The sequence below is a fragment of the Falco rusticolus genome, chromosome 5 (assembly GCF_015220075.1).
Source record: "Falco rusticolus isolate bFalRus1 chromosome 5, bFalRus1.pri, whole genome shotgun sequence".
NCBI lineage: Eukaryota > Metazoa > Chordata > Aves > Falconiformes > Falconidae > Falco > Falco rusticolus.
In genome coordinates this window covers 72893983-73038161 of record NC_051191.1, presented here as the reverse complement: position 1 = coordinate 73038161, position 144179 = coordinate 72893983, and the positions used below count along the sequence as shown (strand labels likewise).

Sequence of the window (144179 nt, the reverse complement as noted above, 5' to 3'; positions counted from 1 at the left end):
TCAGACTGAAGTAGACTCCCATGAGTACTCTGCTAGCTCTTTTTGCAACCTCCAGTTTTGAGAGCTGTTGACAAACATTACGGACAATGTTCTGTCCTGCAATAATCCCATGAATTCCTGTTCTTCTGCTGAACATGCAGTGCTTTGAATAAAAGCAATTGCATCCTGGAGGACAGAACCACAGTTCTAGCACGCAACACTGACCTTCACATCATGTAGTACTTCCTGTGGCATTTGTATGTAATTCTTTTACATGTAGCTGTGGAAAATTGTTGCTGATAGTGTGTTTCATGTTATTTTTCCACTGACCATGCCTGTGGAGACTAAACATCATGCAACCTTTGTACCAAATCTTGGTATTTTAAAATAAGCATACCGGTAGTCCATAGACATGTATGTAAGTGGAGTTTCTTCATTTATTGTGTCTAAACGTGAGACATAGCAAGCTCTGGCAACAATTTAGCTGGCTGTTAGGCCCCCTTTAAACCTTTGTCACTTGAGGTTAACACATCCCTTGCAAACACAGTGAGGATCCCTACCTGGTGAAAACACTTACATGGTGTTTTCATATATCGTAGTGTAGTCTCTTTCACTCTATAGCCCATCAAAAGGCCTTTCCTGTAGCAGTCTCTTCAGAAATTATTTGCCAGCTATTTCATGCTGCATGCATGCATGCATGCATGCACACTCCTAAAACAGTCTCTTTTGTTTCGGCCTTTGTAAAACACAGCAAAGATTTATCTCCCCTTGCTGTTAGTGTCACAGAGAAAAAGGCCTACAGAGATATGTATGTATATACTGGAAGCAAAATCTCACCCATCAACTTACCTAAGAGAGGATCAGCTGTACCTAAAAGTTGAATAAGCTTGATTTTTCTAATACCTTCACTACACAGAAAAGTTGCATCTCTTTGGCTGCTCTAATATGGGAGCAGGAGCACATGTGCTGGCAGAAGCATATTTATAAGCTGTTAGTGTTGAGCTAGAGGAAAGTTAGGGAGTGCAACAGCCACTTTTTCATTTGGAAAAAGCATAAAAAGCAAATGAGACATGGAGCGAAGCAGCAGAAAGAATAGGGACCACCAACAACAACAACTCTTAGACACACAGAAATGCAGGAACAGCAAGTGAACCATACGGCTTCAAGGGTTTCCCTGAGGAGCAATAGAGCAAATGCTGGAACTGTGGCACTGATGGGTACCCCGAGGAGGTAAAGAATGCTAACAGTTTCCTCACAATACAAGTTGTGACAAAACAGAGAGAACTATCCTTCTGTCTTTTCCTGTCTTCCCCTGCTAATTCGGGCTGTTAATCTTAGATGCAAAAAGCGCATTTCACATACATTGATACTCCTGTTTTAAAAAGTTGCAAAAGGGATACAATCGTCATTTAAAACACACTGGGCACACCTGCACATGAGACCAGTGACTGTGGTACAGGGGTTCCCAGGTGGGGCGCACAGAACCAAGGAGAGAGGCTGGCATAATGCCATGCGGATGCTGCTGCACCAGGGTGCTGCATGGCACCAGCCTCACACGCCTTGCCATGGGTTATGGTCGAGCCCTTGCTCCTGTTGCACACCAGCAGTATTTACAACAACCTCCACTGTTTCAGAAGACAAACTTTCTTGTTTCATTCACCCAATTTCAAAGGCATAGCTAGGATCACTCACTTCTTATGTTCTAGTGTCAGATCTTGCAGATGTATCTGGGCACAACTGCTAATAAATTCAGATGTGGTGTGCTGGGAAGAGTGCTGTCTCCTAACTGCATTTGCATGGCACCTGGAGGAACAGGTCTTTGTCCCTGGCAAAAGCCCCAAGCAGCATCAGAGTAAGCTACTCCAGGAAGACTGTCTTTAAAAATAAATACATTGTGACTGCAATGCACTTGCACTTTCAATTTTTAAAAATTAACAAGTGTGACTAAAGGTTGCAAAATTTTCCCTGCTTGGTTCCTCACATTTAATTCAATGCTGCTATATATTCTCAACATGTTTATTCTCCATGCCAATACTTTCTTCCAAGGGACACAAACCTAAAAATATGAACACTTTCCTAACAAGCCCTACTGGTTTTTATACTCATAAACCGAAGCATGAAGTATGTCTACTAATATCTTACCTAATTATTTTACTTATGCCATTAATTCCATGACATAAATATTGCAAAATAGAGACAGACATTGCTAAAGAGGAAAAAATAAAAATAATACAGTGATATTCAAGTTTCATAGTATGATGTCACTGTGAATAAGCTTGCCTTTTCTGTATAACCTTTCTGTTTAACTCTACTTATGGCATCTTCTTGGAAAAATGAAAACTTTTTAAAGAAGGTAAACACCAGCATCTAAAAGCACATTTATATATGTTTTGGGGTGCTCTCTTAGCTGGAGGACTAGCTTTAAACTATCTTGCTAGTAAAAGCTGCAAACATGGTTCTCCTGATTTAAGGAGAAGGCTACAGTTTTGAGCAGTGATGTACCAGTTCTCTAGACACAGAACTGCTAGGATTGCTGGACAATTAGTTATCCTAGTGTGGCCAGTAGCCAAAGCATGACTGACCTACTCTACACTTGATGCATCGTTTGTGAAAATGAATTATTTGTACTCACCAATTAAGAATACAAGCCTGTCATTATGGACAAGTCATACAGGGGTTTGAGGCAGAAAATTTAAAAAAAAAAACCACCCCAAACAAAAAACCAACCCCCAAAACCCCCGAAACCAACCAGAATCCACAGGTATTTTTGCAAACCCACAATACACAGTTCTTAAACATCTCTAGAAACATTCAGATCCCTGTCTGAATATATTTGGGAACAAGAGGCTGTTGTCTGTAAGCCTTTTTGTGTGTTTGCCCTAAGACCTCTCTTTGGTCCTCACTCATTTTTTCTGTTTATATCACTCCCCTTTTCTTCCTTTTTTTTCCTCAAAGTCCTGCACAATGGTCAATTTGATGGAAGGGATATGCTGCTCTAAGGATATCTTGGCCATAAGAACAGTTAATTTTGCCTCTTTGCCTCCATAAACCTGGTATCTATCCACATTACCTTCACACCTCACAGCCCAGTGGGACGGCAAATGGAATCAATTGCCAACACAGGTTAACTGCGTCATGAGCTTCATTAGCAAGACTGCAGCCAGCAAGTCAAAGGAGTGGCTGTTGCCTTCTGCTTGGTATTTGTGAGACAGCTGAAGTGTAGTGCCTACTCTTTTTTTTTTGTTAGTTTATTTCATTTTATTTTGGGTTCCAACAAACTGGAGAGAATCAGTGGAGGGCCACCACGATGGCCAGGGGCTGGAGCACCTGCTTTATGATGAGAAGGTGAGAGACCTGGGCTGGTTCAGCCTAGGGAAGAGGTGGCTTTGGAGGTCCTAATAGCAGCCTGGCCAGTCCTAAAGAGAGGTTACAAAGAAGGCTGAGCCAGACTTGTCCCAGAGTTGCACACAAAAAGAACTAGAAACAATGGATAACAAGTTGCAGCAAAGGAAACTCTGGGTGGACTAAATGAAAAAGAAAACCTCCCTTCTGAAAGTGGTGCAGAACTGGAAAAAGTGCAGAGGAGCTGAAGGAGATCTATCCTTGGAGATTTTCAAAACTTAAATACAGCCCTGAAATTCTGATCAAGCTGGCCTTGCATTGAGCAGGAGGTTAGATTTAAAAGACCTCCAGAGGTCCTTATGACAGGAATTGTTCAGATTCTCGACTCTAATCTGCCCAAAGAAAATCTGTCCCACTTTCCACCCCAGCAGCATGCAACAGTCTCTACATCCCAGGCACTGCTTCTTTCTGTTTTGCTAGTACATGGCACATGAATGACATCAAATGAACTGTGACATCTCTAGAAATTACAAAGTACTTGTCACAGCATTATTAGTGCTATTTCAGAGCCACTGCACCTGTGTGCATTGAAACATAACTCCCATGTTCCTCTAAGTTGATTTTAATCTTCATTCAAAATCAAATTACCAGGTAAGATGGAAGACAGGAATAGGAGAGTGGAGATTCTCTTTCCAGATGGCTGCAGGTAAAGATGTCTCTGCTTTAAATAACTTTAGGATGGACAGTCAAAGTGTACATGTGCAAGGAGTAGTCAGAGGCAGATCTAGCGACCAGTTACTCTAGCTTGGATCAAACTAAAAGGGAGTCACAAATAGCCATTGGATTTCTAGAACTTGAGGAAATGTCCTTAATTTTCTCATGTAAGCTAAATTCCTTTATACACACAGAGGAAAAAGCCAGCCTTGATTAAGTCAAGTCGATTTTACTTTTACAAGTACAAAGAAAAGAGTCAGCTGAAGAGAAAGGATGACCTTTGTTTGGTGAAAAAAACTTCGATACCTGTTATTCACTAACAGCAGGTGTCTTGCTGCTAGCTTTTAAAACAGAAATCCTATTGTCATTTCCACTTGCTTTAACGATGACATTTTACTTCTAAGCTTCAGCATTTAGTTCTAGGCAACGAAAGTTCAGTACCTCTCCAGAATTTCATACTGTGCCTTTTCTTGTGGGCCCTAATGGTAAGAAGGCAATATTTTACTGCACACAGAGGAAAAAGCCAGAGGTCTTGTTTGCTAAATGCACAAATTAGAACAACTACAATATCCTTAAATGTAACAGCCTTGGTTTTGAGTTTGTGTGTAACTTTGATTCTGAGAGCCTGACTATAAATTACACCCATCCTTATTCAAATAAGTCCTCTTATTTTGCTGCTGTTTGGTACATACCATATCGAGCATAACAGAGCTTTTCACTCCAGGAAGACAATATTTGGTTTTGGTTTTACAGTCTTATTTTACAGATTAGACCACAGCAGATGAAGTGTTTTACTACCTTGACGGAGTCACAGCATTCATGCACCACACTATCCATGCGTGGTGTGGCACAGGATGATCCTGTAGGCCTGCTGATCACCAAATAACATAAAAATACTTCTGCATCTCTCTTACCCCGGTATGCTTGGCAACCCCGGCAGCTGCTTCTGCTTTGGCTGCAGTGTGGCAGGGATGTGACACACTCTGGTTCTGCTGGTACTACAAATAGCAGACTCCTGACAGGAAAATTGAGTTACATTATCTGTAATTACAGTCTCTGGAATTCCATGCCAGGCAAATCAGCTCTCAATGAGAGCGGCTGCTATTGCATGTGAGGGATCTGTTTCCCAGTCACCCAAACAGAAGTCAGACACTACACGGTTTCTTGTCAGTGCTCGTAAACAAGCAAATACCTAACTTGTCTCAAGAACAGCAAGGCAGTCTATGTATCATGGCTCTCCTTTGTTGCCTGGCTGGGAATTTATTGCAGAAATTTCCTAGGCTTGTGATTGTGAATCCCTGTACTACGTTGCTTCTGTATGCCTACGCAGAAAGCTTTGCACCAACATCCATCACCAGTATGGTTCCTGCATTTACTTTGAAATGCATCAGGCTTCATATCTTCAAGTATTTTGATGCTTCCTACAAAGTACCATTGTGCTATCCACTCTCCATTACCAAATTGTCATGCACATATTTTAACCTTTCATTCATTTGTAGAAACTCTATTTTACATGTTTGAAGTCCAGGGATTCCCCACACTGGTATAAATCTCCCACAAAGAAAACCTGATTTGTTAACCTACTAATCCTGGAAGAACACATCTCAACATATGCTGACAATTTCAAGCAAGGCATGGCAAGTCCCTGTCTTACACTCTGCAGGTACTATAAACAGTGACAACTTCTTACTTTCTGGTATTTCAGAAATTGCAACACAAAAATACTGACAAGACACAGAGTTTGAAATCTTGACAATCTGAATTTGGTAGCTTCCAAGAAGTCAAAATGCATGCCTGGAAAACTGTTATATAGGTTTTCTATTCCAGTACAATTTTAGTGTCTTGTAGAAAATATCACAAAATTAACTGCTCTAAGTGGATTGCTTTGTTATAATGCTACTGCTGTTAGCCTTGTAATAAAAGTTCACCACTCTTTTATTGATATTTCAAACTAGTTTGTTCCTTTGGGTTTCAGATACTAAATACCACCTAGATTTGTTGATCTGTGAAGGTGATTGGAGACTTTCAAGAAAGAAACTCGACTACAGCATTGAAGTCAAAGCCAAAACATACTGCAAAATGCAGGCCATGACAAAGGACAGAAAAAGTTTGTTAGTCCAAGATGGATGAACACTAAATACAGGTTTAAACCTAGCAAATCCATAATTGTTTGAACTTTCCCAGGATCTGGAAAATACATCTGTGAGTCATTTTAAGTATAAAAGTGCCAGAAAATAGAGGGGTGGAAGCTAAGGTTTGGGTTTGGACAGGCTGGACCGATGGATCAATGCCAATTGTATGAGGCTCAGCAAGGAGAAGTGCCGGGTCCTGCACTGGGGTCACAACAACCCCACACTGCTACAGGCTTGGGGAAGAGCAGCTGGAAAGCTGCCTGGCAGAACGGGACTAGGGGGTGCGGGATGACAACCAGCTGAGCATGAGCCAGCAGTGTGCCCAGGTGGCCAAGAAGGCCACCAGCATCCTGGCTTGTGTCTGAAACAGTGATCTGCAGTGGCCAGCAGGACAAGGGAAGTGCTTGTCCCCCTGTAATAGACACTGGTGGGGCCGCACCTCAAACACTGTGTCCTGTATTGGGCCCCTCACTACAGGAAAGACATTGAGGTGCTGGAGCGTGTCCAGAGAAGGGCAACAAAGCTGGTGAAGGGTCTGGAGCACAAGTCTGATGAGGAGCAGCTGAGAGAACTGAATTGTTTAGCCTGGAGAAAAGGAGGCTTGGGAGAGATTCTCTACAGCTACCTGAGGGGAGGCTGTAGGCAAGTGGCGGTAGGTCTCCTGTCCCAGATAACAAGTGATAGTACAAGAGGAAACGGCCTCAAGTTGTGCCAGGGGAGGTTTAGATTGGATATTAGGAAAAATTTCTGCACTGAAAGGGTGGTCAAGCATTGGAACAGGCTGCCCAGGGAGGTGGTGGAGTCACCATCCCTGGAAGTGTTTAAGTACTGCATCTATGCATTTCTTAGGGACATGGTTTAGTAATGGACTAGGCAGTCCCGGGTTAAGAGTTGGCCTTGATGATCTTAAAGGTCTTTTCCAACCTAAATGATTCTATAATTTGATTTGTTTTGGGATTTTTTTTAAAGCCAGTTAAGCAATTTCAAATCATTTCTATTGATTGCACTTATGGGACATCTCTCTTGCTGTCAGTTCCCCTCGCTTGCTTTATTTTTGGTATACTTATATTTAAGTATCTCAGACATAAAATATCTTTGGCACAGTCATCTTAGCTACCTTGAGCTTGACAGATCAGGGAACAAGATGAGGACCCTCTGAATTAAAACCAAGAGCTGTTACAACTGAAGAGAGCCCTGTCTCCTTAGCTAGGACTGCAACAACTTATTAGATCAGTACATATGGTACCCTGGGAGTTTGATTACATGAGGCTGTCATGGTGAACACCACTGTCATTTTCAAGAAATACTCTGTACATAGACATTTTTCAGCAACATTCATGCACAACTCCTTCAGCATTTCACATCAGAGAATTTTTGCTCCTGAAGAATGTAACAGTGTAAATACAGCTATCTAAGTACAGATGGGGATTTAGAAGATCATGAAAAAAAATATGTGTTTCCTTTAAACGAGTTTTACCTGCCAGGAATCTTTAGTGAATAAATTAAAAGAAGCCTTTATTCAGTAACTCCTGCTCCCACACACTCTGCCCTGCCTCATTTTAAAGGAACAGCTTTCCCCACCCCACCCCCCAAAAAAAGAAAAAACAGTTTGTAAAGCAAAGTACTAATAATTTAAAACTTTGAGGACCAAGGGATTGATAGGTACAGCTAGTTCATCTCACTTATTTAAACCACAGCCTATTGTTAATCTAGTCTATGGGGAAGGACTTTTTTTATAAACAACCTCTTTGTGTGTCCATTTTCCACCTCCCTTTTTAAAAGAAAATTTCATGTTATATGATGGTTGTATCAGTTTCACTTTCAGATTTGATTTCCAATTTGTGTTTTCTAGACAAATGCCCGAATGCTTTAAAAAACATCTATCACTATCTAGTTATTTGCTCCTTTCTTAAGGACAGTAGGTTGAAACTGGTACTGGCAGTGTGCATTACACTGCTCACCGCTTGCAGACATTTCAAGTCCTATTTTGATGAATGGGATCAATTTTACATTATCTTGTATGGTTTTATCAAACTAGAGATACAGTTATTTCCTGACTACAGAAAGCCTAAGTCAGGTTGCAGAATTAGTGAACATGAGTGCAGAAGAAACAGTTGTGACTGAAGCTTACTTTTTCATGTTCCTCCAGTCCATCATATTTGAGAATGGACATCTTTAGAGTTTTGAGGGGGTGTGGTTTGTTTATTTATTTATTCAACAGTATTCCCACACACACATTTAAGAACACACTATCCTAAATTATTTTGGAATGGTATTTCAGGAAATTTTCTCAATGTGACTGACTTTATTCTTCAATTATGAAGCACTAAAGTAATTACATATTAGCTTACCCATGGTCTAATACCTTACATATACCTGGTCTCTGGAATGTAGCCTGTATTTTCCATTGGAAGCAGACAGCTATTTTCTATGTGTATTTTTTTATAGAATAAAACAACAAAGCATGTCCTGACAACACAGTTTCTCCAGCTGCAATGGGGTCATGTCAAGAAGGGAAGAAGGTGGCCTAATGTGACCAGAGCTAAGCTGTGAGAGATTAAAAACTCTAACTCACTTCAGAGAGATGATCAGACACCCCTGAAGTAAAGAAAACCGTAACAGAACAATCAGACTTTGCAGCATGTGGGACAAGGTTAATAGCAAGGTTTAAAGAAGACCTAGCCACCATCAACATAGCCTCACAGACAACATTTATATGATGTATTCAGTAGACTTTATGGAAAATCAAAAGTACTGAAAGAAAAGAGACCTGGGTAGAAAGACATGCAAAATGCTTAGCTGGGATTTAAAAGAAGAAGGAAAGCAGGATGAGGAAGGGCAACACAACATACAGCTAAAAACTTCAGAGTTACCACCACAAGTCAAGACACTGTCCCATATTTGCAACTGCACTGAACTGTCTCTTTGCCAAAGCCAGCAGACTGTGCAGGACACAAAGTTGACAAACAGAGCCACTAGCTCTTATGAATTCTTTATATAAGCTAAGTTAAAACATCAACTTAGCCTTTTCTAACATTTCAACTTACAAGCAAACGGGATGCCTGGTAATTTCACACTGAATACAGGAACACAAGCCAATTGCACACCATGGTCTGGAAAAGCCAGCTGACAGAGAAGCAGGAAGTGGTAAACCTTGGTGCTTGCAGGTACAATCTTATCTTGATGAATTTTATGAGTGATTAGGCTGGAAGAGAAACAATTTGCAATACTGCTGGGGGAAGAGGTGTTAAAACCAAACACGTTAAGCATTCAACAAGGTACACTTGTTAGAGGAAGCTAAAACTAATAAATGGATGCTAGTCAGACTTCTAAGGTGACTTTTTGGAAGACAGAGTAAAAGCAATTAACTATCCTGCAGCTCAGGTTGCTGGGAAGGACAGAGACTAAAAGAAGAGTTGGATGTATTCGCTCTGAGGAATGATAGAGCAAATAGGAAGAAACGAGGAGGTAAATTCTCTGAAGATCACAGTGGTGAAAAAAAATGAAGCCTTTCACATACATATAGGCCCAAAAATAATTATATAAATATGTTTTAAAAAGGGAACATTTTCTACTACCTACAAGGGGAAAAGTTTCTGAACAGTTGTCCAGTACCAAATATTTTCCTATGCTGAAAATGTCAGCAAGGTTCTGGCAGGTGCCTTGGAAAAACAGAGCCCACTTTCATGCACACTCAGCATCCCCTTTGGGAGACTTGATTTCCGCAGGCTGCGCTGGGGTTGTGTTTGGCACCTGAGGTGTTTCACAGGAAACAACAAGTTTTTGATGGTATAGAGGGAACTATAGTCTAAATAAATGTTTTAATATGACGAGAGTAGGGGAGGGAGGAGTGGCTGTGGTAGAAGAGTCTCTACACAGGTTCAGAATTATTAGGATTAGACCTGCGGGTCTAACCCTAAAGAAAGAAAAAGAAATTCCATTTAAAGAATTGGCAGATGAGGGATAAAAATTGGAATACATACGATGCGCGGAAGTACCCAGCAAGTCTGAAGCCCTCATCAACATGCCTGGCCCAAAGTAAAGTACATGTATGTAAAAGTAAAGCAACGTCACATAATGGTGAGCCACCTCAGAAAATTTGTGCCTTCTGCAGTTTCACAAACACTTTAAAGATCCCAGCCCTTAGACTGTGCAACAATAAGTGCAAAAGAAAAGGGAGGGGAGATAGGCAACTGTTTAAGGTACCTTACTTACAGGTCAGGCATCCCAGAAAGAATGGAAAGAGAAGCCTTCATTTCTTATTGCTACCTAGACAGGAATTGCTCCATAATCAGTTATGACTCATTTACCTCATCCTAATGCTGAAATATTACCATAGCATGTATATGTAGCCTGTATAAAACTGTAAATTCTGCTGCTATCCACTCAATCAATTTATTCTTGGAGAAGAAATGGACTGGCAAATTACAACCTACCATACTGGCATTTCACAAATGAGCAAGTGTGCACAGGTGCTTTCTGGAACATTTCCAAAAACGGGAACGCTGCTACAATGCATAAAAAGTGGAGAAATTAGACATGTAAAGAGTACCCTGGTCATTGCCAAGTCTAGGAAAAAGTTTGCCCTTGTTAAAGCAAATATTTTATTTTAAGCATGAGATGGATGTTGAAATGGGGCAAATACACCTGGGCCCCTGAGAAAGCAGGACTGACTGTCTGCCTGAGGCAAGGAGAGGACAACCAGAGACTGAGGAAGGACAGGTGCCTAGCAGCTGGATAGCATCAAAAGTTTCATGATAGTTCTGGTCTTCAAAAAAGTTCTCTTGGGCGAGGGGTCCTCTGGAGTTTGCAGGACTACAAGAACATGTCCGAATATCTTGTCTCAAATATTTGTATCATGGGTTAGGAGTCTTGGGTTTAAAAGTTAGATTCACGATAAAACGTGGGCAACAGTACTTAATATACTCAAAGAAAAGAAGAGATTACATGTAGCAGTCTATGCAACAGTGCAAAAGCATGTGTGATTCAGCTTCTTGGTGCTTCCTGGTCAGACTAGTAAGTATTGGTTTTATACTATGTCTACATAGGAGGTATTGGATGCAGCCGGGAATATCAAACCCAGTTTACTATGGCTGCAGTTAGTCAAGGCAAATTTCTTCTATAGATGTTCAGCATCTTCCTGAGGCTGAGATATAACACCTTTCCTTCCCCCTCCTGTGGAGAAAACCCACCTGCACACGTACCTACCAATACTTTAATGTGTGCATCTGTGTGGATTCCCTTACAAATCACTCATTCTGTCAGAAGTATTTGAGATTACTTACTTGTGATATTGAAGATAAGGTTTCTGAAAGACCTTAATTTTTGTAGTTAGGTAACTTTGACCCTTTGCTATCTTTATTTTGAATTTTGTGTGTGAAATGGGTGGCTTTAAGTGATTTTTCCCTATAGCTAGCTCTCATTCTGTTCTATCAGAAGCTAGTAAGAGTGTTTTCTGTTAACATCAGTGGGTGCAGAATCAAATCCTTTCGCGTACCACTCAGGATAGCATCTGTTCAGCTTCTGCTCCCAAATTTATTTGGATCATGCTTTCTAACCATCAGTAAAGACTGATCCTTAATTGCACACAGCCACCAAACCCTAACATGACAACTCTTGACATTTGCATCTATGTAAGGTCAAACCTTGCACCTAGTCTTGTTTTTAAGTTTGTAATTTGTTATCATTACACTATAGGACTACTTGTGTGTTAAGAAGGCAAGTATGCACAGAAGTGTTTGGAGAAGCGATGAAACTTCCGGATGGGACAATGTTCTCTGGCTACATCTGTGTTAGCAAATTTAGCAGTGCCTGGGAACTTTCCCAAGCCCAGGAATGTGATCGTCTCTGTTATTAAACAAAAAAAACTAAGATTTGGCCCATGCCAGCTGGCACTCCCACAAGACAATTCCTGGCCATAGTCTGGGAGCTAGCATGGACTATGGACCATCCCCAATAGGCACGTTGCATAAAGACATCCTGGTTTTGGAAGCTAAGAGAAGCATAGACAGAGGCCATTATCTGCCAGGTGGTCTCAGCACCTAAATACTAGCAGACAAGTGCAACTTAAAATTAGAGACATAGGTTGTGTGTCCTTACAGACCACTTACTTTAACGTGAAGAGATAAATATAAATCTATAACACCGTTCTGAGTTCTAATGATCTAAAATGCATTTCCATACCAGTTTGTTGTAACTTGGAATCATTATAAGCTTATCATTCTACTTTATTCATTTGTTATTTTTAAAAAGGAACCCAAAACTAACCACATCATCTACTTTTATTGGCTTAAGTGAGTAATTTTTCAGCTTCGAGTTAAAATCAAGGGGAGAATCAATATGGGCATCGCTGTAATTGAAAACCAGTGGGTGATAATTCTGTACTGAAAACAAGATAATAAGAATAGAGATGAAACACTGGCAAGGGAAAAGAAGAAAAGATTAAAGATACAATCTCAATTAAATATCAACTATTATTAACATTATATTAAAAACTTCCCCGTGTTCTTTTCATATTCTGTATATTTTTTTCTTTTCCTCTAATGGATGTTAAAGGAAAGAATAAATGAAATTATGTGAAAATATTATAAAACAAATTCAGACAGAATCAATCAAGTGTGTCCTTAGCTGGTAATTTATTCCTAATATCATTGAATAGCCCCCAAAACATGAATATTTAAATCCAAATCTTCTTTCTTACTACTCTCTTTACAGAGCCTTCCCTTCTACCTCCAGCTAACAATTCTAGCAATAAGGAATTATCTTCCCATTGCTCACAATGAAAGAAAAAAAAGACAGGATTCAGCTTTACTCCTTATTTCTAATAGACCTGCTGGTTCCAGCTCTGGACTTTAATACTCAGGAGAAAGGAAGAATTCATTCTATAAATAAATGGTTAGCAGGCCAAAAAAACTATTTTGTCTCTAGTCTAATCTGTATTTCAAACAACCCAGAGATAACATCTTAAAAGAAAACCCATTTTGCTTTCAGACCTTTCATATTTAAAGCCATATTTAAGGGGGGTTTCTAAAAGCTCACTGAGAAAAGATGAGGATGAGGCCTGAAAATTAGCTTTATTCAAATAAAATAAAAAAATCAAAATCAAAAACCTGTTTCCACAATGAACACTATCATTCAACTTTTCAGAAGTTCCCAAGAAAGAGAAAGTCATATATTTCTCACTACTACTACTATGTGCAACAATGTAAAAGGAAGGCCAAGAAACTAATATTTCCATTAGTTAATGAGGGAGGACAACAAACAGTGGACAACGAAAGGCTGATGCATTCTCATGTCTTGCCTTGCTCCCATTTCACACAAAATGTTAGTTTTTACAAGATACTCCCACAAAATTAGCATTAGTGATAGAATAAGGCTAAAGAACTGACTAGGGAGGAAAAAGTTAAATATTTGGCAAGTTAGAGGTCTTTAAGCCATTTGACCAGGTAAAGTTTGCTGTGACACACCTAAGGATCTTACTACAACAGTGTCTACCTTAGAGAGCTTGCGGAGGATGGGAAGAAAGAAGGGGGGCCCAGATGGTTGAAAAAGGCCAGTCCCTTACCTCTCCCCATTTTCTAAATCTCAAAAGGTTTAAGGAGAGCTTAATCCTCAGTTCTTCTTATATAACTCACAGGGAAATCAACAGCTTATTAACAGCACTGTTAAATTTACACTGTTGTACAAACGGTCCATAAATCCTCCTGAAGGGCACAAATTTTGGTTATAAAGTGCCTTTCATCCACAGGCGGCTCCAGGTGTGACAGAGATAGTTCTGTATAATGATACCAGCAGACTCTGCTTCTGCAAGAACAGTTTGTCATTCAGTCCCAAGCAGGAGAACAATTCCCCAAATCCCTGTCTAGCCACACTGCCTACCCAGATATTGTACGGGTTACAGTGGAAAATGCAGATATTGTTCTCTCCTTTTGTGCCTTTGCACATGAATGGAGACTAAGAGGAATTTGCTCACACCATGCTTGCCAGGGGAACCATAGACAGGCAGGGGGAAGTAAACTGCACCTTTTTTATGTGTTCTCTGGATCGAAAGAGGAGAATGGGAGGGTATTGTGGCTGAGACACGTTTCTTTGTCAGCATGCCTCTTGGGACAGTACAATGGCATATCGTCCCACATGCAGGACTCAGCCTACAGATGCAGAGGCTAGTCTTCAGCAGGAATGGTCATTAAATAAGACAATAGTGGTATCAAAATATCTGAATATGTTCTTAGGTACTACATAAAAAAAATAATCTCTCAAATAGAGTTCGGGATTTTAAAACATACGGTACATATTACTGATTTTAATTATAGATTCTTTGAAGTCTCTTTCAGTCACTTAGGGTAATCTGTGCCTTTAGAATACTGGAGACTTATCACTTTGAATATTACTGACAAGTTTGCTATTAAAAGTGCAATCAGCTTTTTAATTTTTACAAGCTGTGTCAAAATGGTTTAAGAATATTTGAATTTATGAGAGTTACCTTTACTCTTCCTCTTATAACAATGACACAAAGCCAAGTGTCACAGTATTACCATGGGGGGAAAATGACTGAGCCAGCATGAAAAGAGCAATGAGCAGCTACACAAGACTCATGTTAAGGTTTGAGCATGCCCAGGGTAAACAAAATACCTGTAGTATTTTGTATTGATTGAGCACTACACTGAGCCTTTGTAGAATTGAAGTGTTTCCCCATCTCCCTCAACAAGCTGATGTCCAAGTATTAACTGTGGTGTAGTTGTAGCCATAATAGTCCAAGCACCCAAGCAGATGCAGTTTGCAGGCTGAGGTAATGTATCTTTTTAGATGAACTAATACCACTGTCAAGTCTACAAGCTTTTGTTCAGCTAAGTGTAGATCACAGTTCAGACTCATCACAAGAATCCTCCTTCGAATTTTTGCACAAAAAAAAGGGCCGCGCAGAGCTGAAAAGATGAATATCCCTTCCCATGCAAAGAATCATAGAATCAAGAACCCAAGCAAAGCTCAGAGATGCTACTTGACTTCCATCTCAGCTCTTTGCTACTGGCTAAGAGTACACAGCACTGCAAAGATTCCTGGTTTAGATTATCTCACCAGCAGCGAATAGTCTTTTCAAAAATTGCCACTGGAATTCATGCCACTACAGGGGCATCCTCGGTGCTTTTGTCCCCACAACACCCACTGAGGTGCAGAAGAATATTTCTTCTCTCAACAAGTGGGAAATGGAGGCCTGAAGCGACGTTCTGGTTTACACCCAACAACCACACCAGTTGCCTGTGGGACAGAATGTAGAGCAATTCATGATTTATCCCCTTTGGGGGAAAGGGCTACAATTTCAGGTGCTCTGCAGGAGTCCCTCAGACAAGACCTACTTGCACTTGGAGGATACAGCACTGTGCACAAGGTGCAGAGCTGGGTGGCCGCAGCCAGCTGGCACCTCCTCCGCCGCTGCCCTCTGCGACTACAGCCACAGAGCAGCAGGACACAAGAGATTCCATTAGATGAAACAGACTCACATTATTTTTCTTGTTACATAAGTGAACTACCTGAACACATTTCTACCATTAAAAGCAACACTTCAAGGCTTGGTGAAAGTTCTTTTTCAATAGTCTGCATTAAAATATTTATTTATCAATGTAAAGCTCTCCCCTGAACAACTTTTGGTGTAATTTACATGAAAATCATCTTTATAAATAATATAATAATATAACAAAATTGTTTTTATAACCCAATGCTAGATAATTACTGGTTCCAGCAGGACAATTGGTGTAAATCATGGGCAAAAGGAGCCAATCTTTAACACCTCGCAAGTAGTTTCTGGCAATACTAATGATGTCTGACTATATTAGCCCTTCTTAACCATTTATAAACATACATAAATATTACATTATAGAATATTTTTTTTTGCTGACAGAGTAGTGTTGAATTAAGGTGCAATGTTTTAGAGTTTTTTCTGGTAGAGAGGTCTCGTTAGCATGGATACAATTATATCTGTATAAAGGCACCTGTGTTGATACAGCTTTCTCCCTCATATTTTCTTTCTGAAAACTGGAGTAAGCAATCCAAGCAATGAGTTCTTTAGCTCATACAAGTTTTCCTCTATGCTACATGACAATCTAGGCACAGCAGCATCTTTTTGAGGTAAAACTAACCCTCATATATACCCACAAAGAGGTAAAGCATATCCACATCTGAAACATTACCCATGGCCCACAGAACTGTGGTGCATTGCAGCGTCCCCAGCAATTAATTTCACTGTGTACTCAGATGCTTTGGAGTCAGACAGATCATTATGGACACATACCCTCAGGAAAATCGAGGAAATGGAAACTTATTTTGATAATTTTACCTTGCACACGCACCTACCTCTCTCTTTTTTTTTTCAGTTTTAATTGGAAGGTTTTAAAGTGATATTGGTTGTTTTTAAATGCCTAATTATCTTCATATAAATGGAACAATATCATCCTTGAAGTGCTGTGCTTGGTGCCCTGTGCTGTTTATTATTTTGCATTATAATTATCTGCAAAGCATAGAAGGTGACTTTAAGCAGCTCATTTTAAGTGCTCTTTTCTTAAGCACAATATCTTTTTGAGGCTATTTACATAGATGTTTATCTCCTGGTTTTAAGAAAAATCAGCCCAATTATAACTACAGAAAAGTTTTTTATTATGGGTTTAATCCTGGAATGTAAATAGGCTACTGTAAAATCCATGCTGAAATTTTAATTTGTGTTTTTATTTGTGTCCGTGGATTAGCAAGCCATCCTGCACTGAAATTAATTGTACAGATACACAAAATATTTAGTGATAGCAAAGCATATGGGGCAAAATAGCCCAGAGGTTTGAAGAACTGAAAGTTCCTTTGACCTGTATATCATTGCTGCTGAAAAGAAATGCACGCCTACTGCCCAAACAAAAACAAAAACCCAAAACAATCTTTTGCAGCCGATACAAATTCTATTTAACGTTGCTTTTGGTTGCCATGGCTATGATAGCCTTAATATTGTAGGCTCACAGCAAGGTTGCAATTAGTATTTGGATTTAGAAGAGGGAAGATAATGATTTCATATCGAAACATCTTGCTTAATACTCTTATGGACATAAAACTGTTTGCGGGTTTCAAACCAGCTATTCCTACGCTAAGAAAACAAAATGAAAGAAAAGTCTGTATGATTTGGCTTTGAACCTGGCACTTCATGGAGTTATTTGGCCTGGTATCTTCAGAACTTATCTACAGTTCTGTTCACTTACACATACGTATACATGTATACACACATGATGAAAGTTCATTAGCCTTGCCATAGTTCTGACATGAAACACTTGACAGTCTGGGAAGTGTCTTTACCTGGCTCTTGCTAATGCCTCCTCTTTTAAGAGTAGTGCAACTCTCATTACTTTGAAGTATTCTGGGTCAAGATGCTAGAGTTTCAAAACTATTCCTCCAAACAAGGCTTCACCTCCCATGCCAAAGTGGATTCAGTTGACTCAGACCAACAAATTTAGTCATCTTGCTGGCAGACTGATGTACAATTGAGAATAAACTCTAATGGAGAAGAAAAGACCTAATCCTTGTAATGGAAGCCTTAACTAGACCCTTTGGATAAAACTGGTTTACTTTACTCTTTAAACATCTACCACTATCTACCCTTCATGGCTAGGAACGTTTGTTTTCTGATGCTTGCATTACAGGCTGCTATTTTCAAGCATTAAGCCATTCTGCTGGGGTTTTAGCTTCATAACAGAGCTTACAGCAGTACTTCTTGTGCTGTCTTTGACAGCAGTCATACTTTAAAGCTTCAGAGGAAAGGGCAAGGAAACCCTTGTGGACAATTACAGAAAGATTCACCCAAAAAAGAAACATCTGCCTGTTTCTGTCAGTTTGTGCTTAGATTTCATCTTTACAATGCCGAGTACAGCTCTCTGTGGTTCTGTTTTATATCTTTTAATCTTTCCATCCTTTTAAATATGCCCACTTTTCTTTTTCAAATCCATTAAAATTCAGGGCTCATAGTTATCCCACAGCAATGACTCCCATTAGTTGGCTACGTTACGTTAAACATAGCCTTCCCTCTTCCCCTTTCTAATATATTTAAAAAGATGTAGCAGATTTGCTCAGAATATTAGGGAGAAAAAGTCATCTGTTAATCTTCCTGTATCATTTTGAATCTTTGTCATCTTGCAGCTTGTTTATTGTCCTTCCAAACTGAACACTGAGGGAAAGGATTTGTGACCCTTGAGTTGGTCTGGCAACAGAGGTCTTACGCCTAAGCCATTACTGTAGGAGTCATGCTTGGCTGTGGTTGAGCTAGATTCACATCAAGCTCTCCAAAAGGGTTTACAATAAATGGCACTATGCCAAAAGTGAAATCCAACCATATACACTTCTGGGCAGATTAAAGCATAAAAAATATTTTTTTCAGGGGAAAAAAAAAAAAAGTCCCATTTATTTGAATTGTTTTACCAGTTCTCTCCTGGCATACATGGGCCTTAATTTTTTTCTTTGTTGCCTCTCCTTCCCGGGGGAAAAAAACCCAAACAAAATAAACCAAACAAAAAAAGACAGTACATATTTCCAGTGTGAAACAGCAACAATGAGAAGTTCAGATACTACTGCAGCCTCTCCAAAGCCAGGTAACCACAGTCTGCCACTGGTTTCTCTGGTGCTATGGCTGCGCCAGTCATGCATACATAGGCACCATTTGAAGTTGGGTCTAGACTAGTGGGAGGGTATTTGTGTGCTTTAGCACGGGTAAATTTGTGAAAGACTATCACGTCCTCAGACACATCAGCAATTCCTTCTCTACAGCTGAGCTCACACTACGAGCTGGAGGAGCTTGCTGAAGCTGTTCAATTCCTTGCGTGCACACATCTGGGATCCCTTCTCAGCTATTCCCAGTGTTTGCTCTCCTCACTTCTTGCAACACTGCAATGTGAGGACGTCTTGCTTTTAAGTGACTAGTTATGTTGCCCCACAAGAAAGGAACAAATACTCTTAATCTTTTTCTCCAGAACATTGCTATGCTTTCTCTTCTCCTTACATGACACTTCGTTCCCCATCTTTTCATGTCACCGTTTTTCCCTTACCCTTCTAAAAAAGATTCCTCAGGCCTCAGATCTAACACTTAGCTCCATCACATGTCTTTACAGCTGGCTGTAGGAGGCTCTTGCCGCTGCCCCTGCATGTGGCTGCAATGTGGAATTGACACTTCTCAGAAGTCATCTTGGAGGGAAAGTCGCAGGCAGGTGAATATCAATTTAAGCACGAGGGAGAGAGTGGGAGACAGGACAAATCTTGCTGGACTTTGGTAAATATGTTTTGTGGAGCACAGAAACACACTCAGACTTTCTCTGAACTGGCTAAACAGATGTCGCTGGCAGTATGGATGCAGAAGCATGGAGCACATCTGAGGTTGTAAGACCCACTTGAGAATCAGGGTAGACAAGTGGGCTCTCTCTGCTACCTGCCATTCTCGAGGAACAGGATATGAAAGCTGTCTGTCTGAGCACTCCATTATTTGAGCACAGTCTTACAAAGACCGTGTTCCAGGAAAAAAAAATGTAAGAGCAACTGCTTGTATATTTGTTAGCTGCCATCAGTAGAAGCTTCTGGCAAGTCCTGCAGAAAGCTGTTGATGTCTTCTTTCCCTTGCGAGAGGCTTTGAAACTCTTTCCTAGACATCTGATTTTTCCACTGACTGCACCTCACAGTAAGTGTTACCATTTGCGTTTACTTTTGCTTCCTCCAGCTTGAAACAGCATATAGCTATGCAGCAGCCTTGATCAGATAAACAGCTGGATTTCTCCTGCTGTATGCAGTAGCTGATGAGCAGTGGCCACCTATTTAACTCCTGCAGTCAAAAGTGTACTTGTCCTCCAGACTTGTCATTTTCCAGGGATCACCAAATTTGGATCCCTTTATCTGTTGATGGCTCCAGACACATAATAGCATTGGTTTAGGGATAACTGCCTACACTGGGGATACTAATTGTTGCTAATGGTGACCTTACTGCATTAGCAAATTTTAATTCCTCTTATGTGGCCTCCCCCTATTCAGACAATTCCATCTCTAATAGCCTTTGCCTCCACATTTTCTGCAAATGTCATCTGGCCTGTGATTCCTGGGAAACAGTCTCTCTCATCTGACCCATGGGACACCCATGCATAGTCAGAACTTGGGTTGCTTCCAATTTACATTTTTTCCCCCCTAATCCACATCATTAGCAATTGTTTTTTGAAATACTGCATCTGGTATAAAGGAGTCACCCAGGGGCTGGGAACGAACAGCTGATGCTTGTCAAAAAGATGCATAGTCTGATCCACAGGTTATCACTATCTTTGATTCAATCAGCTGTGCCTGTCTCCAAATACGATTCTTCCCATGGCTTGCGCTAGGCACAGGTCCTTATCTGCCTCTACCAGGGCCAAGTTTAGATTTGGCATAGCAGATTCTCCCTCACTTGAGCTATGTCCAAGGTACATGATGGAATGAAAGCCTTCATAAACAGTCTCCTCAAGGCTGTTCCTCCCCCCACTACCATATGATTTACTATCTTTGCCATTATTTTAAGAGGGCAAATCTTCCCTCTGACTCTTTAGAAACGGTTATAAAATGAAACAAAACATACACGTGTGTGTGTGCAACACAAAAAGGAATATTTTTTTTCTTTTTTTAAAAAAGAAGTACCTGTAAGACCCAAAATCTGCAGAGGGAAATTGCTGGTAAAAACACTTTGGTCTCCAACTAACAGGTACTGCCAGACACCAATACTTTCTTATCAGTTTAGCCATTTACAGAGAAAGAAGTGTTCAGAGTCCATCCACTGCCCCCAGATTCCAGGCCTTTCCTGCACAGCTAGTAAATCTTTCCTTCACCGAATAAGCTTCTGCCATTTTAAATCTACTTCTACCAGCTGAAGTACTTGTCTGTGGATTTCAAAGAGTGAACGAAACATTGCGAATAACAAATGCCATTTCCTTCTCTAACTTTGTTAGACAAAATGCAAGAGATCCATGACAGGACAAAACAGATAATGGGACTATCTCCTTGGGGAGAAGCTGTCTGCACTGCTCCGTACACATTATTAGATGCATGCCTAATAACCTCACACTCAGACAGATGAGCATCAGAATTTAGGGAGGTAAATATTGAAGATAATGTGTACAAATCTCATTTCTAGTCCTTTTCACTCTAAAGAAGAAATTGAAGTGTAATTAGTACAGGGTCATCTGCCTAAATCTTCAGACACAGTATTAGAGACAAAGCAACTTGGCTCCCTACGTACTTTGAAAGCAGACCTATCCTCTGGTTCTTCAAGTGAGGTGTGGGCAAAAATTATGGAGTGGAGGTCAAAAACCCCAACCAAACCAATCTATAACAACTTCCCCCTTCGTTGCTGCCGGCATTGTAATTGTATTAGATACCTATGTCAAACTTTTGCACAAACAATGCTTTACTTTCAGCACAAAGCAATATTTATTGCAATTACTTGGCAAAATAACTTCGCAAAAACAAATAGCTGGAAGAAAGCTTTGATATACTTGCAGACATTTTATGAAACAAAAGGAAACAAATTCTTCGGTTAAATCATACATAACGAATTATTCATCCAGCCCTCTTCTGCGTTAATTAGTTAACACAAGGTGATAACATGACTTTAGAAAAAATGAAAACAAAACCTATGGAACTGTACGGAAGTCAGCAGAACCTGAAAAGTGAGCCAGAACAGAGCATGCATAATGATATAATGAAGACTCCTTTTAAGACCAGGGTAAAGAGGCAAAGCCAGTACATCTTCTGAACAAAGTACAACAAATGCATCTTTCATGACCTTGATCATGTGGATTACAAATGAGAAGGCATTTGCTGAAGACATGCAAGAAACTTAAGCCATCTGAAGATGTCCTGAGAGTTATCTTACCTGCACTATGCTCACAGCCACTGCAGAAGAGCCTGTTTAGAGTCTGGAAAGCCCGGGCTCAACTCTTTGATCCTGCCCACTGGAAGAAGGATTCAGCCCTGGGAATGAAAATGGGAAAATAAACCACCAGTTTTGTGGTCTAACTAATGGACTCAGAACACAATGTTCTATCTGCTCTGCCTTACTGGAAGGCAGATTTGGACCGAAAAAGTAAGAATCATGCTTTGAGCTAATCATAATTTTTCAGGGCTGTGAACCAACACTACTGGGCCAGAGAAGGAGCAAGTCTTGCTTACTCATTGCGGGAGCAGAGCTGACCCAGACCAGAACAGCACTCCCCAGTGCACTAACACGCATGCAGAACTGCGATAAATGGGACTAGCCACTCTCAAAATCCGTTTCACAAATGTGGAAAAAAGCACAACTAACCACTATTTATCAGAAGTGTGGAACCTGGTAACATAAGAAAGAAGGAGCAAGAAAAGGAGGTGTAAATTTTTTACATATTGAACAGCTTGGCCCCAGAAGGTATAGAAGTTTTAAATCCGAGTTTTTGCCAAAGCAGGCATACATAGCCATACACACATACTGGTGGTGTGTGCTCATCACAGAGGTGCTGAGGCTCTAGCACCAGTCAGCGTGGCATAGTCACATGCAACATGGCAAAACCTGTGCACCATTTAGAACAAGGCTGCATGTGCTCCTAGCCAGGGCAAGAATTCATTCTCAGTACTCCGTGGGGTTCCCTTTTGAAAACTTGGAGCAGCGCAGCACAGTGGGAGCCCTCTCCACCACCCTCTGGCATGCTTTTGTGTGACAATCCTTGCTAGTGAGCAATGACTGCTCAGAGACACAACTCCCTACAAGGCTGATTTCACCATATGCAGTTTCCCCACCTCTCATCACATTAGCAATAAGACTCCATGTTAGTGTAATAGCCATCACATCAGCATATATCATTTCCTTCTCAGAAAAACCCATATTTATTAACATAGAAAAATAGTAATGGATATGTTTAATTGAAGTTTTATGTACTAAGAGTACAAAAAAAATCTTGAGGTAAATGTAAATTTTTCTCATTTTGTCATTGCACGGGGAGTTCTACATACGGATTTAGCATTTCATGTATTCATATTTCTTTAGAAAAAAAAACCCACCCATGCTTTCATGGAATTTACCATATTGGTGAATATTTATCAAGAATGTTTTGTGATTTTTCCAGACTTCTTTTCCCTTGACCCCTAAATGTCTCAGCTTGAACCTGCATGAGATATATGCATACAAAAATATGAAGAGACTCCAAAGACAGAAAGAGAAGTGGCATTTGGAATTCCAACCTGCTGAGAAATATTTACTTTTACTTCACTTGACTTAAAAGTAGCTGAAGGGAGTTACTCTGAACAGTAATTTTATGCCTTGTAAAAGCTATCAAAGTTGCACACAGATGCATTTTACACAGACTCAAAGGAATGCTCACACTTCTTGGCAGGTGAGTTAAGCCTGTGGCACTGTCTGGAGACAAGGTTGCAAGGGTGAGTCAAGCGGTCCTGAAGATCCAAATCATTACATGAATTTAAACATTTTCTCAGCGTCTGTATTCCTCAAGCCACAAGTGTGCTTTTGTTGGTTAAACCTTTCAAAATGCTAATGCTTTCCGAATGGCAACAACTCTAAATCCTGTGGTGCCCAAACGAGCTCAAACACAAGCTAGTCGGCATACCTAACTAGTCCTGTTTGTGGACTAAGCAAAGGCAGGTGATTCCTCTCAGTAAGGTATTAGCCTAAGACCTAGACTATTATTTCTGGACACTAGACAGGAAATATGCTAACAAACTGCACTTACTTCTTTAAAAAACAAACAAATAACAACAAAGCATACAGTCCTCTAAATAAGGTGGTAGCAGTTGCTAAGTTAAATTTCTACAAGCTGCAAATATAAATTGCTATATTGATGCAAACACAGTACATAGCGAGGAAGATGCAAGACTTGCAAAGAAGATCATAGGAGTCATGCTTTTTTTGTAAGTAGACAATTTTAATATGTTTTCACTTTAAAGTCCTAGCTCCTGTTACTGCTAATCCTCCCAATCCAAAAGAAGCAACTGTAAATTGCTAGAAATGAATTTGAATGCACTTACTGTGAGATGCCATGAATATCACCATCAGAAATTATGTACTGTGCCTCCTTTCCCGCCACCTTTGCCCTCAGTTTTGGCTTTTCACCTTAAGTTGCAATAGATTCTTTTATCTGATACAGCATTATTTTGTGCTTTATTTCTCTGCTGAGTTCCAAAGGTCAAAATTAACCCGTAGCAAGAGAAATAAAATAAATACAGGTCAATCTATTGATTGGATGACCTAGTAAGAACTTCACAATAAACTCTAAAGGCCAAGATTTTTCAAAAGCAGATGGAAATGAAATTTTTGCATGGATACTAGTTATTGTAAGGAATCACCACTTTAATGCCTACAGTCAGTTCTAACCTTGAGTTTACTTTATAAATAAATAGATAACAGTAAGCCCAACAATAAGACCTGGGTGAATGTCTTTGTTTAATATAAAATGGTCCGTTCTAAGAGGCAGGTGGACAGCGGCAAATTTTCAGGGAGAGAGAATGAAAAATAAAACCAGCTCTTGAAACTTGTGACTTTAACCATCATTGTGTTAAGAGAATGAAATGGGTCACTGAAGACCCTTCATAATTAGATGACTGACTCCCAGTAATATCCACAGGAATTCCAGGACCAACTGGCAGCATGAATTAATAGGAAATGCTTCTCCAAAATCCCCTTTTCATTTTCTAAGATGTCAGCCAGGCACTCCTATGCCCAGCTGTATTGCAGATGGTTTGGCTATTCTTTCCTAATTATCAATTAATCTGAAGGTTATACTTAGTTCTATAACGGCATTATATACAACAACATCATGTCAGATTCTTCAGGTTTGCAACAAGAACATTCCACCCACAAAAAAAACCCTAAACGAGCTGCAGACCTTACTGCAGGGGCCACTGTTTGTGCCCAGGGTAGGAAGAGGAGCGCAGCTTGGCTCAGGAGGCTTAGAGCTTCTGGCCTCCATCAACCCTTCCTTTCCTTTGTCTTAATTGGGGTAGGGAGCGGGTGGGACCATTGCCCAAACGTTAAGTGGCAGCAAGCTGCGCAGCTTGGGTTTTCCCTGCACGAGGCAGGGGAAGGTCTGATGGGATTCGTCATCAGTCAGGGCTTTGAACTCCATCTTCCCAGAGCTTTTCCTTATAGTGAACTCCCTAAAGATGACCAAACTACAAAAAAAAAAAAAAAAGCCAGATTTAATTAGATTACAAACTAATTAGCTGGTTTTAAATGGCGAAAACTCAAAAGAGGGTAGGTAAAGCAGAACAGAAATAGAAAAGGTTTATACCCAAGTCTTCCCCTGTTAGCTACATTTTTGCAAGTAGGTCATTGATTCCAAGCATGAGTTCAAACAAGTGAATGGCTCTGCTTTGCAACAAACTTCATAGGTACTACAGTCCCCTCTGGTGCCTGGGAACCACTCATTGCCATCACCAAAGTCATGGCTGTGGGTTTTACACCCTGCTCCCTACGGCAGCCTCTTTGCCTTGTGAGCATCAATCTCAAGCTCCTGCTCCTCACGCTAACCTTACTTCCACCTGATCACTGTGGACTGGAAACTTCCCCCCCACTCAGCTGTTCACCCTAAAAAGAGCAGCCCCATCTGAGCCACTTTCACCTTTAAGGATAAAAACACCCACTGCATGCAAAAAAAAAAAAAGCCAGCTAGTGCCCATTAAGTCTTTATTCTACACACTGTTTAAACATCTTTCTCCACCTGTAACAGCTGGTTTTGTCCCACACCCAACACACACAGCCACTCACATAGACACAAGTACTCACCAGACTTGAGACCATTGCTCTGACATGCTCCTAGTGCAAAGCACTGCAAAGGAATTCTTTTTTGAGTGTTTTTGAGTTAGTGCTTTATTTCTCTGCTGAATGTCTTTGCTTCTATTTGGGGAAGTTGCATTGAGAGAAGGGCCTTGACAAACACTAACGAAAAACAATTTGCCACAGCTTCCTCCTGGGTGCCTAAGAATACAGCTAAGCTATGACCCACAGTTATGAAGAGTAGTTTCCCTCTTTCATTTGGGCATGCCAGAAACTACCACCAAAAATCAGGGAGCTCCCTCTCACCTCACTGACACCGTATTGCTCATCCTGTTCTTGTCCAGTCCTTTGTTTGTAAGAGGTATCTACCATATAAAATGGAAATAAAGACTGGAGATTATCAGCTCACCAAGCACACTGAAGTAGATTCCTTACTAAATCTCACAGTAAAGACACAGACAATACAGAATCTACCTCTTTACCAAGACAAACTTGAAAGTTTTCAACTAATTCCAAATCTTGACTTCCTTCTGAAAACCAGAAATTAACTCAGCTGTACTGAACAGTCAGTAGCTTCTAAATTTGAGCGGTCAGCTGGGATTTAAAGAGTTCTGGATTTTTTCTCCTTCCTCTGTATGATTAAATCCAGGCTTTTTAATTTGGATCTCTCCCATTCCAGAGGGGTATTTTAAAAAGCTATCTCCTAATAGGCTGCGGTCATGTCTGTTGTGGCATATGGATGCAGAACTACAGATGGGAGCAAAACTGAGGAAAGGGATACTTGGTTTTCCTTTTGAAATTGTTGCAATTTTTCCCATAATTAAAAAGTCAATCAAAACACTGAAGACTTGGTCTTACATGTCCGAAGTACACCTAATTGCTGAAATGTAGTCAGTTACCCTCTGAGACAGGGGGTTATAATTTAATGGATTGAAATGCAGCAGCTCCAAATAGCAGCAGTAGAGAGGGATGCAGAGAGTCCAAACATTGGAAATACTGGAGAGCTTCCAAATGCTTGGCATTAACAAAAACAAAACAAAAAAGCCAAAAAACAAAAAAAAAAGCCACATGGCACAGCAATATAAAGCCTCCTCTCTATAAGTCAGAAATACATTTTTTTTCAAAGTTGCTGGCAACAATAAAGCTAAACCGAATAGGTCGGTCCTAGTAAGATCATGCCTTTTTTGTGGGATGGCTTTGAGAATGACAGCTGCCACAAAGATATCTGGTTTCAGTGCCCTCTAAGGAGCTCTGTGGATCCACCTCCCCTTGCTGGATTGTCTGCATCAGCTTTGTGGAGGAATTAAAATGCTATGCTGAAAACAAAGCCACTGAATTACTTTTGGTAATGACTCTGAATATTAGACACTAAAAAGAATCAGAACAAGCTGGAAGAGGCCTCTCTTCTAGTATCAGTTTTCCATTTCCTTATCTATATTGTCCATGACAAAGAAGTATTGGGTTATATGTTGTCTTACTATCTGCTACCCAAATAGTTTCCGAGATGTCCTGCAATTCCATGATGATTATGCTATTGTAATGGTGATGATCTTGTAAACCACATTAACAGAGATATCTTATGCTGATGCTTATCGTCTTACTATATGTTTTCTGTCTTTACATAGGCTGAAGCTCATAACCATAGCAACTGAATTATTCTGGAGTACATCAGGTTGAACAGAGGGATTCTTCCTGATCTGAACTATTGTATTTTTTGAAAAAGCAATGAAAGGTAAAACAAAACCTAGTCCGGATTCTGCAGTGTAGCACAGATAAATTTGCCTTCAGGTAGTCTGAAAAGCTGAATAATGCTTGCATAAAAAAATTGTTCATCCAAGTAGAGATCCAAGATCTATTAAAAGAATCTTGGTAGTCACGAGAATGAAGCCACCAGATAACTGAAAGGTACAGTGAATTAAAAAGGGTCTGTCTCGTTGTGGGTGGAGGAGGATGTTTTAACTACCCCGGGACACTTAAAACAATTTTCAAAATGACCACTGAAAAACCAAATATGTTTCTCTAACACAGATCCTAAGCACATAACTAAAAAGGCAGCTATTTTAACTAGAATCAGAGGGACTGGTTCTAGCCTCTTCACCTGACAGCTGTGGTATATGGCCCCTAATACAAGACAGACTAGAACAAACATAAAGGTCTCCACGTGGCTACTTTTCTGCAAGTACTAGTATAGATGGCATAGTGAAGGGAGACTGGGAATTCTGGACAACCTGTATGTGTGTTTTAATATCACAGTACCTTTCATGACTGCTTTTATTTCTTTTGAGAGAACTCCTGAAGCCCTGTCTTTGGACCACAAGCCGGAAGACAGAACATTACTTAGCTTCTTACATATTTCTTTCCTATCTTTCTTTTTCCTCTGAATATTACAAAACTGTACTAGAGGCTAGATTGCTGCTTCTATTACTGAATCAGTGTGAAACAATTTTCAACCTCCTCATTTGAACTTACAAAAATAGGTAAAGAGTGAGGGTAAAGGTAAAGAAAATATTTTTTTCCCTCTGGTGTGAGAGTTGCTAGATCATGAGGATAACAATTATTTTAAGACTTGCAAATGCAGAATGGGTAAGTACCATTTATTATTAGTGCTGTGCTTGTAACAAAAGTTACTGTGCACTTCACAGCACCTTCGTCCTAATACTGAAGAGCCTGAGTCACAGCCCCAGATTGTCAAGTGTCCCCTGCAGAGAAGTGTAGTGACTGGAGTCCTCTTTTAGTCCCAGTTACTGTGATACTATTTGTACTAACAGAAGTGCTTAATCTATTTGCAAAAAAAGAAAATGTATTCTGTACGCTATTTGTCTCATCCCACAACAGCTGGCTTTTGAGTACTTGAACAACTACAGTCCCTGTGCTTCTTTAATGGGAATCTAAGCAGGAGAGAGGGGAGAAAAAAGCGTCTATAAACATTGATACAGAACTGGCAACAGGATAAGGAGGGAAAAGCTAGCATTGGAGAATTAATTATTTTCTGTACTTTTGGTCAGCAACTTCTGTTGTAAAATAATCAGAGGAGATACAGACAAATCAGAAGGTATGAGAACAAGGTTTATCCCATTAGGAAGGAATGTTTTGTCATTCTAATTTGGCAAGATTGGACTTGGACATTTAAAAAGCAGCCTTTATAGCAGCTTTTGTCACTGGATTATACAGTGGAAAGTGTAGAGTATGTAACCTCCTAGTCAAAGCTGCAGCTTGCTAAATGAACATTCCTGTAGTTTTCCAAGGTAACAAAAACAGCGCTACAAAATTAGTTCTAATCCTGCTTCTCTCCTTGCTCAGAGTTATAATAACTGAGCTGTCCAGTTGGCTGCCCCTGGAATATGAACATTCAGAAAAGGGTTCTCAAATAAGAGCAAAGTCTCTGCATACTTAAAGATTATTTAATTTAATTCTATTTGTCAAGTGAGATGCCTTTTTTTTTCTCAAACTAGACAACATTTTTCACCATCATACATGAGTTACACACATTGGTTTAAAGAATCAGCATTAATGTTGAAGAATGTTAAAAGACTAGATACAAAGCCACCATCGTTTCAGCACAAAGTGGTGTGATTTTTAACCACTGAAAGACAAACTGGTTCTAATTTTCTAGGAGAAAATCCCATAGGGAATTGGCTACTGATTAGCCAATAGAAGAGACCTATTCTTATTCTTTACATATGGTAGTAATCACTTTAAACCCAAGATAATATAAAAGTGTTTGTCTTTCAGATATCAGAACATGGTCCCGTTTCTGATAGATCATGGACTTTACACACCTCTGCCAGCACGCTTGGGTGGGGTTGGAGGGGATGATGTTCCTCTGGTAAATGGTTTTAACGCTATGAGAGTTATTTTTACAGGGCTGGGGTTCGTTTCAGTGCGGTTTGTAACAGTGGGATTTGACCTTGCTGCTGGCTGCACGGGGGTAGGTCGCACTGTGTGTGCAGGGAGCTTTGAACTGGTACGGAGCATCTACCCAACGTCCCTGCAGGGTCACAGCCTTGGCACCTAAGAGCTATGGAGCAGCTTCACAACTTTACCCTGCAGGAATTTAGGTTTGCTTTTCAGTCTTTTCCTATGTGCACTTAAAACAAGAAAGTCTAAAAAACACAGAACAAGACTCATCCAAACTTCCTTGCTTTTCACCTGGAAAATGAAGAAATAGGCCCAAGTGTGTCAGCAGCTCCAGGCTGAGCAAACACTGGCCTGTTGTTAGAAACCAGCTTGAACTGGACCCTTTTTGCCTTGAAGCCACACACTGCACAGCTTTACCACTTCCTAGGCATGTTTCATAGTAAGTTATTTAAATTTCTCATTAAAATTTGGAGAAACAAAAGTAAATGTCAAAGTATGCATTTTATCTCATTTGCAATGTTGCACTGAGTTTATTTTTAAAGCTTTGCAACCAAGGAACCAAAAGAATGCCATGTTCTCTTCGAAGCACACGTAAAGTGCACATATTAAAAAAATATATTCTGAGTTGTCTCTAACCAAAAATTACTTACTAAAAAAGTTATCAAAAGACTTTGATATTCCAAGAATTGTTCAGTTTAGTAGGGGCAAGTGACTAAAAGAAATCAAGAAAAAATAACCCATCAAAGGTCACTCCCCATTTTTCACCTCTAGATTGGAGCCTGTAACACTGTATTTTTATTTCTGTGACACCTATATAGTGCAGTAGCCAATAATACATAATTCTACAGGAAACTGGTGCCTCAGAACATATATAGCATTAAAAAACCCCACTGCTGGACATCAGTGCTTAGAATTTATTGGTGTTTTAATACTGATTGAGCTTATCTTTGAAAAATTTACCATTTAATTTAAGGAGTGTCACTGCAAGGCTTAATACTTGCCCGCACAAGACACCTACCTGTATAGCAACATTAACACAGAGAACATTTGAGTAACTAAAAATTAAACCTCAGGACCGGAGACATTTCTTTAAAAACTTATAATAATTTTGAGTGTCCATTGCTTTTGTCTTAGGAACAAGGACAGATAATCCATTTTCCAGGGGGGTATACCTCACAGGCATTAGCTGTGTGCTTATGGCAAGACTGGATGTACAGAGGTATATGAGTGTCTGCTCGAAGTGACTGAGTAGGGAGTGAGGATTCGGCTTCAGTGTTACACAGTCCAGACCTCCAGCGAGCCAAGCAAGCACTCCCTTTGAACCCAAAAGCCATCTGAGCAAAGCTTTGCAGAGGCTAACATTTCAATCAAATGATGTATGTGACAAAGTTTTGCTTCACCAAAGTACTCCAGATGGCTCTCTTGGTAAGCATTAAAGGGATGAAAAGAGGTAACACTCCTAGGAGGTGGAGGATCCACAGGACAGAGAGGAGCCTTTTCCTTTTCCCTCTGCAAAGTGACGTGACTGGTGCCACAGTATCAGAAATGCTGCAGAGCCCCCTAACTCCCACTCCTGTGTTTTAACTGGTGCATACCATTTAAAGATTAGGCTCCCTTCAAGGCCTTCCCTTTTGTAGTGCACAGTTTAGTCATGAGTATCCACTAAATCTAGTGTAAGTGTCAGTTTGAGATAGAACAGCCAGGGTTCTGCACATTTCTTTTTCAAACAATTTAAGGCTGTGCTCCTAAAGGACTGGCAGACTGTAGCATTTAAAGAAGATGCTCTACCCTAATCAACTTTGTAAAAATCCAGAGAAACATATTCTTGTATAACTTTGACCAAGAGCTTTGAGCTCTGTGTGATGAATAGTTTCCCACCCCCACTGCAGATGTAGGCAAGAAAAAAACAGTTAGAAAGAATAGCTTTATAGACCTGTCATACTAATCTTATCGTTTCCATATAACACAGTCAAATTCAAAATAGATTTCAACACAGACTGTTGGGAACCCGACTATAAAACTTTTTTTTTCCACAAGAAATTCCTTAATTGAACTTTTAAGAAGGAGGGGGGGAATCAGGGCCTTTCTTCTGCCATGCAAACTCCCTCGTTTTAAAGCCCTATTTCTCCATCTCTTTTTGCAAAAACAATAAATACATTCTTTCACACCGGGAGTTAAGAAGCATATTATTTATTGTAGTCAGGAGTTCCTTTCTCGGTATCCTGGATATGAGCTCATGCCATATCAACAACCAACAATAGCTATTGTTCCTGGAATTTTAAGGAAGTTTCTGTACCCTGTTTCCTGAACACAGTATGTAAACTAATACATACAAAAAAGGTGTTTCATATTATTCCAGGTACATTAGGCACCCTCCACGTCAGCCTGCTAACAATCTTTTTCCCAGAGTCGGAAGAGTAAATGTACACTTGTGTTTATCCCTTTGTGTATGGAAACAGGTATTTCCATCACAAACTATATGGAAACAGAACCTAAAGAAACACCACAGTGCGTTAAATTTGGAAAGAGCGCTTTCTAGCTCTTGGCTATTAAAACTGACTGCCCTGATGGCTTAGCGCCTCATATAAATCATCACTTCTACGGTGTACTTGGTTAAGAAGGCTAAAAACCTCCAGCTTCTTACACATCAGGAAGGTTGATGCTTGTTATCACGTAACAGCAATATCTCCTGGCAAAGAAGTAGTTGATTAAACTGAGTGACAGAGCTGTGACCTGTTTCTACACCAGACCCTCAGGCCTAATATTCCTATACATGTAGATACACATGTAATACATGTATGCCTTGTTCTGCATAAAATTTACAGTTGTGCCAGAAAGGTGAGTGCAGAGAAAACACATGAACCTTCTCAGAATGCAAAACCAGAATATCTCAGCATGACCAAACAGGGAAGAACCTGTCTTGCAATTTTACATCTTGCAATACTACTGCCCTGCAATATTATATATTTCTGCTGGTGAAGGCAAAATCTGTTGGACTTTTCTTCACTGTCACACAGTCTTCATATTCTGGAGAAGGGACAAGGCATCCCACTTGCACCAGCGTATCTGCAGGTGGTAGAAGTTACTACCATTTACTTATCCTCCCAAAATGCTAGCCAGTCCTCAGGGTAAAAAAATTAGGGGTATTTCCATGGGTCACAGTGAATACTTGCAATCTCAAATCAGGTCTGGCAGACTTTACTACATGCAAAGCTATGCAAATTGCTCTGTGTAGCCCCCGCACAACTGTCCCTTCTAGGTAGTGTCTCAGCTGTACATTTAACAGTGAGCCATACCACAGTACCAGACTCACAGAAGGGCTGTGGTGGGAAGGCACCTCTGAAGATCATCTCACCCAACCCCCTTGCTCAAGTAGGGTCATCTACAGCACACTGCCCAGGACCATGTCTACCTGGGGTTTTGATATCTCCAGGGATGCAGACTTGACAGCCTCTCTGGGGCCCACCTTCCAGTGTTCATCACCCTCACAGTATGCTTAAGTGGAATTTTCTGTGTTGCATTTTGTGCCCAATGCCTGTTGTCCTGTCACTGGGCAGAGCTGGGACTCTCTAAGTTGGTGCAGTTAAGATGATGACTTACTGCTACAATTCTGCTACACACCCACGCATTTCCCCACTGCCTGCTGGAGCTCTGCCCCCTCGTGTGGGATGCCACACAGACATGCAGCAGAAAACACTTCACATCCCAAAGACTCCACCACATTGGTCATGGTTATGGTGCTCCTGGAGCACTGCAGTAAGCACAACTTGTGAGAAAGAGAGTAGAGGAATATTGCACAGTGTTAGGCTGAGCAGAATGCCATAGATGCAAGTCCCTCTTGGTGACACTCCTGTCTACTTCAGCGAACTTCATCCAGACCTCTCCTTCCAGGTACCGGTTATCAATCCCTACCTTCAGTCTTCCCAGTTTAATCACTGCTATGTTTACAATGCAATGCTCTAGGAAAGCAAACTGTTTTCTGGTGAGCATTGATGACCGTGATCTGAACCTTGAAATGGGACAAGAAATAAAGACATGATTAAGACATTAACAATGTGTGGTTTAATATATGAAGGCTGGGCAAGCCAACTAGGACTGAATAGAAAGTAAGCTAAATCTTTTCCCACAACTCTAATCCTTTCTGTAGGATTTGAAAGAGAATAAAAAGCTGCTACTGCTTTAAAAGTTACTTTCATGGTCATTTTTATGTTTTTATACTACTACTCATGCTCCTGCCAGGAGCACAAATGCAAGTGCTGAAATACCCCACAGCCTTTCCTTGAGATTTACAGACTAATTTTACAGATCTAACAAGTTTAAATTATTGAGATAGGATTCAAATAAGCTTCTAAATTTGGGAGTATCGCTCTGAATCCAATATGAGATCTTTACTATTTGAATTTCCCTAGCCCTATGGGAGCCACAGTATATTGTTGTGCTTTTACTGCATGTCCTGTTTAAGGGTTTAATGCTGGCTCTTAGATCTTTTTTTCCAGGCAATCTGTTCAATCGCTAACACTGTCCAGTTGACTCCTCTGACTGCTGCTATTCTCCAAGCATGAAACTGTAAGTGAACTTGGAAGAGCAGGGTGAGGACAGGCAGAGCTGTGTACAACCCAGTAAAGTCTGGGATGGTTTGTCAGTATTTCAGCTGCACTTCCATTTAAGATTTCAGAGAACTTTAATAACAGTCCACTGGTGAGGAAAAACGAGGAAGGGAAATGAACAAAGGGAGGATCAAACAGGAAAATGAGACCATGTCTCACCGCCAGCAGCCTCTTCAGTAACACAGGTTTCCCTCTCAAACACTTGCAGCAGAAAGCACTATGGACAGGACTGCAGTCCCTAGAACAATCCAGGAAATTCTTTTTAATGTAAAAATTACTCTCCCCTGTGTCTAAATTATGCCAAGGATCTCCCTATTTTTCCTATAAAATTGGAAGAACAAAAGGCAACTTTAAGTCCCCTCTACCCTTGAACTGAACTTCTTAGTTTTAGCTCATCGGGCTAGTGCTGAATCTTAAATGAAACATTTAATTGTCCATTTTCTCGTTCCACCCAAAAATGGAAGGAAAAAATCATCAGTATTAATAATCAAAACCTACATGAAGAGAAAGTTTAATACATATATATGAATTGTGCCCTTGTAGACAAGGTTGCTGCTATCAATTGCTCCCTGGCAATGAATAACGAATTAACCTTCTGATCATCATCAGCTATGATTTTACTCTGCGTATATCATGAATTCTGTTCCCAAAGTCAGTGGGAACCTGATCCTGCAAACATTTTGGAGCCCTTTAAGTTTTGACCCTAAATATATATTACTTAACCTCCATGATTCCATCTTATTTGAGAATAACTTTAATGAAATAGCTATAGAGTATCTGCAAATGTGGGTGTTTGTTGTATTAGTGTGTATGTTTCAAAAAAAATCTACGTTAATATAGGTATTTCTGAAGTATAAATGTTGAAGTTAGGGAAATATTTTTAAAAAATTCTTAGAAATGCAAAGAAAAAATATTAGTCCACATCTTTCTTAATGCATCCTTTTCACTGTAGCTTTTAAGTAACAAAACTCATAAACTTATTAACTTAAAATCATGTGTCTTTTTTGTCATTTAGCAAAAAAAAACCCCAAACCCAAAACAGAACAAACAAACAAAAAAAACAATCCAGAATGTCTTTTGGGGGCCTAAACCTAGAAACCGTATTTTTACATAGGCTTTGATAAGCAAAATCTAAAAGCATTCCAAAGGAAAAAGGTTAATGAATAAGTAACTTCTCCATTTTTGCTCTGCTTCTACAAACCTCACCGCCATGCATACACATGAACACACACACAAGTGTGTGCGCACACACACACAAACACACAGAGTTTAAGGACTGACTGGCAGCTGAAAGCAGCTATTCCATACAAGCAATATTACAATAAAACCTATAGAAAAGAAGACTGCAAGTGAACTAGAGCTTTGGGCTTAGAAAGGCATTTTAGAATATTTTCCATTCAGCTATTAATATTGTATTAAAAAAATAATAGTTTTAGCTCAAATTCCCATGTTTCAAAGCTCACACAGCTCTAACACTGAGGTTATCTTGTTTGGCATGAGAACAGCCCATGTCTACATTAAAGCTGGAAGCTTAGAAGTGACATAAACAGGCCTTTTTCTATAAAGATAAAAGGCTAAGCTTTAAAGTATTTTATATTTATAGATAAACGTTTCCATAGTAATCATTACAGTGAAACTTGCTGGTGTCAGCAATCCTTTGCATACAAAAATGGCTTATATTCAAATTAGCAGGAATCACAGAATCAGATCCCAGCTGCTACCTGAGAGAAGGGCTTACAGCAAAAGCGTGAATGGGGGTCTCTGGGGTGGGCAACTGCCCTTCTTTGCATCACCTCTCTGCTCCCGCCTGCCCTACATGCTGACACATAAAACAGGAGATGCATTGTAGGAGGCAACTTTGCAGTGCACAAAAACAGTTTAGGAAACCCGGGTATCCATTTCATTCTCATTTTTTTTTTCAAGTTTCAGGGGTATAAGTGCAGCCAAATTAAAAAGCGTATCACGGGCCACAAGCAGAAAGCTGGGTCAGGCAGCAGTGGTGTGGCTTTTCCTCCACCTGCTCCCTGCAACAGGAGAAGTTCAAACCCTGCTTTGGGAAGATGTCCATTTCTTGTTACATAGGGTGAAATCCCTTTCCCGTACTCATCAGTGAAGCCAGATTTCCCCACTCGTGCTCAGCAAAGGCCTATATAAGTATTGTCCCACTGATGAGGCTTGCTGGATCAGGACTGCTGCCTTATTACATCCCTTGCCACAGGCAGACCAGCATTTTAAGTGATGGAAGTTATTTAAAGCGACGAGGCTATAGTAATCATGTAAGATAAGACTCAAACTGCATGTTTCTGGAGGCTTCTACAATGCCCTGAAGTCAATTAGGTTTTAATTAAAAAAAAAAAAAAAGAAGTGACGTGAAGGCTTTCAGTCTATGTTTTTTTCAAGCACCGCTAGTTAATTAAACAAAGGAAGGAAATCACACTCTCTTTTTACAGGTGGCAAGATGAAGGAGAAGAGAGGTGAGGTGACTTACTCAGAGACAACGTGGTAAGTCAGTAGTGCCTGGCACAGAACCAAGCCTCCTCACTCTGAGATTACATCCTACTCACTCCTTGAAGTCCTGAAGAAGGGAAAAGAAAAATAGCTAAGAGAGCTGTTCAGCTTTGAAATGAGAACGCTCTGTGTGTGAGCCCACAGGCGTATGAACATATGCCATGAGAGAGATGCAAGTAATACTCCCTGATCAGCAATAATAAAAAAACTCCCTCCTCCACCTTTTCTCTTTGGGGGAGAGAAAAAAAAAAAAAAAAAAGCAAACCAGGGAAGGGGGTAAGTCTGATCGGTTTGCAATTAATATACAAATGTTTCCATTGTAATCAGTGCACTAATACCTGTCACTGTCAGCACCTCTTTCCAGAGAGGGCTTGCTCGCTGTTTCTTTTGGCACACGGTGCTCTGACAGTCACAAGAGATTACTTTCATAAGGTGCTCCATATGTACACTCAATAGCCATATTACCCCAGTTTTTATATCTTTGGAGACATATACCCAGTTGTTTGGCTCCTGGAAGGCTACTGAAGTCTGAGACTCAGAGCTGGCAGAAAAGTAGCCTCCATTAAATAATGAAACTCTTTTGGACAGGGAGTTGTTTGTGTTAACACCTAGCAGAAGGGAGGGAATGGGGCCGGGAAGAGTGGCCGTGCTTCAAAGAGGTTGCCCCTGGCAGGCGCGGGCGCCCCGCAGCCAGCCGGTGCTGCCGGTGCTTGGCAAGCTCCACCGGCACGGTGCTGCCTTGGCTGCCAACGGCTCCGAGGAGCTCAGCGGAACGGCTCATGGCTGGCCCGCGTTCCCAGGTGCTGTCACGGAGCATTAGAGCCCGTGTTAAGTAGAGAATGAGATGGGAAATGTTAAAAGAAAGTGAAGGGCTGTGCTCCACTGACTGGGGCTTTCGTGGCTTTGATGTAGTGGTAGCTCCCTGCCTCTTTGCTGCAGGAAAATACTCTTAGTTTAATTACTTTAAAAGATATCATGTCCCATGTGTTGTGCTGCACCGGCTACCTCACTTGCAGGACCGTCTTTTTCAAAACAGTTATGTTCAAATCAGTTTTGGTACTCAGGCTCCTTATGATACACCTTAGATTTTTATCCGAGTCAGAGGCGTCTCAGCGGAGATATGCATAGCAGGCTGCCCCCATCCAAGTACCAGTTTTTCCTACAAGATGTTCATCAGCAAAATGGAAGCATTTCTTCTCCCCTCTGTTTTTTATATCCCTGTGTAACTGAGGATCAAAACATCAAAGAGGCAGGGTAGTATCGCAGCGCAATCATAGTACTTACATATTATTTGACCTGAGCCAAGACCTAGGGAAGTCCATGAGCTTTGGACCAAGCTCTACCACTGGACAGCAATGCTAATTATATTTTTTGCGTTTCTGCAGCACATGCCATTCCAGCATGCAATGTTTTACAGGCATCGGTCAAGACCGACAGGTTTCTGGTGAGGAAGAAAACCAGCCATTTTATAGAGGAGGAACACATGCTAAGGCAGATCTTTGCTGTGTGCTGCTCAGGGGATCATAAAGAGAAATATGGGAAGTCTCAGCCCTTGCTGCATTTCCACTTTCAGTGGCCACCTATTACACAAATCTACAGTGGATGTCAAAGTGGTTTTCTCCAAAGCCATTCCCCCCTAACACACACATTCTGGGAATTACCCACCTTCCTGGCTGTATCTCTGGGTATATTGTCTGTGCATGCCAACAGCTTCCAAATGTATACAGCAGCTGCAGCTGCACATCACCTCTGTGTGTATGTGCACATACACTCATAATCTGAAAAATCAGATCTCTGTTCACTAGCCATTATTTATCACACAGTATGGTCTGATAGACCAGTGGTTCCTCTCAACTGCTTTGAACAGGAAATAAATGCAATTACTTGTCCTGCCTGTTGGCAAATGGTGGTTCTTGCATTGCTGTAGTAGTTCTGTGTGTGTGCGCACACCTGCGCGTGTATGTCAGAGGGACATAACTTTGGAGAAGAGCAGATGCTTTGGTTAAATACCCCAAGATTCCACTCTAATCTCTTGTTATTGTGAGTTTTATGAAATAAATTCTGCAGTGAAATTTTCCATGCGTGGTCTCAATGGAAGGCAACATATTACAGAAATGTTGAGAGAAAGTCTGCTTAGGCATTTTGTGTTGTGAGAGTAGGATGGAAAACACTTTTGCTGTAAGTTTCAAATGTCATTTTTTTTTATAAAAAATGGCCAAAATTAGAAACTTCAAATGCCGGTTCCTTCAGGTTTTATAGCCCCTGTTGAAAAAAAACAAGTCTGAGGCAAATTGGCCAAAGGGTTTTTGAATGACCACATTTGCAGATGCCAATTATGAAAAAACTAATCCATTTCCATTCCAGAATATTTCAGGACTCTCAGACAACATTGCAAGGGAGTTAAAAGGACTTGTTTCACCACTGGTTTTTGATGGAGCAATGCATAATTAGGGACAGGATAACAAAACGCTTGACTGCTCTAAAATGCCATCTTAAATTATTTGAATAAGAGGTGAGCCAATATATAACTTCACGCAGAGCTTCATAGTGGCAGAAATGCCAAGAGTATCCCACTCAAATATAGGGAAAGATGCAATTCCCCCTTATGTTCTTTCTATTTCTTGATTTTTCCAGCTCCTTTTTTTTCCTCCCCATGAACTGCCTGTCGCCCCCACCATCCTCCTTCACCTTCCCACACAGATCCTTTTTTGTAAGCAACTGTGGAACGTTCCAGCTACGCTGTGAGTTAATGCAGTGCAATAGAGGGAGAGGCAACATCAGGGAGTCAGGGATTTGAAAAGTTAAGGGGCTGAGTCTCTGGCTTCAGTTCAATCGATAATCGCTGTGCATCTGGCCCCATGTTTCTCCTGCACAATTAACTCAGCCACATTGCGCATACCTTGTCTTTTACATCAATTTGCAGAAAGTAAATTTGCTGTTTGCAACACTGAGTCCTGATCATACAGGATGGTGAAAAAAAGTCTCACTGATGTCAGTACAGACAAAGAGAGATTCAATACAATGGGCCCAAACAGACCATGGGTTACAAATGTTTATTTTTCAATGCACCTTGAGATCAGCTAACAGTTGCAGTAGGAGCCTGCTTTCCCCCACCTGAAAACTTCAGGCCCTGCTGGGAAGAAAATGTCCATAGCCAGCGGGGTTGAAAATAGACAAATAATATCCAAATGAAAAGTGCAGGATGAGTGGGGCTGGACTGCCTTGTTTGTTGTTGTTTTGAAAACCCAACTTATTAGACAAGGGCCAGGCACTGCCTGCATGCCACAATAGCTACATCAGTAGTTTGTGTAACTGTCAAGTAATTTCAGCTGCAAAATGAATAGTTTTCTCCCACTTCAGAAATGACCACAACCCTTACAGAAGGCACAAGTGCTTTGGTATATGGAGGTGCTTTATGCTGCTCCACGTTATGCCTCCATCTACACAGAGCAGGCTAAAGCAGCATAGACAGTGTTGGAAGTGCTCAAGGCACAGGCTTTTCATGCCCACCCTCCACTTTTCTTTAAATCACTAACTTAAATACCAATCACCCAAAAAACCTCACCAGGGCTAAAATTAAAACAGACAACTATTTGCACCCAGAAGAACATGACCAAGCTTCAAAATACATCAATTTCTCAAAATCTTTCCTTGCTGGCTCAAAGTCCCACCCCATGCCACAAAACCAAGCCAGCAGAAGTCAGCAAGGCTGAGCAAATTCCTCCCTGCCTGGGGCAGGTCACCCTCTCTCACTGTGATGTGAGCCAGCCGCAGTGCCAATGCTAGGTTTCCTACACACCCCTGGCAGGACAGTGCCACCAGCCCTCCTGTGAGGCTGAGCAGCCCCCAAGCCTTAGGACCAAGCCTGGCATGTGCTAGTGAAGCTGCCGTTTTCCAGCACAGCCTGCCATCAGCCTCACCCCACCATCCGTGAGAGCTCTGCATCCCCAGAGCTGCCAAGGCTTGGGTCACTCACGATGCTGTAGGACAAAAGGTTGGTTAAGGATATTTAGGCTTGTTTGGTTTCATTATCACTTCACAGCACCAAGAAGTGAGTGGGGGAGCTTCAGTTAGGTGACATTTATCGTGTGCTAAATTGCAGACCCAGGGTTAACTTCAATGGCTACCATGATTCATGATGGTAACTGTCTTCTCTTCTTCTCTACCAACTCACAGCAGAAATCTATATAAAGCTTTGCAAGTATAATCCAAAAACAGACTGAAGGAGATTTCCCAATTCTAGCCTGAAGTACTAAAAAAACTACAGATCTCATACATGCACACATATATGCAACTCGGTTCTGAATTCCCCTTATTTGTTTTCCCCCTTGCCTTTCCCTACATCAGTTCTACCACAAAGCAAAGGTACGGTTCACCTGACTTCCCAGTACCCTAGAGTCAGATGTCATCCGGTATCCATCCCAACATATATTCTAATGGCCTTTTGTCTGAATTTGTTCCTCATTAAATGTTCCTGTACACATTGCAAAATCATGCCAAGAAGGATGGAACAAAGGAAAAGAAGCAGTGAAGTGCATGACTAAAGTGATCTTTGTTGACCAAACCCAACCAAACGCAATTTTTTGTCTAATTTTACATGCCATTTTTTCCTCTAATTTCATTTTACCTGAATAAATCCTTCCTTAATTTTGTTGAGATAATTATTTCTGAAAGTATGAATGTAAGTAAAATTTAAGATAACAAAGCAAAGCACTTTGAATTAAAAAAGTCAAACCCTTTCTTTTTGAAATTCAAAATTTCAAGTTTTTTGACAGATTCGTGGATTTGTTTCTTCTGGAGCTAAATATACAGAGCTGGTAAGAATTTTCACTGCAAAAATTCTGCCTAGCTCTGAAGAGAAATGTTCTTGTGCATGCCTGCATTTTTGCATGGGAAGAGTAGCCATTTAGCAAGCTAGGACAATTCTTAGAGCTGCCAGCACTGCCCCTCTTGATTGCCAGTGTTGGCTACTGCCTGCTGCCTGCCTGGAATCATGTCGCTGTGGATCATATAATCTCCTAGAATCACTGCCAGGGTCCCCCAGGCTTGGGAGTCTAGAGCTGGGTGCAAGCATGAAACATTGTTCACGCTTGGTTTGCACCAGTCAGTAGCAGCAACGTTTATGCACAAAAGGAAAAATGTTTACGGACTTGAATAATAGTCTAGCAAATCCCCCACTGGATTATTTTTCCTCCCTCTCTAGATAAATGAAACCAAACAAAAACTGATGTTGACCACCATGACCCACAGTCACGGGCCACTTTCTCAGGCAGAGCACAGCAGAGCTCTCCTATCCATCAGCACAATGATGCTGATTTATACAAGTGAGGCACATGGCCCCCAGTTTGTGTTACACACCCAAAATCCCATACAGACTTATTTTTTCTTTTCAAACCCTACAGAAATCCACAGATCAACACCTTTTAGCATTATTCACTTCAAGTTTGTTAGTTTTCTGCACTAATCAATAAACAGTAGTTTTCAAGTTAGGGTTTATCTCTTGTTGGCAGGTATACTTATGACACATAGTTACACCTACAAGAATACATTAAAAGTTTTTTGAGCAACTTGGAACTACAAAGGCAAACCAGTGCCTTGCAGTTGCTATAATCTTTGATGTCAATAGGAGACTGCATTTACCAAAATCAAGCTAGAGATTTCTGCTTTGTGCAATTAAAGCCATTCAGGTTAAACTTTTAAAGAAGCCGAGTCAACGCAAGTAACTTTGAAGTACACTTTTGAAATGTTCAGAAATATTAAGAGAGTGCCATGCATAAAACTTTTACCTGTATATCCCCCCCTTGATTAACTTCTTTTTCTGAGAGAGAGAATATATAGCATCCAGTTGAACAAAGGAGAAACAGAGCCTGAACTGTGTGCTCTGGGCACCAGAATCTGATGCAACTCACTTTCATCTCGGTGTAGCTTATCTGATAGGCAGACCCAATGGAGGCATGAATTCCTAAGGATAAGTTATATTATACAGCATGTGGCTGGATTCAGCCAACTCACCAGTGATGAATTTGCCTTCTCTTCCAGAGTTTTACTTGCTTTTAAGCAGAAACCTTCACAAATGGAATTAGTCTGTCAGTGTAATCTTTACCATAGTTAGAAATGATGCAAAAGAAGGATACAAACACGCAAGTTACAGACCCATGGTCCAGCCTGCACGTCAAATTAGACAAGCGTGATTGCATTCATGCATATATACACATACATAAAACACACATGACCTGAGTGGGTTTATCTTCAATGACACAGGAGTGTGACTCAGGAAAACAGAATCTGATTCCCAGCCTTGCTACTGGATTCTTCCCTGACTTGAGGTAACACATGTAATAACTTAGTCTCTCATTCATTTATGGAAACAAAACAGTCCTTTGGAGGGAAGGACTGTCTTCCCTGTATGCTTCTATATTGCCTAATGAAATAGCTCTTATGTGAGTTGGAATTTTGTCATGTCACAAATAAGTTATTGGTATTTCTTTTATTATTAATGCCAAAAAAAAAAAAAAAGGATGACAATGAGGGCAGTGTTGGGCAAATACTATAATTAAGGAATAGCATGTTTCTAGTTTCATTTTCTGCTGTTGTAATAAATACAGCAAACACTTGTCTTACAGTACTAGTTCAAAGCATTCCAGGTTGCCAGCAAGCTACTTCTCTGTTTGGGGGCTATCAGTATAATATATGCTGGTATTTTATAAGGGCTTTCTTCAGACACGCAGAAATCTGAGACAGAATTCATCAACACCTTTTCTCTGACTGCCAACGCAGAGCCGTGGCGGGGGGATGTGAAATATTCTGTAGCAGCTAGGGAACAGAGGACCTAACGGAGGAAAGCAATCAAAACTGCATGACGGTGCACAGACTATAAAGTCCATGCCCAATCCACATCAGCCAGCGTTTGCCTAGGTTGCATTGGAGGCAAATGGTGTTATTTTACTATTTATTCTGGAAAGGCAGCAACTTCATTAAACGTGACACTGCACATTACCCGCCACCACTCTCATCATCCTCCAGCATACACCCGCACCCCCATGTACAGAAAGCTGTAGAGCCAAAGACCCTTGTTGCCCATTAACTACTGAGAAGAGACCAAGCACTACTTTCCAAGCTCTGTGTCACGATTATTTACCACGCAGACCTCTGCTTTTAAATATGTGTTTTAATTTCCTATAATCCCAGCTCCTACCATGATTATGTGGAATTCCATTTATTCTATTTGTTCTATTTTAAAAGGGATGAAGTCATCTGCGCTGGAAACTATGACCTGATTGAAACTACTGAAACGCTGCAATGTCTCAGACACAGCTCTGGCACATGAAGAAGTATAAATTAAACTCTTCTGCAGACATTTGATCTCTTGCTATGAAAAGGGATATTGTGCTTCCTCTGTTTAAGAGTATTCTCTGTCCACTGTGAAAAGAACCCTGTTTGCACTTTTTTTTAAGTGTGGCATTTTTTTCCACTCTAAATAGGATTGCAAATTAAGCTTTGGCATATATACATAGAGAGTCTATATATTACTGACTGCTGTGAACTAAGGGATGCCAATGCCAGATCTCACAGACACATTAACTAACTGATTCAATTGTTACCAGTGAATCTAATGCTTCTGAGCTCCAGGACTGTATACAGTGCAAGCACTCCACAATTGCAAACCATTTTTGGTCATGAGTAACAGATCAGCAGAAGGCAAGGCAGCATGTTAATCCAGTCAACAGTCATTGCTTATAGTTATCTACAAAAATTCCAGTAGTTATGCAAACCCTGCCACTCTTAGTATAAGGTCACTGATTACAGATACTATTTCTTTATCAAGGTAATTCTGTCCCTTGCAAACTCTAATATAGTTCTGTGCAGAGGGGTCTTCTTGCTCTAGAATTTTAAGTGTATGTATATAAACCTGGGTTGATGCAACATGAGCTATATAATTCAGCATGTTGTGCTGTAAAATAATTCAGTGAAGTTAACCATCTCACTCTATACATTTGCTACAGAATTGCCTCAGCCTGCCCGCTCACCTCTAGAGCTAGGGAAGCTTAAGTGAGAATAGCCATGGTGAAAAATAGTACTTGAGTTGCTGCAGGGTTAGCAACAGATGAGGTGTGTGAACTACAGCAAATTCCCCTTTTCCACAACAAGCCAGACAACTCATATTAATAGTTAAGGAGTTTTTGTGTCAATAAGATTCATGTTAGGGGCAATACTCTTGTTAATACTTCAGTGAAAACAGACCCTTAGTGATTTCTGTATCAAATGCTTTCAACTCACAACAATACTGGGCAAGATCTTGAAATGCTGGATACTGACCTGCCTTTGATCCCATGAAAATTGACAGGAAAAAAAATCTGTCACTGCAGGCAGTCAAAGCAGAGTAAAGACAACGGAAATATTTCTTTTTATAAAGCTCAGTAATAGAGTTTTTTAAAAATATAAGCCCTGCACAAAACAGCCTGTATACTACACCTGCGCTGTTAGGTGGCTGCCAGCAGTAGCATTTTCCAGTGTGGTGTGGACCCATGGCCAAGCAGGGCAGGGCTGTGGGAGCTGGAGAGCAGCCCTGCTGCAGGGTCATTGGGGCAGTAACTGACAGCCCTGCGGGCTGAAGTGGGGTCCTCGGCCATAAGCAGAGGGAAGGGAGTCTGGGCAGGTCCCCTCAAGACCCTGTCACCAACACAGTGAAAGGGGCAAATAAACTGCCTTAACTTTACAAACATTTGCAAGAGGGACAATATCCAGTTGCAGAATCTTCTCTTCTAGCTGGCGGCGCAAGTAACATCTTCAAAGATACCACCTTTTCTATTTTAACACCAAAACCAACTCAGTCTCCAGTCCCTGCTTCAACATAATTTTACATCTTTAGCTAGTCGAAAGATTTCTGTTGATACTTCTGTGTTAGAAGACTGATTTTTTTGATAGCCACCATTTTTAATAGCATGTTCTTTCCTTAAAAAGAATCTGAACTTTGTTGAAACAAAAAGGTTTTGAATGTTTAGCCACAAATATTTTGAGGTTACTTCTACTAGTCTCTACTTTTCCTTACGTTTTCTACTGGTAATGGAGTTTTGCTAATGGCAAAAAAAACCCCAAACCCTTTCACTATAAATTCCTTCCTTCTTCCATTTCACAATAACATGATGTTCCATCATTCCTCTTTGATGCTCCTTTGTGCTGGGATTTTCAAAGGAAATTAGCTTCCAAAATATGGTGACAGCAGCAGAAGCTGAGTGTCTGACTTCAGTGGGTCTCACTGAGCATTCAGGCTCAAGCTCTAATAAAGAAAAGATACCATTTTTGACCTAGAGACTGACATCTTCTGTGGCATTTAGTCCTGTCAGAGATATGTGGTAGTGTGAAAGGAATGAATGTTCACTGGAAAACTGGAAAACTACAATATATAACATGTCTCTTAAGTTTTTTCAATCAGAAGTCCTTATGTCATCTTTGGACGCTTCAATATAAGAGAAAAATCAGCTAACAATCAAAAAAAGCATAATACACGTTGGCTGTGCAACTTCTTTTTCATATTTGCAGACTCACTCTACTAATCTTTGAATTCTGTGTATGAGCGCTTTATTCTGAGGTGGCTGGTCTTGTGGCACAGCCTTCAGAAATTGTTGGAGTGCCTTCAGTGTGACCGGATTTGTTTTGCTTTCACAGAGAAAAGCATTTTCAGTAAGTTGAAGCTTTGTGACTGGCAGTTCCCTAACAAAGGGAAGAGTTCGGATCTGGTCCCCGCTCAAGGACCATGTTTTACATGTAATAAGCATTCAAGAAAAAGGATATTTTCACTGGCAGTCAGAAGGAAGGGGAAAATAATGTACAAATCAGTAAGCTGCTAAGTAAAAAAAGTGGCTGAGGGTCATCTTTAAAGACAAGCGCAGGCAGACTTTGCAAGCCCAGTCAGAATGAATGGGTGTATGGCAACCATGATCCCCAGAGGACCCAACAAGGCAACTCCAGGGACCAAACCAGGCTTTCCTGGAAATTGATGTCCAGCTGGTCAGCTTGAAGCACTTCTAGCAACACACCTGAGCTGAAGTATTTTACTTGAAATTTAAATGTAAATAGCAGAAGGTATCACCAGAGCAGTTTCCCATGATCTGTATTTCCTTCAAACTAAAATCACAGTCCAGCTTCCCAGGCTGCTTTTCTGTGTATGGCTGGTGCAAGTGGCTTCCCCTGAGCACTGCAGAAAAGGAGGAGAAATAGTTCCCCACTGGCTGAAATATACTCATCTCTCTCTTCATTAGGAATATGAACTCTTATGAGCTGTAAATTCCTAATTGAAAAGAAATACAGTTTTGTCCTGTTTTTTCCCCGGGGCTCTAACATTGTTACTTGTTGAAGAAGGGACTTCCCTTTGCATATACCTTCGCAATTAGCCATTTAGTCCTCAAGACAGTTACAGCAGCTCTGTATCAAATCACATTACTGATTTCAGTGTAAGAGTTTCTCTTTGAATGCCTTGTTTCCTCCACTGTCCAGGACATCTTTGAGAACCCTGTGGATGTGCTCCAACAAGCAGTTTCCCAAGTCTTACAGCTGCCCCTGGTTATACCATCCTTGTCTCACTCTGGAGGTAATGATGCAGCCATTATCCCAGCTATTATCCCTTTACTGCTAATGACTGGGAGGCAGGTTTGGAAATAGTAAGCCCATTTTTGACAGCCATCCATCATAGCTCACCTGGGGTCCTAGACGGGAGACTGCAGAGGCATTGCCTGGAGATCTCTAACTCTATAACTCAAATATCTATGGAGAAGCAGCATGTGTCCTCGTATCTGGGAACACATTCATCAGATTTTTCCAGTAATCTGGTGCTTTAATACGGTTTTAGCAATACAAAGCACAGTGCCACAAAGGCTTCCCAGAAGCACATTTTTCTTGCTAACCAGGCAGAGCATCATGTATCTCTCCATGAGCATGAGGAAAAAGTAATAGCCAAGTCTTCTCACCAAAGAAGTTTTGGATTTGGTGCTGCTGAAGATTTTATAGCTTCCTGAGCAGGAAAACCTTAACAACCTCTCTGAATTTCACTGGCATTTATCCCATATGATGTTTGACTGCCTCAAACCAGCAGAAGAAATAATTGTGAAGGTAGATATTTTCTGATATCCCTAAATCACATGTTGCACATATTGCTTTCCTCCACCTAAGCCAATATGAATGACAAAGGGACCACACTTCTCTGGAAAAGATAATCCCAAGAAAATATGAGCAAAAAACCTGCAGTTGGTCGGACCGTCTGGTTCACTACCCTGTCTCCAACTGTGGCCATAAGTGGATGCCTGGGAAAGAGTATAAAAATAGAGCATGAAAGGGAAATTTCTCAAAAATACTCTCTCGGCTTCCAACAATGTCTTACTCAGAAGCCTCCTGATGTGGTGAAACCATGTCCCCTCTTACAAAAACTCCAGTCTCTCTGTCCTCTCTGAACAGCGCTGAGCCCAACGGTTTGGCCCTTCCAGCTCTTAAAGCAATCAAGTGGGACTACATGTAAGTGTACCCCTGCCAGTCTTCCCATACATAGCTGGCTTTCTTCCAGCTGCACTACTAGCCATTAGCATGAGATGCTGAAAGGCAGTCCCCTCCCACCTCCACTGGTGTTTGTAGCTGCTCCCACCATAAGTCATCCTTCAAAAGGAACGAAAGAAATTGCATTAAGAGAAGGTGAAGAATGTTGTGTCCTCCAATTTCCGTCCCTTCTCAGGAGTGATGTGGCAATCAGGTTGGTTTTGCCCAGAAATACCAAGAAGTTATTAATAGTATTTATTATTCCTCAGTGTTTTTCCACTGTCCCAGCAAAGCTGCTAGCTAGCTGCTCTTGAAAAGTGCATATATAAACTTATCATTAAACTAAGAGAAAAATGTTTAGTATCTAATCTGGCCATGGAAAGGCACTATACAATTTTCATCAAAATATACTGCAAACACTTCACTTGTCTTGATATTTGAAATGTGACAATCAAAGTTCAAGCTGTGCTTATTATGCACTTGACTGGAAGAAGAGAAAAAAGACACATGACATTATTTCCATTCCCCGACTGGTTCCAATGACCAAGTTCCTGGTGCAAAAGGCCCAAAGAAGAAATTAAAATTCACTTTGGTTAAAAATTCACATATCCAAGCCTAGAATTCATTTCTTATTAATGCTTATTAAAATTCAACTCCATGGGTGTTCATGAACAGAGTACAGAGTGGACAAACTTTGGCAGTGTGGATTACAGTTTCAAATGAATATTAGCCATCCTCTTAACAGCATTCTTGAAAGCCTGTTTTACAGTATTAATCATAAAGGCCTCTGAAAGATGTCTTTCAGTTCAATAAAGAAAGAAATTATGATGGAAGGTATTCACCTTCAGATAAAAACATAATATTCCAACCATTATTTCAGTGGCCATTATTATTTCTTTTAAAAATTTGTTGTACCTTTTAGAGGCACTTCAGTAACCATGTTGTTTCAGGATACAAAGGGCTATAGAGAATTGCCCACTCCAAATAGTCCTCTGAATGGGGCCTTTGTTTTGTGTGCTGTTTTGGTAGGAAATGGTTGCTATTTAGGTCTCCAAGAGGGAATATAAAACTATGCTCACCTAATCAAACAGACCAGTAAATACAGCAGTTAATCTGACAACTTCAAATTCCTGAATTGCATTTGGAGAAACAATTTAACACAAACAATCATTTAAAGCCTGCATTAATCATCCACCTTGGGTTACTAAGATGCATAATTTGTTTTAATTATTGCAAACTCGTGGTTCTAAGTGACATTTCTAGCAGCTGGATATTTTATCAAAACCAAAAGAGGGAAGAGGTACTGCTAATCTTTCACATCAACAGAGCTGTAAAAAAAAAAAGCAGTGTTATTGTACGTAACAGAAGATACACTTATCATAACTCTATGTCTAAAAAATGTAACTGCCCTAAGTATTCTACGTAAGGGGAATACAGTTGCTTGTGAACTAAATCAGCTATTGTTCTCCATGGTGGCAAAACGTTCCTCTCTGAGCCACCCTACATGGTGAATGTGAATCTGAAAGCATGGCTTGTTTTCTTGAATTATTAACATATCTACAATAGCTTCATAGTTACCTTGAACAGGTTCAGTGGGCACTTCAGAAACAAAAGGGAGAAAGGGAAAAGCATGTGCAACAAAAATTTCCACCTGGCACTTCAGTGCAGCACAGGAAGGCACTTTCAAACAACAGAAAAAGGCTTTCTTATTTGGATATAGTCAAATATAAAGATATAACTACTATATTTACATCTGATTCCTCTCAGAACAATAGCATTAGCAACCTTTTGCTTGTCTGTCCTTGCAATGTTACAAGGTAGTTTGGCTAAAGCTGGATGTGTTTTTAAAGCATTACACAAACTCTTTCTTCCCTCTTAAAAAAAAAAAAAAAAAAATCCAGGCTTTTAAAAGAACCATTGTCACTTCTGGCTGAATGTTTATTTTACTGTCTCCTGCACAGCAGAGGGCATTCCACCTATAAAGAGCAATTATATAGCACTGGGACAATTTGAATACTCTAATCAATGCTAGTTAAAGTGCAGATAAATAAACTTTTATAGTGCCAGGGCTCCTACCCTCCATGGAAATTATTGTTAATTTATTGAATCAATAATCTTGGAACAATAAATTATAATGCCTTTTGTTTTACCAAACCCATCTTGGAGCATGTTTAAAAAGCACAGCTTTATAAATATTGCAACAGGCTAGGGGGAGATCTCCAACCAAGGCTTTGTGTCTGTCCTATTATGTGAAAGATTAAATGGTAAGGCAAAGAAAAAAAAAACCCAACAAAAACTTGAAGGTGCAGAGACACTGAAAAAATAAATCCTTAAGTACAGAAACTGCCTGGGTTGTAGCTCAGCCCTTTTGGGGGCTGTATTTTTTAACTCCTTCATTACTAGCAATACCTTTATCAATTCATTTTGCATAAACTAAAAACCACTAGATTTATAAGGACTCATATGTTTTAAAATACAAGACCAGAGACTGATGTCCACTATGGCATAACTTTGCAATAGGTCTATTAACTTTGGCAGCGCAATTCTGGACCTACATCAATGTAACAATGATCACATACTTACCCAACAACTGAAAATGTATTTTCTTTAGAAGTAATTTCACCCCAGAAGGTGCCAGTGGAATTAATTTAACCTTTAGAAAACATCACATCATTCAGCCTGGTAGATATCATGTAGGTAATATTCACTTCTCCATAAGCTTTTCTACTTCATATTTTTGCAATACCTATTAAAAGGAAATCCACATCCTTGGCTGTTAAGGTGCTAGAGTAATAGAGTTAATCTTATTATGGTCTGGACCATGTGAAAATGTTCCATGCAACTGTAGCTCACTGATTCCAGTTTGTATCTGTTCAATAAGACACTCAAACATCTTCTTGTGAGGAACTGGCAGTTTCTATTTACCTTTTCCAGATAAAATTAGTTGGAGCGAGGACTGCTGGCTGTTCTAGTGGGAACAGTTTCAGAACAGGAGCAGAGATACACAGCAGGATCTGTTCTTTACTTTGAATAGCTGGTTGTTCTGGGGTAAGGTAAGGGCTTATCTGGTGGTAATGAGAAAATTCCCCCTGAATTTAATGCATCAAAATGTCATCCTAGTTCTTTTTGACTAGTTACTGTCAAGCCTGCAACACTGGGACACTTACCGATGACAACCAGACCTTCAGCAAGGTGTAAATTAGCTTAGCTGTGTAGGAAATAATGATTCTACACAGATTTGAAACAGCTGAGCATTTAGCCCAAAGACAGTTAATTCTGTATCTGCCTTTAAGAGAAAAACCTACATGAGTTGCTACCCTGCTTCTGATCTCCTATTTTTGATGAAGGTTTTTGAAGTTGGAGCCACAGTCCCTAGCTTATGTAAGCTTTGCTTATTACACAATGTGCTAAACATAAGTAAAAGTAGGCTGAATCATATGGGGATGCAAACCTGGCCAAAACCCCCAGAAATCTCTGAGGTGGGTGTGAGGAAAATCAGCTGCTGTAATTATGATGGTGGTTGTGGGGGATAAGGGAGCAGCCAGATTTGGTTGAGTTTGAAGCAGTACTTTTTGATTTACAGACAGGGAGTGTATTTTGACTTGTCTTCAGATTGTTAATTTTTAACTCTTGCTGTTTGCAAGGTTGCCAGTGCCCAGATGGGAAGCATCACTTCAAATTTTGCCTACATCATCAAACAGCATCCATCCACACATAATTTTAAAACTACTTTTTTAGTCACTGGCAGGCTGTGGCCGTTTTGCCTTGCTAACTCTAATCCAGTTCACCACTGCTTTTTTTTCTGCAGTCTGCTGTAAGCCTCCCATACACCGCAGTTCGAAAGTCCATGGCATCATGCCTTTTTATACCCATACCATGTGCTTCTTGGTCCTTTTGTTTTGATTTACCTAATCAACACAAAGGAATAATTTCTATGGGAGACTTACCGTGCATCTGACACACCCACCTATGTTTTTTGACAAAGTTGTACACCTAGCCTTAAGAATTGTTTACGCTGCTGAACTTGGCTCATGAGGTCTGGGATGTTTCAGGAATCTTTGGATGAAAGAAACCACATAATGAAAGCCATTTGCAGCAGGAGCAGTATCTATTATTTGGGGATTAGAGACTGCACCATTAAAATCTATGGGAAATTTGTCATTTCTTTAATCAAGAAGAGGAAGCCCATAGTTGAAAAGCTACATCCAAAATATAAATATCTATCATTTTTTGATAAAACATGTAGGACAACGCACACTTGCAGTAAGATCTGCAGATAAGAATTCACAAGATAAATGGTGGTCAAAAGCTACTATTCTAAGATTTCCCTAAAATTCAGATTAAGCTCCTCTACTGTCTCTGCAGCAACTGTATACAATTATCTTCTCTCTAACAGCATCCCTAAAGCAGATGTAATTAGGGATCTTTGGAGCCAACATATGCATATATTAATTACAGAACCAATATGGGATACTGTTTGTTCCAACATTTACCACTAAAAAAAAAAAAAAAGAATCATGGACATCTAGCTGAAGAGATAGTTATTTTTATGCTCACTTTGATTAGAATGTACTCAGCTAAACTGGTCACTTTAAATATGATAGTGAATTATTACCATGGGAGAGGAGGATCATACAGCCATCATCCTAGCAATGTTTGAAGAAGACAGAAGACTAAATTTTTCACTACACCACACAAGGAACAATCATTTATAATAGAACAAAGTCAGCATCTAAATATTACTGGATCAGAGCTATTCATGTACTCATAGCAGTTGTGAGTTACTAACTAAAATGCAAGGTAAGGGAGAAGCAGACCCTTAACCTGCATATTTCAATTAACTGTTTGACTTCTTGAGTTTAAAACTGTTTTCAAAAATTTAGTTAGCCTTAGTGTATTACATGAGAGAAAAAACAATGAAAAAAAGTTGGTGGGATGCTAAGATCACAAACTTTTATCAAGAGTCAATAAACTAAACACAGGCATCATAGTGTATTGAAACATTACATACATGCATGGGATTGGATCAATATTTACGAGCAAAGCAAAATATGGAAGATACTGGATGTGTAACTACTTACTGCTCACAGTATCTGTATACTTTTTTCTTTGCGCTGTCATCAACAACTTCTCTGGAACTCTTTTTGCATTCTGTATTCTCTGTAGAGGAAAGGACATCATCTCATGGGCTAATGCCTGCAGAAGATGGCACAGGAAGCAGAAATGCTTGGGGTTTAGTCTCTAGTCTGACTAATCTCCTCATTCTCCATTTCTACTTGTGAAATTAAGAAATATTAACACTTAGTTTCCTGAACAGGTTGTGTTTGTAAGCATTATAGTTCCACAGGCTTCACAAATGCCTTGCAAATTAAATAAAACATTTTTACAAATCAAGTGGGCTTCTGCACAATAGCTATTTTTAATAGGAGTGAGTGAACAATAACACCCCTGCTCCAGTTAATTCTTTCTTAGAATCAATGAAGACTTTATAACTTATGTTCCAAATTTCCTTATTTGTTTTCCAGCTCAAACTTATTACCCTGTACTTCTTATTATATTTCATACCTTTCTTAATCTAGATACTTTTATAACAGCTTTGTTTTCTTCAGATTTTTAATGTCACTTTTTACAGATGACCTGTGCCTCCCTAGGGAGACTGAATATCACATATTTATCGTTAGCGATAGAAAGATTGATCCTTTTGGATATTTAAGTGTGAAGACCAGAGGACTGCACTAAAATAATGTTTACTAGTTGATATGACATGGGTATTGGTACATTTCTTGCATCCTGCTTTAAGGTACCAGTAGGCTGTGGAAGGCAAAGAGCAAGTCGACATCACCAGTTAAGAGATGAACCAGTGAGTGCTCTGGGAAGAACTGAACCTATTTTAATTTCTTGGCTCAGGCAAGTTATACTGCCAGTTTTACCAGTCCTGAAGCACAGATGACCAACTGATCAAGAACAGTGTTTCAATTTCTGAAGAAGAGCAATTGCCTGATAACATCCCATGAAGAAAAGACCGATACTCAGAGAGATCCTCTCTCACATTCAGGTGGTCAAGGTCTGGCAAGCTGTGTCAAGCTTTTCTTCTTTTAAAATACCTTCTGATATAAAAAATATCTAAAATAAAATAAAATTACATTTTTTACAGAGTGGATTAAGCAAGGTTTTGTCTTGTGGAAATTGCCCACGTTCTACCAGGTCACTTTCTAGGCAAACAGTAAGCATCAAGGTTTGGGACATTTCACCTCAGGATCAGTAGCTGAGCCGAACAAGTGGACACGACAGCTATAAAACATAATAAACAAAGGGGACGTCACAAGGACAGTTAACAAAAGCAATGCAGAATCATAGAATCATTTAGGTGAGAAAAGACTTTTAAGACCACTGAGTCCAACGGTTAACCCATGAATGCCAAGTCCACCACTAAAACATGTCCCTAAGCACCACATCCACACTTAAATATGTCCAGGCATGGTGACTCAACCACTACACTGGGCAGCCTGTTTCAGTGCTTGACAACCCTTTCAGTGGAGAAATTTTTACTAACATCCAATGTAAACATCCCCTGGCCCATCTCAAGGCCATCTCTTTATGTCCTGTCGCTCATTACCTGGGAGAAGAGACTGACATCCACCGCACTACAACCTCCTCTCAGGTAGCTGTAGAGAGCAGTAAGATCCCCCGCCCCGAGCCTCCTTTTCTCCAGGCTAAACAACCCAGTTCCTTCAGCTGCTCCTCATCAGACTTGTGCTCCAGACCCTTCACCAGCTTTGTTGCCCTTCTCTGGACACGCTCCAGCACTTCAATGTCTTTCCTGTAGTGAGGGGCCCAAACCTGAACACTGTATTTGAGATGCGGCCTCACCAGTGCCCAGTACAGGGAGACAACCACATCCCTAGTCCTGCTGGCCACATGATTGCTGGTACAAGCCAGGATGCTGTTGGCCTTCTTGGCCACCTGGGCACACTGCTGGCTCATATTCAGCCTGCCGCCAACCGACACCCCCAGGTCCTTTCTGCCAGGCATCTTTACAGCTGCTCTTCCCCAAGCCTGTAGCAGCATTGCATGGGGTTGTTGTGACCCAAGTGTAGGACCCAGCCCTCAGCCTTGCTGAACCTCCTACAATGACCATCAGTCCAGTCTCTCTAGATCCCTCTGCAGAGCCTTCCTACCCTCAAGCAGATCAACACTCCCATCCAACATCACGTCATCTGCAAACTTACTGAGGGTGCACTTGATCCCCTTCGTCCAGAACTGGCCCCAGTACTGAGCTCTGGGGAACACCACTTGTGGGTGGCCACCAATTGGGTTTAACTCCATTCACCACCACTCTTTGAGGCTGGCCATCCAGCAGGTTTTTAGCCAGTGAAGAGTACGCCTGTCCAAGCCATGAGCAGGCAGTTTCTCCAGGAGAATGCTGTTTGAAATGGTGTCAAAGTAAGTCCCAAGATATAACACATACATATCTGTTGTTAATAGTATTATAGAACAAGAGTAAAATGTAAAGAATATATTTCAGGTTTTAATATTTGTGAAGTTCTAGATAAAGAACAGTATTATTTTCTCCATCTACTTATGCCAACCATAGCAGTCAACATATGATTGAAGAAGCAGATAGGAAAGTGACTTGCAAAGTGTCACCTACCAGGCCTGCCAGAACCACAACTGGGTGCCAGGGACACAAACTTGCATCTGAAGTCAAATGATAACAGCAACAGACCCCACCTCTCAGCATTTTGCATCTCCAAAGCATATGGAAATAAAAATTAAATTCTGTGATTGATACCTAAGAGGCAATGGATAAATGTCCAGCACGCACATCTTAACTGCTCAGAGGGCAAGCTGCCGACATGCCTGCGTTGCTGACTAGGAAAAGCAGAGGAAGACCTGCAGAAGAATATTTGAAGGAAAGGTGATTTCTCCAGTGACAGGATACAACTGCAGTAACAGCAAGAGCAGTTTGACTGCACTCTTACTTCATTGTCAGTTCTTAATCAAAGCCTCAGGACATTATTGAAATAGGAGCATTAAAAAATACTAAGCAATAGTGAAGGACAACTACAATCACAAATAGTGTCCTTCCAACTCTGAGGGCAATGCATGTCCCTCAAGTGCTCAGCATCTCACTCTTGACTGACATGGTGAGATTATCTATGTAAATACAGATCATACCCAGCATAGAGCTGTGTCTGAGTGCTGCCTGGGCATTTTTAATTGGATAACAACTGCAATTCTCTTCTCTTTTTACCAGCTGGGTTGGTTGGAGGCATAGCTTGATTGTTTTGGAGACAATTTTTCTATGGCTTACATTTGTCTGTGAATATCCTGCACGTTTGATCTGTCTGGAGTGGTATATACATATTTAAAAACTTGTCAGTATCAGCTGAATCTTAGGTTGCTCCCTCAATAAAATCTCTCTCCCTTGCTTGGCCATTTCATAATTCAGATGAAAAGCAGGTCCTATGGCATGTTGGATTGCACCAAGGAAGACAATCTTCAGGTACTTCATCAGTCACTTACCTGTTAGGACTGAGAACTGTGCAAGGAAGTACCATAATGCCAGATGTCCCCCTTGTGCCTTTTTTCTAAGCAGATTGATCAAGATATTCTTCACTTTATTTACCAGCCAAAGAAGTTTTCCAGGGTCAGCTCAATGCAAAGAGCAGTATGGATCCCTGGTGCACTGGGATTGTGAAAGCCAGCAAAGGGATAGTGCACTGACACGTTTTTCAGCTTCCCACAAACACTGTTTCAGCCCTGAGCAGATTTCAGCCATTGCTTGCAAAGGGGCCAGGGTTGGGGTGCCAGAGGGAATGACCCACTTCCCGCAGGGCTCTCTCCCAAGCTCCGGAAAGCTTTCTCCCCATTGGGATGAAGTGAAGCTGTGGCACACCTGACTATCCTGAGCTGCCCCCCATACCTCCACCTGTTTGCTTCAGGTCTCAGAGCAGGCAAGGAGCAGATGTACACTCCTCCCCAGGCTGCCCAGCTTGTCCCCAGAACACTGCTATGGCTACACACAGTAAGCTCGCTCTGGCCAGGCATGCCAGAAAGCTGGAGGGAGGCAGAGCTGCTGGTGACGCACGAGCACCCAGCACAGCCGAGGGGGCTCTGCTGCCTCCTTCCCAGCTGTGCCCTGACCAAAGGCAGCCCCAACAGTAGCCCAAATTATCCATCTCACCGTGTCAAACATCCCTCTCTAAACCACCAGTCAAACCTGTTTTTTAATACAGCCTTACATAAGGGGAGGAAGGGGAGAGGGCAAAGAAGTAGGAGCTCATGGTGATATTTCTTCCTTAATATTATTGTGTTAATTCCTTGTTTGTCCAGCAGCTGAATCATCTGTGCCTCCCCTGGGACATGGCTCCAGCTGCCGTGAAACCCAGTGGCGAAGGCAGAGCTGATTAACTGTGGGCTCCCCTGCTGCTGAATCCAGCCAGCAAGCCATGTATGGGCCATTTCCCCAGCAAAATTTGTCTGTTTATTGAAAATCATAGATGGATTCCCTCCTGCTTTCCCTTCCTCCTGCCCTGCCACAAGGAAGGCTCACATAGCCAGGATGCTCCTTGGTACTAGGGTGAGCCACAGCAGGGGCTGGCTTCTGCTCGTGCCGCGCTATAGGCCCCACAAGGCGAGTGATGCAGCTCGCACCTACCACCCGTGAGGGCTATGTTTGACACTGTCAGGGGAAGAGCCCCAAAGGAGACCTGTTAAAATCTAGATTGCCTGGAGAGTGATAAAGCATGTGGTCTCGAATGCCTGATCAGTAGACAGGCACAGAGGCCGCACTGAGTTCAATTGCTAAGTGCGGATGGCTGACCAGATTGCTCAGCACTGAGAAACAAAACAAAACTTTACAGATTGCTGCTTGATGACTGCTACATTGCCTCTCTTTTCTTGCATAAGGGAAAAAAAATATCCCTGTGTGATGCAATTGTTTTCCTTTGGCTTCTACAACTGGTGGCATAGCAAGCTTCCTTGTGAGATACAGACTGCATGTAGACAACAGTGACCTGTGCTGGTCGAAGTGGAGATCAGGGATTGCTCTATTACCGGGCTATTCAAGAGGGCCTATTTTATCACTACAGGTAGATCAGAGATTGTTTTGAATCTGACCGATCCATTGACGTGCTTGCCCAGAAGAGGCCTTTGAAATACTCAGCCTATTGGTTTTTGAGGATGGACTTGCCTGCCCAGGAGAGGTGAGGGGCAGCCTTAGATCAGAAAGGGTTACTGTCACTTTGTGACAGTCATTATTTTCAGCTGTCTCATCTTAATAGGACCAAACATCAGGTCAAGCATGCAGTCAGCCATGTGAGAGGACTTTGCATTCACCAAAGACAGTTTTATAGTTTATTATGGTAGGTAAGTAATGCAAAGCCAGGTCAAGGGGAACAGCACCAATGTAGATAGCAGTGTAGTAAAGCTGATTGTAATATTTTGTCCTGAAGGTTGTTATGATATTAAAAATATAATCATTTTTTCATTTAAAAACAACAGTATTTTGCAAATAACTGCTCTGCTTTTCAGAGAGTCTTCAGGTTTTCTTTTTAAAACAATTTTGTTAACAGTTTGAGTTCCTTATTTTTCTTTTTTATTTTTTCTTCACATTTTCTTTTTTTTTTCATTTTTGTACTGAAAAATAAGGATGTAGGGAGGGGCTGAGGGACTCTTATTTCTCAATTAAAATTGAAAAATATCTTTTTCCTTTTTTGTTTTGTTTTGGTTTGGGTTTTAAGTGATGAAAAAATGAAAAAGAAATAAATGTGGGAAAAACAACCAAATTTCAGCTGACTCTACTTCAGAGATACCAACGGAAACAGCATATTAGCAAATGAGTGCACTCTTTCAAAGCTGACAGAAGTCCCTTTCCAAAGTCTGATATCTTGTTTCTAACACAGTATATGACAATCTACCTTCTCTGCTACAACTGGATCCAAAAGAACCCCAGTACTATTCAAAGGGGGAAAGGTGAAGAAATTTTCAATGGTGGAAAAAGTTAACGGCTCACTCCTTTTAGTTACATTGGCTTACGTACAAACGTACACATTACACTAAGCTGTTGGAACTTCATTTAGTGCCCAACAACTGCTCCACAGCTGCAACTGGCAGCATGAAGCGCAGCTCTCGCATTTGAAGGACGAAGTCTGATGGAGATACTGTTGGTGCTCAGCCATTTCAGACCAGAGCAAGCAGGTCATGCGCACAAGGACAAAGTTAAACATTTTAAAATCTATCCACTAAAGGCAATTGTTTCATACATGCACTCGGCCAAAGTACCGTGATGCAATTTGTACATCCAAAACTTCACAAAAAGAAGTATGATAGCACAGTAACTGCTGCTTTTCAGGTAGGCTGGAAATGCCACAGTAACCTGTACATGGAGCCACATCTTTTTGAAATACCAGCAACACCGAGGAACTGGTATAGCGTCAGGGCTCAGCAACCAAGCTACCATCACTCAGCTGATGCACAGCAGCTTGTTGATCCAAGATGACCTGGCTGTACACCTGAACCACTGCATTCAAGGCTGAATCAAGATTCAGGTTCTAATTCAAGTGTACTGAAATCCCGTAGACAAGCAGCTGAATGTCCAACCCAACAGTAATGCTCATGACGCTCACTGTGTCCCTAGAGGTAACAATTTGTGAGGCCTATAACAAGTAAACAGAAAGATGATGTCCCTGTCTCAAACAGTTGTATCTAATTTCATGGCAAGATAATCGGAGAGCACTGAGAATAAATTACAAGAAAAAAAACCATGGCTGGAAAAGAGGAATTGGGAACTAATCATTTCTGTTCACATCCTTGGTATGACTGTGATTCCCGGACATCTTAGCTACTCTGACGTATTTCTGTGTTTTCCAAAGGGGAACAAAATGTTAAAACATACAGTTATTTGTTAATATTTACAAAGCACTTTCGGCCAGAGGGAGAATCTTGGCTGACATTATGGAAGCACAAAGGGACCATAATAAAGCCTAGCTGACTGCTTAAGGTTCCCCTACTGTGACACAGCCTCTGGTGGGTGTAGGTGGCTCTTGTTCACACCTTCAGCCCCTAGCATTGACAAAATGCCACCTGTGGAGTTTCTGGAGCATTTCTGGAACATCTCAAATGCCACTTCCATTCAAGCAGTTGGAACAGAGGCCTCTGTGACACCTGAGATACAGTGACCAACAGCTCCAGATACCTGGCAAATATAGCAGTGACACAGCGATATCTCGGTCCTTAGACTCAGGCTGAATGCAATCAGACAGGACTGGAGTCAAAAGGCAGTAATTTTTATGTGTTATAGTCATAGAGAGTTCTGTATCGCAGGGACAGAGGAGTCCAAGTTCATCTCTACTGGATCTGTGGTAGAGGTCCTTTTTTTTATATTGAAGGATGATAAATGTTTTATTCACAAGACCTTTTAAGGTTGCTGTGGCCACAGGAAATTGAGAAGTTTAAATGGAGGCCAACAGGAAAAGCAAAGTGTGACATGTTGTATTGCTTATTCAAAGCCAATGAAGATTGGGAACAACAGTTCTATACAAAGGACTGTTTATATCAACCAATGCATAATTTTAAATTTCCTGCATGAGTCATTTTTTTGGTATCTTTTTGTCCTGTCTCTTTGTCAGTCATCACTGGACTGAAAAATATAAGGACAATCATGTTAAAAATATTTTTTTCCTTTTTAAGGATATCCTAATGAATCTAGATCCCTATAAAGACCACGGTGGTTCACTACTAGCATGCCAGCCACCAAGAGCTGAAGCTGAATGGTCACACTAAGGAATAGGTTATCAAGTTATCTGGGGCTGTGAAAAATAAGGGACTTGCTAGCTCCAAAGAAAAATTTAACTGAATACACTGGCCCTAAGTTAAAGGTGCTGCCTTTGAGAACATTTCATGGGTTTACACATGAAACTGTTAAGCATCCAAAGACACCAACTCAGCTCTAACAGGTATGGAGCAAGTTCTGCCCCTCACAAAACCAGCCCCTGCCCTGCCTCAGTCTCTGTAACCACAGAACACTTGGTTTCTCACTGAATACTGATAGCAAACAAAGCAGCACCCAGGGGACTTCGGTGATGCCTGTCTGGTGGGGAAGGGACCTCAAGAGAGTACTTCTGTCAGGCAAGCAATACACAGCAGTCCAGGAAAACCAATCTTTTCCCTTTATCCACAGAGAACAGCTCTACATCAAGGTGCTACATTCACCCTAAAAAAACCCCATAGAGAATTCACATAGTTAGGCTAATGGCTTTTTTAAAAAAATCAGGGTTCTTGCTACACAATACAATGAAAATGCATGTTTTTCTTCTCAAACACATTTCAGCTTTTGTGAGCTCGTGTGAAAAGAGCCCATTATTAAGCTTAAGTTATTTAAGCAATATTGGAAATGCCCCTGCCCTTTTGTTAATTTGCTTGGCTTGGTGCACACATGGCATTTGTTTTATATCATGTGTGGAACTTGCTTCTTTAAAAAGTCTGCAGGTTTCAAATTCCTCTGCTTTTGATAGATGTACTGTATGTACTGTTAGGTTTTAAAAAAAAGTTACAGGTGGCTGCTATTTTTCCCAATTCTGTCCACAAAAGCCCCTTTATTAAAAGAAGTTCTTAATGAAAAAGAAAAGTAGAGCTACTGTATGTGAGGTTGCAAAGATCTCTGGTGGAAATATTTGGTGTTTACATTTTGCTGAACTATTTATACTGTGGACACATACTACACTAAAGGCTCTCTTTTCCCTGCATAATAGAAATCCTTGTGACTGGATTCTATATACTTAGTACGGTTTACATTTTTTCATCCAGCCTTACCACATTTTATTCCGCCCTGCTTTCTACATGACTTTGTGTGTCTTTAACAGAGCTGTATAATAGCAACACCTTCTGGAAGAAGGGAGACAGTGGAGAATCCTTTCTGCCTCTTGCAGTTTCTTGTACTCGCCAGCCAGTGTACATTACTAATAAGGGAGAAGTTCAGAATAATAATTAGGATACATCACTAACTGTATGGGCACTTATTGCTTCATTTAGCAGTAACTGAAAACTGTGGGTTTTTTTTAATAACTGTTTCAGAGTCTTTTTGTTCGGAGTACTTTTAACAGTTAACATTCAGTATTTTAATTACACCAGATTTATGGGTCTAAGTCTCTGTTCTATACACCCTTTGTCTGATGAGATGAAAAAGCAGAGAAGCGCCCCACTGTTCAGTGGCAGCAGTCACCTCTTCTCCCCTCAGAACAGCACGAGCTGCCAGTGCAGCAACCAGCCTTTCCAAACCCTGCTGCCTGCAGCAGAGCTCCTGAAGCCACAGACCAGCAACAAAAGTGCAATGTCCTACTTTTAACATCAGCTGAATATCTGAAAGTTTCACAATGTTAGATAAGCATCACCCTTCTTAGTGTCTTTATAAACAAACCTCTGCCACTAAAGAGCCTTTAAGAGCCTTTGAGGCAAGGAAAGGAGCAGAGGAGGCTCCTAGGCCATGCATTTCAAGCATCAAATCCACTATACATTGCTTTAATGATGCCAGACTGGTGAACGGTCATATTCTGAACCAGCAGACATTATTCAGGAGGAGGACTGTTAGGTCCTGCAACATTCAGATGGTTTGGAGGATGCAAGACAGAGTCCAGATGAGCCTCATAAACTGAATGCCTTTCCTCATGCAAGGCAAGTCACAGTCAGGTTATTCCTGATGGGCAACTGGATCTAAGGTCAGATCTGAAAAATTCTGATGATTTTGCAAAGTTAATACAAGATTTCCTTTTTTCCAGATGGTGTGTCTCTGAGCAAAATTTGCCTGTGCTCTTTGCTTTGACACTGTTTCTGTATCTTCCATGCCTGATTCACATCCTTGGTCAGGATTTTGTTTTGTGGGCTATTCATCTTCTTTCTTCACATGCTTATTTGTGTTGCCTCCAGCAGTGCCAGCTCCTGCTCACCTAAAAAAGAAGGGTGTGGACTGCAAAGCATGCATTCAGTGCAACCATCATCCACAAGACACTTTAATCTTTGCTCACTCCATTGTGCAAAACAGCTCCGAGGAGAAGCCTTCCGAGAAATGCCGAAAGAGATTTTTCAATGATGGGAAAAAAAGCCCTGCAAGTTATGCTTAGGTGTGTCTGTGGGGGAAAGCTGTTTATGTTTAGGAAAACAAGTTTGTGAATGGTCTTCATGATGTGTCACATTTTGGCAAAGCATTCGAGGACTACTGGTACCTACAACTGCCTAGCATCATGCAATACATGGTCCTTCCAACTAACCATAGCAAACACAGCCTCTCCTTTCCACTCCCCACCTCTGTAAGTAACATCATGTCTGTACCTTAAAAAGCAGGGATCTCTGGCATGATCCTGCATGAAGGCAGGCTGCACAGCATTAAAAAATCCATGAGAGGGCTGTAGGCAGCTGCTCAGCATGGCCAGGTGAGGATAGCTAACTGAGCAGTATAGAGAAGGCCATATGGCACCAGCTGTGCTCTGGCTCCCAGCAGGACAACCTCTCCTCTTATGAATATAATTTCCACAGCATGCATGAGAGTGAATCGCTGTTGCAATAAGCTGTCCTGTCCTTTTCCTCACCTATGCCTGTCACCTTCAGGATGCTGAGTTACCACACAAAATAAAAAGCCCATGCAATGAAAACCACAAGCACTGAGCCCCACGCTGTGGAGGCGCTCCCTGCTGCTGCCAGAAAATGAGCACAAAATTCAGTAGGGAAACCTCTTCCTGCTCCCTTCTGCTTCATGTGAGCAACGACTGTGTCTGATCCCCACACCTGTAAGCACCAAGAGACATGGGGTGATGAGCCAGCAGGACTGCGAGAAAGTTGCTGAAGCCCTTCTCGCTGGTCCTGGCAGCACAGACACACTCCAAGTGACACAGCTCCAATGTGTCCCCTGTGCTGGGGAATGGGTTAATCCCAGCACGAGAGGACTTTGTGACAAACCACCGACTAGACTGAGAATCTCTAGTGGAATTTTAACACATCTTGCCTGGGATCCTCAATCGCTGATAATGACAGGCATTACCTGACCCAGCCAGCAAGAGGATCGCGATAGCTGTTCTCAAGAATTTGCAAATCCTTCTCCAGTTCCTGGCTCCTTCCCTTTGACTATCTTGGCAGCCTGTTCTGGCAGCCAGACTATCTCACCTAAGACTTCTCCAGCTGGTGAAGCATCTTGGCGCTCCTGCCTTGCTATGCCCACACACTTTCATCAACTTCAGCAGTAACCCTTTTAAGTGTTATCTTGCAGGCCTAATTACTTCAAATACATTTTCTGGCTGACGGCGCTGGACAGGTGGAAATTTAGCGCCATCTATTGCTAACTAATAACACACTGGTTTGGTAAATGCGAGCCGGGCCTTTCCCGAAAGGCAGCGTTGGCTGTAGGATTCCTGCAACCCAGCAGAAGCATCCCCACGGCTGCCAGAAACGCTTCTACTTTGAACCGATGGGTGAAGCCTTGCAGTTTGCTAGGAAACACAGCCATTAGTCTGGGGTGCGAGCCTGGCAAACGTCTTCAGCCTGGAAATACTGTGAGAAGCAGCTTTCTGGTAAGATTTGTAAAATTTCTTAGTTAGAGTTTGTCCTGAAATACTAAGGCATTAATATCTCTCTCTCCCTGCCCCCCTGCTGTTATTTTGGTAAAAAAATCCCCTAAACTGTGTATCTACCACAAACAAACTATGAAGCTGGTCTCTGTATTCATAGTTTGTAGGCCCAAGCCCTTGGCAGTACTGGTTGCACCTCCCTTCCGACTGTGAGCAAACCAAGTGAAAGAAGCGAGTACCCTCGCGGGCAGGCAGCATCCCTCAAAGTTCAGCTGCATCCAAGGAACACTCCAGGAACCTGAGAAGGAGACTGAGTGGTCAGGATTGCTGGCTGGTGGGGAGAGGACTATGTTTCAGAAGAGACACCAATGAAGCTGAAGGTTATATCCTTGTCAAAGGTTTGGGGACTTTTACCTGCATGGGATTAAATAATTTACAAACGCCTATCTCTAATAAAACAAAAACTCTGAAAAATCCTATCAAGAAACAAAGGCTAGAGAGTAGGGTGTGTTGATTTCCATGATAGGAAAAAAAGCTGGGTCTTTTCGCAGCCCCATTTGAATACACCTGCAGTGAAGTCTGTCAGGTGCACGACATGTTAGCACCAGATTATGATGCTGTTAATCTCTGCTTCTCACTGTAAGAAGCTACTGGTGTGGCAATCTTTTTCACAAAAAGATGAAGTCCGTTTGTGGTGATGGCAATTAAAGTTAGTAGGATAGATGGGTAGACATCTGAAAACACTCATTAAACCAAAGTGCTGCTACATGTGACCTGAAAGACCAGGAGCATGTTGTCTAACTCTGTGATGTCTCCAATAGACATGGCTGCAAACATTCCTGAGAAAAGGGATGACAAAAAAGATGAACACTACTTCAAAGTGTCTGCAGCCATAAAGTTGGGACATCTTAAAACTCTTAGAAAAAATATCTGATACAGTGCAAAGAGCTGTCTGTGTTTCACTGCAAGCTCCATAATACCTAGTACCTTTTTTTAAAGCTCTACATGCTGTATACAGGAAAAATTATTTTTAAACATTATTTTTTAGCACATATGATGGAAAGGAAAGGCAGTTTAAAAACAGGAAAGCCAAGAAAGAGAGATCCAAATGTTTTGTTTATTTTGCAAAATATGCTTAGGATTTTTAAGGTTGTCTTGAAGGGTTGTAAGACCTGACTCATGATTTTGGGTTAGGCTATACTACTGATTCTAAAAAGTCAACATATACTGTGTAGTCAACATGCTATTGACAAGAAGTCACAAAAATTACTTCTTGCTTTTTGTAAAGGAATAGAAACTCTTTCTCCTCACACACAAACTGAAGGGTGAACAAGAGTTAAATGAGAATTAAATAATTCAAATTCAGATGTGTTCTCCTTGAGACTGCCATTCTCTCAGTTTAATATACTGTATCTCAGATAATTTCTCACTGCTGCAGAAGTTAGGAGACCACTTTCACTTCCCACTAAGGGTTTAGAGAACAGAGCCTGGTTCACATGGCCCTGCTGCTGCACCAGTCCTGACAGCTTTGACTTTGACTCTCTATTTTAGCTTCTCTTTCCTCTGTTTCCCCAGAGACTTACATTAGCAGTGGCAACAATCAGGTTGCCCTGCCAGCATTGCAAGGAGGAGAGAAGGGAGAGTAAAATTTTATTATGGACCACATCTGGCCCATCCACTGGCCAGCTCTAATTTAGAGCAATATAAAGGGTAAGGCAAGACAGACACTGCATAGGGGGGAAATTGCCCAAATCTATTAGTAGCTGCTACTTCTACTCAGCAAATAAGCAGTGGTCCTTAGGCAGCGCCCACAGTGGGATGAAGAGACACTGAAGCAGAGGCGTGCATACCTGACACTCAGCTCTGGCACACGATAGGTGCAGCCAGGGCACAAAGCCACTTGGCCCAATCCATCACCTTTCTGGGAGACAAACACAGAGGGCTCAGGAGCAGTAACATTGCCCTGGGTGGGAGGATGCCCTCGGCAGACACAGAGAATGTAACTGAACAGACCAGCATAAAGACTAAAAAGTGAATGGCAGACTGAAATTCAAACAGCAAAGAATTGAAAATTACTTTGCTATGCATTTGAATACTACTGCTAATGATCTGGGGTGTATTAATGGAAAAGTAGAGAAAGTAATGTAAGAAACTAAACTTAAAAGGTAGAGCTCACGGGATGATGATGATGATTGTGGTCCATTCTTACATAGACTGTCCAGATGCCCTCCTTTGTACATTATTTCAGCATAAGAGGGGTTTTATTTTAGGTTTAGTTTGATTTGGAAGAAACAGAGTACTAAAACTTCTTAATAAGTACAAAATGAATTGATATTGTTGTATTTCTTAGCAGGACTGATACAGATTTCATGTTGAAATACACTATCTACTTATGTTCTCCATTTTTGGTTTTGCTTTTTTTTTTTGATGATAGAGTGCAGGATGGCAGGGGAAAGGGAGGATGGATTTTTGTTTGGATGGTTGACCTATTTTTTTCCTGCACCAGATTTCAATCTGGTAAGGTAACTAGAAAGATCCAATTTCCCAATCTATTAGCAAACTCTCACATGCAGTAAATAAGTGATTATGGGTTAAAGTAAAAATGGTTACGTAATGTCTTCTGGAGAAGACAATACTTAAACCTGCTCCTGTAGTAATGTGGTAAAGTAGTTAGGGGTAAAGGAGGGATATTCTAGATTAAAACAAATCACAGTACATTACAAAGCCCTGCAAAAGCCTGGTCTAACTCACACAGGCTCCCAGGGCTGTCAAGAAAACACCAAAGACCTCAGTCGCCTGGGATCAGTAAGTTTAAAGGCAATCTGTTCTTCCTGAGCTATGAGAGCCCTTCGAGACTATGACTCCATTCCAAACTTCTGCTAACAGCAATGCCAACTAAGAGCATGGTGAATTGTGATTTCCCCAGCATAGCTGTGCCAACCAAAGCCCCAAATGACTCCATTGTTCTAGAAAAAAATGTGCTTTTCCTGTGTGGGGCTGTGGCCAGGTAAGGTCTTACTGTATAAATAAAAAAATGCAGCTTCACTCGTACAGCTGCAGCCGTGTCTGCACCAACAAAATGCACCTAAACACAGACATAAGAGCACAGTATAGCACACTTAGGCTGTGAGCAGGGTTGGAGGTTGATTAATATGCAGCAGGTCTAAAAATTCATTGCTACCTCACAGAGGCTTTACTATTCTCTTTTGCAGTGTTATATTTACTCAGATGAAGCTATTGTGAACTGAAAATATGAAAGACTTTTTTTTTTCCCCTTTTGTGCGTGAAAAACACCACCACCTCTCACACTCCCTGCAGTGGTCAGGGGAGAGGAGAACTGCATGTATCCCTTGATGGACATCTTTCTTCAGGTAGGAAGAAAGATCCAATCAGGCATCTCAAGATAAAAGAATAATTTGCTTGGAAAGTTAAAATTGTGATAAACAACTTAGAGTCATTCTGCCAGTGGAAATCAGAGGGGTCACAACCTGATTGCTGAAGACAAGGCAGGTTTTAGGCACAAGATAAATGAAGAAAAGTTGGGAGCTCGTGTTTTATCAGGGAATGAATGTTCCTGCAGTTCAGGCATTCAAAAGTTGTATTAACCTGGAAAACCCAAAGCAGGGACAAGATACAGACATGAATGTAATAAATACTGACTGCAGGGGCTCCAGGGCAGATGTCAGCTCTTACTTCTGCAGTGGAGGTCATGGAAGAATCTTTTTGGTACTTTTTCTTTTAAACCAGCACTACCGAGTGCATTTAAGCAGCAAAAATAGTTCACTTGTGGGCAGGAAGGAGGTGGCCAAACATGGGTCTTACTTTCGATGTCTCAGTCACCTTACCTCATCTTGCACACCCAAAGATTATCTGGTCAGCTAAATAAAGGTGGTGCTACGCAAAGGAGCCAAAAGGCAGCTGCAGAATAACCACCTTGTGGAAGGGACTCTCCTGCAGGTACAGCAGGCAGAGCCAGCCTGCCCTGGTCTGGCTGGGCAAGAGTCCACCGTGCTCAATTCTTCACTAACACACACAGGCACCAAAGAGCTCTTGCAGCTATGAACACGCGGCCAGGCAGTTTTAGAGCAGAAAGATCTTGGTTAAGTCACTGAACTGCAACTCAAGCCCATCTTTTCTCTCCTAAGCAATAATCAACGTGCTGTTTTCTCCACAGATGGCTGTGATGTTTCCTGGTTGTGTGGGCTTGGGTCAATCACAAAAATAAATACAGTAAATGCTTCAAGTCTCACCTGTGTGGGTTCTTTTACTTTATGCTGGTTAGTACCATAACACATAAAACAACTTCATACTTGCAAAACAGCTGGTCCTCAGTTAAAAGAACTGTATATGCAAAACCTATGGCCACTAAATGCATAGGCACAGAAATTTTACCTTCTGGTGCAGTCTCCAAAGCCCTTCCTCTTGCAACTTGCCTTCCTCCTCTGAGGCCCAAGTTTTATCTGGTCCCCATGCACAAAGGAGAAGGGTTTCGGTTCCAGGTGGCCAGGTACTCTCGCAAAAACTGTGCCTAGATGTCTGTTGCTATAATTCATTTGCTTTTGAACACTCATAATCCCTGAAGATATCACCTGGGATTCAGAGTGGAACATTTAAGCAATGCAAACTCTTCCAAGGTTAGGTGAAAATGAGCTGGGTGTTTATTTGTTTAAACCAGAATCAATACTGTAGACTGACAAGGCCTGGAATTATAGAAGTTTTGGCCACGCATAAGCTTGATATTCTTGCATTTAAATGTCACTGTCAGCTGTAGGCAATGTTCCAGCTTGTGAAGTTTCACTGAAACTGGAAGCAACACTGAGCTTGGCAGAAATGTGATTGTAAGGTTTAATTGAAAGAATAAGCAGGCTATTACAAATTAATGTGGAGAATGAGGCAGCCATGGTGGAATCTGTCTTCAGGTCCATATGGCCCTCCATTGCTCATTGATCATACAGCCTGTCATGCATTTATCCTCACAGGAGTCTCTCGGTTTGCTGAGAGCTATTAACCCCATTTTACAGCTGGAAAATAGGAGCTGGGAGAGTTACCTGCCTTGCTCAAAGGCACAGAAAGGAATTGATCAAGGGTAACTGCTAATCTTTTCTTCTTTTCCAGATTGCTTATAATTTTTCCCTAATGAAAATCACTTCTTATCTGATAAACTTATATTATGCACTGTAGAGGAAACCAAGAGCAGTATCTTTTAAAAATAAATCATTGCAAACCAACATGGTTTAGCAATTTACTGTAATTTCAGTTTGATTTTCAGTTTTCCTGTGAAAGATCTCAAATTTATCATCTTATGACTGAATGAAACAGTAATTGTTAAAATATACATGGTTGATTAGTGATGATCTACGGGTCAAATTTTTCTTTTTTCCCTGAAAAATTACTTTTCATTATTTAAAATGAAAACCATACATTTTCTGGTGACTAGCTCTACACAAGTACAGAATTATTTTTCTGACAATAGATATTTTATCAGAGAAAAAAGAACGTTAAACAACTCTACAGCAGGTGAATTTTGGCCTGAATTTCATATACAACTTGCTAAGAGCTTCATTGGGTCAGATGTTGTTGGCTTTCTCTCATACTGCTTAAATTGTAGTGACAGATAGTAAAGCCTTATTGATATGACTTTCTCTTTCCAGGAGAAAGTTGCCACAAAAAGTCCAAGGTTTGGCAGATATAGGTACATATTCAGAAAATAAATTTTGTGTTTAAGTATGATCTTATCCTGTAAAATTTGCGGATTTTCCCTTTTGTCAGCCTGAACTTTGGCCTTAGTGACATTTCTCCTAACTTTTGAGTTGATGTTATCTTAGCACTGAAAAAGCTTGCCAATATTAAACACATGCAGATATGGGGAACTAGTACAGATGTTGGTATCTTTTTGTTGGGATGTGAAATAAGGAGTTCTCCTTTCTGCCACTTGGATGTAGCAGCATGTAGACTAGCAAAGGAAATCCTTCCAAGGGACTCAGAGTTAAACAGCTGTAAAAGGTACAATGAAGCTCTTAAGATTCACCTTAGCAGACGTAAAGAGTTGCTAGGTAGGAACTCAATAACACTAATCTTTCAAAAATAGAGTAGCCATCTGACCTAAAAAATCTGCTGATTGGTTATGGTTCATATGTGTAATGACAGTATCAGTTAAAGGCATTCATGCACATATTTAAAAAGCTTCTGCCTAGGCTGACAGACAATAGCCTGGTCTTCTTGAAGTTAAAAAAAAATAATTAAAAAAATATGCTTTGCATCTTTGCAGGCTATGCTGCACGAGGAAGAAAGAGCATCAACATTGGATGTCTCGCTAGATTCTTTCCATGACAGAAAAGTATAGGCAATGATGTTAGGTAGTATTATCTCTTTAGCTTGTTTATTTGTTAAAAAGAAGCCTTATTTCAGGAACATGATGAGACCAAACAGCAAAAGGTAGGCTCCTCGGGAACCCTCAAGTGTGCCATGCAAGTAAAACCTGCATTCCCAAAACTGTTTCTTTGCTCCTTCAGAAAAGCATATGCAACACTACCTTTCTCTGCTCTCCACCTCACACACACAGAGGCTACAAATTCTTCAGTCTGAAAAGTCCTTGGCATAGCCATGGACAAATCTGAAGATTTTTGGGTTAATGACTCACCTGACAGCAACTATTAGCACTTCCTAGCCTAACATTATCACCAATGGTAGATGCAGATAGCAAAACAGAGCAAGAGACAATGTAATTTCTCTTAGTAAGGTAACGTATCATGAGTAACCAGCTCCTGTCTCACCTTCACCATCCTAACCATGACTTTTCAAGCCTGTATAACAGTGTGGAGATCACTGCCACCTAAGTAGACATAGGCATTTTGATTACAGCAAGTAAAAGACAGGTGGGATCTCTCCCCACTGGAGAGTTACTGACCCTACCCCCTCAGATGGAGAACCCTCTGGAGAAAACTGGCAGCAGAGGTTAGGGAGGCTTTCTAACCTTGAGCTTAGCTCAGACTTAACTGTTTTTCCTCAAGAGCCATAAAAATTTTCCTCCTACCAAAGGAGAGAAACAGCAAAGGGAACCTGTGTTCCCTACAAGTTATGCTTAGAGGCAGGTATTTGTGGGAGTGTATTTTCAAGACAGGAATAAAAGCAGCGACAAACTACTCAGGTTTTCTGTGCCTTGTGTGATATAGGTAAGGACAGACCGTGGTAGAGAAATGTTGCAACACAAACAATTAGGCTGCAGCAAGGTTTTTACCACCCCATACCAGATTAACTTCAGTAAGTAGCTCCCATGCCTTGCCCTGGCACAATCACCGATCCCCCACAAGTTTTCAACAGTTCACCTACTACTTGTGCTGCTTCTTCATACTCTTCAGGCCAGTTCCTCCACTACATCCTTCTCCTTGTCTCTCCTACCTCCAGGGCACTCTCTCTTCTGCTTCTTCCCAGTCTCTCTTCACCAGCTGCCCCTCTTCCACACCCCTATGAGCTATTTAACTACTTAGCAGGAACAGGCACAGCTGCCCCTTATCCACATCAGCCAGCCCACCGCCCCTGAAGCCAGCCCACAGCTGTATATTATCAATGCTAATTAACCCACCTTCATTACTCTACAGAGGAAGGAAGCGATGTGAAGTTTATAAGCATTTAGGACCAATGTGAGTCTTAGCTGGTAGGATCCAGACCAGCGGGATGGTCAGAATTCTGACCCTAGAGGTAAAAGGTACTGGAACATCAGTCTGATCTGTGGCATTTTTCTTCATATTTTTAAGCACTGAGATTTCCTAAAAACATAAGAGTATTTTTCACTGTCTCGATTCTAACCAGTTTTCAGCCACACCCTTATGATGAAGATACAAAATCTTCAGAAGTTGCTTTCTTTTCCAACCTGGAACTTCAGTAAAGCAAATATTACAGTCTTTGCTCAGGCATGAGACTTGTATGAGCTACAGCTAAAGGGAGGCAAAAAAAATGCGCTCAGAATTCAGCAATGACTTAAGCAAGGACTGGCGCATAAAAGTTTAAGAGCTGTAATAAAAGTGGGTAGCACCTGGGAGATATTAAAATCCTAACATTTCAATGGGTGTGACTCCTTCACTGACTTCAGCTCCTTAAAGCTCTGCCGTGGCTACAAGAGCAGCCCTGCTCTTCCAGTGCGTGGGGTCTGTGCATCTGCTTCTGCCGCCCTGTGGTCAGCGATCCGGTCACTCTGCAACTGCTTTTGTGCCAGCAGTGCCACAAAGGGAAGGTCAGGGACAGAGCAGCTGGAAATAAGAAGAGTGGAGCCTTTCTCTTCGTGCTCAGAGCATGAAAGCTAGGGGCTGAGCTATCACCAGTTGAATTTGAAGTTTCCACTGAAAGAAGTCTGTCCACTGGCTCTGCTTGGTGATGATTTATGTAAACTTTGCCTAAAAGGTGGGTAAATCACAGTCTTTGTTTTCATCTTAGGTGTAGTACACTAGATGAATCTCATCCCTATCAAAAGAAGAGTCAGAGCAGCCCTAGCGATTTTACAGGTGATAATATTTCTGGTAGTGGCAGCCTCCCAGCCTGTATTTGTCTATCTATAAAGGATGGGTATAAAGTCACCTTTGCACATACAACCCTGCAAAGCACACACTTCCATATCACCACACAGCTTCAGCTGCATAGGCCATCTATACCAGAGCCTTACCTCCATCTGCCTGTGGGCAGACCCAGAGGGGCCGTTGAACACGTGCCGTGTACTGAAGATGCCTGGCCTGCTTGCTGAGCGTTTACAACATGCTGACTTCGTAGATATTACCATGTATCAAGTAAGTATTGACTTGATCCGCCTTTTGTTTGAAAGGCATATGTTTTGTAGACTACGAACATGCATATGTGCCTTAGACATGCCATTGGTATTTCACCTAATAAGACAAGTTAAAATATTTAACTATTAAGTCCCTCTGAAAATATGTATTGCCTAAAATCAAAGTGTGGGTGCATTTTACAGTCTGTGGTTAGAACTCACCCATTTTAAACAAGTTTTTCAGTTTATCCTTTAGAGTTAGGTATTTCTCTCACAAATACTGAGATTGGTTAGGATATTTTCTTTACATATGAATTTTCTTTACCTCACTCTAAAGAAATGTTAGCCTACACAGCCTTCAAAGTAAAGGATAAATGCCTATATACCACTAAGAGCATAAACTGACCAAAGTTGAACCTTCAAAAATCATTACTCCATGAGCAAAATGGAGAAGAAGAAAAAAAAAAGGTTATAAACCAGAGATTTTTTTGAAATCATGTCAAAAGAACGTAATTTCTTTGAATGACCCACAAGAACTTAAATTAAGATAAACTGTCTTGTATAATCTGGCATCAGTAATGCTTAGAATTTAATATCCTAAATTTGTACAGATATAATATAATACCACCTGCAGATGAAGCAGGACAAACATTTTCTTACCTGGCATTAAAAATCATTCCCATGGGAGAGAGAGAAGTAGACACCTTCCACATTCTTATATTTTCTTTTACAAGTTCTCATTAGAGAAGCATCCAGAACAGCGAAGGTGCTACTACAGAAAATTTTGCTCTTCTTGGCAGCAGGGTAATTCTTTAGAAGCTCTGTTAAAATCACCATGATGCCACAATATCAGAACACTGAGCAAAAGGAAAGGAAGAAGAAAAACTGAAATTCAGCACTTTTGTTGAATACCCTCAAAACTGGCATTTCTAATTCTGCATATATTGGAATGCCCAGCTTTGTTTCCTTGCCCTGGTTATATGTATAGAAAGCAGTTTTTTCCTTCTGCTTTGTCCTCCCGCTGTGTTATTTTAAAACTGATTATTTTTTTTTTGGGGGGGGGGGGTCATATCAACTTTACACGACTGTATCCCAGATCAGAGACCTCAGAACTGATCCTCTCCATCCCCAAGAACACACTGCTGGCGGTGGTACTGCAAGTGCTTTGTTGAACAGAACTCTTGCCAGCTATTGTGAGGCTTCAAAAGGGATGAAAATGGGGGTCTTTTTAAGTTTTGTTAAAAGGCATAGTTCTCTCTGTCTCTGAAGCCCACTCAGCACCTTGTAGGATCAGTCCTCAAATTACTACTACTTGGGGTAAGCAAGTTTTGAAGGCTGTCTTACTGAAGCTCAAGCTAGAGTTACAATTAAGAAAGGTCCCCTCAGGATTAAAGAGGAGAAGCCAAACTACAGGAATAAAGCCTGATTCTGACATGTTAGGCTCGTTCTCCTAGCAGTAATTAACAACTTTCAGTACTTGCCTATCTATAGCTTCTTTAAAGTGTCCTGTATCCATGCCAGCTTTCCCTGAAGTCACTGAGAACCAAATCAGATGGAAAATTTACCCTGATGTGTACTTTACCACAGCATGGATTAGTACTACCTTTAATCACAGTACTCCCTGCACTGAAAAGGGGGAGTATGTCAAGAATTTTGGTAAATATAGCTATTACACATGGCAAATGTCAAGATTTTAACACCACCCACTTTTCAGCACTTTCCATCTTCAAAGGGCTTCCCATCGGTTGACATACCTTAATGACTATTCAAAACCGCCTCATGAAGTAAGTGCTCAAAGTATGAAGTTGTTTTCTGGCTTTCTCTCTTGAGTTCATCGTCCCAAACCCTGTAGAATGGGGGCTGTATTCAATCACTGCTACGTGGTCCTGGCACATTAAAAAGCTGTTTCATGACAACATGGTTAGCAGGTAGGTAGTTTTGCTGCTTGATTTGTCCAGCATTTTACTGTCAGTGGACACACAGGCTCAGCCTCCAGGCTTGGCAGGGTAGACGCATGTCTGCTGTTGTTAAGACCTCACTCTTCCCTCTGAGTGTCATCCTTAGAATTCAGTGGAAGGCAGAATATAGGCTTTGCATTTTGATTACAGAGTTAGCTTATCTCTTACCACTTGTATCTTGCTTTGCTGTTCTTAGGTGCCACACTTCATTTGGTAACTCTTTTTTCTTTTCATCCAGCCTTCAAGAATTTATTTCATAAAAGCTCCCATCTATGGGATAATTATGCTTAGTTAGCTGTACTCAACAGTGATGATTTCATAACATGCCACAAACAGGTGCCCATTAAATTCCTTTATTGGAGACAGAAACATTGCGTAATTACAGATTTGATGAGGAAAACTGCAAATAGTATAGACTGTTTCTACTGCCAGCAAAATACAGTTATTACAGGATTTATAGACATACAAATATAAAGTGTTTCTTTCATGCCAGATGGTCGGTACATAACAATGCCATTAGGAGCGCTTAATTGTGCTTCTACAAAACCTTTAGAGAAGAATGAGGTAGAGTTTCCTTTAGTTTATCCAGTATTTTTTCACACATCTGTCCCTTACTGCTTTTATATGTTCAGATCCTTGTAAAATACCCAGTTAACTTTAACATTTGAGAAAAGAGAGACCCTTCAGAGGTGTTTACTTCTCCCTCTTTTAGTTGCTAACTTCCCACTGCTTATACGCTACAATTCCAGTAACTATTACTGCACCCTTCTAAATGCCTTGAAAGTCAGGTAGACTGGGCCATATGTCTTTTCACATTTATTGTTTTAACAGAAACTGTTTGCAATTAGCTTCAGATAAAACTCTTGTCTCCATCACGGCAAAGAACATTTTACATTCTGTCACTCTCTACTACAGTGGCCAAGCTAGAGTCCAAGCCATCTCCCCAGGAGATGGAGGGAATAGATTCACGTTAACATCCTCAACTATAGAGCAGAGTTAATGATGCATTTGTCTCCTATTTGCGGTTCTAGTCAACTATCAGGCCATTAGAAAATGAATATAAATTATGGGAAGAGAATAGGCCACTGACCTGTAGAAAACAGTTTCTCACTGTTAGATATCTGGAGCTTTACCTGTTTGTTTTGATCTAGTATTTTACGGTTTCGTGACATGTGCGTGGCAGATTTCAGTCAAGATACTAAGGCCCAAGTTATGAAAACGTAAGCATAGATCTATGTATTTAAGTAACTGAATAACAGCAATCTTAAATAGCAATAGCAATCTACTATCCTGCTAGACATTTGGTATACGTGAGTAGTCTCTGTTTTGGACTGAATGAGAACGGTAATGAAGTTGTTCGGACCTCCTGTCTTGACCAACTTGATGAGTAATTTTACTCTCCTTCCTTAGCATGCCTGTTCTGGAAAGAGAAGACTTTTCACTTCACTTTTTGCTCTCACATTTGCTGCAAGCACTTAGTACTTACTAAAAATCCGAGAGTGCACTAGTAGGGTACAGTAGAGAAAAAACCTGTTATTTCAGCTGAAGAAGTCACAATTCTTGTGGTGGCCAAATCATAATGAAGAGGGGATTTGCCATACAGGAAGAAGGTGATTACATAATTGAATGTTTCCTTTCTTCTCATAACCTACTGAGACATGATAGTTCAATATAATAGTTCAGTGATGCTGTATCAGAATTCTAAAATGAAAAGCAAAATTTTTTATTAAAAGGTGCAAAATTTAAAGATTCCATGTTCATATCTTGATCACTTTGATCATAAAATGAAAGAAAACTTGTTCATGCAAGATAGTACCACGTGAAATAACTTCTGAAATCTTCCATCTCACACTTAAATGACTGCTCTAAGCCTGACAGAATCAAGTTCTATAAAGAATTAGTATTACTAAGAGAACCAGCTCTTAGAAACCTTCCCAACTCTTGCTTAGAAAAAGAAGGAAAAAAAAAAAGAGAGAGAGAAAAAAAAGAAGGAAAGAAAAAAGTACGCTTTTTTTATGTACTATCCCCTGCATACCTCTCTGGTAAAAAACCCAAGAATTATCAGTGTTGGGAAACCATTTGGAACACTGTAGTTACTTTCTTCCACAAAGTTGCCTTCTCTTTTTCTACCTTAACTTTATCCAGCTGTTTTTTTACAGACTTGAAAATTATATATCAAGGTCTTAAATCTTCCTTAAGATCCTCCTAGGAACATGAAATTTAAGACTCTTTTTAAAAGCATGGCATGAGAATTTAGGACTGTGGTAAAAATCAGACTGAATAAATTAAGTTTTAAGATAAGCAAATGGTATAAATTCATGTTCAGATAGAGGGACAAGGATCTAGCCATTCTGTTATTACTAGCAAATTTAAAATCCATTATTTTTACTAAATTTGGGTGTGATTAACCTTGCCAGTGTGGTTAGTGAGATTTGTTTCTATCTGAGCTACTAATTCCAATGGCTTGACCATTCTAATTCAATGTTGTTCCACACCTGCTAAGTCCTAATGTGCTTGACTGTTCTAGCTCAAGGTAATGGCTAAGTTAGTTTTGTTTATGGAGTTGGGGATATATTTGCCAACTGTGCTGTAGACGGCACTCAGATTTTGCATAATCAGGGAAAATATCCTGGAATTCCCACCAATAACCATCATACTTAAAGGAAGGCACAGACAGAAGGACTGCTACAACAGTTTTTTTCACCAATGCAATATCAGTCCTCTCTTTTGCCATTATGACTAAAAATACACTTACTAAGAAGTTACTTAGCTTAAATGATTTAGGACCTATGAATTATTTTTCCAAATCTTGAGGACAGTGACAAAATACAGTAAAACACAGCTGACACTCCACAATTGCTAAATACTGCAGTTTAGAAAATTTGTAGTCAAGATTGATAAAGAGGTCTGTCACAAGTGCTACATGACGAAGCGTACCTGTAGAATAGTTGTAATCTAATGACTCTGCATTGAGAGGTACAAGACTTCCTTCAAGCATCACTTCTCAATAAGATAGCATTGTTTGAGAGGTGGCGGTGAATTCTCTTTTCAAGATCTTTCTGTATGGTCCTTTATATTCTGAACTACATGTTTTACTTGTTTATGGGTTCATACAGCAAACCTTAAACATATTTCTCATTCAAATAATGGTTTTCTCCTGTATAATCAAGATACTTCTACTCTAAAGCAACCCTTGAAATACTGGACTTTACATGGTATCTTTCTCTGCTGCTTAAAAAGCTTTCTGGAAAGCTTATTTGGTCTGTAGTAAAATAACTTTTTATGCAAAAGTTTGGATTCGAGTTAAAAGTGGTATAAGTGGTAGTACTACTACTCTGCATTTACAAAGAAGTTAGGTAACTTTTCCAGGGTCACAAAGTCAGTGGTAGTCTATTCAGGAATTACATATGCAGATGGCAAAGTACAATTCTGATCTTGAACACCTGCAAGATGAACAAAACTTTGTTGTTTTTTTTAAACGGCCACTATGGCTAAAAGCAAAAAGAACGTGCAAAATTTGCTTAAATGGTCACTGTTAGACATGAGACCAAATGGTATCATGATAGGCGGCTGGGGAAAAGGGGCTGCAAGTCTGTTTGGAAGGGAGAGAAAGACAGCAGGGAACAACCCACCTCAGGGCATGCTCAACCATCATTTATGCCTGCCCACCTCTCAGTATACGAGCCTGACACCAGAACATTAAAACTTAGCATCACTAAGGTGAATCCCATGCAGAGAGAGCCAGTGTGCCACAGACTGGCAGGCTGTGCCACCTCCTCTGTATCCTATTTCATTGCAAGGCACTATCAATAGACAGCTCACACTAAGCAGTCTGTCGAGATTATGCAGATTGTTTGGGAGAGGTCATTGAATTCAAGAGGGCTCCTCCTCTAATTAGGCAGCTATGAGATGGGTCCCAGCTGTTTTTCTGTCTACCTCCTTGGAAGACCATGTATTAGACAGACCTTTCAAATAACTTGCACTCCAAATGACTCAAGTATCGCATTTCTCTAAATTACCACTCTTCAAACCTGAGGAGAAATAAGTATAAAATAAGTATACAGGAGAGGATCAGTGATATCTCTCTGTTGAATTACATAAGCCCTAAACATGAGTTTATCTAGAAAGGATAACTGCTTTTTGGCTTGAGATAGTTGAACAGGTGTAAACAATGGCTGAGCAGAGAGATCTCTCACTATCTTGATTTTTGTTTTATCAGACTTCCCTTCTATATCCCAGAAAAATCATTTGCTTTGCATTGTTACAGACTGAAGAGATTATCTACCTGAAGGAGGAACCTTTATTAGCATTCTCACCAGAGACTGTCACTGTAAATTCTCAGTCAATTTGCCCTTATTGCAGTTAAGAATCTAGTTAATGTCAGTTGCTGAGGCCGTAACTCTTGGCATCAGAAGAGCTTGTATGAAATGCAGGTCTCATGAAAAGTTCTCTCATTTGAAGGACTTCTTTCCTATGCATGAATCGTGCTCACCAAACTGAAAAGTAAGGACATGCTCAATACTGAAAATAATAATCAAAAGAATGAAGGGGAGAAGAAAGAACATATGAAAATTAAGAGTTCATTATTATCATTTTAAAGTACCAGTGTTTGTAAAACATAAGCATGTGAAAGGCTGAATCTCATTTGATCAATCCGATTAAACATTAAATAATTGCAGCCAATTATGCAAATATCACAAAACAATATTAATTTATCTTTTTTGAACAGTCTCAAATTTTCCTAATGTTAGACTTTCTTATGTCTTAAAAGATCAATTACCAGAACCATAACTCAGTGATGAAGAATGAATAATCGCCTAGATATGATGTATCATACTCTTTCTATGTAAGTCTGTTGCAATTAAACAAATAGGGCACACGGAGAAAAGATGTGCAGATGTTCTTTTACAATCTATTATTAGCTCAGGGAATACCACAGTCCCCTCCTAAATTGTACAGGTACAGGCAAAAATAGGAAGAATACAATACCAAATACTGTTATTTACATTTTTTTTTTCCTTTGGTTAACAGGATAAAAAAGCAGTGGCAGAATGCAGGGTAGGACAGCATGCAACATTAGAAGAATTTCCTGTATTATACTGACCTGTCAGCTCCCTTATTTAGGTTTTAAAGTTTAAAATTGAGAACCTATTCACCTGGTTCCTGTTTGGAAATAAGTACAACTTTGAGTTGACATAGCCAGCGTAAAGCAATTAACCAAGATGTTAAAGACAACTAACATATACACACTACATGTTTTCATTCTTCTATGCCAGAAAAGTCTACACATTTCTGTGGATCATTTCAGTTTCAGCTCTCATCATTTTGAAGTCTCCATCAGCTCAAAATGTGCAGTAAAAGGAAAGGTATCTCTCCGATCAGTGCAGGAAACCGTGCAAACCACAACAAATGAAACTGCCTCGTTTCCTCACATGAAATTACTTGCATCCAATTTAAGAAGAGTTTTACACAACTTTTAGGTTGACACCACAGTAAAATAATTCTTCTAACTGGTCCTTACTCATTCTGACTAGGGAATAGATTACTGCTGCTATACTGATGCCTTTGTGGGGACTTTTGATATATGATACTTGCTAACTCTATCAACATCCTGAGATGTTAAGGTATCGTACAACCTCTTCGCCATGCATCTGAAGTTAGACATTCCCACTTTTCCTTTTGCTGCTAAATCCAAGAGGAACATGAGGGGACTGATTAGAGAGTTCAGTAACAGGAAGCCACATGTGGTTGCTCATTACACACTCTTCAGAGAGCTCCATGCCACACTCTAGTTAAAGGCACTCTTTAGTTATGATACTTGTCCCATTGGATAAAACTCTCTACCCCACATCGCATCTTGACATATTCCCCATGTTAGTTTTACCACCTATCTAATTAAATAAAAGAAAGACTACCAGCAGCTTACGATACATAGTAAGATACTGAACGAAGACCAGCACATGATACAGATTCAAATGGTCAGAAAAGCAGACACACAATACTATTGCTACTGTAAGTGAAACAACATTTTGTGCTTGCAGCTGTATTCTAAAGAGAAAACTATCCAACAAATTTTAACAATGGTTACGTTGTCAGAGAGAACCTTCAACTGTTCTTCATTAAAAGATTAAATTGGACTGCAGTGAAAGATAGTAAAAGTCATGATGTGAGGGAGCAAAAGAAAGGATAGCTAAGCAGGGGTTGTCTTTAAAATCTGACAAAAAATGAACAGGAAAGCCATAAGGCTACTTTTTAGCAGTCGCATAAGGCATGGATGGTCTATTAGAAATTATATTTTGCCTTTTTAAGCTATGATAACATATGCCAATAACTACAAAGATTTATAAAGCATGGGAGAGATATTCTTGTGTCTTAAAAAAAATAATAAAGTGCTAAAAATGTCCCTTCATACTGGTGCATCTCTACTGGAAACTATGGCAATAAATGTTTCACTTTTACTCCTTATAGGACTCCATTAGTGTCAGTAAAGTTTCGCCAGTTTTACACTGAAGTAGCACTTTGGAACATTGATACGGTGATCCTTTTTGGCAAGAGGTATCTTAAAGCTGTTCAACAAAGCTGTGTGCAAAAAGAGAAAGCTAATAAATATTACAGTATGATTGTTAGTGAATGTTCCCTAACTGTGGGCTACATGCTTTATATCGCTTCCAATAGTACCAAGACTGCATGTGAGAGAGTAGCGGTGTATGAAGAAGTATGCGCTTAAACAGAATGAAACCACGGTTTAAATGAAATATCTTTCCTTATTTTGCTAGATATTTTCTGTTGACAACACAGCTTGTTCCTTAATAGGAAGGCCCTTATTAAAGTACACGTGTCAATGGACGCTGAATAGATTTCATACGGAGTGGTGAAAGGGACAAGAAAAACATTTTGCTGATCTAAATCATGTGACTGAATGATGAAAGAAATTCCTCCACCCAAAGGTTTGGTTGCTGTGAAGAGCGGTTCAACTTTCACAGCCACAGTTGTCTAATCTTATTTTCTAGACATTTGCCTGGAAGGCAACACTGTCCGTGTGCCCGGCTCTGTGCTAGGCCAGACAAAAGGTAATTCTTGTCTCAGCAGGGCTTGACCCAGCCCTGTAAATCACATATGGAAGGATGTATTCAACTGTTAAAGAGGTACGCACTGCCCAAGCAGCCACTGCATATCCCTATGGAGGGAAAGGCAATAGGCCAATAGGGAGTGTATTGCAGACTAGATCGATTCAGAAATTTGGCCTAAAGGACAGAGCTGTTATTTGAGAGGCTATGCACAGGGGAATCTAGAGGGCTATGCAAATGCAGGAATCTCCCATACAAGCAGAATATGAAAAAAAAGAATGTGTGGCTAAACTTGTTTCCTGAACACAGAGCAAAAGGCAGAATAATGTCAATAGAACCCTGCGGCCAGCTAGCAGGCAGCGTCCTTGTGCTATATGATGTGCTCTGCTGGTGATGGCAGTTAAAACAAATCAAACTGAAGAGCAGTTGAAGAGCATTTTACAAGTTTTCAGACCACATAAGATACAAGGAGGCACTAAGAAAACCATTAGGTAAGTTCTATTGCTAATATTTAGCACCTCTACCAAGAAGACAGGCTTCTACCAACAGGATTACAGTAAAAATCAAAATGATTGTGTTCACATTCACCGGATTGTGGAAACAATCATCCTGGGGAGCAAACTGATATAGAAACTATGCTACACACAGGCAGCTACAGAAGTTGTTGTTATTCATGTCTGTTCTGTCTGGAGGGTCTGAACTCTTCCACTTTCATGACACCAGCACTGCCCAGTCGCTGTCTTCTCTTCCATACTGAAACGAAGCAAATGGGGAGTTTAAGAATAAAAGTTAAAAGTAACAGTGTACAATTATTATAACTTCTTTGGTCTATCCTCAGAGATACTCGCATCCACCATCCTGATAGTACTATACACTACTTCTTGTGTCGTTACTTCTGTCTCTGATTTGAGTGAAGCCTAAAGGCAGCTTGAAGCTTTATCCACCTTCTGACAGGCAGACTAGAAAGGAGCGATACTGAGACTCACTAGAGATGATACAGAATAGTCCTGCTTCACCAGAGCTTTCCATCAGTTTAATAGTTATTCCCTGAGGTCAGTTCAGTAATTCATATATAAGTATGCCCCTGCTCCAGCTCCAATAAACAAACACGTTTGGTTTTCTTTCTTTTTATTTTCAGGGTGGCTTTTTATTACAGCATTCTGGTTGAATGTGAAATAAAACCCATCACAAATACCACAGAGTAAAATTAGAGAGAACTGTAACCCAAATAAAACAAGTTGTCTTTCCATATGCAAACCAACAGGATCACCACACAGAAATGAAGGCAAGCTACCACGTGGAGCTGTATCCCTTCCAGGGGGGATACAGTCCCAAGGCAGCACTTTTGGTTGTTAAACTGACTCCGTGTTCTAAAGCTCTTTGTCACGATTCCTGTAAACAATGCTCCAGAGAGCCCCAAAAATGCACACAGGGCTCAAGCATATAAGCAAAGCACTGCTGTGGATAGACTACTAGCAGTTGTAAGTTGGGAGCCCTTGCCCTCATAGTACCATGTTCAAGAAGCTTCAAAACACTGTTCACCAAGGAATAAAGACTGGTTTTAGAGGCTTTATGTAGGCTGAAAAGATCACGTGATGATAATTTCTCCAGAGAGGATGAAAGGAAACTCCTCCAATCCAGGTTCTGCATCAGCCGGAAAGGAGATAAAGGGACATTAAAGCAGGGGAAAGACAACAGCTCCAAATCAGGATCAGCCAGAAAAAAACACATTTCTAGATCCACAAAGGAATGATGTTCAGTGTGCTTGTGGTTTACTCTTTACTCCAGTGGGTAAAGCCTCTAAATGACCTCCACATCTACTTTTTCTTTTCATTACTAATTCTGCTGCTCCTGTTCTGCAGCCTGTGATGTGGTTGACTAAAAACTGATATGGTGCTACACAGGACCTTGGATAAATTACTTGTTCAAAGGATTTCCAGCTTACATTCCCAGATGTCAGTGTGGCTGCCTTGGGAACTCTAACCAAGGAAAAGCAAATGTATCATCAGTTTAACCACAAAGCACTGGATTACCTTCATGTGTGGCAATTTTGTGAAGATGGGGACAAAGGGAGGAGAAAAAAAGAAGAAAAAGAGATGTCTTTGACCTTCGTATCACTGCTTCTTAGAGAAAAGGTGTTACCCCCACCTACCCCAAATCAGAAAGCAGGCAAAGGCCAGGGGGTTATTTGAAAGTTTTGCTGGCTTTAGGTAGTAGTATCATCTAATGCGCTGCTGCTGACTTCAGAAATTGCAAGGGCCGGTCTGAGTTGCCACTAGACTGCAGTTTGAACCTGCTTCCAGAATTAACAAAGCAATGTAGATGTTATACCACAATTAAGATATTTTCATCCCAGAAATAAAAGCAGATTTAGCTTCCTCTTCTGATTTTGTCAAAGACTTTGTGACCTCAGGCTAGTCAATCCCATCCCTCTTGCCCACCCTGTCCCAGGTCTTGCTTTGTAAAAATTAACACATGCATTCTCCTTCCCTGATTGCTTTTCTGCTGGCCTACCCATTTAGATTGTGCAACTCTGAGAAAGAGAAGGGTTTTGACTAACAGGCTATTTACTGCTGTTTGACTGCAGTGTTTAAATCTATTTTATATCATGTAGTATAAACAATATATCTTACCTTCTATCTATCCCTTCCAAGCTGCATCCTGATGTATACTTTAAAGGGTATAGCAAAAGCTTTATTTATTCTCAAAGCATGGAATACAAACCCACAAAAACATGACTGGTATTTCAGTGAGTGTATTCCCAGAGAAAAGAATCCCTTTAAATCATCTAATTCAAACAGTTCTAGAAGACATGTGTACTATGACTAACTCATTCATAAGCACACCATTACTGTACACAATGTAAATTACTTAATCCAAAATCTTTATCAGCCTTAAGTAATCATGACTTCCACTCAGTGATAGAAAGGGAAATATGTATCGCAGTGCTTCTACTATTTCTCTCAACTAGCATGAGAAATAGAATCAGTTCTGCCCATGAGTTTCTAATTTGTCACTCTAGCTCTAGTTCCACTGAACAGCTGTTCAAATCCAAAGAAATCCTGTTTAACACAGAAGACTTGCAAAAGAACGAGCAGCAAGAAAACAGACTTGGAAACGCAATAATGAAGATAATCTGAAAATGTTAAAAAAGCATGTGTTGTACACAAGGGAATCAGTATAATGATGTTGGATATGGAGCCCTGCACCTCTTGGTCACAGGTTCAAATGAAGGACAATGTTGGTACTGAGAATTTTTACTTTTTTACAAATGTCCATTGTCCAACATGAAATGGATACATCACCCTAGTTCAGGCAACAGCAGAGCAGAGAGACCAAAGTTGTGTTTGGCTGTCATTTCCATTGCATTTTACTCTTCAGAACTTGAACGTTCTTTGGAATAACAGCCTCAAGACTGTCCAAATGATATGACAATAGTCCAATGATACTGTAAAGAGACCTCCCTCCGACATGCCCTCCTGGTAGAATACACAAAAGGTCTTTGTGAAAGATCCTAAAAAATCCCCTGACATTTTAAGAATATTATATATTCCATTTTGTGTGTTGCAGCACTGTTTTCTGTATGACAACCTGGGGTCTGTTTGGATATGAGCTCATCTCTCCACAGAAAAGTGAAGAAACACAATCAGCAACCACTGACTGACTCTTACATGGGAAGCAGCCATCACCCGCTTCAAAATCATGTTTCTAACAATGAAGTGTTCTAAGTCTCCTGGCTTTTTTAAAGAAGGACGAAAACCCAGAAGTAAACATACACATAATAGTCCAGCACTTTCCAGCAGTGATGGATTTACTCTTGGTAAGTAACTAATGAACACAAGTTATGTACATAGTTGAAAGGCAAAAAGGTACATATGCATAGTTGTAAAGTGAAAAGCTCCAAGAAAGATCATCGCTAGAAGCAATCTACACTTTTTCAGCCACCTCCTGATCCTTGGTTGGGGGTGGAAAAACAGGGTGATTGGGGAGGGCATGGGAGGAAGCCTCAGGGAGCAGGCTGGATGGATTTGTCTTAATAATCCACTCATCATCTATTGGCCAAGGGAGAAAGACACATGTTCCAGTGTTGTCTTCTGAAATAGAATTCTGGATTTCACAAGCCACTCTTCTAGAGAAGGCACGTGCTTGTCTCATGACACAAACTGTTAAAGCAGTACCTACTCCACACATAACACTCAACAAGGTGCTGGAACTGGCTTTGACTCTTTCTGATGCTGAGCGGTTCCATGACTACAATTAGAAGTGATCAGTGAAGACTCAAACTGATCACAAATTGCTGAAGGCCCTAATGTACATCGCAAAAGCATCACCTAGACCTCAGAAGGTAACACAGGAATTACACAAGTGTTTTCAGACATTAGATACTTGACATGCTCTTTAATATAGAGCAGAGAGCTATAGGAATAGTGATTCATATGTACCACAATGAAAAGTGTATAATAAATCTGGACATATGACAACAACAAAAAAAGTGATGGGCACCAGATGTTATTTTAGATAGGTGTATCAGGCACTCGGGACGAGAAAGATGAAATAAAACTGTGGTATGTAGTGGGATTCTGGAGAAAGACTACTTTGTATTCCCATATATTAAGATGATAAAAATGTTGCATGTAACTGAGCTGGGAACACGTAAAACTCAGCTTCTACTTCCCCTCAACAAATCATGAAATCTAGAACCAAAGGCACCTATACATCTTCCTAACTACCAGTCCTACTATTTTAAGAGAAGGCCCTGATCCCAAGCCATTACAGTTGGCACAGCTGAAACAACAGGAAGATGGAGGAACGTGTCTTTTTGGCTCCAGGAAAGTTGGCTCAGCCATCAACACAAAGGTACCAGAATATTAAGAATTCTTTCCTCTGTGAGTCGCAGCCAGAAATGTCCAATACTATTCTAAAGAACAAGAAATGCTGATCCCATGTCATCCTCCTAGTGAAGAACAGTCAAGTGGTCTTGCTGCATCATTTGAGCTACAACTCCTAGGGAAAAAGTAGTTAATGCTGAAAAGCAGCAGCTGTGAAGGTATGTAGAGGATCAAGAGTACAGAAGAACCACTGAAACAATACGAGATGTCCTGGCTTCCTTGTCTGAGACTGCTTCACCCTACTTGAATTAAGCAATGAGAAAAACCCATAATGAATAGCAATGGATTTAAACTTGGACTGCAATATAGCACAAAACACTGGATAAATAACATTACATAAAGAACCTGCTCATCATGAGATTTTAGGTGGATCAACTTAGAACAACAGACAGCAGTTCACAAGTAGTTTTTGTTTGGGGTCTTATCAGAAGAACACTGTGTCATATTATTTCTACACACTAGTAAAGGGCCTGTAAAATATAAAGATAAATCAATTTTAGGGCTCTTTCTTTTAAAGTTCTGATTATTTTATGGGATTCACAGAGTTGCTATGTGGTACAGTGTATCTCTCAATCTTTCAAGAAAATTCTTACTTCAGGGCTTACTGGCAGGAAGATAAAAACTGCAGTAGCATATCTAAGATTATATTGAGCCAAAAGCTAAGAATATAGAACAGTAACCATCAGACTTAATTTGAAAAAAATCATGCCAATACTGTCAAGCAGCTGCTATCAGACCTTAAATAAAGGGGCTTGTAACTTGCCAAGACCTATTCCTATCCCCAAATCCCTCCCACCATAAACTACACTAAACAAGGAAAAGAAAACAGGCAACTAAAATAAGAAGGGTCATCATGTGCTGCTAATTGACTTTAACTGAAATGGTATTGACTCCTGTGCCCAGACGGGGAGGTCAAGCACAGATTCCAAATAGACTTTGATTTTTAGGAAATCACAGAGGAAAGAAAGAACTGTTTTAAGGATAAAAAGTGACTGTGTAATTGGAAAGATGCTGAGAAACAACTGGTGATCAGTTGGCTGTTCCCAGTGAATGCTTACTATTTCATCCATCTGTTTATTGATTAGCCTATATTCATTTGTGATCAGTGTTATCAAGATGCTCCATAATGTTGTTTTTTCCTCCTTAAAAAGGAACCTACAACAACAGTACTGGATTTCACTGATAACAGTAATATCTTAACTCTCACCCAGCTTCCAAGATGAACAGGGAAAAATTAAATCACTCTCCATCCATATCATACTTTCTCAAGGGAAAAAAACCACATAAATTGATAGAATAACCACATCAAACATAAAAGCCTATATAATATATACAAAATATATAAAAAGAAATATATATTACAATACATCTAATGTATATTTGTTCATATAGATTTTATATATATAGCACCACTATTAAAAAGATTATTTTCTGGTGTTTTCCAATGTTCACCTTTTATTATTTTATCTGGTTAAAGAAGAGGAAGCACCTTACCTGGATATCACTCAGCTTGTTCAGGAAACGGGTTGTTAACTGAGGTCCATTCTCCATAGTTGGAATGTGCAAATGCTGCCGTGGAATAAAGAAAGGGCAAGGGGTGTGGAGAGAAAGAATAACATGTCATAATAACTTCATGTACATATGAATACCTTAGGGTCATCAACAATTTTAATAAATATTTATCAAGCTTTCTAGCCCTCCTTACAAGTAGGCAAGGGCTGTTGTAGTGTTTTTATAGGAGGGCATGCTAAGCCAGTGAAAAGTTAGATTAGTTGAACTCATGCTGTTTTTAGCAGAGGCTAATCTAAGCCTTCCAAAAGATCTGTCCAAAACAGAAGGTATGCTGTACAGACAAGAGTAGTAACACTATATACAGTAGTATTTCATTTCAAAGTATATTGTGTAGAAACACAACAGGTACATTTACAGTACTTACCATCACTCAGGACCTTGATGTCTCTCATATTATCTTAGTATCTGATAATATTATTACATTTATTACATCCTATTAATTCAAGAAGTATCACTTAACAGACATTCACTGTACTTTCATATTTAATGTGTCCTGGTTTCAGCTGGGATAGAGTTAGTTTTCTTCTTAGTAGCTAGTACAGTGCCGTGTTTTGGCTATGATGCGAGAACAATGTTAATAGGACACTGATGTTTTTAGTTGTTGCTGGGTAATGTTTACACTAAATCAAGGACTTTTTGGTTTCTTGGGCCCTGCCAGCAAGAGGGCTGGAGGGGGACATGAAATTGGGAGGGGACACAGGCAGGACAAGTGACCCGAACTAGCCATAGGAATATTCCATAGCATATGACGTCATGCTGAGTATATAAACTGGGGGAAGAAGAAGGAAGGGGGGGGGGACGACATTCGGCATTATGGCATTTGTCTTCCCAAGTCACCGTTACGTATGATGGAGCCTGGCTTTCCTGGGGATGGCTGGACACCTGCCTGCCGGTGGGAAGTAGTGAATGGATTCCTTGCTTTGCTTTGCTTGTGTGTGTGGCTGCTGCTTTACCTATTAAATTGTTCTTATCTCAACCCTTGAGTTTTATATTCCATTCTGATTCTCCTCCCCATTCCTCTGGGTGAGGGGGAGTGAGCAAGCGGCTGCGTGGGGCTTGGTTGCTGGCCAGGGTTGAACCACAGCATAATGGAACGAAGCACATCCATACATGCAGCTGCAATAACCTAACCTTCTCAATTAAATTTGTGCTGGCTGAATAGCATCAAGTCAGCTTAGTCTGAATGCCTGTGGAATTCTACCTGTGCAGGAGAAATCTCCCATATGGTGCCTAGTAGGTGGAAGCAGCTGTACGCCCTCCTGAAACAGCTCTTCCATCACAGCTGAGTTCCCTGCAATGGGGGGTGTAGAAGAGAGGAACCAGAGAAGAAAAGAAGGCAGCGGCTCAAAAATTTGGTTCCCTGCGAAAGTCCTTCCTCTCCTCACCTTTCCTGGTGCCTCAACTTTGGAAAAAATGTTCAGTAAAAGAAATGTGGGAGAACATAGTTTTCTATATTTTCAAACAGGCTGGGAGCTAGTAACTTCTTTTTCGCCTCCTTTTCCCAGGAATTAAGCTTTTATGATTTTAACTATTAAAAAATCCCAGAAGATGAGAAGGAAAGCTCTCTTCTGAAAACATAGCAGTAATTCACTTGGGAAACAACATACTGACACTGTTCATCTTTCCAGGAGCCTCTGGGAACACTCCTTTTCTAGCTCACTTCAGCAGCAGTTAATTATCATAAAATTCTGAAGAAAGAAGGAAGAGAGGAGAGAGACAGACATTTTCTTACCTTGCCCTTATATAAAATGTTAGAGATGGGGCATACAACACAAGCTGTTCCAGCACCAAACATCTCCTTTACTCTGCCCTCTTCCAAGGCAGTTGTCAGGTCACTCATGGTGATATATCGCTCAGACACTTTAAATTCTCCCTGCACAAGAAGAATCAACCACAAAAATTGTAAAAAGTTTAAAAATGGTTTGTGTTTTTGTTTTCCATGTTTAACATCTCTAATAGAACTACTAGTCTAATAGCAATCAGTCAAGTTTTGGCTGTAATCGTGTGATTTTTTCAAACCCTACAGTATCACACAAGATAGACTCTAATCGAAAGAATTACCATCAAGGAAGCCGGTGGTTTGTCAGATAAAATGCTGATGATTAAGTGGGACTTCCCTCTGATTTGGTACAGAATATCAATATTGCATTAGGGAATAACACAGCAGAATTTGTCATTGGTTATGTGACACAGGATCTAACTACTCATGGTCTCTAGCATGCTAGAATTTGTAAAAAAATTACTCAGTTATGTCAAGAGAGCTTTGCATTCCACTCTCAAACAATTCCTAAGTAGAACACATTCTGTTAATTCCACCTGCAATGCCAACTAGATGTGATATATTTCTTTAATCTCTGGTGAAATTTCACACTGTAGCCTGCACACGGTTGTCACATAGAAAAATTAACTGTACTGCAAGTATGACTAAAGCAATTCACATTGGACAGTTTTAACATAGGGAGTGTTTTACCTTCTACAAGTGTTGAAGAATGCATAGCAACTGATTGAATGCATAGCAACTGATTGAGGGGATGTGTTTGAAGAAGAAAAATAAACATCAAACTGAAATTTTCATTCCACAGATTTATGTGGACTTCATTGTCCTATCAGGCCAAACTAAAGCTTAGTCCTTGTTTTACATGCAAGCTTTTTAATATGAAACAGAGATGCTTACGATAGCAGAAAACATGATTAGCTCTGGACAGGAGAGTATTTGGAAAGCGAGGCAGGGATACCATGGAAGTAGGCTTTCAGATAGGTTAGGGAATAGAAGTCAGGAAAAAGAGAACAACCTTTGTAGAGTAGAAGACACCTAATTATTCAAAAAGATCAAGATGAGAGTCTGGTATCTCACAAACACGCCCCCCTCCCCCCAGGTGGGACTGAGAAGTGTGCATGTGTATCTGCACTAGGGGAATACCAATACGTATAAAGACACACAAGCGTTCAGCACAGGTCATCAACAAGTGGCACACGTGCACCACGAAGTACATGCCTAGCTCTCTTCATTGCAAGGTAAGACTTCAGTGATAAAACTGTGAACTGTATTTCAGGAAGTCTTGGAAGCTGAGAGTTAATACCAGGGGAAAAGCATAATACATGCCTGTGTTATTCCTGTTACTCCTCCCTAAACATAACCTGGCCAAAACCAGGAGACAGGATACTGGGCTTGATGAGCCTTTGACTGTACAGTATTCTTACCCAAGCCACAATAAAACCTTTGAATAAAGTACAGGCAGAGTGAACAGTTTGCTGCATTTGAGATATGAGGTAGTCCCAAGTGTCTGAATAAGTTCTTGGTGGTTACATCACAGAACTGGAATCTGGAAGCAGACAGATGACTTCAAGGCTCTGGCTGGATTTTAGGCTGCATGCTAGTTATTAGAAATAAAGGTGGAGCCATGGGAACTAAGTAGAGAAATAGTGTGCTGATGACTGAAGTATAGCTGTGATCACACATGGTAATTGTTTGTTTCCTTGCTTTAAATTGCTGGTACCAGTGGATTTAATGAGAATTTTCATGTAAAATTCTACACAGAGCTATTTTAACAAGTTTGATATTGTTCTGTGTGACAGGTGTGGGTATTCTGATGATGTTGCTGAGAACTTATGAATTAACATGCCATTAGTTCCCATTTTAGGTTAAGGGATTTCAGTACTTAAAGGGGGCTTATAAGAAAGACGGGGACAAACTTTTTAGCAAGACCTGTTGCAACAGGACATGGGATAATGGTTTTAAGCTAAAAGAGGGTAGATTTAGACTAGATATAAGGAATACATTTTTAATGGTGAGAGTGGTGAAACACTGAAACAGGATGCCCATAGAGGTGGTAGATGTCTCATTCCTGGGAACATCCAAGGTCAGGTTGGACTGGGCTCTAAGCAACCTATCCAGTGGAAGATGCCCCTGCTCATTGCAGAGGGGATTGGACTAGATGACCTTTAAAGGTAACTTCCAAGCCAAAACCACAAGTCAAACCGATTCTGTGATCCGATGATCTGACCAGCTCAGTTGAACTTCAAGATACTGAACACCAGGAATGCTTACTTTCATCTATGTTATAACATGATAGTTGAAACCATTACTGCCAAGGTCAAAACACTCACCCAATTACGTGCCAAATCCAAAATGCTTTGTCTTGTCACTCCTGGAAGGATGATGCCATCTAAAGGTGGCGTTGCCAGTTCATTTTCTGTCAAACACAAAAGAAATAGAAAGACTGGTTGAAAAACAAACAAAGAAACAAAAAAATGTTTACTCATATTACACCTAACGTGAAAATTAAAAAGAAGTGGAATGATATCAGAAATGCTTCCTACCCTCTAAGAACACAAGTTACACAGATTCAATTCCAATAAGTTGCTGCTGAGTGTTTGGAACATTTTGAGTATACTCCAGTGGGTGGGGAAGAAACATGTTTAATACACTAATAAACATATGGCTAAAGCCTAGTAGTAGGTTTTACTTCTCTGTGTATTATGGATTCGCTGTATAACTACTGGGAACCACCAAATAGTTCAGTCTTTCAAATTCAGAGTAGACAGGCACAAGGGAAAGCCATGCCTAATAATCCCAGGGCATATCATGACCTTCCCTGAACTGCTTTACTTCACTTAGCAATATGGGGTTCAATATACCTACCTCACAGTGTGAATATGAAACATCTATGAGATATTTTGAGGCCCATTTACTGAAGAAGAAAAGCAGTGGAAACCTTGCCAAATGCATCTTGAGAGGAGACTTCCTTAATCATCCTTCGTCTTCATCTAGACATCCTTCCCACCCCCCACCCCCAATTTTCTCTTTACACAGAAAGAGCACTCCTAATAAAATTCCAAAAGCACCAACAATACAAATTATTCAACTAGTCTGGTTTGTTAGCTTGTTTTTCTTGTTTGCTCTTGAAAAAGAATATTAGATACATGTTCATCTAATGTAACTAATGAAATGGTAGCTAAATGGTAATCCATACTTACTAAATACTCAAATTACAACACAGAAGTTTGTATGTAGTCTTTATTCTTCCATCTGACCTTTGCAGCAAATCAGAGTTAATCTTTTTATTTTAAACCATCACTTTTACTTTAAACCATCTTGTAGCATACTCAGCGGTTTCTATTACCAGAGAATACTGAGCATTTACTCTTTCAGGCAGCCAGGCTCTTTTAACAGTCTCAGATTTCCACTGAGAAGTGAAGACCTCCACAATCTTCCAGTAATACTCTTCATAATTTCTTTTTCTAATAATATTCTCTTCCCAGTGAGAGTCCATTATCTTTCTTGATGTTATAAGGATACTATCCTGATCATTAAATCCACAAACCATTAAGACTTTTGATTCATTTTTACCTAGGTCACATTAAAGAACAAGATATGTATCTTCATGTTTTTATTATGTCCCTTTCTGCCTACCTGCAAAAAATCACTGAATCCAGGGCTCCATTTGAAACAGACTCAAAGGAAACGCTGTCTCAAAAATATTTCAGTAGGTCCTGTGAAAACTTGCAGCTGGGTAGAAGACAGAAACACGGTATTCATCCTTGGGCTGTGAGAGCAGGTTGAGCTCAGCTGCTTAATACTCTCTTTTCAGCAGTCAGCTAGATAATTCTGTGCAAAAACACTGCCTGCCAGCCAGTGCATACAGTGCTCCAGACTGGCGACAGCATGGGCTCTCTCCCACTCTGCAAGAGGGGACTTTGGGAGCTGGGGTGGCATAGGGGAAGTGGAGGATAAATAAATGGAATTACTTGTTGAATCTGCTGCTCGCCGTCCATTCTCTCAAGAAATGTCTGTTACTTCTTAATGCAGCCATCTCTGATTTATTCATTCGGACTAGGAGTTTTTCCTACCTATGCTTCCATGTGCCGTTTATGAGGATCTATACATACATAAGTAATAGATGTAAACTGCCATGCCAAAATGTATTTTAAAAGCTGCCCTAGAACAGGCTATACATTCTGCTCTCGTCTGACTCACCCGTAGTGCTATTCCCTAACCTGGACTCCTAAGTACCGCAGTGATCTCTTCTTTCTCACACAGTCAGGAACAATAGCTTTCCTTTTCTGAGTCTGTCTAGCACCACTCCTAATCATGATGCATGCCTGGTCCTACTTCTGGCACAGCTATCAAAGGAAGAGGACTTAAAAACTTTTCATAAGCCACAGGACTCATCTGAACATCTGAAAACCTGATGTTCTGCATTTGTGACCAAGTTATATACAAGTGCTCCGCTTTCTCTAACAGAAAACCTCAAATAACATGGACCTTAATACCAAAGATTGTGACTACCCACCAGATAATGTCCTCTATTTGGTGATGTTGCAACACATCTTGGCCAGAACCTGTCTAAGCTCAAATACTGTGGTGGTTTGACCTTAGCTGGATGCCAGTTGCCCATCAAGCTGTTCTAACACTCCCCTCCTCAGCAGGATAGTGGGGGAGAAAATAAGATGGAAAACCAAATTTGTGGGTCAAGACAAAGGCCGTTTAATAAAGCAACAGCAAAGGTCACATACAGAAGCAAAGGAAAACAAAAGATGTTATTCTCCACTTCCCATCATCAGGTGATGTTTGGCCATAGGGACATGGGGCTTCAGTAGGCTGTTAATGTTGCTCCAGAAGAGAAATGTCATAAATAATGAATGCCTCCCCTTCGTCCTCCTTTCTCTCAGCTTTTACTGCTGAGCAGGCATCACATGGTATGGGATATCCCTTTAGTCAGTTTGGGTCAGCTGTCCTGGCTATGTACCTTCCCAAGATCTTGCCCACCCCCAGCTTAGTGGTGAGGGAGGGGGGAATGCTGGACAAACAGCCTTCATGCTGTGTGAGAACTGCTCAGCAGGAGCCAAAACACTGGTGTGGCATCAACACCTTTCTAGCTACCAGTACAATGCACAGCCCTATGAGGGCTGCTGTGGGGAAAATTAACTCCATCTCAGCCAGACCAATACAACAACGTATATTAATTGATTTGAGCTAGTTCGAAAAGTTGCCAGGCCAAACCAGCCATCAAACAGCACTGAGCTGACAGGACATGGGAGTCTCGAAGCATTTTGAACAGCCTGCTCTGTAGAATTTTGTCAAGTATACATACGATGCCTACCAGCCTGGGGCCGCCCAAGGAACATCTGCTGCCCTGATATGCGGCACAGACGATAACACTATACAACACAGCATGCCAGAAAGCTCATCTTCTCTGTGAATTGATGCCAAACCAGGCTCCATATGACATCAGTTTGTCCATCTCCAAAAAAACAGACTGTGAGCTCACAGACTCCATTTGCCTCCCGAATTATTTTGATGGGCTAGAAGCCTTAAAATGTATAGTAGCAAAAAGGGGGGGAAAAGCATCTGAAGGAAAATGTCAGGGTTTCTCTTCAGTGCTCCATTAAACTAGCCATGGTATAGGCATGCTGTAACAGTGGAACTCCATCAGAGTGTTTAAAGGGATTTTTAAAATGAGGTCTTGCATATTACACAGCTTCAATTTTTACATGCCTGTGTTTATGAACAAGTAGCAGATAAGATTCCAAATATGGGACGTGCTCAGCACTAATCACACCATAACAGTGCTCAGAAATTCACTAAAATATATTTTACCAAAATGATAACAAAATGATTCCAAGAGAACTTAAGGTCAAGGAGACCCCAGGAAACCCTGATTTCACCATTATTAACAGTTGACTTCCTCTCCCAGTTGTTGTTTTGAACCTTTCTATTTCTTCCTCCTTATTTCCCCAAGGCTTTTCTTCTCCTCTCCCCTCATGCAATCACTCTGTCTTTGTGTCTCTGTCAATTTACTTTCCTCAGTTTCTTTCCCTTCCTTCTCTTTGTCTGCCTCCTCATTCATTTGCTGCTCTCCCCTCCTTGCTATTGCTATGGCTTTCTATTAGAGCAGAAGGTACAATCCTTATTTTCTTAGTAGTCTACTTGTACAAGACACTTCTGCAGCTCCAATAATCCTCCACCTACAGAATGTTAAGCAAACTTGCCTGTTATTTAACCTGACTGTTCCAGAGAATCTTTTAACATAATTATTTTTTTAATTTATGTAAGGTATTTTGAAGTGGGCACTATTAATTCCCATTTAAATAACAGGAAAAAATACTAGGTGATGCCTGAATGCTATCCACAATGCCTCAACATTAAAGCTACAAGTAGAACTGAGATGGCTTCAAATTATTCTGAAGAAACTGAGCTTTCGAAAGTGCACACAGATTTCATAGTTAGCCACCTTCAGGCTGGACATATGTTTAAATTTTAAGGTTTTCCATAAAGTCAAGCCTATATTCTAGGCAGCAGAACAGACATTCTTGAAGGAAACTAGTTTCAATGTTAACAGCTTCTTGGGACTGTTATGTGCTCTGAAGAGGCAAGTGGAAGGGACTGGTGACCAAAATTTTCACTTTGTGAACATAAACTGTAAACAGTATTTGATGAATGAAATACAACACTCCTGTATTCATGCAACAGCAGAGATCCAGATTTGGGCATATTCTAAGCCTCAGCCACAGTAGCAGGGGCATATAAAAGCAGCATAGAGCATGTCATGTTACTTTACCAGAAATTGAGTAGTTTCCTCCCCTACTCCTTCCTCGATGTTACAACCAAAACATTTTTCCAGGCTCCTCCTGCTGCCCAAGGCAATGTGTCATGTTTAGTCACTAATGCTATAACTGAAAATCAGCAGCAAAGGCTTGCAAGAAAAGCCTGCTCTCATGGGAAGCATAGATGTCCTTTAGCTAGGCTTTGCTGGGCTGAGTCTTTGATTTGTTATAAACCAAGGAGAGCAGTTCGGACTACTCCGAAGTGACCTCTGAACACACAAAGGGCTGCTTCTTCTTCATGAAGACCTGCAATTTCTGCCTCACTGTTTTTACGTTAGCTCCCTCTCTCAGCTGCAGAATTTGCATAACAAAACAAAACCACAGCCTAAGTAAGTATCCTTTGTGAAGCGACAGTAATGGCAAACACTTTTTAAATTACAATGTAAAGCCGTAGGCAGGTATAGGATGACACACATTGGCAGCAAGAGTGATTCTCAACCAAAGATATCATAAATTAAGCATTAATCAACACACCAGGAGATAGCAAAGTGCTCCAAGATGCTAATGACCATGTCATGTGAAATGGCAGGTTTGCTAGTATACAGTTAGCTTGGGTAGCATGAATTACAAGTTGTTTGCTACGGCCACCTCACAATAGTACTATTCAGTAATGCACTGGTAACACAGTGACTGGCAGATCTTTGGAACAGTACGGTGCTGCAGCTGGATAATTCCAGCATATTCCTGGTTTAAGTACAATGAGAACATTGAATTCTAATTATGTCCCCCAGCTTCAGTGTCCTTTCCCTGGGCAGAATGAGCCAAAATCTATTTTTGTGTCTCTCCGGTGAAGTTATACAACGCATGAATTTGACCATCTAGCTACACTGGCAAATCTACTGCTGCTATAACAACAAGATTTCCCATATTTATAGTTTCATTCACAAGACTGCACAGACTCATTCAACACTGAGAGAGTGTCACCCCTCTTATAAAAGAGGCAAAGATTTTGCAGAAGAACAGATAACAAAACTGGAGATGGGAGTCAGGATTCCCATTACCCTACGTTATGCAAACAACACTGCTGTCCCCACAGAATATTGCCTCTGTACTGCAGCTAAGCACTGTCAGAAAAATGTCAATTTTCAAGGGTACCCACAGCACTATGATGAAACCAGAGTCTGAAACCTGCATCTGCTGCCATGCAGAAGTTCAATAATGCTACATTTTCATGGAGGGCCAGCACTCACAGAAGTCAGAAGGTGTCCTTTAATTCCACTTGCCTATACGCTGGCTCAATCCTTTAAGGACTCAGCCATGCAGTCTTCTGAACCAGTTCTCAAGTGTAGCTATTACTTCTCAAGCACTGAATACTTGCATGCCCAGTGAACATTTTTGAGATACCTAAGCAGCTGGCTGCTCATTAACTAGACAGTTTTCCCATCAGAATGTACACTGCTCAGAGATGACTGTGGGTATAAAGAGGTAAAAATGGTTTCAAGAACGATGGTATACCTTCAAAGCATCATTTGAGCATTAGTGATGCAGAATGCTGACTGACATGTTTCTCTCTGCCTCCACTGGACAGAACTTCAAATTCTTCAAAGAAAGAGCAGCGTTCTTCATCGGCTGGATGCAGAAATACTTTTGACTATGCTTCAGGAACACTTGACTTGCCAGAAAGTGATGATGGAAACCACACATGCCCAAAGCCACAAAGTTTGAAGAGTTACACAGCCATAAGGTGTTTTCAGTATGTCTGCATTGTTTCTGACCCAACAACTCCTTCAAGACCAAGCATGCTGCTAGAGTTGACGCCAAACCTGTAGTGTGACCTTGTGCATGGCTAGACCATACCCTTATGAGCACGTGGACTGGCCCAGCAGTTTCGTATATTATCAGTAGGCAGTACTGACAACTGCTCCAGAATCTCCTCTTTCACAATGGTCTAACTGTCACTTACGAGTTTTCAGAAAAGAACAGGCATTTCCTTTGTTACATAATCTTCATTAAAAAGCTTATGATCTGCACTCTAATAATCATTTTGTGGATTACAGTCCCAGCTGCCTACTCTGTTAAAATTTTCATGTTCTGTGTTACTATACCTCCATCTTCATTTATCCAGTAGAGAAACAAATTCATTGTTCCAACTTCAGTTATTTGGTGATCTTCTCCATAGAGCCACAAAACCTGCTGACAGCCTAACTCCAGGGCTTCTTGCTGGGCATAAATAGAAGAACCATAATTCCTTCAGAAACAAAAAGAAATATCAAACAGTTATGAATATCTGCTTAGGTATTTTCTGATTTCTATGCGAGGTTTTGTGCACATCTACCTCACAAGCAAGTTCTCTGCACAGTCATTGCTTATCCCTGGAATATTTCATTGGAAGTACTCTACTAGCATTTTACTACATCATTTGTATCTACAATCCAAAAACTTTGAAGGGCTGAACAGCATCAACAGCTCAAATGTATCCATCCAAATTGTCTTCAAATTATCTCTTGTTCTGTTTTCTGGACATTCTAATCATTGCAATTAGACACCTTATGAAAGCTTTTATCTTTATTTAGCAGTTGGCATCCTGGAGAGAGCAATTCCTATCCAGCTCATGCTTTTAAAAAAAGCAAAATAAACCCATCCACCTCATCTCATATATGTCAGATGAACAGATGGGTCATATAAGTCAGATGAACCTCTTGGAACACAAAAATCACCAAAGGCGAGCTGTTTCTTTTATAGTGAAAGATATTCACAGAACTAGTAGCTTCAGGAGCTGCAGATGGGCCTTGATGAATTCCACACCCTTGAGGAGCAATTTTTCCCTAAAATGCTGCCTACAGAGTGAACCTGACTGAATAATATGTTTACTTTGTAGATGCTTTGAGGAGGGAGGGGAAACCCTTTGCTTCCAATGTTAAAACAACCATGAAGACCCAAAGTCAGCAGCTCCAAAGTGCTGGCCACACTGGAGTTGGAGTTCTCACCCCTGGGCACAAACCAAGTCAGTAGTGACTCCGGACTATTCCTTTTTTCACAGATGATGTATGAAGGATGCACAGGAAACAATTAATATATTTCTAAAACTTAGCAAAAACTCCACACACAAAAAAAAAAAAAAAAAAAAAAAAAGAAGAGTAAAGGTCTCAGAACATCAGACTGAACGAAGGAAAGCCGTTTTCTTGCCCTTTGATTATTTTACTTGTTCAGTTGAGCACCACTTGACAACTACTAACTTCCTGCCTAGAAAAAACTCCCAGGTAGAGACAATAAGCTTCATTTAAACCAAAGAACAAGGATGTATAATTGAGTCATTTATTTAGCCAGATCCAAGTTGCTTGCTCCAGTCAAGTCCTAAGCAACTTCACCCAAGTCAAGTACTTGGACATTAAGAATTATGTCTCTACCTAACTTGTGCTTGGGCTTAGTTCAGCAGAAAACTGCCAGACTGTGTTGAAGTCAATGCAGATAATTGTCTCATGCTTTCCCTTACACACCCACACCCCCCTAGCTAACTGCAGACGGCTTGTCAAGACAGTCTGCCAAGGAAGGAGGTCAGCAGTCAGTGCTGCCCACTGCCCTGTTGGCAGCAGGCTGCTATACTGAACGATGCGTCGAAGAAGGGATATCTTTAGTGTCAACTTCTGCAAGGGGAACAGGCGAAGTATTTCATGGACACCTTTTGGGTTCAGCTCCTCAGCTTAAGATGCTGCAACATTGCATAAATATATTTGCAAAGTACAATTTAGAAATTGTTATAGTACATTGTTTAACTGCTACATTTAATACCTCTACTGCTAGATTAGATACTTCACTTAAAAACAAATCTCTTTTGTGAGCTATGTAGAAGATGCAAAATCATGTTTTCTTACCCTCCTAGTTTGCAGTCCCCTGTTCCTCCTTTCCAGGCTCTTACATATTTTGGATCTGCCCATAAGGATATTGGATTAAAGCTTCCACTTGAAAAGTAAGGGCCCACAGGGCTCAGTATGACATACAGTAGGGCTTTAGTTGGCTTCTTCACTCCAAGGGATGGCTGAAAATAAGGAATGTAAACAAAACAAAAGTTACTGGTATATACTTCACTCCAAACCCCAGATGCTGCACAATTAGCTTTTGAAACACTAGTTTCAGAACTGCAGCATGAGAGTGCTTTTACCAGAACAATGCAAAGTGCTGCAATGAAAAGAAAATATTTATATAACTTTCCCGCTATTCAAGGAACATAACAACCCATATTGTCACCATTCACTTACAGCTGTTGAATTTACCTATATATTATTGTAATCTTCTCAAACAGTTTCAAGATTTTGAGAATTCAGAAATTAGCTTAACAAGACACTGAGTAAGTACATGAATTAATCACAGCAGAAGCCTGCAAAGCCTTCTGGGAGGAGGAGTGGCAAGGACCACTGCTAGCAATAACAACAGTGGAGGAACCACTGTCAGCTGCACTAGTGATGAGAATTAGCCAATGGCACTTAGAACTGGCAGTGGCAGAGTTGAGTTCTGGCTCTGTGAACGGCTGTGTGACAAGCTAAGATGGTTTGCCTGCTGGAAATGGTTCACACCATAGCACAGGAAATAACCTGGGATGTGTCACTTCACACACACACACCCTCCCTGAGAGATGGCTTCCCACACTTCATGTCATCACCATCAATACTTAAAGGCGGAGGCGAAAAGTCTGGCACCGGGCAAAGTCTGAATCCTGTGGTAGGAGACTCGGTTTAACTATACAATTAAAGCTCAGGACTGACCACAGAACCACAGAATGATTAAGGTTGGAAGGCACCACTGGAGATCACTTTGCCCAACGCCCCTGCTCAAGCAGGGCTACGTACAGCTGGTTGCCCATGATTCTTGGGATCTTCTACGCAACTGAATGGGTTAATATCTTGTCTCCACTCAGAGAAACCAGCCTTGTAAAAAGAACAAGCTCATCTTTGGTGTCTAAGATTAGGTCTCCACTGAAAAAAAGTTATTGAACTTAAATCTTTAGGACCAAAGGTCTAATGAAAAGGCTGCACAAAGCACATGAAGCTAAACTGGGAAGTGGGAGGGAAAGTCATAGCGTCATATGGAACTACTAGAAAATTCAAACAAGCCTTCCTCAGGTCCTGAAAAGTTTCTTTTGATTTCTGTCTACTTTAATCCTTCAGCAAAGCTTCTAACAAGATTAATTAAAAGAGAGCTTGATATTTTTCCTGATTCTTACATGATCATTCAAAAGATTGTGCTGACTGGGTTTCCTAATTGTGCTGATTCATAAAAGATTAGCAGGACATGTAAAGCAAAAACAACATATGACATAGCAGAAAGGCCAGATATGTCGGCTAACGTGAAACAAAGCTCAACAGCAAAAGAATTCCCAAAACCAAAAACAACGTGGGAAAATTAAATTTTTAATATTAATACTTTGCAGTCACTGATTGGAGACCCTTCCCACCTGAAAGAAAATCTGCAACTAGTGTACAAGCATCAAATTCATGGAGTCCTAAAACACATGTGAAATGCATAATGCTCATATATAACTACTTAAAGATAATGGATATTGCAGAAGAGTAACTTGCCTAGTTGGGAACTATACATTCTTTAGCTTCCTTACCCTATGTTCTACCATCATAGGTTTCCATCTTGCCACTGCTAAAAAACCCCCACGCTTAAAGGTTTAATTAAAATACATTCCCTGTTTCTTAATTCCCTTTATAAATACTATTGGTTTGACTCACACCCACGTGAAACTCACAGAGTACACACTAATACCTAGTTGCTAAGGAGCCACTTATAAACTCAGGTTTATCTGGGTTCAAGGATAAACTGACACAAGAACTTGATCTTAGTTCCATCAGAAGTGACTCTCAGAAGACCCATCTTAACTGACTGGGTAGAATCTTCCAAAATCTCCTCACTAAGGTCAGGATGGAGGTATGAGATGAAATCAAAAAAATCTACACAGCAAATTTCTGTTCCCTCACATTTTTTCCGGATTATTAGTATTTTAAAGGCATACATTACCATGCCACAAATTATTATCCTTTTAATACGGAACCAAAGATAAAATCTAAACGTTGCCATTACCACTCGGAATAGCTGTGCCAGTTTACTTTCTGTGCTCTGAATCAATGTGCCCACTAGGTGGCGCTGCGGCCAACAGAAATTTGTGAAGCGGAGCTACAGGCGACCAACGCAAAAGAAAACGCGTAAAATATTTGCCCCTGACCCGTAATACTGTTATCTAGTGACTGCTGCGTATTTCTCTTTATGAATGGAAGGTTTTGCCTCATGCTTAAATACACAAAAGTTAAAAGGGGAAAAAAACGTTTCACACCTCAGTTCCAATTAGGGTAGGACGGATATACAGGCTGGCAGTTGTTGAGTACGGGACCCACTCCTTTTCCACTTCCACAAGCTTCCGGATGCACTCTAACAGCTCATTCTGGTCAAAAGACTGAGAAGGAAAAGCAAAGGGAGAAAAGAAAATGGAGAAATACAGCCTGGAGCCTCTGTGCTGTTTGCAGATCCATACGCTAAGGGGAACATTTCATCACGATATGTAAGAGTGACAGTCCATAGGGGTTCATAGGACTACATCATCATCCTTGAGTTCATTTCTTATGGAATTTAAGATCCCACGGTCTTTGACACTGTGCCTTTTTATACAGTATGGTGAATGCCCTCCTTCTGCTACAAAGTATCCTCCTGTGATAGCAAAAATGTGCCTCCAAAGCACACCGAGAGAACTCTGTGCAGCCACCACCTTCACTTTGGCACACTGCAAGCTATGGCACCACCTCTTTCACAGAAGAGTGCTGTGGGTTATAACTCCAAGGGGCCCACCAAGTCTCCCACTTTTACAAAGCTGCAAAGTTCTTACAGTAATAAAACTAGTAAGTGCAGGAAGAAATTCACTGGCCAATATACAACTGCTGAAAGCAGTGTTAAGTTGCTAGCGACACCAGAAATGAAGGCGTTCAGAGGCTGAAGGACTTAACTGAAGTAGAAAGAAGGAATAACATTAGCGCCAGAACAATTTCATTAGCTGTCTGCATGCAAATACCTGCAGAACAGCATTCATCCCTCAGAAACAGACTGTGTACATCTGAGGCAGCAGGGAGGCAACCAAGAAAGCAAAACACTGTTGTGATTGAAAAGAAAAACGCATTTCAAACAGTTCACTGCAGAAGATCTCTTGAGAAAGTTTAACTGAACTACTGAAGAGTTAGGGTGTTTGATAATTGTTATGTTACTGTAAAGTTTCAGAGAATTGCACTCTGAAAATGAAAATATGCTCTGACTTAAGGAGAATAAGGTGCCTTGGCTACATACTGGCAGAGTTGCTCGTCTTGCTGATCGTGCCATCCTGTCCATGTTGAGGGTTGGCCGGAACAGGCGGATTTTACCATCTACTCCTCGGTAAGCCTTCATTCCTTCAAACAACTACCAAGCCAAAAAGGAGGGAAAAGAAATCAAATAATAATTGAGACATGTTATCCCATGGTGATCAGTGTAAAAGCAGAACGCACCCTTTGGAAATAGAACTTCACTTTCCTGCTAACTAGTTAATCCTTGCAACAGGCTCCTGTTGAGGTAGTATCATGAAGTTTATTCTACAAAGACAACCTGCCTATGCTTCAGATACATCTTTCTCTGTCAAGGGACTTAAAGATAACCAATTATTTTCATCATTTGGTTACAGCAATTAAAGTTTGTAGCATGTGTTTAACTTAACTATTCCCTCACATCCTGACTTATACCTAAGGCTGTGCCAAAACAGTATTCTCCATTACAGAAAAGATCTATAGAATTTAATTATATGTTAAGCATTTTTAGGGCTCTGTCCAAAACACATTTCGGTAGGAAGCATGGAATAACATAATCAAGGGAACTCTGTTGCAGTTCTTGCTGTAGTTGTAGCAAAACCTTTGTCACTTATTTCCCCCATGTACCCCTACAAAGTGGAAGGGGGTTTAACTAGCTTGAGAGACAATGCATCAGCCTTACACTAGAGGAAGAATGCATAAAAATATTTTATCTATACTTTACAGGAAACAAATCAGTCATAATTATCCTACAAAACTGCAGAATCCGGATGACTGGTGTTGACAATCAGTTTCCAAGAAACCTTTATGCCATCAGTGCCCTCCCAGTAGAGTGCTCTACAGCATCTCCTAACCACAGCAAAAAACATATGCCCACAAAATGGCCATAGTTATTTTCAGTTACAGATTGATAATTTCCAGTTATAGTTATAAACAAAAAACACAACTATTATATAAGCTCACATTAATATATACACAGGTATTATTTAGATTAAATATTAAAGAATCACTTATGCCTACAGACAAGAGTTCAGATTTTTAGAATTTATTTCCTGAAGCATTTCCTTGTAAATTAAATTTCAATATTAAGTTCTATGAATTTAACTGCATCACTGCTGTTACTCCCCCTAGGCTTCTCCTCTTGACTGTTCCAAAAAAAAAATATGGCTGGAAATACATTCTATGTCTTTGGAAGTCTACATATAAAGTTTTTTTACTTGGGAAACAGAATCCTGTATTTTAGTAGAATATTCAAGGTTTCATTATTATTAAATTCTACAACATTTTCCCATAAGGATCAGCGAAATACAATGTTTAGAAATCTTTTGTGCAGTCCCATGACAGAGCTAGGTCCTTCCACATGACAAATTTTAATTGAGTTGTAGCTGGGTTGCAGGAATCCCAGCAATTTTCCTTAGGCTACATGCCAACTATGTAGAAGAACCAGAATCAGAACCCAAAACATTTTGCCTTCAGAATTTATTTTACTCCTATAGCAATGCCAACATTATTAAAAGCTTTGTTTGCAGTTTTGAGAAAGAAACTGTTCCTAGGATAGACATTGTAGCTACAAGAAAAAAATTCTATCTTTATAAAGGATGGCATTGCTGGTGACACGTCTGATAACTTTGGTATGATTTTTCTTGGGCCAGTTACTAAGACCACACTTCTGTAAAGCTACTTTCTTGTCACAGAACAGTTGTTTCCCCCCACCCTTCTCCCAAACACATTCACAGGACTTTTAATGAGAGGGAAGAGGAAGGGAAGTTACTACTCAGATTTGATCAATGGTTTGAGAAAAGTAAGAATCACATCATTACTGAAACACAAAGCCTTCTCAAGAAGTTAAATCTTTTTTCTCCAAAAAGAAATACTTTTAACCTTCCAGAGCTCAGTAAAACCTTTCACTTATTAAAAAGGGAGACAGTGATGTGTTCCAGAAATGCTCAACTTGAATAAAAGCAACTGCTGTGGTTGCTTGATGGTTGGTTGCTACAGTGGTGTGCAAATGGTATTATCTGACATGTGTACATCACAGGAGCTGGATCTGGAGTTCATCAGATCCAGACTATCACACTGCATCATGGAGGGCAAGGAGAAAGGGGAGGGAATGCCAAATTCATCATTTTTATTATACCCACTGTGTATTCATTGAGCCACAGCATTGGCACCAGATTCTCCTCTGTCTGTCCTCTTGGCTAGAGGAAACGTGATGCAATAAGGGTAAAAGAATGAAAAAAAATGGAAAAAAAAATAAGAGCATATTCAGATTAGCAATGATTTCACACTGGGCCAGAGGCCGAGCATTAAAGTAATATGCTACTAAGAGTGAAATACAGATTTGGGACTCCAGCGTGGTTTCTTACTTCTTGGGCAGATCAAGAGCTGCAGCCTTGGTCACAGGGGCCTGCTGTTAATTGACATAGGACCTTTGGAGGCTTGGTGACTACATGGGGAAAAAACAGCAATAACAAAAAATGGTGAAGGCAGGAGCTCAGGGACTGCAAGAAGGGAAAAGCTTGATTCTTCCCTTATACCAGTGGTTTAAAAACATATAAAGAAAAAAAAATCATTAAAGAAGCACAAGCAACTCCAGCAACTTCAGTGAGCACACTCCCACCTACCCAGAAGTGGGGGGAGAAGCAGGCTTCCATTTCAGCATGTGCCCTACTGTGGCTCTCACACAGATGTGAGTATGGCCAAAGCTGCTCTGGAGACACAAAAGGCATCTTTAGACAGTAAGCAGCTAAGCACGGAAACTGTTAACCACGCTGGTTTCCAACTTAACATTCCCCTTTCCAAAGTTCCTTGCTGATTATTCTCTGCTTAAATACACTTGTATATGCTGAATGCACCAGACCTAGCTGAGAGCTCTCCAGACTTTTTTGGAGTTGCAAACAAGCGTCTGTCTAATCTGTCCTGCAATCCAAGCTACGAACCTTTAAAACGGCTTAAAATAACTTTCACAAAGTGCATGTTCAGTCCCCAGATCAAAGCCACTCTTGGAATCTCATGCAGTCTGATCCAGTGCTTCAGTAAGTTACATCTGAGACAGTAACTGGACCAATCCACCAGCAGCGAACTAGAATGCTTTCTCAAGTTAAAGTGTCACCACCTTCACTACACTAGAAAGGTAAGTGAGCTGGAATCCACAGGCCAGAGTTGGTTCTGAGTTATACTAACATAAACATGACTCTCTTGTAAATAATGGAATTATTCTGGAAGGACATCAGTTAAGAAAACAAAATGTAACTCAGTACTAATAAACTTAAGACAGTAATAGTCCTTGTATTACAAAGCTATGGCTTCAAGAGCTAATGAAACAAAACAGCAGTTTCCAAATCAATTCAGTACTCACTTCGATGGCATAATGCAGAGATGAGGAGGCTGGATGCAATGAAAGGTTCTCAAGCGGCTTAATATAAGGTTTCTCCCATCCTGAAGCCAAGGACCATTCAATTGTCAGCATATTATCAGTGAACACAGTTCCAAATACCAAACCACTGGGATCTGGTTTTTCCTTGAAAGTTGTAGCTGGGGTGATAATCAAGTCTGAAGCCTGAAGGAACATAAAGACAAAATTTAAGTGTATAAAAATAATTGTCAGACTGATGTAAAAATTATTCTGCATCAGTGAACACGGACAAATGCAATATTTTATCTGTAGGGATATTTAATGACAGAATGGTTAAAGGCAGCTAACCTCTAAGTAGCTGGCAAAGTATTTGCACTGGTTATGCATACATATACACAGTGCTGCTGACACCAGAAGGAGTAAGCATATTTTAAAGCACTGTTACATGGAGGAAGCAGTGTAAGGTACAAAACCAGAGAATTAGCAGGCAAAAAATTCTTGGACATTTAGATTAATACATCTGTACAAGTTCCAGAAACACTCAATTGCTGTACCTCAGAACATAAGCTGATCATCAGAAATTAATCCCCCTCACAACTAAGTAGATACATTATGCTCATTTTCCTTTAATACATACAACCAATGAGAGGGATCAGAGCCAGCAGTCAGCAGATTACTTCGGTCACGCTAGTTTGTTCATTCACATTCATATTTTCCTAGAAAGATCCCATTAGCAAAGAAGGCTAAATGTTTCTGTGCATGATGAACTGTAGAGGCTTTCTCTTACAAGCCACGACTAGCTGCAGAAATGCAGCATAGTTTTTTGCACTGGTTTTGGCTGGGATAGAGTTAATTTTCATTATAGTAGCTCCTATGGTGTGAATCATCCTAAAGAACAGCAGGAAAAAAAGGAAAGCAGGATCTCTGGCATGTCATTCCCCTTTTCTATACAGATAAGGGCTAAACAGCTGGAGAGGGCTATGAAGTGGGCATCTTTAATCCACCCTCTCCTCTTTCTATGCCATCTGAGCATTTAAACTGTGCTGGTCAGAAGCAAGGAACAGTTCAACAAAAATTGTATTCAAAGCTCCATTTTCCTTCCTAACATGACTCAGAAAGCATTGACCCTTACTACAGACCCCCAGGTGAAATCTTACACCTCTATGTTGAGTAAATATAGAATAGACTGGAGCACAAGTGGTTCAGAATATTTTTCAACTGATACGCATGTGCACTCAAAAGGCAGTTCTGCAAGAGATATCACTGACTGGCTTCTCAGACCCAGCACACATTTTGCAAAATGAGAAAAAATCAGTCCCAAGCTTCTGAAAAAGAACACATGCACCCCTGTCTCTGTAACCTCATTTTCAAAATGTCTTTAATGAACAACGGCCTATTTTTTTTGTTGATTGGTTGGTTTGGGTCTGGGTTTTGAGGTTTTTTGCTTAATGGCTTAGATATGAAATTAACTTAAGAGCTGGAGCACATGAATAGCTAAAAGCTTGTTTCGAACTATCTCCAATTATAGGGCTTGTCTAGATATTGCATTAGCCTAGCTGAACTAATACATAATCTGATGAAACAACAATTACTTTTCTTAACTCTTTATAGTATCTTTTATCCTGCTGACAGTGAGTACTCCAGTGAGAAAAGCACTACTTAATGATGACGTAAACATAAAAATTAATTTCACACGACAAACTATTATTATGTGCTTTGGAGAAAAAGATATCAAAGACCAGTGTGGATCAAAATAAAAACCACAATGGAGTGTTTACAATTATTCACTATGCAAGACTCTTCTCAGAAAAAACACTTCTGCAAGAGCAGGATGTTATTGGGGCTTAAGCAAGGATGTAGGATGCAGTTATATCCTTGGCTTTGTCTGTGGACAGAACCACAGCTTCTAAAGAACTACTGCCAGTAATACTAACAGCTCTCCCTCAAGTCAAAGCTTCTGCCTCATCTCAGGTCATTTTCATTAAGGTAATTATTTTTACAATAAACCAGCCTGGGGACCAGGATTATCATATAGAGCCTCACCCCCCAGAACTCCCATCAGTGTGCTGATTTCTGCTTTTATGCCTCAGTTTGCCACTTCCTCTGTTGTGGTAACACAACTAGTTGAAAGGCTGCGTTATAAAACAGTTTGCTAAGCGCACTGGGGTTAACAAACAGCTTTGACTTTAAGGATAGGGAAGGATTTTAACTTGGCTCTTCTCACAGGCCCACAAGCACATGTAGAAGGAGCAGCAAGCTGCAGTCGTAAGTGAAGAAATGTGCTCACATGGGAGCATTTGGGCTTTCTTTGACCCAGTTTTGCCATCAAATATATTTCTCCAGATTTGGAGACCAGGGGTTCAAGAGAACTTTGCACAGAGTCTATGTCATGTGAGTGATAATTTAAAACTATGCTGTAATACAAGCACACTGTTTTGCTCTAATGATTAATATAAAGATCCAGAGTCACTCCTATGCTGGCTCATTAGAGGTAAGAGGTTGGCCAAGTGCTCATTCCTGCAAGCTCAATAAAACAGGTACTCCTGCGTGACAGGCAGTCACACAGCAGTGCCTATGGCTCAGAGCAGTAGCCCACACCGCTTAGCTCTCAGCTCCAAGGACTGGGGACTTTCTGCAGTCACAAACAGAAATCACTAGACTGGATTTCAGGTTGAGTCACTTGAAGGCAGAAAGCCTAGAGAGCAGGTAGCTATGATTCTTATCCCCCAAAGAAGCAAATCGTTTCTGGACCACAGAGCTTTCTGGAGCTGTGCACTCTGAACAAGGAGCCCACCTGCTGCTTCTCACCTCCTTCAGCACTTTGGGAAACCAGCTTTCATTCAGGCATTTTGCAAGCACCTGACAACATATCAGGGATGACACTTGGCCAGTAACACTTCCTTCAAACAACAGTAGGAACACCTTGTAGAAGACCTCAAATACAGGTGAAACTCCACAGACCAGCAGGGCAACAATCATTAAACCAGCAAAAAGAAATTTTTCCTGATCCTTATAACCCTGTTAAGCTCCCAGGAGATGCATTTAAGATCTTTTTTGGCCATTACTTTCCTAAGACCCTTTCTTAAGGCTCTTCTCCCTTACTCATTCTATTGTATTTTTCTCCCTCTTTTTACCAAGCAGCAAGTACTGCAAGTTAACACTGTGCAAAATTACCTGAATCTTTAAAAAAATTGGAAGACATTGGAATTTTATGGCAAGACACCATCAAACACTGCAATACATTCAATCTTTTTCTGTGGAGGGGGATGAAGGAGGGGGGCACTGGAGAACCCATCCTTGGAGTACTCTCTCCCACTATGTGGTCTGCAGCACAAAGTATTTCCAGGACCCTCAGTTCCTTCTAGGTCCCTGAGTAACAAGACCCCTACACAATATCTCACCTGGCCCACAGACCCTTTTAGCTTAACTTGCCCCATAGTCCTGTCCAAGCATTTTGTGGTGCTGTTCAAGCAAACCCTCAGAAGAACCCACACAAAGATAGCAGAGCAAGGCCAGGTCACTAATACCAGGAGTACTGATTAAGTATCAATGCATATTATTTTAATAACACTCATTAAAAAACTATGGCAGTGCTACCATGGTATCACTTATAAACAGCAATTTATTTATTTCCTTTATCAACATTCCCCCAGCCCTGAAAACAGCATATTAAGGATGCATTAGACATTGGCATTAACACCCATCCCGATCTCCACTGTTTGCGCTGCCAATACAAAGGGCAATTTTCAACTAGGCTTTGTTTTGCTTGCTTTGTCTATCAACATACTCTCAAGCACCCTCTGATGCTGCTGTCTAATAAAACCATTAAACTGGAAGAAAAACTGGTAAATGCAGGAACAAGAAGGATAAGGGAGATAAAGAAAGAAACAGATGTGGCACAGTCTGTTGAGTGCAGCTATTCTGCTCTTGTTGCCTAAAGTAAAATGACGGAGATGTAGTTCCAGACCTGCAAAGTCTCCATATGTGCCTAAGTCATAGCCCAGAGCACTCCAGTAAGAAACAGGAAGAAACAGACTGCCTTGCCTGTGGTAGGCAAAAAGGAATGGTGGGGAAGCCAGCTGCATACTGTTGATTTTCAGGGTTTATATAGCAACACTGCACCTACAAACAGCCACTGTCTCGACCCAATGCACTTTTTTAAACAGCTCCTCATTTGAAAAGTGCCTGCTGATTCTAATGCAACTTCTTCCAGAGTAAACCTTTACCCAGCCCAAGAAGATATATTGTGACCTCCAGAAAGTAAAATTCACCATTTGATCGAAACCGATCTTTTCAATTATTAGCTAGGTCAAATTAAAAGTGACATGCTAGTCAGTGTCTATTTTAACCAAAGCTGTAGCAAGACATTCTGGTGCCCCTAGCCAAGATGTCAGTTTAATGCTTATCCTACCCAGCCTTTGCAATAGCCTTAAGTGGATGTGGAGCTGACAGCAGCCTTTGGCCAGAGCTGTTACTCTGATTACTGCATTCCTACCTTTCTCACTCTAGAGTGCTGTCTTGGGTAGATGCAGATGGCGAGCGCATATTTTGTCGTACTCTTTCCATCAAGTTTTGCCAATGCCTTCCCAAATGATCCTTGGCTGTGGTTTTCACTGTGCTGGAACTACTAGACTACAAGCAGTAGGTTGAGCAGCTGTAACAGGTGTCATTTATTTGATATACCCAAACTTTTCTAAACACTGTGCTGGGCCAAGCATTTCTATCCCTTGACTAAAAACAGAACTGGCAGCCTCAACTTAAAATAGCTTTCAAGTTACCTAACTATAACAGCAAGTTTCAGCGAGATCCTCAAAACATTAACATCCACTCAGTCAGACTGACTGTAATCTATTCTGATGAAATAAGTAACCTCCCCGACTTCCAGTCAAGGTGATTCATTCAAGATCACAAAGCAACTGCAATTATTATTTATTACTTATGCTGAGTTTGTAAGCACATCCTAGGAAAGATCAGGGCCTTCTGATGCAATAACAGACATGGAAGCGTAGGCAAAATTGAGTAACTTGTTTTGCCCTTGCGCTTGTGAAGAACAAAATGAGGTTCAGTAGCAGAGCAAATTTTGAGAAGTAAACAGATTACAAAGATCATCAGGAATTACTGTAAAGGGGAAAGGTAACAATGCATAGCCAGGGGAGCTGGAAAGAACAAAGCTTGGACTAGACAGAATGGCTTTGAGGAGGGCTCCAAGGATGAGGATGTTTTTTTCCCTGCCTTTCAAGTCCTTACGGCTGTGGCACCCTCATAATTGCTTTTGGGCCCTCCCCAGAACACATATCTCTATCCCGGGAAGCCATTCTTTCTGCTGGAGCAGCTACTTTTGCCCCAAAATACCTTCTGCCTGGTCTCCTGAGCCTGAGGCTCCTCCTATGTGACAGACTGAGGAGAAGAGCTTTGCACTGCCAAAGAAAAGCAGTGGTGGGGAACTGGGTTAAGGATACTAACTAGGCTGAAGAAAGTGCTTGTTAATACACCTTTGGAAGCTGAAACCCTCTCTTCTCTTGAACAAGTTTTTTTTGGCCTTGAAGCCAATGAGCAAGCTACCACCTCTCTCCTGTTACTCATTCAAGCTCCCTCGCTTTCCAGATGTTGCTGGTGGCAGAGGATTGCCCCCATTTTCTTGCTGACCTGAGCAGTGATCTTATCTGGCTGGAGAAGCTCATCCATTAGATATTCCAGCCCAGCAGCCTCACACGTGAAGCAGGGTTCAGGCTACTATATGTTGCACATAATTAATTGCTCCTTGTAGAGCTGCTACTACAAGCAGCTCAAAGGGAATTGCAACCTGATCCAGGAAGAGCCTCCACCACATGGGCCTGCTTTCTGCAGGCAGACATCACGAATCGTGCTTAACAACTACTGCTGCACACACACCAAAACAAAGGCTTCTGCCAAACTATTGCCAAACTCAGAGGAATCTGGGATGACATGCCAACTCCTCCATCGATGGCATCAGAGCAGACAGCAGCAGTGCTAGGCTATGCAACTAGAAAGTAGGAAAAGACTATGGAGGCTGTATGTGGTGTTAGAGCAATTGGTGCTTTTCTCCTCCACTGAGACAAAATAAGCAATCATCTGTTCTGCCTGTTCCTAAAACCTGTTTTAGAAGTAGAAATGCTGAATACTGCTCCAGGTAGAAGAAACCAGATGCAACCTCTTCTAGCAGGTGTTATTTTTGCCTAGTTTGTCTGACTTACTACCTCTCAACTCTATCCACTAATCACTAGCAGACACCCCAGCAGCATCTACTTGAATAAAACCTAAGGGATTATGTCCTATAGGCCTTGGATAAACCAAGGTCTGCTGTTCTGATTCTTTTCCCATCCCCACCTTCCTTGGAAAAGACTGCTAGTTTTCTGGGGCAGAGACCATCACTTTCTGTATAGAGCTAAGCCCTGTATGGCTCTGTTCACAGTAATAAAATCTATAGTAGAAACAATAAGAGTTCTATCAACTCCAAAAAGAATAAGACAGTTAAATAAATACTTAGAAATCTACTACTAGCTTGTAAGTATAAAAAGTAATTTTAACGTAAGCTGTCCTATAATCCCTTTAAACATCATTACTATATTAAATTTACAGCAGAGCCTGAGGCTTGACAATGGAAAGCGTGTCAAGATATATAATATTTGAGCCGGAAGAAAGCCATAATTTTCTACTATATAAAGAGAAACAAAATATAACACAGTATCTTCTGCAACCCCAGGGAGAACACCCGGAAATCTTTCAACATAAAGCTTCCCTGAGACTTTATCTGAGAATATGTTAGCACATGTAATTGGACTGCGGCCTGGAATCATTGCATCAGGTTGACTGTACACTGGGTAATAAACCACAGAACAAATGACAAAGCAAAAGGGGAGTCAAGGCTCTGAATCAGTTTTGTGTCAATCATGGAAACAACAGAAAATATGGCTGGAAGGACTTTATCTAGTCCATCCTCTGCAAGGCATCTATCCTAAACTATTCATAACACATATTTATCAAATATTTGTCAAACCAAAGAACGAGCTTCTGCTACACTCTGCAAGCAACAGGAAGAAAAGAAGGGTACAACATACTGTTGGCTTCTTTAACTTTTTCCCTGACATGATGGACGCTCAACTCTGAAGCAGGAATGTTTGATTTGAAGCAGTAAGCAGGGAAGGAAACCTGCTCTGACAAGACAGCAGAGAAGTGCTTGGAATTGGCATAAACTTCTTGCCTTAGAGAAAGAAAAGGGCACCTAGGGCAGCAGCACAGCTGAAAATGCAGTCTGAAGCTCCCAAAATGCACAAGAAGGGAAATAAAGATGTTGGAAAGCTACAGTCTGGCTAGACTGTAGAGAAAGCATTGAAGAAACCAGCCTTGCCCTATAAACACTCAAGCACATGGATAATGCATAATATCATTGCTTTCAGGTGCACTAACTAAATTTTAAGAGTCTTTCTATATGTTGCTGAAATGTTGCCCTGTGCCAACTCCCATTGATTTGATCCAAAGCCCACTGAAGTTAATCAAGACCCCTTCATCCAGCTTGTAGGAATTCGGATTGTAAAGGAGGCAAACCCCACTGAATCTTTATAGCATCACCCATTTCCACTGCTTTAGGAAAATTAAATGGACTAGCAATGGTTTGAGGGTCTAGTTGTTTTTTCGTGTCTGTTCTCCACTGACACAAGTTTCAGAAGATACATATTTTTACAGTTAAGAAAGATGAAGGCATGGGGTTCCTACAAATCATAAGGAAACCTTCTACCTGGTATTAAGGAAACCTTAACAAAAGTATCTATTTGATTTTAATGGAGTCTGTCTCCTCTACCCCCAATAATGGTATTTTCAGGTCTATGAAAAACAGTCTTCTAGTATCTCAACTACCAAAGAATTATGACTATCATCTATCAAATATGAGTACCTCTTTAAAATACAAACCACCAAATGCAGATAAGACTTAAACATAGAACAGAAACTGGACATATTACTGCATTTAGTCCTATAAACTATTTCTGTTTGCTAACAGTTAACTAAGTGGTATGACTAGGGAGTAAGTAAGTATGAGAAGGCTTTAATGCAGTCATCGTACTGGACTGAAAAACACTGCTGTAGCTCACTGTTACAGCTGGTAAAGTTAGCTATACAAAAACCCACTTTGGCCATGCAACTGCACTTCATGTCTGCAATACAGAGATACCTGGGCTTTTGATTCAAAAGAGGCAATTCCATATAGGGAATCACAGACTGCAATTCCATAATAGCCTGATTCCTTGTACAAAAAGTCCTTCCCTAGACTCAAACATTTCCACAAATACAAAACTAGGACCATTCTTCACTAATGGAACACATTAATTAATTACCCTATTGATATTATTCACTATTAGTAGATACTGCTTCTTCTCAAAAGATCCGACAGCTTAGTTAATGCAATTCCTGATGCTGTGCTGCTCCTTGCCTTGCAACCACTGTATTTCTGCATTGTAGCATAAACACAATGTTCCATTTTTAGAAAGAGTTTGCCTGGGAGAAGGTTTGAGCCTAACACAAGATGAGGGCTCACACTGGCCTGTGACACAAAACTGGAATAGAGAGTTCTGTGGCATTTCACTGATACATTTTTGTACAGTAGCACAGCATTTTAATGTTCAAATAACCCTGTATGAAAACAAAACTTACAAATTTGGTCTGCAAAGATTTAAGACACTACTATCTCATGGTTTGGGAAAATCATTTCTATGTCATATGAAGAAAGTGAAACAAAAAATGATATAGTTATATATAAGCTTTTCCTAAAAAAGTAGCCATATTGCAGGATGAAATTAATTACAAGCCTGAATTTCAGGCAAACAAGTTGTAAATACTTCACCTAAGTAGCCTGGCCAGTCACAAACATGTTACGTGGAATAGCTGAGAATAGAATCATAATCTCACATGCCCAAGTCCAGAGCAGTTGCAATTAAATCTTCTTACCCTGATTTTAATAAGCTTGCAGGCATGCAAGAAAGTGGATTCATGGAATGAAGGCATTCAGAATTTATCACTTCACATGGAATTTCAAAAACTTTTAGGAATATAAAATACTTCTGTGGCACAGTCTCTTACACAGAGGTTATGGGAATAATTTCAAACATTCAGTTAACCACACCTGCCTTTTTCTCTTACCCCATCTCTCTCTCACAATGGTAGACAGAAGGTAAACTTACAAATTTTCAGTGTTTGATCTGCTACTGAAACTGCCACACTGTGCCAATTCATTCCATTCAGTACTTTCTTAGAAACAGGGACTAAATAAGAGATTAAGATAAAACTCTTCCAGCTCTCTAGGGAGAAGGTTAGGGTATAGAGATAATTTCAAAAGCAACAAGAAATGCCAACAAAATCCTATGGGGGGGGGGGGGGGGGGGGGGGAAGACTACATTCTCTTCCTAAGCTGTAGTTCCTATTCATGTGTATTCAGCGAAGAAACATTTAATATCACACCTGGGGACTTGATATCACAATGACATATACAATTTAAGAATTCTTGGAAATAGGTGTGGACACCATGGATTTTATAAGTTTCGGAGCCAGATAGTTTCATTTGGGAATAACTGGCTGGTGTTAAAGCCCATTTTAAATGCAGCTCTTCACCTTGGAAAAAATCAGTCCAGAAAATGATACAATCCAAATGGAACGGAATTTCAAAATTCTAGTGAAACTTCTGTGCTTTTACAGATACCAACCATATCTTAAGCTCCTAGTTAAAAAGAAGATAAGGCATCACTTTCTTTGTGCTATAAATCAACTCAGCCAAACCATCCTGACTGTTTTTCTAGCATCTTCCTTTTATCTTGGCCAAAAGCTCCTGTTATCTGCTGAAGCCAATTAGTTTTATTTGCAAATCCTATGGCATCAGATAATGGGACAATCAGTTTCTCTACTACAGCTTAGAAAGCCTATTGCAACTATCAGAAGGACGTCATCCACCTGAAGAAAACCACAAAACTACTTGCCACCAAGGTAAAACAGAAGAGCACTGCCACAGATCTCAAATGCCTCATTATAGGTGGGTTCCTGATGGCATGGGAAACCTGCTTGCAGGCTGTTGGGAAATCATCCCTTAGCGTGTCATGGAAGAATCATGGCAAAATATTTTCACAGCACTAAGAACTTGTTGCTCAGTAGCATTTCTTGGCTACTACAATCCTGAAGCAGTGACACTGCTGCTGCTGCACTGTAGTAACAAGCTTGATTTAGAAACACTGATGTGCCAAATAGAGCCATCAGCAATACCAAGCTTAACTAGTGCAACCTCCACCTGTGCATGCAACTTGCATGGTTTCCTTCAGGAAGGGCACTTTCTCCTGGCAACCAAAACCCACTGAAACATTGATTAACACATATTAGGCTTTGTTTCCTCTCTCGTTTGTCAAAACAGGACAGGCAGCTCTAAGTGCACTGTGTGTTGATCTTTACTGTGACCTAGACCCATACTTTCCTGATAACTGGAATGAAAGCAGTAGATATGTCTGTCAGTCTTGCCCAGCTATTATTGGTAGTATTCAAAAGCGTTTGTGTAATGCCTGTGTAGATGCAGAATGCTACAGAAACCACCCCCCACTCAATCTTCTTTGTGCTGTAGCTGGTTTCCCTCTTGGTAGGTTGAAGATCAGGGAATGGATTTGATTGTAAATGACCTGAGGTAATTCTGCAGCATATACACAGCCTGCTAGGAGGCATAATCAAGTGATAAGAATGCACTGTGATCTAATATTATTATTACTTGCCAATCTTTTTTGATTCAACACATGACAAAAAGTAAATCATTTTATTGCCATTGATGAAAAGCTTGAGTGAATAGATTCAGCTGAAATTAAGATAAAATCAGAATGACCTTTTCTAACGCAAAGGCCAGTCCAAAAATGCTAAATATTGTTACAACAACAACAGAATCCTGATCTAACAGTGGTTACAGCTATGTACTTTCATGGAAATGATACGGAGATGACATACTGATGGTAACTGACACAGTTTTAGCTTAGGAGGTTCATACAGGACATCGGAAAAAAACGTTTTCTTAAAGAGAGCAGCGCAGCACTGCATTCAACAGACGAAGCCATGGCTGACCTGGTCTGGCGCTCGATGTAAGTCCCACTTTCAGTGGAAGGAGGGACTAGATGGCCTATGGTTCTAAGACACAACATTTTGGAGATGCTTTGACAGGTAAATAATTTATTTACGTTAGTAAAAAATGACAGATTGAGAACATGCTGGAGAGGAAGAGATGTGAAAATATATACACTGTGTAAACTGTTTTATATTTGTTAGCTATGTATATAATGTGGTAACTATAACGCATATAAAGCATTTCAGCATTTTGCTGACCCATATGCTCTGAGCATGTCAGAAACTTTACCTACTGTTCATACAAAATGAAAACACAAGAGAAGTGCCATGTACTTCCCTAAACTCTTCAAGGAGTGGAACTTTCACCCTCTCAATGTGATACAGTCAATTAATTCAGCTTTTAAAAATATGTTTCAAAAAATTAGACTATTCTGTACTTTATATGTTTTTAATCTTTGCATTGGAGGGGAAGGAGGAAAATTTGAAGAAATAATTCTCTTCTTCAAAAAACAAGGGTTGGAGAACTGCTCATTCTTTATCTCTGTCAGCAACCTTTTCACATATAAAATATTTAGTTTTCTAAAGTAAAGCTTAAAACTGTCTACTATCTCAAAATGGATTGGTCCCTCTGCCAGTTCCCACAGTAAGGAATCTTACCTCCCACTATATTTGGCACAGATTATTGATGCACTTGACTTTCATTAGTATAAACATGGTAATGAATCACAGTAATGTAGTTTCATTAATGTAAACATAGAAAAAATCAATAATTAGTCAAGTTTTTCTTTCAAAGACTGTTTTGAAAATAGGCATAACATTCCCAACAGAAAAAAGGAATATTTCCAACTCTTTCTAATGTACACTACATAACAAAAAATGCTGCATACTTCAGTAACATCTAACCTACACCTTAACTGCATAGATTACTCCTGTAATACTACCTTATTTATAATTTTAGCATTTCCAGGGTAAAATATAGACCTGTTGTTTATCTTAAATGCTATTTCATTATTTGTCAAGAACATGGAACAAAGCAGAGAATCAGAGTCAGCACAGTGTGTTTTACACAGAGGCAACCAAACTCCCTGTCATTTCATGCAAAGGCTACACGTTTTAAAATATGCAACCAAAGGTCCTATTGCAAGGAATAACTGCATTTGTGTGAAGAGACCTCCAAGAACAACATCAATGTCTGTAAAACTTTCACTAGCAATCTCTCAATTTGAACCACAAATGCCTGCATCGGAAATAATTTTTCAGTTTCTTCATACTTCTTCTAGAGGTAAAATACACTACTGCTTTAGATTCTGTAGAAAAACCGTCAAAGGTTTTGATTGTTTATCTGTAGGTTATACCTATAGTGTGGAAATAATCTTTCTGGTCTGATTTGTACAATACCTAGCACAATGTCAGCTACTTCACAGCTTGGGCTCTGCAATGTTATAACTATGCAAGAAACAAACAAAACATACATAATTACAGAAAAATCACTATATCCAGCATATCACACAGCTAGATGTGAGCTAGCTTCAAACTGGAAGCCATGTAAACATATTAGCACAGCACTGTATCCAGTCTAGCAAGTCCAAGATCTCAACAGGGATTATTGGTTCAAGCACAGAACCACTCTAACCTGCCTATGTAGCTTCCAGTCTGCCATGGGCTCACATCCCACTGGCCTGGAGCCTGGAAAGGCTGAGCTGTCTGCAGAAGATTGTACGGGAACACTCACAGTTATTTAGAGTATCATGAGGAGCCATTCAGATACAGAAGCTCCGCCTGAACATTTTGCATTTCATTACCAAAAGTCTTCGTATTACCAAATTAATCCACATTCACTTGTAAACTACAGATACTTCATTTGGCATAGCAGACTAGCCAGCATTCCGTAAAAGTTCTGCACCATTTTGGTATACTAAAAAGGCCACTAAAAATAATAATAATAAAAAGGCCATTAGATATTTTTTTAAAAAAAAAAAGAAAAAACTTAACTTTGCACCATTAGGATACCCAACTAATTCTACACAGCTGCAGATCGTTAAAACACAGAGAAATATAATAGGAGAAGGTAATAATTTCTTAAAAGTCTTCCATGTATCAGTTTCTCAAAGAGAAAATGTATTACATGACAAAAGGTTACAGAAAAACTAAAATTATCTTTCTGGATATAGTTTGATAACATGAAGGAATGAAAAAGCAATCATGGATGCCTTTAGTTTCTTAAGACCAAGCATTATGAATTCAAAGTCAGAGCTTACACACACTTTAAAAAAAAACCACAAAGCAGAGTTACATATGGAAATAGACCACCACATCACCCAAACAACATCTATTCTGTCTTGTGGCAGTACAATAAGCAGAACGAATGCATTAACAAAATTACCAGATTTTTAACCTTAAACATTAAGTGCCTTAGACGTAACTGTGTGCTATTTCATAGCATTATTGAATGCAAAAAAAAATATATATAAGAGCAAAACCATACATGTGCATTTCTTCATTCAACGTTCCAAGATACATTCAGTGGTACAGAGGATAACTGTACTTTCTGTTACTGGTTTCATACTCCCCTCCTAGAGATCCAGTGTTGACAATAGGCAAAAACTGCAGTATCTCTTAGGTTACTGTCATGAACCACAGCTAGTTATTTAAATAAATAAATACACAAATACGTGCATACAATAGTTGGGGGAGGAAGGAAGATTTCACTCTAGTGGACGGAGCTGGGTAGATAAATCCTAGAGATCTGACATTTTCTACAATACAGGAAACTCTAGCATAATCGCTATTTCCTTGGATGTTTCTTATCTGTTCCAAGATCACCGGTCATGTGTCAACTCTACATGCAATACATTGTCTTGTAAATCACAGACCTGTCAAGATGAGATTTTTAACTGCAGAAGTGTGTCACAATAAGGTAGTTTGGTAGCAGTTAAAACACAAAATGCCAATTCTGACCTATTGACTTAAGAGAAACCCATGAGAATTAAAACAGAGAGCAGCTAGCAGAGGGGCTCACTGCTTGCTAGAAGCTGTAGGCAGCATTCCTTCCCTCCCTCCCTGTGTATAGGGACTCTCCAACTCTATCTTTCCAAGTCAGGCAGAAATTGCAGTGAAATTCAAAGAAGCTTATCACACCTAAAAAGCACAGCACTACATTCTAAAAAGAAATGTCTTCAGAGGGGTAATCTGGCATTCAGATGTTAGGCATCATCCACTTTAAACAATATGTTTTATGTAAGCATAAAACAAAACCATACCCTGTTTTCTACATTCCCACAATCTTGGATTACTTGGGTTACTGGCACAAAATTGCAGCTTTCTTCAGCACAGGCAGCCCCATGGGTCAACTTGATTCCTTTGAAATGTTACTAGCTATACTTTCTGAAATTGTAACCGTAACTGTCTTCCACAGAAATGTTTGTGAAGTTCCCTAGAATGAATCCAGGCTGTTTTATTTGTCATTGTCTGGTGGGTTTTTTCCTTCATTTATAAAGTTTTTCTTTTTAATTTGACAATGAAGTTAAAGAGATGGCAAATAATTATTATAATGTAGGACACTGCAATCATTACCTGTATTCCCATCACAACTTTCATATATCCACGCCCCCCCCCAGCCCCCCCAGTACAGTATTTTCTAAAAAGTTGTACCCCTTGCTGGTGACAGCAGCTAATCTTCAGAAACAAAGCCATAAGGCAGGAATGGACTTACGTATTAGATTTCAGCCTGAACCAGCTGTTTTTCTTAGTATTATTCCCTTTATGACCATCTGTCCCACCTGCTAAGATATTTTTCCCCTCACACAGACTCTCCGCTACAATTATTTGCCATTCTGGCTGACACACAAGTATCGATGGAAAGGAAACTGGATTAAATCCAACTTTGTACAGCCCAGTATTTGGAGATTTGGTAAGGCACCTGCTTGACTGCCAGTATAATTAAATCTGCCCTAAGTCTGCTTTACTTTATGGCCAGTTCACACAAACCCAAACACTATGAGAGTTTGTTCCCACTCTGTCTTCCTTCTCAACTACGTCAGTAAGTGGCAGGAAACAGTACAGTGCAATTGCACAAGAGTCTCTTCTCCGCAAAGCCATTTTTGGTTTTAAATACACTGGCATGCTCTACTGAATGAATCTACTGAGATCTATCTTGTCTATTCATTAAAGGTGAATTCACAAAACTCTGCACTCCATATTTGTGAATATCGGGCTTTCAAAACTGACTGCGTGCATGTTTTTGACAACACTTTCCAAATCAGACCTTCTGCCTAAAAAGGTCATCCTAAATCTTCCTTCTTTGGCAGAATTGCCAGAGAGACACGATGCAAAGAAATGAGGAAGAGAAGAACTAGGAAGGGCTGAGAATGGAGAAAAAGGGATTAAATGGCATGTGGCTACACGGTGAAATTCTGGATTCTCAAGAATTATCTGCTGTTTTCAATGAGACCAACACCAGAATAAATTTTATCCAGGAGTCCAACACATTTTTTGCAGCATTTATTTTCCATATGTGGTTAAAGCCTGGCAACTAAACTGGAAATAACTACTTAAGCATAATTCAGAAGACTGCACAGCAGTGGCACTGCCCAAAAAATCAGGAAGAACATGACAGTTACAAAGTGTATCATCATAATTTCACCTCTGACTATTGCTGACAATAGTCAGGAGTAACAGGAAGGGAACTGCTGAAAAAGCACAAGTGAGGTCACCTTTTTCTGGTTACCGTTTTTAAACATCTGCAAAATATAAATGAGGCTTTTAAAGATTATGAAGCAGTGAAAGAGAGGGGGAGAAATAATTACAGATGTGTGACATAAGGAATAAAGGCAAAAGAAGTATGAAAGAGAGGCAGGAAAAAAGGGAATGAGGAGAGAAGGTAGAATTCAAAGGAGCACATGCTGATGGGCTTTAAATTTCCAACAGAAAACTAGTAATTGACATCTGTGTCCATACAGTGTTTAAAATAAGCTCTTAGTTACTAGCACTGCATTCAGGAAGGAAGCAAAGAGTGCTATCTTAACTGAGCTCAGTTCTAAGCGTAAGATTAAAATAAAAAAGAGGGATTCAGATTCTTGTCAACTCCTGTCTGCTGCTCAGCACTCCTTACTATAACAGCCCTGTTTGCTTGCGGAGTGCCAATAATGTGCCAGAGCTGTGGTGTGCTTTGGAGTTCTGAGACCCTTAGCTCTGCAACTTTGAGACCAGATGGAAAAACCCACCTTTGAGCACCATTCATAATGCCAAAGTTTAACAAATAATAGACTGTTACACAGACTTTGTTTGGAAAAAAATGGGGGTAATCAATCTTTATTTCTATTGCTTTTGAAGCAGGTAAGAGTTAAAAACATCATCACCTATGCCATTTTAATTTTTGCTACTAACTTTTTAGCTAGTACCCAAAACCATAATAAAGTTCTTGTCATGTTCTTAATTTCTACCTTGAAAACATTTTCAGCAAATGCAACTTACAGAATCATGATGTTCAAGCATGTCAGTAGCTATAATCACCTGCACAACAAGCACTAGTGTGTTACAGATGCTGTCTGGCACCATCTACTGAAATGCTTCAGACATTTTTAAACAAATGTACCTTGAAAGACTCAGTCATATACTTTGCTGTTTCTTCTGAGCATCCTCCAGCCGTGCATTCATTCTGACAGCCCTAGAAAAAATAAAACCAGAGGAAATCAAACTCAGTGCACATTGCAGAAAAGTCGGTACACATTCAGTTAATTATTTTTAGGAACAGATTGTACTTTGTCATCAGTAAATATATTAGAAAGAATTTTTTAGTGGTTTCTTAGCACAACTTTCTACCTTCTAGGCTTTTAGTTTTACTTCAGTCACAATATTTTGCACAACAGTATTTCCGGGCTATATAGGAAAGATGATGTCTTAGATTAGATTATCGCTCAGAAGTGTGGAAGGATATGGACAACATCACAAGTCTTTAATTCAAAGCTGACTAAATAAATAGTGTTTTTACACAATTCCATCAGATCCCAGTTTCTCTACTAAAACATCTACCCAACAGATTTGCTTTTGCCTTTTCTGGCTAGAAAGAATGGAAGAAAAAGGGAAAGGATTTTTTTTGTTAAATCCTTCATTAAATGAAAACAATGATATGAAAACAATGTCCACCTATATAAATATATAACCAGAATATTTTGAATTATCTACTATGTTGAACTCAAGCGTTCTACCACTGACCATGCTAGACAGGAACTGAAACAAAAGGAGTGATAGTTCTAGGCATCCTTCTCTTCAGCAAGAGGGATAACACAGACAGGTGCAAGCCATCTACCTAAAAGCAAGAACCGCGGTTTCCACAGCATCAGGCTAGCATCTTTGTGGACCCTCCTCCACTAGTTAGACCTCCTTGCCAGTGGCCAGTAAATGCATATAACACCCAACAGCATCGACAGCATCGAGCAAAGGAGACAAATACAGCCCTGACAGCATTTCTTGTTTCTGAGCAGAAGAGCTAGAAAGATGAAGTTGGAGCTGAGGTTTGAAAGAGGAAGGTGCCAGGAGTGAGACTGTCTGTGTGATGGTCCATGAAAGCGGTGGCTTAAGGGAAGCACAGCTGACAAGATGGAGGGAACGGCAGAAGGAATGGCTAGCTGCTGAGATGAGGCCAGGGATGGGTGGACGTGGGGAAACAGTCATGCTGGTCAGAGGGGCTGCAAGGGAAAAGCACTAGCAGGAGCCTGCACTGGCTCCTCACCACTTGGTGGTTGTCTCTCACACTGCCACCCCTCAGCCTCACGGCATCTCGGATGGAAGTCCCAGCCCAGGTGGGAAAGCCCCAGGTCAAAGGTATAATACCCTGAAGGAAAAGAGGTGCACAGGAGACTTCATGGTCAGGCGGTGAGATCCCTGCCCCAAGCTGTTAACCAGCGAGCAGCCCTTGCCCTACCTGGAGCACTGCGTGTAGGGTGGATGCCAGTGCTGGGGAGACACCAGCCACCCAGTCCTGCAGCAGCCACCCAGCTGTGGGGCCAGGACTGGGGCTGCCTGGCTTACAGGCTGTGAAGCATGACACACACACAAGGCAAGTGACATGATTTTTTTCCCTTTTTGCAGATCTTGGGGATATGGTAGATGGGGGGTGGGGGTGGGCAGGGGCAAGTGCAGTATCTTCAGTGGGCCTTTAGCACATAGCAGGCTTGCTACCAACAAAAGAAAAAGCAAACTCCCGTCCACAGCAGATCTCACTTCCTCTCCCCTCCCCCCAGCGCCCCAGGGGGACCATAACGTCCCTCCTGCCTTCTCTCACCATCAGCTTTAACCCTTCTGTTCCTCTTTTTTCCTAACCCTCTAACAGCGAGGCATGCAATCACGGCTGCAGGCTCCTTTCCTGTCAGCTAAAGGAGGATCTGCTGGGAGAAATCACAAACCCCTTCACAGTGTACCAATACGCTTTACCTTTAAAGCCTTATGAACAACATGTTTTACTTGCCTTAAATCTTAAGAGGTTTTTACTCCAGAAAGACAAGTCTTTTTGGTAGAGTGTTCAATGGCGTTCCATGTCAGACTGTAGCAGGACTAAAGCGTTACCCAAGCTAAGGGACAGTCTCAACTAAACACTGTGTAACAGGTTCTTGCTTTCTCTGTAATTCGTCAAATACTTCCAAATTCCTCTGGCAAAATCCCAGAAGGCCTTCATGACACCATCAGTTTATAACAGTTAAGTATTCTGCAGATGAATCAAGTCAACCAATTTTTCTCTGCACTCTAGTGAATTAGGATGGAAAGTGTGCTGGTTACCAGCTAACAGCCTGGTAAGTGCCAGCTTTGGAGCAAGAATTTCTCCAGCAGCTCCAGCTCATGCCTGACTTTTGTCTAATATCCAGTATGCAAAGCTGGATTTTGAAATAATTACTGGTGACAGCAAATACTGACAAATACTCAGCCATTATGCTTCAGGTTTTTTCCCACCTCTCCTTTATGAAGTTGCCCTAAAGCAAGAGTTGGCATCAACACAGAGAGGACCAAAGCTGGATATAGTTTAATATTCTCTTTCATGATCTTTAAAAAGATACAAAACCTGTATGTGAATTTCAAGTGTGGACCACCTACAGGAACAGCCCCCAGGGGCACGATCATTTTACCCTTCAGTTCAAGGTTCCTACTGAACTCAGTGAAGTCAACAGCCCATTTCTTGGGTGTATGCCATTGAGCCAGTCCTGTTCTCCATGAAGTCATCATGTTTTACAGATTTAACTCATATTTAAAGCAAGTAGCTAACTGCCTTTGTTAACCGCACTGAGATTGAATTGATTTAATCCCTCAGCACTAGAAAGATATACCGCAATTACTTTCTAAATGATGGAGTCATATTTTAATGGCTCCATGGCTTTTAAACCTGAAACATGTTGTTAAATGCAATAGGGAAAATTACTCCCTGGTTTAGTGCCAACATTACCAAGGGAGATATGCCAAGCATAAATTTGCCCTTTGTGTTTAATAGCATGGTAGATTTAAAACTGCATCCATTAAAAACACTGATGTTATCCTAAAGATACGTTTGAGCCACTGGGTCAATGTCACCTCAAAAGTCACTCAAGTCTGTATCAAGTTGCTATACAATTACGCAAGCATGACAGTGTTTCTTATGTTGCAGTGTAGAGCTAACACCACTGTCTTTATCCTATATGTAACCGTTTTTTCTAAATTGGAAATAGGAGAGCATTTCAGTTTTCCTTAAAAAACATTGAAATGGCATATTTTTATCATTACTGTAAAGCCTGTAAGAGAACAAAAAAAGTGTAAAGCATTACACTAGATTAATTTTTTTTAAAAAAACAGGGTTTATGTCATTGTGTCACTACAAAACACTACTAAAATAAAGACTTGGTGATGAGTAATTCTGTCTTTACTTTTATAGAAGATCTCAGTGCTATAATAATAATTGCAAATCCTTCAGCACTTACAAAAGCAATCACACCATACTCAGTTGGATAATATCATTCCATCACATTAGTACTTTACTTCCAATCTAACTCTCATATAAAGAGGAGGTAAGCCTTAGCAGGGGGTTAGTCTCCTCCCAGTGTGTGAAGGACTGCTGTGTGTGAAACATTTACCAGCACTTTTGGAAATTTTATACCTAATAGTTGTCACCTGCATTACTGCTAGAGCTTTCCCAGAACTGAACATTCAACTCCTGCATTTGGTCATCAGAATGCATTAGACATAGGTATTTTCAACACATTTTAGCATCAGGATGCTCCAACCAATGTCTCTTGGCTTTCCCTGCTGCCTTTGGCACACCTTTTCTGACTGCTATTCTGTTATGGGCATAAGACCTTGTAGCCCAAGTACTGACCTGCAAGAGCACTCAAACAATTTCACTTATTACCATTTTGCCATGCCTCTAGTTATGTTCATCTTTTGGAGTATCCTCCTGGATCTCACAGCTGCTTCAAAACAGAGAGTCTACCTCTTCTACGCAGACCTTCCTACCCTTCAGCTGAAAGGACCTTGTGCTACAAAAATTGGCAGACTTCCCTAGACTTCCTAAACTCCCTACACTTCCTAGACTACATGACTCTGCTTAGTTTTTCTTGTGCCCTCACACTTGGTGGCTTTTGAGAGCCAGTGGTAGCACCAATGTCTTTGTTCTCATTTGGGATTATCTGCTGTATAAACTGCAATTCTACTAGATCCTTTGTCAAACTGCTGTTCTCTGGCTTTAGCTACTGCATTATCCCACAGGCTCATCCTCAGTTATGAAATTGGAACTGAAGATTATCAGAAGCTTCATCACTGTAAATTTAAACTGCAAACTTAACTTCTTTAACCTACACCATATGAAATTATTTAATAAAAAGGAATGGTACCAGTTCTCAAAAAAATAATTTGCAGTTACCTCTATATGCCATGTCCTTTGTCACCCATTTTCAAAGAAATCTAATTCTTTAATCAGTTCTGTGCTCACTTAATTTTCCCTGCTGTTTGGTAACTCTTCTCACCAGTCGGGAACAGAAAACTTTCCCTAGTACAAGGTAGGAATAAAGAAATAAACTGCAAATTTTTGCTTTCACCAGTGCATGCTTCATCCAAGTCAGCCCACAGACAGCTCAAATCAGAGACAAGACCCCACTCTGAGCAAGATTTCCATCAGCAGCACCAGCCCTCTGATCAGAGTACTGCCAGTGGCAGAGAACATCTGAAAATCAAGTTTCACGCCCACAAAAGAACCGTAGACAGTGCTTTGTTGGCAGGCATTGGCTATTCATGAAGGACAAGAACCTAAAGAAGCAAATAAGCCACGGAAACACAGCTATGGCTGCATATAGCTCCTCCTGCTGAGGCAACCCCACCACCTGCTACGCAGAGAAACTCAAAACCAAGAGTATCTTGTAGCAGTCAGGCCCCAGCAAAGATGGAGTGGGAGTTTCCTCTGAGTCAGAAGTCATATGAAAAACAGTTTTCAGTGAAGAAAGTCCTTTCTGAGACATTTCTCCAAGCTAGAAGTGTCTTGCTGCTTTTTCCTGTGCCTCATTCTGGCGACTAAGTGTCTAAGTAGTATTTCATGCACTGATTTACACTGGAAGGATAATGAAATTAGAATACTTACCAGATTCCAGGAATCCAGCAGATCAATAAATTCAATACATGTCTTATACTATGACACTGCCTACAGGCAAGCCAAATCCAGTGTGCGATGACGGGTACTTTGGCATTCAAAGCCACACAAATCAGAGTTGCCTTTCTGTTCCAGGTATAAAATAGAGTCCAACATGCACAAGTGCCATATATTCTGTATATTGTTGCAGTCACATAAAACAGTTCCATGACTCCAAAACAGTTTTCATCTGTCCCTAGGAAATGTTAATACAATTTGGCAGCCACACCATTTAAGAGATGAATTTGCAGGAAAAAAAAAAGTGGTAATGATGTTCATAGCTTTAAAAAAAAATCCACCTGCTGTCAGACTGAGAGAGAAATTCTGAATATTGCTGTAGGGTTGAGTCATATAATACTATTTTTAGTATCAACTAAAAATATATTTATTTAACAACATTTATGAAAGACTTCCAGAGCTTAGGAAGCTCATTTATGGAGTCTAACAGCCAAGCATATTTCTCTCAGCTGTCATGGAAGCAGCTGCCTGATATAAAAATATCTTAATACTGTCTTTATATTGTATGTTCGTGAATGTGAACATGCACATATGTATACATTACCATGCAAGTGTCACCAAGTACATTCATTGGGCTGGGTCATTTCCATGATAGTATGACATGCCTTATCCACACAACTTCTTTTAAATCTACTCCTTTCAAAATCAAGACAGGAGGAGCAGGAAGACTGATTCTTCAATTGTATTTCTAACCATTTATCAAGCCAAACAGAGAACTCTGAGGTATCTTTTGTATGTTAGGTTGGCACACTCTCCAGGTATTGTCCTGCCCGTCTTCAATAATGAATTCAAAGAACATGTACAGCACAAATCCCAGAGCAGCTCCAATGATACACCTCAATGTATGCACAGATCAGCACGGGGGACAATGATGGATACAACACCAACAACAAAACACACAAAGGGAAAACATAAGGACAGTTTGGCATATGCAGTTTCAGTGCTTAGCTTTTTACTCAGTTCACCAAGAATTCTCATTCATGTTGATTTCTGCACATCCAATACATTTCTTCAAGACTCCTCTTACCTAACATATCTGCCCTGATGCCTTGTCAGCTGGGTACTATCACCTTACTGTGGCTGCTTGTTCAACCTTGAGCTGGCACTAATGTTGGTTAAACAGTGAGGCAGTATAATAACAGCATACAATAAAGAAAAATACAAGGCAAAATACAAGGCAACTAGCATAGCAGAAAATAGAAAGCTTCCACATTACTTAATGATACCTTTAATCAGAGTGAAATCATCAGGGTATAGAACATACCAGAATTTCTCTATTTACAAAAGCTGCATTCCATAAAGTAAGGTTGAATTTAAATAGATTATCATTAAACTAATCCAAAAGACTGTGCAGGCACTTATCTTCTGGCTTGAGAAGTTTATTTGGTTTAATTTAAAGCAATTTAAGTAATTCAAATAAAACTGAAATATGCTCCTTTTAAAACAAGTATCACTGGTTTTATTACGTTTAAATAAAAGACAATTTGGATTATACGAGCACAATTTATTGGTTAGAAAAAACATTAAAACAGAGAACATAAAGAAATTGAAATATTCAGCTTGTCCAGCCAAGATGCATATTTAGTAACATTTATAGTTACATTACAACTCTAAAAGCAGACTAAGTTGGTTTCATGAGATTAAATAAATGCAGGACAATGTTGGCAAAGTCAAATCATTTCAGTCAGCACTCAGGTGAGGAACCTCTCTCAGAAATAATGCCATTTTTTTGATTCAGTGCTTAAATTAATGATTGAGTGAGTTCAGTAATGCCTAACCTGTTATACAAGAAAACTTGTATCAGTTCACCTGAAAGGCAGCAAGGCTAGGCAACATGAATGATAACTATGACTGAAATCCAAAAAAAAAGTATGCTTAACAAACTGGACTATTAAGAAGGTTAAAGGGAAGAAAAGAGTTCACCAGAAATACAAGATAGATTAATTTGTCATCACAAACTCTTAAGTAGAACCTGACCAGGGACCTATTCAGCTTCAGGCTAAAATTATTTGGCAAGATACTCCATAAAATTTACAACATGAGCTGTAAATTACACTCATACAACATGGAGTCTAAAGCGTGATTCCCAATTGAATAATACTGAAAATCTACTACCGTTCCCATTGAATACAGGACTTAAAGCAGCTCTACGTCTCTGCATGGTGTCCTTTTATTCAATAGTTAGTTCTGTCTTAATACATTTCCTGCACAACCATACAATCCTCCTTCCTATTTTCTTTACAGAATAGGCAAGTACTCTAAAGAAATCCTTTTTGCAAACGACCTCCAAATGCAATGTGCTTTAACCTTGATTTCTAAGCCAAATGCTTATACTGTTCCTTTTTGTTTTCCTTCCTATGACCTTCTTGTTGCTCTGTCACTCCCCAGTGCCATTTCCTCTGTCTTTACCCTCTTGCTCAGTTTAATGACACTTCCCTCCTGGTTGAGGAAAACAGGCTTGTACTATTAGGGGAATAGGCAGATGACCTAATGGAGCTCTTCCATCTCTAACTCCTATGAACAGTGCCTCTAAGTGCCTCTTTTGTTGGTTTGTTTGTCTGCTCTAGCATTAATTAGGTTTTTAACAAGTGCATTGTTGGCTAGAATGGCGTAAAGAAAAACATGTTAAAGCAACCAGCTGGATTTAGTTGACCTATAAATTCATCCGTCTGTTTTCTAACTAGATAGTGTCTCATGTCTATATGATATGCTTATTGCTCAAACAAAATAAATGAAAATTCTGAAAGTCACCATGGTTTTTATTGTGTTTAGGCCCAGTTCTCATTGATATGAGCCCTTTTACATCAAACTGGCAACAGGAAAGGGAAAATAGCTATTACATACATTCCCCTACCAGCATAACCCAGCTTTGCTGTTAACCACAAGGAAGCTTGTGTTCATGAGGTCTTCTCTAACATTTCTCTTTGCTTATGTATTCTATAATGCCAGGTACTAAATTAGCATTTTAAGATTTTATAAAGTTAACCAAAGCTTTTAACAGCAGTGTTAATACCAGCAAAGATGAGCCTAAGCACAACGAAAATTTTCCTCAGGGATTCAGTTATACTGTCTGTATCCTTTATCCTGAGACAGCTGTACAGGTAAAGTACAGATCTGCTTTAAAGATGCATAACATATAGCTTACAATTTGTTTATTAAATTCCCTGATGGTGGAAACTACACACAGATCCTGCAGCTGATGACCAAGGCAAGCAGCTTGATGCAATTACCAAATGATAATATGAATAACATGAATGCATACACAGCAGAAACAAATAAAATCATTGTCTTGAGAGTTACTGAGGGTTTAGAACTGGAAGCAGACAATTTAGTGCAGGAGACCAAAGCTTCTGCAGTTTGCAAATAATCATTGTAGACTCCTAGGGGGAAAAAAAAAAACCCAAAACACACATTAGACACAGTGATGAATTCCAAAATGAGAACTGACGTACTTAAAGAAAAGAGCCAGCAGACAGAAACCTGTATACAAGGTCATTCTCCTGTTTGCAAGCACCCTCGTAACAGCGGAACCAGAAGAAACACAGGGTCAGGCCTGAATCACTGGCCTGTATAAGGGGCATTTGTAGCTATTCTCAGAGTGCTTAGACCGTGTCCCATTGAAGTCCATTTTGCACTGGAATAAAGGTTTACATAAGACACTGAGCAATGATGAATCACACACTGAAAACAAAGGCTCTGGGGAAAAAAAAAAAAAAAAAAAGGCTTTTGAAGGAGAAAGGAGTTACTTTGTCCACCACAAGTCCTGTATACAGTCCCACTAGAGATAATAAAACAGTAACTTACATAGCTGGCCCTCGAATAACACAAAGTACAATAAAACATTACCTAACTTTGCATGTGGTTGCTGGTCTGTAAAGGGCAGACGTGTACTGAGCTTGGTACCACATCCAGCCCTGATAACTTTGAATGGCCTATTTAATTCACCACTGAGAACCTTATGCAAAAGCGTAAGAAGCATGACTTTCTGTATTGCATTAGGTTGTTAGTGCAGTTATTGCCTGTTACCTGCTTGCCAAGCAGTTTATTTAGCTGTTCAGTGTCCAACAGATGAAGCTGATAAAGCATGGCAGCAGCTAACCTGGGGATCTGAATGGGCTCAATACCACAGGGACACTCTGCCTGACCAGTCTGAGTACTCCTCATAAATGCATTTCTCTGTGTTGGTCTTTTCAAACGGCAGAGCATAGTCCCAGCTTTTTTGCTTGCAGGCAGAACTGTATACACCTAGATAACATATTCTGCCTGGACATTTGGCCACAATGCTGCAGAAGGACCCAGACCTGAGCTTTCAAGGCTTACAGCCGATTGAGTGATCTAATAAGTCTCTTTAAACAAGTGATGCAAGCCAGGGTAATTAAAAAAAAAAAAAAAAAAACCAAAACTAAAAAGACAGCAAGTTTTGTCTAGAGGTGTTGCAAATACTGTGCTTTCCCAAACTGTGATGGTGGACTGGTCTGTACGGTGCTTGCAGTTATTTTACTCTTTGCTCCAAAGAACTGAGACCTTCATTTTTTATAAGCTTTAAGCCAGTTTTTTCACTGTAATACCTGGAAGCCTTAAAACTTAATACTGGCTCTACAGTCACACCACCTAAGTGAAGGAAGGTGGAAACATCTGTCTCTTCTACAGACAGGAAATTTAGGCATAGATTGTCCCATCAGCATACCTCATACTGCTTGGCAGTTCATTCAGAGAATTCACTGGGAGGTAGACAGGTTGTGCACAGCTCCCCAGGAACCAAGTCTACAGCTCCTCTTCCTTATAGAGACATACCCATCAGATCCATTGCAGTTCTTCTCCAGGAAGAAAAAACAAGTGTAAATGATTGATGTGGTTTTGGCTGTGCTCTCAACTGACAGCTATGCCCTATGCAAGCTTCTTCCACAGCAGCACACAGGTGATAGCTGCAGAAGACCTGCCTATACTAGCTCCAGTGCGTTTTAAGCCTGGTATAATTGGTTTGAAGTAATGGCAGATCTCTACCAAAGCCTGGGTTATATCCTTGTGATGTGTCTTTTGCTGTGTGTTCAAACACTGCCTTAATTTGATTTAACTGGACACAATTCAACAAAGTAGAAAGGAAGCTGAAGCTTTCCTCTTGATGTAAAGGGCACAAGGAACAGAACTAAGCCGCAAGGAAAATCCTTGGAACCTATTTGAAGACAGCACCTCCAAAGTGTTCGTGGTCTTGTTCAAATTAACAGTAGGCATAATCCACCACACCAAGCAAATGTACATAATCCCATAGAAGCTTACTAACAAGCCAAGAAAAGCAGAGCACAACAGTGTCACTGTACAGTGCCACACATTACACTCTTGAATGTGGAAAAGCATCCAGGTAACACCCACAAGAACCGGCTTTTTTTGATGATGTCTGCTCAAAAGTGGTAATCTAGTGACAAAGCCAGATACTCCACCTTCTTAGTATATATTCAACTGTGTAACAGCTCTAAAGCAAGGGGGAAAATCATGTATTACAACACTACAAAATTTTGCAGTTGCATTAAAGTTACCCTATGTATCCTTTCTAAAAATGCTGCAAGCAAGCCCTTTAGCTGAAATCCCCCATCATTTGTTGACAATGCCCAGAGGAAACTGGATTCTGCCCAGGGAATTTGAGAGCAAAATAGCACTCAGCACATTAAAAGTGGCCTTGAAAAAGTATGGTCACAGATGAGATATTTGTAGAGGTGTCAGCATGAAACATGCAAAGCAAACAGAGGCCCTTTGTCAAAATTGCAGCACAGTAAAAAGTCATCACAAATCAAGAGTGACACAGTCCCTATTAGAAAAGTGGTAACTTTCAAATACTGAGAAGTGGCACTAGTAATGAAGATAATAAACAGGCCTTGGATGAGTAACATAGGCTTGTCCTCCTGCAGTTCAACATCTGGATCGATGATCACCGGCCCTGCTCAGATCAATAATCTAAACTGACAAATGATTTATTTATAATACCCTCATGATCCAAGGGTTTTGCCCAGCTCCAACCCACACAAACATCAATGTCCTTGACTAGAATGTCTCTGTCATTTCTGAATTTATGAAGCTAATCTTAAGCATCTTAAAACAGCTTAGAATTGGATCCAATTTGTCCACTGTTGAAATCCAGTTCACTTGGACATGGCAGGACAGAACACTAGTTTTCTATGTATGTCACAATAAACATTTTGCCCAATTGACGTGATGAAAACATTCCTGGCTACAGCAAGACCACTTAAAAGAAGATCCAAAAGGGAACAACTGTAAACGCAGCATTTTCAGCTCAATGGAGCACCAGAAAGGAATGCTGACATTACTGAAATTCTATCTCCAGGTGTCAAGAAAAGAATCAGCCTGTAAATGCCAAAAGTCATCTCTGAAAAGGTGTTGAAAGGCAAAGGATAATACTAAAAAATGAAGATATTCTAATGCTACTGACACTTTTCAATATAAAAAAAGCTACAGAACTTGTCTTTGTATTCTGTAAGGCACTGTGCAACTGAGAATGAAGCCTGAGCCAGAGCACAGGATCAGATTTAGAAAAAAAGCACAGCTGTGTTAGAAGGATACAAAAAGAAGAAAAACTGAACTGAACCAAATAACAGTCAAACAAGCCAATGGACTTCCTTTATGGTTACAGAAATAAAACACTTCCCAGCATGCGAAGCTCTGTTTCATTTGTCTCCCAAACTGCACTTCTGTTTCTAAAGACATTTAATCCAATTTAAGGCAGAGTCTGCAATTTAGTTCCCATGTATATATAAATAGGTTACAGCATATTTAACTACCATACTTGCTTAAAATACAAATTATATACTCATGATGGAAAAATGCCTCAAATATACAAGCATGTGAATACAATGTGATTATTCTTTTTCTGTGTGCAGGCAGGTATCTATGCAGCTGTACAGCTGTGCTAAAAATTGTGGCTGTGTAGCCACTGTATGCTGTAATACCCTATACTACAGCTACTACTTCATGTTGTGTAAGGAATAAACTCGGCTCACATTACAGTTTTACACTAGAGCACAACTACTCATTTTATATAGCTTTCACACCCTATACTTCAGGCAACACTTTCTAGCAATTCAGAAGAAACTTGCTACAAGAGTTTGTAAGCAGGTGGTGCTGCTGTGCAGGGCAGGATTCAGAAGGACCCACAGTTTTACCTTGTTAACACTAGCACTGACTGTGACCTTGGTAATTTGACAATCTTAACAAAACCTGATGTTCTGTTCTCAGGAATGATTAGGGTACTTGTGAATGTTTTACAACTATAGATCCTATTAAAAACTACTTATGCTTTTATTCATCCAGGGTCAAAAACTTAACTTCTCTACCTGTTTCCTCAAACTTTAAAATCAAGGAACTAATACCTGCATCATGCATCTGGTAAGAAACTTAGTTAACAGCTAGTCTGCTAAATACGTTGAGGATACTGCAAGTATTACAATTTCCTATACAGTTTTCTTCCCCGTATTGCTTTGACTAAGAATTTCCTTTATTTTACTGGAGGGTGAGACACTCCATGCATCCACAGAAATTATACTATTACTGCTAGTTTTAAGTGCACTTTATGTGATTTTTAATGAACTGCATGATGATATGCAGTTGTCTAAAACCTTGTGAGTTAATAATTTTCTTGTAAGAATAGAATATGCAATTTTGTATGGTATAAGTATATATTATATTTAAGATACAGTAATTTAAAGTTCACAGTCTTTAAAATCAAAGAAGGTCTTCTTTTTTTGTTCAGTGCTTCATAGTTTTGCCAGTGTTTTATTTTCCACATGTCAAAGGAAGAATTAAACAATTTAGAAAATTCAGCATCAAATATTACAGAACTGAAAACTACTAGACAATCTTTTCAAAAGTAAGAATTCTAACAGTGCATTGAAATTTACTTGCAGTCAGCTGCACTGAAAAGAAGTAGCAAGAAAACCTTGTGAACTCATTTCAAAACCTAAAAGCAGCAGTTATTTTTTTAAAAGCCAGCAGTGTTATAAAAAACTCAACCTTAAGGAAAACATGTTCCTTGAGACTTAACTCTCCCTTGACTTTACCAGCTTCCCTGGGAGTTTTGACATACCTCTTCCTTTCCCATGGCCAGTGCCTACAGGTACAATGATCCTTGTTTAAGGAGTTATTCTTTAAAACTTGGTAAGGAAAAAAAAAATAATCTAGCAAAACCAGAATGTATTCTGTTTATCAGAAAAAGTACTAGCTTGGCTCTCTGATGCAGATAGGGAAAGAAAGTACAGTACTTAAAGGGAAGGTGTTGAATGTAGGAAGGAGGTACAGTCCTCTTTCCTGGCTCAGCAGTAGGCACGCTGATGGGAGTATTGATTAACCACACCATGGATCCCAGGGTAGGGATCCATCCACCCCAGGGGTGGGGGGGATGACAACAACCAACCAACCCACAAAAATCCCCAACAAACAAACTCCAAAGGGTCCAAATTAAGTAGCATTCTTGTGAAGAGTCTTGCACCAACATTGCTGTTCAGCCTCTTCTGTTAAGCTCTTGGCATTTCTCAAGATAGTAGAGAAGAACAAAATATTACTACAATATCAACATGTTACAGAAATTACCTTCTGCGAAGAAATCTGCCTACACTGGTTCACTGGATTAAAAAAAAAAAAAAAAAATCTTAGTTTGTAAATTTTTTCCAGGATCACAAGAAAATCCAGCTGGAAGGGGCCTCAGAAGGTCTCTAGTCCAACCTGCTGCTCAAAGCAGGGTCAGCTCTGAGTTCAAACCAGGTTTCTCAAGGCTTTATCCAGTTGGGTCTTGAGAGCTCTCAAGGATGGAGACTGCACAGCCCCTCTTGGCAACTTGTTCCACTGCCTGACTGTCCTTGTGGGGTGAATTTTTTCCTTATATACAGGCTGAAACTCTTTTTTATTTGAATTTATGCCATTGTCTCTTGTCCTTCTACCATACATCATTGCAGAGCCTGGCCCTGTCTCCTCGATTTTCATGCAGATTTTGGAAGGCTGCTATTACATCACCCCAAAGCCTCCTCTTCTCCTGACTGAACAAACCCAGTTTCCTCAGCCTCTCAATGTCAAAGTTTAAAAAAGTTCATTCTCAGTAAGGGTAATGCAAATTCAAGCATTTATTACAGATGCAATGACACCTACAGCAACAGTCTAAATAAAACAAAACAAGTGGACATTACTTGTGTGGCACTGTTCTCTCTGAATGCTACTGGAAATTATATGGAATTAAACCCTATTCATATACCAGGAAATTTTCTGTGCTTACTAAGAGCGTTTTATCAAATATTGTGTGAAATGCTGTAATAGGCAAACTGAACTAGCAATAGCTGTGTACCTACTGAGAAGTCATATGCTGCACTTCATTAATGCATCAGGTATACTCTAAAATAAAACCTGAAACAAACTGCAGACCTCAAGGGAAGAAGGTAAATGAGTAACTCTGTTGGATGGGTATCATGACATTAGTTTGTAATAACAGTAATAAACTATGGGCCAAGATGCACTGAAGACAGGTGGGTAAAACTTCTTAATAATTTTAAAGACAGTTGCAATTATTTAGTTCACATTAACTCTTTTGGATAATTTGATATACATAGGGCAAATTTAGGCCTTTCCATAAGCATAACATTGGATTTTCATCTGCAATAGCATATGGTAGTATTTGCTAAATCGCTGTTCTACAACAGGTGCCCTATTTTATGAGGTAACATTACCTGTCCCTTTAATGTATAAAGTCATAAAGTAATGACATTGTTTCCAAGGCAAATGGGGCCACCCACTCGCTTCATCCAATGTAAGAATTGGAGGTACAAGCTGCAAGCATGTAAGTGACTATGAATAACAAATCAGGGTCACATACTACTTTGATTTACGCCTGAGTATCACCAAAGTTCAGACACTGAAGATGAAGGCTGTCCATTTAATCTCTACATTACAGCCATTGTGGCAGTTGGATAGCCACAATTTATTATCAAAAGCCACAATCAATATTGAGTGGCTTGAGCTCATAGAAGCTTATCTAGCACTGTGGAGTACATAATATGTCACTGTAGTGACATGAAGATGCCAGCCCTCACACACGCGGTTTAAGAAGTCGAATTGTGAAATTTCTCCAAACAGAAGTTACCCCTCAGCTCCTGAAGGTCTGGCCTCCAAACCTACAAATAATCTGCCATTCACTATACACTCAGCTACGACTACTCATTTAAGAAAATGGCATAAGGAAGTAATGAAAATAATGTCTGTTCTGATTCTTTAGCATGGTCAGACCAAATAAATTGTTTTAAAATGGCTGGACATCTATCAAGTTAAACCAAGGATATGGCCTATGGACTGGTTTAGCAAGGTATCAACTGTGTTAAAGCTACCTAATGATTTTGCAATCTTCTTTTTTACCTATGACTTTGCAGCAGATTTCAATACTCAGTTTCTAAGGGAAAAATCAGAATATTCACTGGATCACACAATGCTAAGAGTGCACTGCCTGTCAGTAAAAATCAGTACAATAAGTGGACAAGGCAGGACTGTATAAACCAGAGGTCTAATTCATTTCTTATACATAACACTCCTTCAAAAAAAACAGAGGAGGAGAGTTGAGGTTGGGCTAGAAATGGTTCAAGGAGAAAGGGAGGGTTATGACTAAAACCAGGAAACTGTGAAGGCAGAGATGAAGGAATAAGGAACTGTAATAATGCTGTTGCTTACTGATACCTTTATAAGCATATTAGGTTTTGCATAACTATAGTGATAACCAAATGGTAATTTTCTGCACTTTTGACACATGCTCTACAAATACACAGTGACAGCCACAACCCTGAAGACCTTACAGGCTGAACAGATGAAGCAAATAAAGGGCGAAAGGCTCAGACAGAACTGACATGCTGAAGGCTACACCACTCGCAAGTGACAAGAGTGTACTTTTACTGCTGTAGCTATTGCTTCATGCTGTCTTTTCTACAGTAAAACTATAAAGCAAAGTTAGCTTTTGCACAGGTGAGAAGAACCCAGTGAGATGTCAGCCTGCTTTGAGCAAACAGGCAGGTAGGTCTGTGGCTTGCCTGCTACTTGTTTTTTGCATGGACACACCAGGACATTACTCCTAGGTGCTGCATAACACCCAGGAGACCGGGTATGACCCTCTTTCCTAGACACACAACAGGCAAGACAAAATTGATGTAAAACATGACAGCCTGCCTCACTCCTTGATATACTTGCATTCTGTCCCTAAGCATTCAGGCAGGGGGCAGCTGGTTAGGTATTCTCCCTGAGCAGTTTCAGATCAGTTTTCTGCCAAGGCAGGTCTGCCACTCTCCAGCTGCAGAAAGTACAAATGGGACTAAATCAGAGCCTCCTGAGGGACCTCCAGAGCACTCACCCATTCCAGCGCTGCCACCCATTGCTCTACCCACCCAGGAGTGATGAATGCTGAAGGGAGTAACTCTTGTCATTGGTGACAGAGGGAAGCTGGGGAGACACCCGACAGTCACATACCTGTTGTGCCCGTATTCCATCTGCTGTAGTTAACCAAGGAGAGCAAATAACTCAGTCTTGTTTTTCCTCAGCTGTTAACTTTGGCATTAGGCTAAGGCTGTGCAGTTCACAGTCAGCCCAGCACAGACCTCCTTCAAAACCCAGCAATTGTTCTTAGTGCAGCTGTTTCACAAGGTATAAAGTTGCGGTGATGTTCCCTCAGTCTAAGTGAACAGCACCGTGCTATCTCCATGCCCTTTGTCTTGACAAGGAATACTTCTTTTTAATCCCCAGATTAGCCTCACTAAGCAGAGGAACATAAACACGACATTTATAAAAGGACACAGATGCTCATCTCTCACGTTAGTGTTCACTACCGACAATTCCTCTACTATTACTTAAAGTTATTTCTGAAATTACTCAAAACCTCTATATACACATCACAGGCTTTTAGCCATAGTCTATTTTAGTACAATGGCAGACATAAGACCTATAATAAATTCATAGGCATAAAAAGGTATGATGCCTGCCAGGAGACCATACCCATTGCAGAGATATTTTTTTTTTCTCTTTTTAATCATTTAAGAGTTCTATGTGACAAATAAAAGGCAAGAAATCCTCCCCCCCCCCCAGAGGATTATACACCTTCCCTTCCCCCGCTTCCCCCTCCCGACTCATCGTATCTTCACACACACCATCTGCAATGAAAGACCACGGGAAGAGGTAGCATCACACACATCCTGCTTCTGAATCTCGAACAATACATCTCTCGGGGGCAGATTCTCCCTCGCAAAGCATAAGTAACAAGTAAGAGCATTAAAATCCGAGAATACAAATCAGAAAGCCACCGCTTCCCTTGTCTGCCCAGGAAAAGTCCCTCTGCGAGTACCGCATCCCCCGCGGGACGGACGAGGGGCTTCGGGCGGGAGACCCGCCCCGCTTACCTTGCTCATGCTGGCGACGGGCGCTTCCGTGCCGCGGCGGCGCGGGCTCTCGGGGTAGCCGCTGGCTCGGGCTCGGGCAGCGCTGCGGAGCCCCGCGGCTCTCCCCCGGCGCGGCGGCGCTGCGCGGGCTCAGGGCCGGCCGATCCGCCTGCGGGCGCCGCCGGGGCCGCTGCTGCCGCCGCTGCTGCCGCTGCCGCTGCTTGCGGGCTCCGATTGCATCAGCGGGCGAGGGCGGCGCGCACGCCGGGCGCCGCCGGGGAAAGCGGCGAGGGGCTGCGGGCCGCCCCGCCTGGCTCCTCCCGCCGGGGGGCACCTCGCGCCGGGCCGCCCCGCCGCCGCCCGCCCCGCTCCGCTCCGCTCCGCTCCCGCCTCGCCCGGGGACACCGGCAGCGCCCCAGCCCGCCGCCCGCACCTACCGCAGGGGCGGGCGGGCTTGGAGGGCAGCCGTGGCTCGCCCGCAAAATGGCCCCGCGCCAGGCGCTGCGCCCACCGAGCAGAGGCAATTACGTGCTTTTACTGTAACTTATGCTGATGGCGACATGTTCTTCTTACCCCTCCCTTAGCAAGCGTTCAGAAACTCATCATTTTCAGTCTCTGAGTCATTTCCTCCTGCTTACATCCAAGCTGTCTGACACACCAAACACCTCGCCGTTTATCCCTCCCATCGCTAGGAAGCCCTGCGTCTCTCTCGCTGCAGGGCAGGCTGTCCCCAGGCCCCCCACCGCTACGTGCACAGCTTGTGCTGGCTCCCCCAGCACTGCACTGGCAGCAGGAGAGGCCCACACAACCCACTTACTTGGCGCTGGCCGGGATTGCCAGATGTTTCACAATGGGGCTCTGGGTCCTCCCCCCGCTAACCAGTGCCTAGTCCTGCTGAAGTCCATGTAGCTGCACCTTCACAGCTCTTCAGACTTCAGCTGCCACCCTACAGCCCGCTGGCTGTGCTACTGTCTCTCTGTCTGTGGCAGGCAGGTGACCAGCACCCCAGGACAAAAGAATAAACATCAGAGACCAGTCCAGTCTGTTACTGCTACTGGTGCTACTGCTAGTGAAACCATATAGTAGTTGTACAACAAAAAAGTGAATTTTTAAGAGAAAATCCTGGTGTAACCACAGCGTAATGTTCACAGTGTGCTTACGTTCATCTTTACTGATTTTACGGTTAAGTCATTTCTTCCTATCCTACTATTTTTGTAAATGTTTTTCCCCTTCTGATCTTGCGGGGAGTAAGTAGTTGTAGGAAGCTGTTTCATCTCAATGCTACTGTCCAAAGTGTCAGGTTCTGCTTTGCATGATATATGTGAATTATTCTCTCTTGAATAGTGTCAGAGATTGGTTAGAGTAACAAAAGTAGATCTCTGTTCCTGCCACTCTTGAGCCAGATAAGAAAGTGCTATTTAATGGAATTAAAAAAATTTGGATTCCAAAGAAATGCTGGTAAATGATGTTACCCAAATTGAAAGTTCACGTTTCAGTGATGTTAGTGGCTATTTAGGAGAGAGGAAAGATGGACCAAAAAAAGGAGACAGGGAAGGCAGCAAA

The 144179-nt window shown here is 40.5% G+C and overlaps 1 protein-coding gene across 3 annotated transcripts; it reads right to left on the bottom strand.

The window, feature by feature from the left end:
- Positions 1-76052: 76052 nt before the first annotated feature.
- Positions 76053-143264, bottom strand: BCAT1 (branched chain amino acid transaminase 1). Of its 3 annotated transcripts, none has more exons than XM_037389475.1 (12): positions 142638-143264; positions 125158-125229; positions 108471-108671; positions 107254-107310; positions 105120-105230; positions 104122-104241; positions 101663-101826; positions 99896-100038; positions 93351-93436; positions 90976-91116; positions 89166-89240; positions 76053-83535 (listed from the first exon to the last, which is right to left on the bottom strand). In XM_037389475.1, exons 1-12 carry the CDS (start codon positions 142644-142646, stop codon positions 83494-83496), a joined length of 1221 nt encoding a protein of 406 aa, XP_037245372.1. In that variant the 5' UTR covers positions 142647-143264; the 3' UTR covers positions 76053-83493. The 3 variants fall into 3 exon arrangements, with proteins under 3 accessions (XP_037245372.1, XP_037245374.1, XP_037245373.1); XM_037389477.1 differs by lacking the exon at positions 142638-143264 and adding an exon at positions 141715-141938; XM_037389476.1 differs by lacking the exon at positions 107254-107310 and having other exon boundaries at positions 142638-143262.
- Between the last annotated feature and the right edge of the window lie 915 nt (positions 143265-144179).

Coding starts and splice junctions, on each gene's coding strand:
- BCAT1 (XM_037389475.1), bottom strand. Junction 108,672..125,157: donor ATATGACTGAGTCTTTCAAG/GTACATTTGTTT, acceptor ATGTTCCTTCAG/GCTTCAGACTTGATTATCAC. Junction 89,241..90,975: donor ACATTTTATATAAGGGCAAG/GTAAGAAAATGT, acceptor ATTCCACGGCAG/CATTTGCACATTCCAACTAT.